The 118230-nt window shown below is 50.5% G+C and overlaps 2 protein-coding genes across 2 annotated transcripts; one reads left to right on the forward strand and one right to left on the reverse strand.

Moving 5' to 3' along the window:
• The first annotated feature begins 30835 nt into the window (after positions 1–30835).
• SLC60A1 (solute carrier family 60 member 1) lies at positions 30836–76440 on the forward strand. The gene is made up of 10 exons (XM_075542256.1): positions 30836–31065; positions 58601–58799; positions 59712–59957; positions 65117–65293; positions 65967–66074; positions 67064–67237; positions 68981–69128; positions 73731–73801; positions 74953–75073; positions 76358–76440. The coding sequence occupies exons 1-10, from the start codon at positions 30836–30838 to the stop codon at positions 76438–76440; spliced, it is 1557 nt and encodes a 518-aa protein (XP_075398371.1).
• A 6026-nt stretch (positions 76441–82466) lies between these two features.
• Positions 82467–103337, reverse strand: ELK4 (ETS transcription factor ELK4). Its single transcript, XM_075529365.1, has 5 exons — positions 103052–103337; positions 94409–94624; positions 91772–92641; positions 90849–90965; positions 82467–89238 (listed from the first exon to the last, which is right to left on the reverse strand). Exons 2-5 carry the CDS (start codon positions 94613–94615, stop codon positions 89140–89142), a joined length of 1293 nt encoding a protein of 430 aa, XP_075385480.1. The 5' UTR covers positions 94616–94624; positions 103052–103337; the 3' UTR covers positions 82467–89139.
• Positions 103338–118230: the final 14893 nt, after the last annotated feature.

Consider the following 118230-nt stretch of genomic DNA (forward strand, 5'->3'; position numbering starts at 1 on the left):
AGTCAACCATCCACGTCTTTCTGTCTAAAACGTTGCCCCATCTATGTACACTTTCCTTTTCTACGGAGTGTTCTAAGTTCTACACCATTGGCTGCATTAATAGCATGATTATTAGAATTGCCAGAGCCCCATGGAGATTATTTGTATTATTTCTCAAGAAACAGATACTGCTAGCTCTAAAGTGGACTAGGGACCTAGATAAACCATAGACATGCTAATGTATTTGATCTTGGACTAAATTGTAAGCCCTACTCTGAGAACAATCGGATCTTCTAATGTGGCCCTGCTTGATGCCTGCCCTCATGAAGCGACCACAGACGATGCAGGTGCTATAGCAAAGTGTGGTGAGGACATCAGCTGGTGCCTAGCTTGGGGTCTTGCGGGTTATCTTGCAAGAAGCAGCCATTTAAGTGAGATGCGCCTAATTCTGTACAGAAGCAGCACGCCAGCCAGTGTGAGCAAAGGGTTAACAATGAAATGGAGTGGCTGGTGGTGTCCTACATGCTGACCTTGTGGGCAACAGCCCAGTGAGCAGCCACTAGGCCACCAGAGCTCCCACGTGGATATGAGAAGGTGAGGGACGCATCCCGTAATGTGTTTAAACTGCTGCATTGCATGACACAAGAATCATGCGTCAATAAAACTGTTCAATAAAAATACATTGCTGTCTACTTGAATCTAATGCATAGTTTTATAGACAGAGACCTTCAAAAGATGATGTGCATTATAGATATACTGTGTGTGCATATTCATGCAGGAAAATGAAAGTTTCCTATTGAAACGATTGTCTTAGGCTATATTCTGAATTTGGAATACATACAGACAAACATACAAGCAATTTAATAGTTGGGCTTTTTAAAAAGTTGAGACAGTGCATTTCATTTTCCTCGAATGGACAGCAAGCACGTGGGCTCCGTAACGCACGTAGATCAGAACTGTGGCGGCGAAAGCAGCCCCTCCCCGCACACTGGCCTTCTTGTGCCGTTTCTTGGAGTCATCGGTGTTCTAGTGTTCAAGACAGTCTACACATAAATAAGATCATGTTCCCACTTCTACACAATTGTTGGCCCACCAACACTGACTATACTTCCTCTCATGTGTACCTAATATAGCTTAGCAATTATTTCCTATCACTATACAGAGTTTTCCCTTTTTTTTTCCCCCTAGGGATCTGTTTTTTATTTTATTTTTTTTTTACTTTGTTAGATACTATATATTCATTCAAGTTTATTCTTCTTTTTTTTTAACAATTTATTGGGGCTCATACAATTCTTATCACAGTTCATACATATACATACATCAATTGTATAAAGCACATCTGTACAGTCTTTGCCCTAATCATTTTTTTCTCCTCTTTTCTTTTTTTACATTTTATTAGGGACTCATACAACTCTTATCACCATCCATACATATACATACATCAATTGTATAAAGCACATCCATACATTCCCTGCCCCAATCATTCTCAGGGCATTTGCTCTCCACTTAAGCCCCTTGCATCAGGCCCTCTTTTTTTTTTCCCCTCCCTCCCCTTTCCCCCCTCCCTCATGTGCCCTTGGTAATTTATACATCGTTATTTTGTCATATCTTGCCCTATCCGGAGTCTCCCTTAGTTTTCCCATTTTTTATGGTTACATACTATTCCTCGTTGCAGCTACATCATATTCCATTCCTGGGTAACACACAGAGTTTGCACACAGCTACTAAACAAAAGATTAGTGGCCCCGGTTTGCAGAAAGCCTTAGTTGACAGTGAAAGCCCAGCATTCATTTGCAGGGGCCTCCTGGGGAGCAAGTCCTCGGATGAGGGACTAGGAGGGTGAGCAGCCTTGCCAAGGAGCAGTGCATTGGAGGTGGACAAACGCAGACGCGGTCAGGCTGAAATCCCCACCTCACCACTTGACCTTGCTTTTGACCTATATTAAATGTGTTCGACTTTTATTGTTTTTCTGCTCCTTTACCCTTTGGGTTTTTCTCTGTTTCAGTTTGTTAGTCTCGTTGCTGTTCTTCACATGAAATCCAGATTCCTATACATAAATCTATGAAGACAGTAACTGGATTAATCCTTTCTTAGGGTTCTCACAAGGGAGTTTAGGGGCTGGAGTGGATGTGGGTAGCTAATAATAATGCGTACAAGACTGAATAAACTGTTCTAAAATCGATCGTGGTGATAATGGCACAACTTTTTTAAAAAATCACTTTATTGGGGGCTCATAAAACTCTTATCACAATCCATACATACATACATACCTTGTGTCAAGCACATTTGTACATTTGTTGCCCTCATCATTCTCAAAATATTTTCTTTCTACTTGAGCCCTTGGTATCAGCTCCTCATTTCTACTCCTCCCTCACACCCCAACCCCTATCAACCCTTGATAAATGATAAATTATCATTATCTTGTCATGTCTTATAGTGTCCGATGTCTCCCTTCATCCACTTTTCTGTTGTCCACCCCCCAGGGAGGGGGTTATCTGTAGATCCTTGTAATCGGTTCCCCCTTTCCAGCACACCCTCCCTCCACCCTCCTGGTATTGCCACTCTCAGCGCTGGTCCTGAACGGATCACATGTCCTGGATTCCCTGTGTTTCCAGTTCCTATATGTACCAGTGTGCACCCTCTGGTCTAGCCAGATTTGTAAGGTAGAATTGGGATCATGATAGTGGGGAGGGGGAGCATTTAGGAACTAGAAGAAGATTGTATGTTTCATTGTTGCTACACTGCACCCTGACTGGCTCGTCTCTTCCCCACTACCCTTCTGTAATGGGATGTCCAGTTGCCTACCGATGGGCTTTGTGTCCCCGCTCCACACTCCCCCTCATTCACAATGGTATGAGTTTTGTTCTTTGACGCCTGATACCTGATCCCTTCGACACCTTGTGATCACACAGGCTGGTGTGCTTCTTCCATGTGGATAATGGCACAAATTTTTAAAATTTGTTTAAACCACTGAATTGCATGGTGTGTGAATTATATGTCAACAAGACTGTTAAAATTAAAATAAAAAACAAAAGTTGGTGATCCAAATCTATACTCAACTCATGGCAACCACGGTGCTGCCCAGTGGACCTGTGCTCCACAGAATCGCCAAGGCTGTGATCTCTCGGAGGCAGATCACTGTGCCTACCTTCTGAGGGACTTGTCAAAAAAGACAGACGAAAGTACGAACTCACTGCCATCGAGTCAATTCCAACTCTAGTGACCCCATGGGACAGGACAGAATTGTCCTTTGGGTCTTCAGGGCTGGAAGTCTTTTATGTATTTATATTCTACTTTTAACAATTTTCTTGGCATATAATTTACACACCACACAATCTAATGGTTTAAATATATTAAGAGTTGTGTAATAATCACCACAATCCATTTTATAACATTTTCTTCATTCTCATACCCATTATTATTAGCTCCCCGTTGCCCATCAACCCTCCCTGCCATATCCCTAAGGAACTTCTCTAGGACTTTCTCTAGGGATTTAACTACCATGGTCCTCATCTAAAGAAAACCATGCAGAAAATGACAACCAAAGAAAATATGGGGAAAACCCTCAATCTAAGAGAAAGCAGAATAGAAACTAGAACATATTAAAAACGGGTCAAAAGGGAAAGCAAATGACAATATATTAAATTTTAACCTAACTCTACCTGCAGTAATATACTTTCCAAGGAACTCTTTCTGAGGGCAAGACTGCAAACGTCACTGGCCATTCAATAGTTCAAGGGAATTCAATGGAGGTTTAATATATGTAGGGAATCTGCACATGGATTGCAGGTTTTCACTGTCATCCATCGCCTTCTGCAAACTGAGTGCTCAGAATTTAAGCTCTCATACAATTCCCTCCTCTGATCTTAGATTTTTTCATTTATAATCCTTGGATCACATGGGCTGGCGTGCTCCCTCAGTGGACTTAACTGACACTTCACTGAGATGGCTGCTTGCTGTAAGACAAGGGGCTGAAAGTTTTCACAAGAGCATGAGTCTCATCTTTCTCCTTCAGAGTAGTTGGTGGGTTTGAACTGCTGACCTTAACAGACCAGTACACAACCCACTACACCACCAAGTCTCCTGATGTAGACACTTTAAGTAGATTCTAGCCACCAACCTTTCGACAAGCGGTCAAGTGTGAAACTATTTGTACCACCCGGGACTCTGTAACATGAGATGACAGTAACTGGAAACCCTACAGAGGGCAGTTCTGTGACATACGTGGAGCCACCATGAACCAGAGTCAACTCTGCGGCCATGAGTTTTCTTGGTTCAATGTTTCATTATGTGGATAAACCCAATGCCTTTGAGATCATTTCAATTCAGAGAGACTCTATAGGACAGAGTAGAATGGTCCCTGTGGGTTTCCAAGACCGTGATGCTTGACGGGATCAGAAAGCCTCATCTTTCTCTCACAGAGTGCTTAGTGAGTCTGAACTATTGAATTTGTGGTTAGCAATTCAGTACATAATCTGATGTGCCACCCAGGAACCTTACTATATGGATAAACCATAATACATACACACCATATATACTCATGTATAAGCCAAGTTTTTTCAGCACATTTTTAATGCAGTTTTGTGGTAAAATTAAGCACCTCAGCTGATATTAGGGTCGACTTATACTCAAGTACATATGGTATATAGTTGCTATGTTTTATATCTCGTTGCTATTAATGGGCCCTCGGGTGTCTGCACATTAAGTTTATATACAGGGTACATTCTTAAACGTAGAGTTTCACGCTCAAAGGGCAGGCGCTGTAGAAGCTATATTACTTTCCTTAAAAGTTCCCCGTCTGTGTAAATGGGGGTCTCACTCAGGTCTGGACTTGGAGAAGGTGGAGGAAAGTAGGCAGGGCGTCGTGAGTAGACTACTGCCGTGGCACACCAGAAATCCACTTGGTTCTAAGCCATCGAACAGAGGCAGCAGAACTGACGGAGTGACTTCAAGAAACGTGTTGGGCTTGACAATTGATGAGAACACGGTTCCAAGGCAAACTCACTGCCATAGAGTTGATCATGACATATAGTGAACCCTGCAGGACAGGATAGAACTGCCCCTGTGGGTTTCCGAGACTAATTCTTTACAGGATCAGAAAGCCTCATTTTTGTCCCACAGAGAGACTGCTGGTTTTGAACTGCTGATCTGTTGGTTAGCAGCCCAGCATATAACCACTCGGCCACCAGGCACGGCACTGCATGTGGACAGGAGAGTACAAAGTTCTCTGATGGGGATGGGGGCTGAGGTGAAGAAACAGGTTAAATAGAAGCAGTCAGACAGTGAAGGGGAGCGTGCCCTAGAGTCCAGGTACCCCTGCTCCTTCTCCCCCCAACAGTTGGCTCCCACTTAGGATGGCACATGGGTGTCAGACTAGTGCTGTGCTCCACAGGGGTTCGGTGGGTGGAGATCACCAGGCCTTTCTTCTGAGGATGCTCTGGGGGGACGCGAACCTCCAGCCTTTCAGTCGGCAGCTGAGCACGTTGTTGGCACCAGCCAGGGACCAGAGATATGTATTGTGGCAATGAAACTCTCCATTCTCCTGTATCAAGGAAAGTAACCACTCTGCAAAAAGGCAACACGGACACATTAGGAGAGAACTGAAGATTTCCACTGATGATTCCCACACACCTGTGTCATCGGTCCTTACGTGACCCACTGGAATAACAGAGCCATGAAGAAAACATACTTTCCTAGTGATCAAAAGAGCAGGAGGGAGCCAACAGCAGTTTGTTGGCTCAGGTTGACTAGAGAAACAAATCCAGAGACGCTTGTGTGAATAAGAAAGAGCTTTATATAAAGAGGAATTGCATATTGAGAAAACAGCCCAGCCCAGTACAGATCAAATCCATAAGTCAGATATTAGCCCATATGTCTGATAACATTCTATCAATTTCTCTTGAGACTCACACAACACATGTGATGATGCTGAGTGCAGGAAGGTGGGTGGAAGGTCTTGTGGATCCTGTGGCATTGTAAACATCTCAGCACTGGCAGGGTCTCCACATGGCTCCTCCAGCTCCAGGGCTCTGGCTGTCATTAGTGTGGATCCATGTGGTTTGTCAACAGGAATGTGAAGCAGAGTGTGTGTCCCACCTCCAGGGTGGAAGGCAGGAGTTCCTGGAATCCTCGGGAGAAGGCCATGCCCACACAGAGTCTTCATTGGCTATAACCTGATTGACAGCCTACGGTCCACCCCTTTGCAAGTTGACAGGGGATTATGTAACTGCCACAAGCAGGTGGCCATTTTAAATCATTATACGGATGGACAGATGGATGGAGGGAGGAAAGGCAGTTGAGAGGGTTGGTCTTTATCCACAGGGAAACCTCTGAGAGGCCACAGGGCTTCAGAGTGAAGAGGAGGCAGGCCCTCTGAGCGCAGGGGGGATGGGCCACTGTGTACAGGTCAGTTCCCAAGCAACATGGAAGAGAGCCAGATCACCCTCCCCAGCTGGAGGAGTCCAGGCCCCAAAGCAGAGGCTTCTAACTGTAGTCCTTGCAGCACCCCATGTGATGTCATTTCCCTGTCCAAATGAGGCTGACCAGCCCAGCCTCACTCTTCCATATGAAAGGACGGAGATCACACACATTCAGAAATGCCTTTAGCGTGCGGGTACCAACACACACACACATGCAAATGCACACAGGAGCCAAGGCATGAGGGGGAAATGCCCCATTAGGAAAAGGGTGAAAAACAAAAGCCAAAAGAAAACTTTGCAAAACCACCTGGTGTCGAGCTGTCTGAAGCGAAGCCTTCCATTACCGGATGCTGTGAGAAGAAGCAAGCAGAGAACGAAGTGTGAGCTGTTGGAAATTAACTGCATCCACCTGTCTGTCTGCTGCCCTGCAGTGGATTCCGTGTTGCTTTGATGCTGGAAGCTGTGCCACTGGTATTTCCAATTTGTCCAGACTAGGAAGACAGGCCTGGTGATCCACTTCTGACAGTCAGCCAGGGAATTTCCTGTGGAACACTGCCTGGCAGAGTGCTGGAAGATGAGGGCCTAGCGAGCAAGGCACTACAAATAGCTGCGACAATGGGTTCCACCATCCAAGTGCCCGAAAGATGGCTCAGGACCAGCAGACACCCCATTCTGTTGTGCCTACCTATGGAGCAGCTTACCATATGTCAACATTGACTCACATACGGCCAACAGCAAGAGCAGCTGGAAGTTAAAGCCAGGGTTGTGGAAACTAGAGTTTTAATAAGGGGGTGTTTGAATGTAGTAGCACCAGAGCAGGGGTTCTTCCTAACGCCGTGACCCTTTCCTACAGTTCCTCATGTGGTGGGGACCCACCAACCATAAAATGATCTTCGTTGCTGCTCCACCATTGTCATTTTGCTACTGTTAAGAATCGGGCAATCCCTGTGAAACGGTCATTCAGCCCCCAAAAGGGTCTGACCCCCAGGTTGAGATCTGCTGCACCAGAGGATTCATCTAATACACAAATAAAAGGATATCCAGGGAGTACAGAGAAAATTGAAAGAAAGAAAGAATTCTCAAAGAACACCAAAAAAAATCTCCCAACAGAAAGGGCATTTGGAGGTTTAGGGTCATGGGTTCATGGGACAGCCCAGTTAATTCACCTAAAACCGTGTGCAGGTGCTGCTGCTCTGCCTGCTAGTTCATTGAGCAGTGCCTGGGGTCTTGAAAGCTTCAAGTCCATCCAAGATACAGCAATTGGTCTCTGGAGCAACAGAGAAAGGAGAGCCATGGATGGGAACAGGATTGGGAAGGTGCGGCTATTTGCCTGCTTGAACAATTGTCTCTTTTGAAACCGTGAGACCAGAAGAACTGGATGGTGCCTGACCTCCATTACTAAACATTTTGATCAAGGATTCTGTAGCAAAATATCCCAGTCTAAAGGGATTTAAAATTCTCCTGGACTTCAGGGACTATGGAGGCTATGGAGATTGTCCTTTAATCATTAAACCAAAATCATCCCCTGAACTCTTCTCAAAGCCAAACAATAGTCTACCCTAACTAGTTAAAAGAGCCTGCTGCCTTGACCATGATGTTCTTTTAAGTACTATTTACCAGGGGTCAAAATAACAACATCACATGGAGGAGTTCAGATAGGAACTTTAGGGACAGGGGATCGTCCTTAAGGGGCGTGGTGGGGCGGACAGTCAAAGAATGCAGCCAGCGGTTCTGAGCTGACGGCACGTGTAGCAACTAGGGAGCTGGTGTCTAATTTGCTGTGTATACTCTCAGACACAACAATATAAATAGTTTTAAGGACGAAACGATGGACTTTTCTAACTGAAAGGAGACTCTAAGAACCCAACGCAATGAACAATAAAGACCCACAGATGGGACACCATCGTTGAGAAATTTTAAAATAAAAACAATAAAGACTAGATGCTAAAATTTCCCTAAAGTTTAAAAAAAGAGGCTATCTATACAAATCTAAGAAACAGACTGGCCTCAGGCTTCTCATTAGCAAACCAACCAACTGCTGTCTCATAGACTCATACCGACCCCTGGTGCATCAGAGCAGAACTCTGAACAATGCCTTCCTTATTCCGTGAAAAAGACCACTTCCGGCCAAGAGTTCAGCTGCCATGCAAGTGTGAGGGAAGAGCAAAGACCCTTGGAGACACGAGGGACTCGGAATTCTACCCGCGACACACGCCTTCTTAAGAAACTAGCTGGGCAATGTAACCGAGAGGAATTACTGAAACCCAAATGAAGGCCGAACATGATCGTGGGACAAAACAAAAGTAAAAGGAAATAGAGGAAAGAGCTAGGAGACAAAGGGAATTTATAGAGGTCTAAATAAAGGCATATACGTATGTAAATATAAATATTTAATTGTTTTATTAGGGGCTCATACAACTCTTATCACAGTCCATACATACATCAGTGTGTAAAGCACATCTGTACATTCATTGCCCTTATCATTTTCAAAACATTTGCTCTCCACTTAAGCCCTTGGCATCAGGTCTCATTTTTTTCCCCTCACTCCCTGCTCCCCTCTTCTTCATGAGCCCTTGATAATTTATAAATTATTATTTTGTCATATCTTGCCCTGTCTGGCATTTTCCTTCACCCACTTTTCAGTTGTCTGTCCCCCCGGGAGGAGATCACATGTAGATCCTTGTAATCGGTTCCCTCTTTCCAACCCACTCTCCCTCTACCCTTCAAGTATCGCCACTCACACCGCTGGTCCTGAAGGGATCATCCACCCTGGATTCCCTGTACCTCCAGTTCCTATCTGTACCAGTGTACATCCTCTGGTCTAGCCAGATTTGCAAGGTAGAATCCTGATATGATAGTGGGGGGTTGGGGGAGGAAGCATTTAGGAACTAAAAGAAAGTTGTATTTTTCATCGGTGCTACATCGCACCTTGACTGGCTCGTCTCCTCTGCAAGGGGATCTCCAGTGACCTACAAATGGGCTTTGGGCCTCCGCTTTGCACTCCCCCCTTCATTCACTATGGTAAGATTTTTTTGTTCTGATGATGCCTTATACCTGATCCCTTCGACACCTCGTGATCACAGGCTGGTGTGCTTCTTCCATGTGGGCTTTGTTGCTTCTGAGCTAGATGGCTGTAAATATATTTATATACAATGATAGGGAAATAGATCTATGTACATATATTTATAGGTTTAGTATTAAGGTAGCAGACGGACATTGGACCTCCACTCAAGTACTCCCTCAATGCAAGAGCACTTTGTTCTATTAAACTGGCATTCCATGATGCTCACCTTCCTGACACAAATGCTGAAGACAAAATAGGTGCATAAGCAAATGTGATGAAGAAAGCTGATGGTGTCCAGCAATAAAAAAAATAGTTTTAAGGACAAACTCACTGGGGTGTTTGCTCCCTGTCCATCCACGGGCCCCCACAGGCTGAGAGACTGTCTCCCCGATCATTTTTTTTAAAGAAATAGACTTAAGTATGCTCTGACAAGATATGGAGTTAAAAACAATTGCATGTAGCACTTCATTAAGATGGATGGCAAAAAAATAAAAAATAAAAGATGGATGGCAAGGTCTGAACTGACATAGCCCACCGAGCCGCTTTATGGCTGTCCTCAGCATGCAGAAGACCCGAGAGAGTTTCCATCTGATCGGTGACACCAAGGGCCGCTTTGCTGTTCATCGCATGACACCTGAGGAGGCGACGTACAAGTTGTGCAAAGAAAGAAAGATCTTTGTGTGCACAAAAGGAATCCCTCGCCTGGTGACTTCAGGATGCTCGCACCATCCGCTGTCCCGATCCCCTCATCAAGGTGAATGACACCGTTCGGATTGATTCGGAGAGTGGGAAGGTGCCTGATTTCATCAAGTTTGACACTGGTCATGTTTGTATGGTGACTGGAGGTGCTAACCTGGGACGATTTGGTGTGATCTCCACTAGAGAGAGACACCCTGGCTCTTTTGATGGGGTTCTGTGAAAGATGCCAATGCCAATCGCTTTGCCACCCGGCTTTCCAACATCCTCGTTAGTGGAAAAGGCAACAAACCACAGATTTCTCTTCCCCGAGGGACGGGATCGCCTCACCATCGCTGAAGAGAGAGACCAGAGACTGGCTGCCAAACAGAGCAGCAGGTGAAGTGATCGGGTGACATAAATGAAGAGATCTCTAAAGGAATAAATATAGCATAATTTAAAAATTACAAAAGAAACTAGCTGGGGGTGCCGTGCAGCAAAATAAACAGAATCCGCAGGAGGAGGCGGGGAGTTGGAGGAAGACAGAGAGGAGGCTGGGAAGGCATCTGTCTTCATGATCCAGTGCCACTGTAACAGAAATACCACATGTGTTTGACTTGAACAAACAAATGTTTTCTCTCGCAGGTCAGGCGGCTAGAAGGCTAAATTCAGGAGCCAGCTCCATCGGAAGGCTTTCTCTCTGTGTCACCTCTGGGGGAAGGTCCTTGACACCCATCTTCCCCGGGTCTAGGAGTATCTCAGCACAGGGACCCCGTATCAAAGGACATCCGCGCTCCCTGCTCTTCCTTCTTGATGGTTGTCAGATCCCTCATCTTCTTCTGTAAGATAACAGATGCAGGCCACATCCCAGGGAAACCCCCCTTACCTCGGATCAGGGCTGTGACCTGATAAAGGGTGTTTTAGCCCACCCCAATCCCCTTACAAATGATTGGCCGATCACATGAAATTACAGCACGAGAGATGATAGCACTGTGTGACTGCCCAGCCATCGAGAACCATGGCCCAGCCAAGTTGACAGACAACGTGGGAGACTACAGTTCAATCCGTCGCAGAAGGCAAGGAAGGAAAGGAGGGAGGAGGAGGAGAGAGAGGGAAGACAAGCACTGGGAGCAAAAGAGGACATCAGAGAAAGGACATTTCAGGCCTACCGCCAAGCAGCAGAAACCAACAAGTCCAGGGGAGAGCCGAACACAGAGGCCCTGCTGGGAAAGGAGAGGGGGCTTATACACAGATTCCGTGACTGGCTGGAAAACCAGAAACCAGCTTGGGAAAAGGAGATGGGGGAGAAGTGAACACAGGAGAGGAGGAGGAGGAAGACATGCCATATGAAACTCCATGAAATGACAAACCGTTTGTCACAGACATTAACACATTCTATGAAGGAGAGTAAGGAGAGGGCAGACCAGTGAGCCTGCCATGAAGCATGCCGTCAGTGTCGCCGCATAGACACGCCTTGCTGACGTCCCACTCCTGGAATGAGCCTCCGGGCAGAGCATAACACTCAAACTCCAAACTCACTGCCATCCGGTCGATTCTGACTCATAGAGACCCTGTAGGACAGAGTAGAAGTGCCCCCGTGTGCTTCTGAGGTTGTAAGGTTGTACGGGAGTAGAAAGCCTTGTCTTTCTCCTGAGGAGCGGCAGGTGGTTTCGATCTGCTGACCTGTGGTTAGCAGCCCAGGGCGTCACCCCCTACAATACCAGTGCTCCCTGTGGGTAGAATATTAGAACATCAGTGGTGCTACCATTGAGCATTGAAGTCGGTGTCCAGCTGGTAGAAGCTAAGGAGAGCTAGGGACAGTAAGAACTATCTCTACCTCACAAAATTGAAAATCCACACCGATGACGACATCAACAGCTGACATGTTATTTAAAGCAACAACAATTTAAAGCAAGAACATCAATACACATAGGCAAGCAATCAAACCAATTGTCAAGTCGATTGCGACAGGATCCCTCGAAGGCAGAGAAGAGCTGCTCCCTTCGGGTCCCTAAGCCTGTAACTCTCTACGGAAGCCGGCAGCCACGACTTCTCCTGCGGAGCGGCTGGTGGGTTTCAAGGGCGAACCTTCTGGTTAGCAGCCAAGTGCCGTAACCGCCATGCCACCAAAGTCATCCACTGAGGAACTAAATAAAAATAGCCCTATAACCCTGCTGGGAGCCGGGTGCTGGGGGAGGGGCTGTGTGGATGAGATGCACGGGCGGAATTCTCGGCTCTGATAGCTGTAGATCAATAGAGGGTGTCTGCAGGGGTGAGATCGAGGAGCAGCAGCAGCATAAGCATATTATGTAGAGGGGCAGGAGCTGCCAGAGGGCACAGCCAAAGCAAGACAAGCAGTTGGCACCGGGGAGCAGGGCTGGAGGTGGGGAAGGGATGGGGTAGTGTTCCCTGCAGGCTCTTCTGTTCTAGTTTATTTTTAACCATGTATTTGAATTGGTTTGAAGTGAAAAAAAAAAAAAAGTTTCAGCACATCACAAGTTAGACACGAAGGCCGGTGAGTGGGGGCCTGGATTCAGATGAATTAGATATCAGAGTTGTAAACTCGCTCGCAGGTAGGACTGAAAGAAAAATAACACAGGTGAATGATGAGGACGTTGGTGATAAGAAAATGTTCTGGGGTTCACAGAGAGACAGAAGGTATTTCTGGAAACTATAGCCCGAAAGGCTCAACATAGAATCTTGGCACAATGCTAGCAGAGATAATTAAACAGATGGCTTGGGAGTGTTTTGTGATTTATTTATTTATACTCTGCTCCTTCCAGAAAGGACTTGCAACATCTCACAGAGATACATAAATATAAATAATTTTATTTTAATGTAAAGAGGAAAGATCTCTAAAATGCTCCACACAGTTGCCATATGACCCAACAAACCTACACATTATCCCAGAACAGGGAAACACGCCTTCCCACAAGAAGGTGGAATGCATGTTCACAGCCACATTGTCCAGAATAGTCAAAAGGTGGAACTAACCCAAGTGTCTGTCAACGAATGGATGAGCAAAATGTAGTATATCCATACAGTGGAATATTACGCTGTCGTGAAAAGGAAGGAACTACAGATTTAAACTACAATGCAGAAGGGCCTTGAAAACAGCACCCTAAGTGATGGAACCAGACACAAGAGACCACATGGTGCATGATTCCGTTGAAATGCCCAGAGCAGGTAATGCAGGGGGACAGAAGGTAAACTGGTCGGGGCACCGAGGAGGGGAGCTGGGAGAGGGACTGCTAATGGATATGAAGCATCTTTTGGGTGAGGAAAGTGTTCGGATAGTGGTGCTATTTGCGCAACCTTATGAGTAGAGCAAGAGAGATGCATTCCATAGCTTAAGAGGGAGAATCCGGGGTATAGTGTGCGCATTATGCTTCCATAAGATGCAATCTGGTGGAAAATGCATTTGAAATATGACGCTGGAGGAGGAGACTGTTGAGATGATGGCCAGAAACCGCCTCCGAGCTATTCTGAGTCCCAGAAGTCGCCGAGAGCAGGAACAGCTTTCCCGACCCTGAGGCCCAGCAGAAAGCTCCCTTGGACCTGTGGGTGAGGACGGGACACTTGCTTGCAACATGTCCCAGGTGGGTCCAGTAAAGAGGCCATTCAGGCTGGGCACAATGCCCAAGGAGAATTGAATCAGGGCCTTCTCATGAGAGGCCCACAGGGTGCAGGATCTACAAACCATGCTCAGTGGTAGGCCGGAGTTTCTCTAGAGCTTGACAGCACATGAGGGCACTCTGGGGGGCCTCTGCCACCAGCCGGTCTGACACTGTTTTTTAACCTTTCAAGTGAATGTAACATGTAGACATACTTGAACACTGCTGTCAGGATGACGAGTATATCTTTTATGCAGTCTTCTTGTCAACATAATTTCTTGCTTCTGAGTGCCCCACCCCCAACCCCACGCAATCAAGGTTATCTTAGCTGAACACATCATTGTGCAGCCAATACTTTCTGAAAGTGCCAGCCAGGTGCTGGGCTGGACCCCTGAGGTATCAAGATCCATGTCAAACCCATCTACCGCTTCAACATCTGAACCTCCAGCAAGGATTGCTGACAGCTTAGCAGGAGACCACAGGGCAGGAACTGAGGCTTCCAGGGTGGTGTCCAAGCTCCCAGCAGGAAGAATAGTCCCGAGGCTGGAGAAGTAAATTCAACACTTCTCAACAATTCCGCTGTTTGATAGTAACTGTGTGGATGCATGTGAGGAGACACACACACACACACACACACACACACACACACACACACCGGACAGCTGGGAGGGGAGCCATGCAGATGCCCAGATGGCAATGAACGGGACTCTGCGTAGGGGAAGGCGAGTCATGGAGTGTGGGCAGCGATGCACTGTGAGTTCTTCGGTGGGGTGGGAAGCCCGGGGGTGGGGGGCAGCTTTGCGTGTCCTCTCTTTGGATCCCACAGCAGGCTGAGAGTTGGGCATTGATGAGGAGACAACATTAGTCTTGTCATGCTGAGGTGGCTGCCCTGAGCTGGCACAAACGAGGGCGGCGCCAGAGACCAAGTCCAGGCCTGTCTTGTTCCCACTCCAGGTTCTTCCCATTACCCACGTGTGTTTGGATACCCAACTCCTGCCCGGAGATTTAAAAAGTCAACCGCACACAGACTGCTGCTGCTGTGTCCACTGAGTCCATGCAGGCTCTCGGCGGCCCCACGTGACGGGGTAGCGCGGTCTCCCATGCGCTTTTCTTGGCTGTGGTTTTACAGGGACGGATTGCAGGTCTTCTCTGCCATCGAGCTGTTGGTGGGCTTGAACCGCTCACCTTGCGCCAGCAGCCGAGCTCTTACCATCGTGCCACCAAGGTTCCTTTGGACCTGGAAGGGTGGGTGCCCGGGAGTCAGTTTCGACGCCTAGCGACCCCAAGTACGACAGAAGGAAACCCCACCCAATCCTGTGCCATCCTCACAAGCGTCCTTGTGTCTGAGCCCGTTGCTGCAGCCCCCGTGTTTGTCCATCAAGTTGAGGGTCTTCCTCTATTTCACTGGCCTGGTCAGGACTGATCGCTACTGATAACACGTCCAAGGTCCGCGAGACGAAGCTTCGCCATCCTCCATTCTGAAGAGAGGTCTGAGCACATTTCTAAGGAAGGTTTGCTTCGTCTGCTGGCAGGCCGTGGGGCTCTCGATCCTCGTCAGCACCACTGTAATTCAGAGGCGTCAGACTTTCTTTGATCTTCCTATTCATTGTGCAATGTGCACGTGGGTGTGAGGCCACTGAAAACACCATGGCTTGGGTCAGATGCACCTTAGTGCTCGCCGTGACAGGCATCCTTGCTCTTCAACACTTTAAAGACGTATCATATGCAGCAGATCTCCCCAATGCAATACGTTATTGATTTCTTGGCTGCTGCTTCCATGAGCACTGCCTGTGGGTCCAGAGTCCTTGAAAACTTCAACTATTTCTCCATTTAGGATGATGTTTCTGGTCCAGGTGTAAGACTCTTGGGTTTTTTTGCATTGAATTATAATCCATACTGAAGGTTGCAGCCTTGATCTTCACCAGTCAACTTACATAGACTAAACAGGACCCCTGGGTCAAGAGCTGCTGTGTTGGGGAAGGGCGGGGCAGGAGGAGGTGTTAACAGTTAAACTTTTTGCTACTAACTGAAAGGTGGACGGTTCATATATAGCCCAGGTGGTGTCTTAGGACACAGCCTGGCAGTCAACTTTCAAGTGACCCCAGCATTGACAACACCATCGAGCACAGTTATGCTCAGTCCCACAAGTGGAATCAACTCCACAGCGAGTGGTTTTGGAATTTTCTCTTTTCTTCTGCAATAAGCTCCTACGCCAGCCTTAGGCGTGAAGCTGGAAGTTTAATGCAAGAGGCAGGATGGTGTCACAGGTAAAACCCAGGCTTTGGAGTGAGGAGATCTGGGATCAAAACTGAGCTTCACCCAAAACCCACCTATAGACAGTAGGACATCCCCTCACAGAAGGGTCACAAGGAAGGGATGGGTCACCCAGGGTGCAGTATAGCACCAATGATACACATAATATTCGAGGTTTCCTCACTCCCCACCATCATGACCCCAGTCCTGCCTTTCAGTTCTGGCTAGACCAAAGCATGTACACAGGTACAGATAAGAGCTCCCGACACACAGAATCCAGGTCAAACAAACCCCCCAGAAACAGAAATGGGAGTAGCAATACCAGGAGGGTAAGGGGAAGGTGGAGAGAGGAGGCCGGGAGAAAGTGTGTGGGCAGGGAGACAGCAGTCGGTGTAAGATATGAAATTAATAATAATTTATAATTTATCAAGGGGTCACAAGGGTGGGAGGGGAGGGAGAGAATCTGAAACCAAGGGCTCAAATAGAAAGAAAATGTTTAGAAAATGATGAGGGCAACATATGTACAAATATACTTGATATTAAAAAATTAATTTAAAATATATACTTGATACAATTGATGTATGGATTGGAATAAGAGCTGTAAGAGTCCGCAATAAAATTATCTTTTAAAGAAACCCCTGACTTTCAGTACTCACTATACTGTGTCACTTTGGGCGAGTTACTCTGCCTTCCCAAGTCTCTGTTTCTTCCGCCACATGCAGAGATAACGTGGCCAGTCTCACGGTGAAGAAAAATCATGCCTGTGCAGACACAGAACGACACATCCAGTGTATCTAACTCACCAAGGGCACGAGCTATTGGAACTCTACCATCCCTCTAAAGCAGGGGTTCTCCACCTTCCTCATGCACGACCCTTTCATACAGTGCCTCATGGGGTGGGGACGCCCCAACCATAACACTATTTTTGTTGCTACTTCATCACTGGCATTTTGCTACTGTTATCAATCGGGGACTCCTGTGAAAGGGCCCTTCAGCCCCCAAAGGGGTCGCGACCCACAGGTTGAGAACCGCTGCACTACAGGTTGGCAGATTGAGTCCCTCCCCCACACGCTGAAGAAAGGCCTGTCAATCTCTGCACAGATAACACTGCGAGCAGGTCTTCTCTGGGACGCGTGGGGCCGCCACGAGTGGGAACTGACAAACGGAAGCAGGTTTGGTTTGGTTTGGGGACTACGGTCAAACTTAGGAACACATCTACTCTGTGACCTGGCCACCTCATTTCTGGCCCGCTGATCAAGAGGAAGACATGTTCCTGTCCAGCCAGAAGCAAGCTCAGAGTGTTCCGAGCAGCGGGTTTATGTATTTATCATGGTTCACTAGGAAACAACCTAAAGATCCCCTAGTGAGATAAACAAGCTGTGATGTGTCCATAGGGTGGAAACACGCCACACACTCACTGCCACTGAGTCGGTGCCAACTCACGGAGACCCTGCAGGGCAGAGCAGAACCGCCCCCGTGGGTTTCCGAGACTAGCTTTTCACGGATGTAGAAAGCCTTGACTTCCTCCTGAGGAGCAGATGGTGGTTTCCAACTGTTGACCCTGCAGTTACCAGTCCAACCCATAACCACGACACCACACAGGAGCCTGGAAAACTACACAGCAGTGAAAAATGATGAGCTTCGGCTACTCACACAACATGACTGATCCCACAGGCATACTGCTGAGCGAGGGCACCGCTGTTTCTTGGGTGGTCCGTGAGGTCTCATCTGGGTGATGGTGATGTGGGCTTGTACGGGTGCAGACCCATCTCGCTCTTCCTCTAAGGCCCGCACATGTAGGAGTCGGTTCCCCTCAAAAACAAAGCCGGTGCAAAGCTACTTCACGCCACGTGGCGGGCACAGAGCGGACACTCGGGAAAGAGTTGTCAACGCTTTAGAGAGGAGAAGACAGCAAACTCATGGGGAAGGTGCATGCTGCTCAGAACATCCCCGGGCCCTGGGGGCAGTGCCAGGAGCACCCTTTGTGAGAGCGTGGCTTCGTGGAGATGTCGGGGTGGTGAGGGGTCTGGAAGGCACGGGAAGGAGGAAGTAGAGAAGGTGATGTGGGGAATGCTGAGCACTAGGGAGAAGAGAAGGGGCGCCTTTAACACACAGCAAGCAGCCTGCTCTATAGAACAGGGCTTACGCAAGTGCGCGCGTGCGCGCGTGCGCGCGTGCGCGTGTGTGTGCGTGTGTGTGTGATTCTAGAGAAAGGATTCTCAAAGCCTGGCTCCCCAAAAATCTCCTGGAGTGCTTGTTACAACACAGAGAGCGGAATCAAGCCTCATTTCCTGAGTTTCTGAGCCAGGACCAAACCAAAAGCCCAACTGGCTGCCGTGGGGTCGATGCTGACTCACAGTGACTGCAGACAACACCCCTTGGGGTTTCAGAGACTTCAAGCCTTTACAGGAACAGGCTGCCTCGTTGTGCGCTCATGGGGTGACCAGTGGGTTCAAGCCATCGACCTGTGGTCAGCGGCTCGATACATAGCCCACTATGCCACCAGGACAGAGAGCTTATCCCTAGCACATGCTCAGGAAGTGCTGGCCTGCCAATGCACAGATACATGCTAGAATCTCTGTTCTAGTGTGCAAAACCAAGAGCCTACTGAAGTGGAAGGTCGATTTTGGCTCCAGACCAGGGAGAGAGAAAAACCTGGATGATCTCTAGAACTGTGCAGCCATCAAACAGTCAGAGCAATCGAACGATAAGAACACTCACGAGAGTCCATGGAGATCTTACGGTGCCAGGACCTGTGCTCCGGGCACTGTCCAGATGGTCTGGCAATCAGGTCAGTATGATTTCCCCCACTTTGGAGTCCCACCCTCCTGCACTCACAGCCGGACTCATCCCAGGCCCCACGAGCTCCAAGCCGAGGCTCAGTGGCTCTCACCTAGGATGCTGGAAATAGATTTCCATTTTTCTGAGTAGGAGGCTGTGTGAAGTCGTCTCAGAGTCTTTCCAACGCTCAGACTCAGCTTCAGCGAGCACATGTAGGTACCAGTACCCATACTCATTCCCAAGGCGGACAAACAAGAAACAAATCGGTAGCTGTCAAGCTGATTCTGAATCGCAGTGACCCTGTGGGTGACAGACTGGAGCAGCCCCACAGGGTGTCTGAGCTGGAACTGATGAAGAAGGAGCCCTGGCAGGGCCGTGCTTAAAGCACCCCACTGCCAACAGAAAGGTTTGAGGTTCTTACCCACCTGTGTCTCTCTTAGGAGACAGCTGTGGCAGCTTGCTTTTGTGAAGATTCACAGCCTTGGAAACCCGCAAGGGCAGTTCTCCTCTGCCGGGAGGGTCACTATGAGTCAGGATTGACTCCGAGGCAGGTTAGGCCGGGTTGATTAGAGAAGCAAATCCAGTGAGCCTCATAGATGTGTAAGAGAGGGCTTTATATCAAGAAGTAGTTATAGATCAGGAAAACATTTCCAGCCCAATCCACATCAAGTCCATATGTCTGACATGAGTCGATAAATCCCTCTTCAGACTCACGCAACCACAAGCAATGATGCAAACTGCAGGAAGATCCCAAGTCAGTGGGTGAAAAGCACTGTGGATCCAATGGCGGTGGAAGCATCACAGGGCTGCCACAGGCCTCAGCATGGCTCACCAACAGGTGGTTGAAGGCCGAGAGAAAGGACGGGGCTCCCAGGACCTTCCTTATGAGAAAGTCATGCCCACAGGAGGCCCCATCAGGCTATAACCTGATTGACAGGCTAGACTCCACCCCTACACTTCTATATCTTCAAGTTGACACGAAATTTTGTAACTACTAAGGTGATCTTCACAAAACAGATCACCCTTCTTCTGTAGTGCTCCAAAAACACAAACTCGTATCCCATTGAGTCCATTCCAACTGCCAGTGACCCTCAAGGGACAAGATAGAAATGTCCCTGGGGTTTCTAGACTGCTCACTCTTTCCTGGATTAGAAAGCCTCATCTTCCTCCCACAGGGCAGCTGGTGGTTTCGAGCTGCTGACTTGGGAGGTTTCGGCCCAATACCGAGTTAAAAGATAAGTGTCAGCCTTTAGTTTAGTAGTTGACTGCAAATCATTTGGGCCATTCAGGGATCTAGACATATACTAAGTATCAACTATCAAGAGAGACTGGTCCCTGGAGAAGGACATGAGGCTTGACAAAGCAGAGGGTTGGTGAAAACGAGGAAGATTGGAGAAGGACATGAGGCTTGACAAAGCAGAGGGTCGGTGAAAACGAGGAAGATTCCGGATGAAATGGACTGACACCGTGGCTGCAACGGTGGGCACAACCATGTGATAGTGGTTAGGGTGGTGCCTGTGCAGGCAGTGCCCTGCTCTGTGGCACTTAGGTCTCTATGACTCAGAGCCTGTACTACATTCTCTTCAGTGCATGTGACTGGTCATTGGTCCAATTCTAAGATGCCGTTGGGCTCCCTCACCTGCTCCTATCCTTCCTGTCCGCCTTGGCACCAGCGGTAACCGCCCTTCTCGCCCCTGGGGAGGCTGAGCACAAACTCATCCGGATATTTGATGAAGGAGGCTCTATGTACACACAGCCACCTCTGCTGTGTTTGTGTTTGTGTCTGTAGGGTGGTTGGGTTATCCGGGTACAGCCCATGGCACCAAGCTGTCTGCCACCTACCCCATGCCTGCCTCAGACGGGGCTGGCCAATCCCACACTCTGCAGAGAGGGCAAGGCTTCGGGAACTCAGAGGACACAATGCAGGCAGGGAGAGTTGGCCTCGCGCCCCACATTGGAACTGCAGGTGTACTTACTGACAGTAAACTGGATTTTTCACCCAGTGCTCTGGCCTGGCCTCTGGAGGGTCTGAGAAGTAGCGGCAGGACGACCCTGGAGACCACTGGAAGGCCCGTGGGCATTAGGCCATCCTGTCATGAATGATCCCGGTCAGTTCCAAGGACACACCATCCCCCCTTCATCTGGAGATAAGCAGATCGTTTGGCCAGCATATTTCTTTATGTGTAAGGCTTTCCTTTCTAACAGACACGGGGACAAAAGCATGCCCAGAATGCCCGGCACTGGCTGATGCCCGCGGAATTGGGGCAACATGCGAAAGGACAGTGGCCAGGGCATCTGGCTCAAATCCTACCCCGTGACATCGTCCTCCCGTGTCTTCTCCTGCTGCAGCTGAGAGGGCTTCACAAAGTTCCTGGAAAAGATGGAACTGGAAGATAATGGAATCCCACTCCCACCCCCAAATGTTTTGAAGCCCCCTCGTGTTTCTAGGATGTAGAACACATATTGGAGTACCTGGCTGACTGAGGTTGTTAGCTTATGTGCCAACCTGGCCGATAAACACATGTGGGATTAACTGAAGGGTGGTGGGATAAATGGCTCGGTGAGCCTTGCCTTTCTAGTTCTCGGGTCTCTTGCTTTGTCATGGTCAGACCAGGGTGTAGCTGCCTTAGCTAGTTCCCTGCTTCAGCTGGCAAGGCTCACTTCCTGCAAGGCATCCCTGAGGAGAAGCCACATGGACCTACCACGATGCAGCCCTAGGTGCTGGAGCAGCCATGTGGAGACCCCTGCCAGTGCTGAGATGCTTACACATTCACTGACTCGGCTTTCCTCCTGCAGTCGGCATCATTACATCTGTTTTGTGAGATGGAGGAGGACTTTGTGGATTGGTATTGGCCATATGGGTTAATGGGTTAATGCTAGACTTGTGGGCTTGGGCAGCACTGGGTTGGGATGTTTTTTTGATGTGCACTTAACCATTTTATAAAACTCTGTCTTATACATAAGTTTCTGTGGATTTGTTTCTCAGACTAACATGCTCACTCACTGCCATCAAGTTGATTCTGACTCATAGGACAGAGTGGAGCTGCCCCTGGGGGCTTTCACACTGTAACTCTTTACAGGGGTAGGAAGCCTCATCTTCCTCATGATGAGCGGCTGGTGGTTTAGAACTGCCGGCCTTGTGGTTAGCTGTTCAATGTGTCACTCACTTTGCCACCAGGGCCTCTCTTCCTGGTGTCCCTAGGGGGCACAAATGGTTAAACACTCAACAACTAACTGAATGGGCCGGCAGTTCAAACCCACACAAAGGCACCTTGGAACTGCTTCCAAACAAGGGTGGCAGCCGGGAAACCCCTGAGGAGCAGTGCTCCGCGCCGGCGTGTGCTCAGCAGGGTGGGCACGCCGACAGGTGGCTAGCTCTGTGGAGCTGGTTCAAGCTGTGGAGTTCATTGTCCTGATCGACTTCCAGGTGGAACGCTAGCAGTTTTACCAAGCAGTCAAGAGAAGAACGCGCCCCCGAGGCTGCCCTAGCAGCACTGGGCGGAAGAAAGCCTGTCAGTAGGTGATCGGCAAGAGGATGCGCAATCGACCCCACTGTGTCTCATAGTCACCCTGGGAGGTGAGACGGAGTACCATTATCCCTAAGGGTTTCTGAGACTAAGTCTTTCTAGGGGTACAAAGGCTCATCTTTCTCCTTCAGAGAGGCTGGTAGGTTTGAGCTACTGACTCTGCAGTTAGCAGCCCACCTCATTACCTACAGGGCTGCTTCCCCAAACTCACAGTGACCCTAAAGGACAGGGCAGCAGTGTCCCTGTGGGTTTCCTGGGGTATAACTTTTTATGGGAGTAGAAAGCCTCATCTTCCTCCTGAGGAGCAGCTGGGGGTTTCAAACTGCTGACCTCTCCATTAAGAGCCTAACCCATAACCCACTTTACCAGCAGGTCTCCTCAGGCCTCCTTCGGCTCTTGAATACAATGTACAAAGGAAAGATAAGACTATGTCTGTTCTTGAGAAACTTGTTATAATTGGGAGATAAGATATGCAAATATTGAGTTACCAGTCACTCCAGTAAAGGGGTTGTTCGGAGAATTCCTTCCACCAGTTACTGCATTTCCCCAGATCTGGATGTTGGCAAAGCGTCCTGGGAGGTTTGTGGCTGGGAGTGGGGAGAGTTTGAGATAGAGGTGAGAATGCCACGCCCCCCCCACCCACCTCCACCCCCGCCTTTTAGAACTCATGGCTTATCTGACCACGGGACAGGGGTGGGAGAGGATCGGCAGGAGGAGGGGGGTGAGAGTCCGCGGACTATAGTAATACAGCTGACTGTGAAGTTTGTGGGGGTAGAGGAGGTTCGTAGACTTTATCTGAGCAAGGTTCCCGTAGGAGATGGACAATATGTTACAGTGGAGGATGGAGGAGTCAGAAAGCCATGAAGAAAGAGAATAAGTCAAACTTTTCCGCCTAGTCTTACCCCTTCCAGACCCAGCTCAAAAGTCCCTTGTTCCAGGAAGCCTTTGCGGGCAGACTAAAGCTTCGCAAAGCACCCGTGACAGGACGCACTGACCGGTGTGCTTCTTTCCTTTCCCCTTTGTTTCACCCCGTGACCAATTAAGCACCCAATAAGCTTTTGACTATGGCCACCGTGTGATAGCCCAGGGAATGATCGGGAGTTCCAGGGTGAAGACCCCTGTATCACTGTCTCTCCGACTTTGAAGGACCCCTCAGTTCCCTGGGAATCTGATGGAAACGCAGAGTCTGATTCTGTAGGTCACAAGAGAGCCCCGAGAGCCTGCATGCTTCACAAGTTTAGAGGTGGCTTGCATGTTGTCATGCCTCCAACAATATTCTGCGCACCGAGGCTGTCTAGGGTCACCTCTGCCCAGGTGCTCTAGTAGCGACCAGAGCCATGACGTCATGCCCGCCTGCCCAGTGCAGGCACCAGCGCTGAAAGGGCTGAGGAGGAAGGACAACCTGGTAGGACAGCCAATTTCTCCTTAGGCAGTGATGTCACTGAGGTGAGTGTGGGTCAACTGAAACAAGGGACACTGTCTCACGCAGTGTTTCAGCAAAAATCGACTCCATTTTATTAAAATGGTCCTGTTGTCCATTATGACAACAGAAACAGATTTGTGGAAGTCCGGGTGGCATGGATCAATGTCCTGTTGCTGTTCTCAGGTGGCCTCTAGTCGGTTCCTACTCAGAGAGACGAAGCGCTGCCGGTCCTGTGCCCAGCACCGGTGCTCTGTTTCAGCCATCGCTGCAGCCACTGGGTCCATCTATGGCCCTCAGGGTCTTCCTCTTTTTCTCTGGCCCTCCATCTTCCCAAGCTCGATACCCTCCTCCAGGGATCTGTCCCTCCTGGTAACACGTCCAAAGTAAGTGAGACAAAGTCTTGGCAGCCCCACTCCTAAGGCTGCGCTTCTTCTGAGAACAGGTGTATTCATTTCTGGCCCTCTAAGTCACACCCAGTATTCCTTCCCAACACTAGCATTCAAATGCATCGATTCTTTTAAAATAATTTTATTGGGGGCTCATAATACAACTCTGCTCACAATCCATACATCCATCTATTGTGTCAAGGACATTTGTATATTTGTTGTCCTCATCATTCTCAAAACATTTGCTTTCTACTTGAGCCCTTGGTATCAGCTCCTCATTTTCCCCTCCCTCCCTGTGTCCCCTCCCTGATGAACCCTTGATAATTTATAAATTATTTTTATTTTTTCATGTCCTATACTGTCCGACGTCTCCCTTCATCCACTTTTCTGTTGTCTATCCCCCAGGGAGGGGGTTATATGTAGATCCTTGTTATAGGTTCCCCCTTTCTACCCCATCTTCCTTCCACCCTCTTGGTATTGCCACTCTCACCACTGGTCCTGAAGGGGTCATCTGTCCTGGATTCTCTGTGTTTCCAGTTCCCATCTGTACCAGTGCACATCCTCCGGTCTAGCTGGATTTTTAAGGTAGAATTGGGATCATGATAGTGGGGGAGGGGGAAAGCATTTAGGAACTAGAGGAAAGTTGTATGTTTCATCGGTGCTACACTGTACCCTGACTGGCTCATCTCCTCCCCGAGACCCTACAGATAGGCTTGAGGTCCCCACTCCACACTCCCCATCATTCACAATGGTATGCTTTTTTTTTGTTCCTTGATGCCTGATACCTGATCCCTTCGACACCTTGTGATCACACAGGCTGGTGTGCTTCTTCCATGTGGGCTTTGTTTCTTCTGGGCTAGATGGCTGCTGGTTTGCCTTCAAGCCTTTAAGGCCCCAGACACTATATATTTTGATAGCCAGGCACCATCAGCTTTCTTCACCACATTTCCTTATGCACCTGCTTTGTCTTCAGAGACCAGGTAGGGGAGGTGAGCATTATGGAATGCCAATTTAATAGAAAAAAAGTGTCCTTGCATTGAGGGAGTCCTTGAGTGGAGGCCCAGTCTCCATCTTCTACCTCAATACTAAACCTATAAATATATGTACATAGATCTATTTCCCTATTATTATATATAAATATATTTACATACATACATGCCTGTATTTAGACTTCTTTTTTTTACATTTTATTAGGGGCTCATACAACTCTTATCACAATCCATACATATACATACATCAATTCTATAAAGCACATCCGTACATTCTTTGCCCTAATCATTTTCAAAGCATTTGCTCTCCACTTAAGCCCTTTGCATCAGGTCCTCTTTTTTTCCCTCCCTCCCCGCTCCCCCCTCCCTCATGAGCCCTTGATAATTTATAGATTGTTATTTTGTCCTATCTTGCCCTATCTGGAGTCTCCCTTCCCCCCCTTCTCTGCCGTCCGTCTCCCAGGGAGGAGGTCACATGTAGATCCTTGTAATCAGTTCCCCCTTTCCAACCCACTCACCCTCCACTCTCCCAGTATCGCCCCTCACACCCCTGGTCCTGAAGGTATCATCCACCCTGGATTTGTAGTTAGACTTCTATAAATGCCTTTTGCCTCCTAGTTCTTTCCTCTATTTCCTTTTACTTTCCTCTTTTCCCACTATCATGATCAACCTTCATTTGGGTTTCAGTAATTCCTTCCAGTTACATTGCCCTTGATCATTCCATACCAGGCCTCTTACACCCTCCTTGTCACTGATTTTGGATCACTTGTTGTTCCCTTGTCCCTGGGTTTGTCAACACCACTTCCTTTCCCTCACTTTCCCCTCCCCCATGTCCCCTGGAACCATCAGTTCCATTGTTTTCTCCTCTGGATTGTTTATCCAGCCTATCTTTTAAAAATTGTTTTATTAGGGGTTCATACAACTCTTATCACAATTCATACATACATCAATTGTGTAAAGCACATTTGTAGGTTCATTGCCCTCATCATTCTCAAAACATTTGCTCTCCACTTAATCCCCTGGTATCAGGTCCTCATTTTTTTCCCTGCCTTCCCCGCTCCCCTGTCCCTCATGAATCCTTGATAATTAAAAAATTATTATTTTGTCATATCTTGCCCTGTCCGACATCTCCCTTCACCCACTTTTCTGTTGTCCGTCCCCCAGGGAGGAGGTGACATATAGATTCTTGTCATCGGTTCCCCCTTCCCAACCCACCCTCCGTCTAGGCTCCCAGGATCACCACTCACACCACTGGTCCTGAAGGGATCATCCGTCCTGGATTCCCTGTGTTTCTGGTTCCTATCTGTGCCAGTGTGCATCCTCTGGTCTAGCCAGACTTGCAAGGTAGAATCGGGATCATGATAGTGTGGGGGTAGGAAGCATTTAGGAACTAGAGGAAAGTTGTAATTTTCATTGTTGCTACATGGCACCCTGACTGGCTCATCTCCTCCCCGAGACCCCTCTGCAAGGGGCTCTCCAGTGGCCTACAAATGGGCTTTGGGTCTCCACTCCGCACTCCATCCCTCATTCACTATGGTAAGATTTTTTTGTTCTGATGATGCCTGATACCCGATCCCTTCAACACCTCGTGATCGCACAGGCTGGTGTGCTTCTTCCATGTGGGCTTTGTTGCTTCTGAGCTAGATGGCCACTTGTTTACTTTCAAGCCTTTAAGACCCCAGACGCTATATCTTTTGATAGCCAGACACCATCAGCTTTCTTCGCCACATTTGCTTATGCACACGTTTGTCTTCAGCGATCGTATCATGGAGGTGAGCACACAATGTTATGATTTTTTGTTCTTTGATGCCTGATAACTGATCCCTTTGGCACCTCGTGATCACACGGGCTTATCCAGTCTATCTTATCTAGATAGACCTGAAGAGATAATAATACAAATGCATACAAATTGAGCTGCTAACCACAAGGTCAGCAATTCGAACCCATCAGGTACTCTGCAGGAGAAAGATGAGACTCTCTGCTGATGTAAAGCTGTACAGCTTCAGAAACCCACAGGGACAGTTCTACCCCATCTATATGGTCGCTATGTGTTGGAACTGGCTAAAGGACAATGGGGGGGGAGGGGTTTGTTTCATTTTTGATAAAAATTTTGTGATGTTCTCTGCTTTCAGCTAAGACCCATCTGACATGATTCCTTGTCCTCTTCCTCATTAGGCTTAAATATCTGGTCCTTTCCTGTGGTACACTGCTGCAGCCAACATTTTAAAAATTATCTTCAGTAAAATTTTGCCCACACATGAAAATAATGATATTGTTGGATCATTTTCTATGGACTCACCCTTTTGGTTTTTGTAGAATAGCCACAAATAAGTATCTTTTCTAGTTAGTGGGCCAGATAGCTAGCTGTCTTCCAAATGTCTTGAAGTAGATCCATGAACATTCCTCGGCCTGCATTTGCTTTTTGGAGCATCTCCATCACTTCCCGAGCACCTGCGTCTCAGCCAGGCCTTAGTGCAGCCTGGACTCCTTCCCACAATACCATGGATTCCTGAGCATGTGTGATTTTCTAAAACAGTGGAAGTTGGCTTTTTTATCCTCTGGTACTCTGTTCCATCTTCTTGTGCTGCTTTCTTTCTCGTTCGACAGTTCTGCCATTGCCCTCCTTTGACACTGTAACGCAAGGCTTATGCTCTCCTTCATTCTTTCTATTTGGTCTAGCATAGGGACACTGCTCTCAGCCCACCCTTGGCCTTGTTCCAACTGATGATGTGGTGCTTCTCCATCGTTCCTTTCCACTTTGACTCCGGTGTGCTCCTCCCAATAAGGTCCATGTGCATCATCACTATTCATGCTGTTTGCAAAGGCTATTTGCAATAAACAAGTCATTGGTCTTGAAAAATTATATCAGGTGATCTCTGGCATCATTTCTATCACCAAGGCCCTACTTTGCAGCTACTGATTCTTCTTCAATAATACCTACAAGGCTAAAAACTCTATGTTGATTTACGTTTTAACCTTCTCTTGGAGGCCAGGTTGTCTGTAGAACACACCAGTGACATTCATCTAAACCAGGATTCTTCAGACTATGGCCCGTGGGCCACAAGAGGCCCGCCGAGGACATTTATTTGGCCCACCAGGTGTTATTGACCCGTTTGTTTTTTTACTTCAAAATAAGATATGTGCAGTGTGCATAGGAACTTGTTCATAGTTTCTTAAAAACTATAGTCCGGCCTTCCAACGGTCTGAGGGACAGTAAACTGGCCCCCTGTTTAAAAAGTTTGAGGATCCCTGGTCTAAACATAAGAAAGTGCTTTACATCAAGAAGCAATTATAGATGAAGAAAGCACTCCAGCCCAGTCCAAGTCACGTGCATACGTCCAAAACTAGTCCCCAACTCTCTCTTCAGACTCACACGCAGTCACATGCAGAGATGCAGAGCACAGGAAGACCACAGGGCAGTGGGCACAGAGTCGTGTGGATTCAAGGTCAGTGGAAATGTGGCAGGGCCCCAGCAGCGCTCAGGGTCAGAGGCAGAGTCCCAGCAAACAGCAAGACAAAGGGACAGAGAGGGAACTGGAAGTTCCCAGTTCCCCAGGATATAAGGAGGCCACACCCCAGGAGGCATCTTCAGGCTGTGCCCTGATTGGTAGGTTGGATGGCACCCCTTACCTTTTCATCCTTCAAGTTGACATACTATCCTCTAACAGGCACGCCTTCTAAAATACTTCAGTCAGAAAGTGACACTTTCCGCCATATGGTTTAGTCTGCATAAACTATTGTAATTGACAGATATAAATTAAATTTCCCAGTTATTTATGTCACTACCAATGCATTCAATGACAAATGAGAAGTGTAATTTAGAAGTAACATCAGTACAAAAACATTAGGAAGGGTTCTACATGACCTTTACGGGACGGGGGGTGGTCTATGGAGGGGAGGGGAGCAACTTCTCTGGGTGACACCCACCCCATTGAGACCCCTGTCTTCAGGTGTTGGTCCCCCTCATAGTGGCACGGGGGTCTGCTCCATTCCCATTAGATTGTCTCAGGGAGAGGGTTCCCCGGATCTCAGACTCAATCCATCCCTCAGTGATGACATCAGTCAACCAACAACAGCGACGTGGGCCTGTGCGGTATTTAAGATTGGAATTGTAAAAAGCAAAACAAACAAACCGTAATATAATGAGTCACCCCACCAGGAATACCATACAAACCAAACTCACGGACCTGGAGTCCATTCTGGAATCGGACTCCTAGTGATCCACCCTATAAGGACAGAGTAGAACTGCCCCAGGGGGTCTGGGCCTGTCACTCTTTATGGGGGTCAAAACCCCACCTTTCTCCCTCTGAGCTACTGGTGGTCTTGAACAGCCTGCTTGTGGGTGCAGCCCAAGGGGTACTCCATGCCTCCACGAGGGCTCCTTTGAGAATTGAACACAATACCACGCCCCCTCCCCCCCCCCAAAAAAAAAACCAAATACAACACAAACTCAGTACCATGAAGTCTGTGTTGACTTGGAGCCATCCTAAAGGGCAGGGTAGAAGTGCCGGGTGGGTTCCCAAGGAAAACCCTTTAAGGGAGCAGACAGCTCAGCAGAGCGGCTGAGCCTGAGGTTAGCAGCCCTGGGAGGGCACCACTCCTTGCTGGAATGCAGTACTCATCCTTGTTCCAGCTCTAGAGCAGGGCCCACCCCAGGCCCACTGCCAGCCTGTCTGCCCCAGGCCGGGGACCCCATGGAAGGGGGTGGAATCTTCGGGAAGCAGCTTCTCCTGCTCTATCTGCAGCGAGCTCTGTCCAGAGAGCCAGCCCACCTTCTCCTCTCTGGGTTCCCATCTGGAGGTTCATCCTTGAAGCTTTTTTTTTCCCAAGAAAGAGAATTTCCCCCAAATCCTATTTTTTCCCCAGAAGATTCTATCCAGACACCCTCCCCAGGCTCCCAATCCAGGAAGCCGGCGAGAGCCGGAACCCTGGGCAGAAGGCGGGCACCCGTCTCGCTCCCCGCCTGTCCAGGCACAGACGCGCTCTCAGGCTCTTGGGAACTTGGGTTGAAGAAGTCTGAGTTCTTGGCGTGGCCAATGCTCTGAGCCTCTTCCGCCGGCTCAAGAAAGCCACGGAGACTCTCCAAAGGCGGGGTGGCGGGCACTCAGTACAGGTTTTGACTCAAGTCAGGAGGACAGAGCTGTCAGAAAGCCCCCGCGTCCCCACCTCGCACCCCACACCCCCGTCCCCACTCCGGCTGGAGGGGAGAGGCCTCTAGTTTCCAGACCAGGGGGAGCGGGACAGGCGGGGCGAGGGGTGGGAGGGGGCGCGCTGATAGGGCTCCCAAGGAGAGCGCTGGGCGCCCCCCCTTCTCAGCAGGGGGCATGTGTGCAGGAACTCCGTTTGCCTAGCTCTACAAAGGGCGCTCAGAACCCTCCGACTCTGGGGGCCACCTAAGGAGGCTGGCACACCTAGTCTCTGGGGAGGAGGGGCGCAGGGGTGAGCGGCCGCCCCCCGCCCGCGCCACGGGGAGTGGGGGGGGACAAGCACACGTGTTTGGGAAGGAGGGGGAGGGGGCGCCCCGCCCCCGCCCAAGGAGGCGCCCCCCCCCCTGGCCAGCAGAGACAGCCCCCGCGCTCCCGGGCCCGAGGGCGGGGCCCCTCGTCGGGCGGCCCCTCCCTCCGTCCCTCCCGGCCGCCGGCCTCCCGGCCCGGCCGGCCCTCCCGCGGGCGCGCGACACTGGCACTCCGGCAGCGGGGAGCCGGGGAGGCCGGGAGCCGAAGCCATGGGCTGCGACGGGCGCGTGTCTGGAATGCTCCGTCGCCACCTGCAGCCCACGCTCACCTACTGGAGCGTCTTCTTCAGCTTCGGCCTGTGCATCGCCTTCCTGGGGCCCACGCTGCTGGACCTGCGCTGCCAGACGCACAGCTCGCTCGCGCGGGTCTCCTGGGTCTTCTTCTCGCAGCAGCTCTGCCTGCTGCTGGGCAGCGCCTTCGGGGGCGTCTTCAAGAGGACGTGAGTGCCGGCCAGCGCCCCGTCCCGCCCCGCAGCCCCCCGCACCCTCTGCGCCCACCTTGCCCAGCGCTGCCCTCTTCGCGCCCGCTCCAGCGGAAGGGCGGCCTCCCCCACCCAGCTAGCTCTCTAGAACAAACGCTCCGGGAGACTCAGCTGACTTCTAGGTTGTTTTACAAGGGTGGGGACTAACGAGGGGAAAGGCGTGTGACACTGTCCACTACAGATCCGTGAGGAGGCACGTATGAGGTCGTGAGGATTTCCATGATGGGACCACCTGACACTGCCCTCCACTCACCTCCGAGAAAGGGCAGAAAGAGCACTCCTTCTGGAGTGGGGCGGGGCGGGGGGGGGGCTTCTCCCACCTTGGGGACAGGGAGTGATGGAGCTGGCAGAAGCGCTGAGTGCCTGAGGCTGCTAGTGGTCCCAGCTGCCAGGGCGGATCTGGGAGTGAAGTGGAAGGCAGGTGGCAGTGACAGCCCAGGACAGCGCTGGGTGCCAGAGCAGGCTTGCTGTCCCCTCCGCAGAGCTTGCTGAGCGGGGCTTACTTGGGCAGTCAGCTCCAGGTCAGCAGACCCTGGCTTTCCCTTCCCCAGTTGCCACAGGGTTGATGAACCCTGGGTGGTACAGGGTTAGCCAGGGCAGCCTTCTTGCATGGACCCCTGCCTGAAGACAGAGCCTTTCTTCCTCCAAGATTCACAGGATGTCCTGCAAGGACCAGGTGGCGCGGGTGCAGGTGTCTTGCCCAGATCTTGGTAAGGTGGCCCTCTATGCATGTGCCAGGTGCTCCATCTGCTCCCTGCTGATGGTACTTCTCTCTGGCCTCTGCCCTGGCACAGTTCTGGGCTTTCTCCGGCACGGCCCCAGGCATGCCCCTTTGTGTGCCTTTCTAGACCCTCATTCTCCTGGCCCACACTGGACAGGGCAGCCCCCGGGAAGGCATTTTTGAAGGATGGCCTCCATCTCTCCTCCTCCACAGCCTTTATGGGAAAGCAGTCGGATTCACTCCCAGCGCAGATGGGCGAACAGAGACCCAGAGTGGGGGAGTAGATGAGGTGCAGCCAGAGGCTGAGGCACTGAATTCTCTAGTCCCCAGCTTCTGGCAAAGTGGCTTCCAGAGTCACATGGATTTAGGCAGGTCTTAGGTAGAGAGACCACCATGGAGACCCCTAGAGGGGCAGTCCTGGGCCAAGCCACAGGCCGGCTTTGGGGCTGACATTTCCTGTCTCCTTCCTAGAGGGCTCTGCCAAGGCCACTCAGACTCATAGTGTTCCGAGAGAACAGAGAACTGCCCCGGAAGTTTTCCAGAGTCACATCTTTCCTCTTTCAGCTTGGCTGGTGGGTTGAACCACGTACCTTTGGATAGCAGCGGGGGAGGGGGGGGAGGAGCGGGGGGCATGTAGCCTCTACACCATCAGGGTCCCCTCAGCGGTTCCTCCTCCACTCTCTCCCAGTCCCTGCTGACGGAAAGCAGTGTAGGGGTCCATGTAGAACCTCACATCAAGCACTCAAATTTGCAAAACAATGCTCTGTAGGAAGGGAATGTCCCATGACCAGCAAGGTCAGCAGTTCAAAACCACTAGCCACGTTTTGAGGAGAAAGATGGGGCTTTCTACTCCCATAAAGAGTGACAGTCTCAGAAATGTATGGGAGCCATTCTACCTTGCCCTAGGGGTCACTGTGAGTTGCCATCGACTGCATGGCAGTGAGTTTGAGTTTCTTTGGTCTCTTGACCACATGTTTTTATGAACTGATCTCTCCCCGATGCAGCACTGTGAACCAGTGATTTTGTGGGTTTGGTACAGGATGGTGCATTTTGTAGGAGGGGTTCGGCATATCTTCAGAAAGCCCAAGATCCATTTTGCCCAGAGGCTTACAGAGAAATGAAGGGACAGGACCTCCGAATAGGAGAGCACCTGTCCCCATCCCCTAAAGTATTTTGACTTCTGAAAGCTCCCTTCCCTCGGAACTCTTTAAGGAATACAGACAGCGCAGAGACCGGGCAGGGGGCCGAGGCCCAAGCCAAAGGACAGGCTGCCAAGCCTGGTTTTGCGGAGCTCTCATAGGCACACACCCTACGGGGCCATCTCTTTCTGCTGACGTAGGACGACGAGCACCTCCCTGGGGCACCTTACTCAACTGGGCACTCGACCTCAGCCAGAGAGAGGACCCAGCCACAGGGAAGCGGTGCGAGAAAGAAAACGGGCATGGCCACAATGCCAACCATATGCGTGCTCACTCTGTGCCTGCCGCTGTTCTTAGTACCGTACGGCTGTGGACCATGGCCCATTTCCTTCTAAGAGCAGCCCTGGCCAGGAGCACTATGGTTCTCATTTTATGCATCCAGAAATGGCGGCACAGAGAGATTCGGCACTCTGCCCAGCTCTTAAGAAGCCTCGCTTATATGGGCACCTGGGTATTTGTGTCTACAGCCTGAGAGTCTGGACATGCCGCTTGCTTTATGCCTCGTCAGCTTCTACTCTGCACATCAGGCACAGCCAGGGATGGGTATCCCTCTGCTCCTCCGAGCATGAGTAGCCCTGAGCCTCTACATGCCTGGGAAGGAAACTGGGCCTCTGGGACTTCCTGCTGGGATGTGAAGCTTTCCCACACACACACCCCGGTCTTAGCAAGGGTTCAGGTGTAAATTCTGTAGCTCCAACCCCCACTTGCCAAGCAAAATGCCAATGCCTTGGGTTAAAGGTAGAGCCAACTTCCAGTGGAAATAGAAACACAGAACAAGAGCTGCCTCTGGTGTAGTTAGAGTCCACTACCAGCTGGCCCATCCTAATCCCCCAAACCAACTGACCCGACCACACACACTACCACCACCAGCAGCACCTCTGCTCCTTAGGGCCCCACCACTTTGCAGTTAAAATGCTAATACCCTGGAAGTAGTTTTCAGCTTAAGTGATTACCCAGAAGAGTAAGCTAGGCTGCTTCTTGGTGGGCGGGGAGGGGGAGGGGAGGGGAGGGGGGAATTAAAATCTGTGAGGGGCAGCTGTTGCAGGGCAGTTGGCTAGGATGCACAAGGACGCACAATGACCGCATCCAAGATGAAAGGGGGACAGCGCCTCTTTTTCTGGGGTTCCTGTCCAGCCCTGTCTGAGGGCTCAGGCTGGACACCTCCAAAGAGCCCCACTTTGGAGGGAGAAGTCTTGGCAGGAGCCTTGGATGTGAAGATGGATGCACTGTCTGTTCAGGGTAGAACCAGCTTGTTTTCTGCTGTGTCTCTGTCTGTCAACCTCTGTGCCCGACAGCATAATCAGAGATCTCAGAGGCCACACATGTAAGACCAAGAGGGAGAAGGGTGTCATTAGCCTAAGAAGAATTGTAGTAGACCTTTCTTAGGGAGAGAAAAACAAACAAACAAACAAAAAAACCTTGCTTAACACAAGCCAGAAAATCAGAAGAGAAAAACAAAAAGCCACCGGTTGGCAAGGTGCATAGGTATGGCCTTTGTCAGAATGGAAAGTGGAGAGGTGGTATTTAGAGAAGAGGTTAGGGTATTTTTTCCTGGTGTACTGGGAACCTGTCTAACCACTCCATTATCAGCTGTGAGACCCCTTTATCTCCGAAGCATCAGGGTAAATAAATGGCTTTTACAGACTCAGCCTGGCATCAGCCCCATGCCCAAAGTATCCCTGGTACCTGGCAACAGAACAAATCCATCTCAACAGGGACCGCAAAAGCCAAACCCATTGAGTGGATTCTGGCTCACGGTGACCCTGTGGGACAGAGTGGAATTGCCCCATTGGGTTTCCGAGGCTGCAGTCTTTATGGGAGCAGGTTGCCACATCTTTCTCTCGAGAAATGGCTAGGTTCCAACTGATAACCTTCCCACGAGCCTTTGTTCTCCTCAGAGTTGCCGGTAAGATAAAACATATTGAACCTACTGCTTTCAGATTGATACCGACTCCCAGTGGCCCTACAGGACAGGGCAGGACTGCTCTATAAGGTTTCTGAGACTGGAACTCTTCATAAGCACAGAGAACTTCATCTTTCTCCCAAGGAAGGGCTGTTTAGGTCCATACCACCAACTCTGAAATTAGCAACCCAATGTTTTAACCCACTGACTCTCCAGGCTCCTTCAGAGTGATCCTCTGCCCCAGCTATGCCACCCAAGAGACCTAAAACTTGCACACAGCCTGCAAACTCGCACACAAACATTCCTAGCAGCATTATTTCTAATAGCCGCCCCTCCCCCCCATCCCCCCAAAAGAAGAAAAGAGCCCAAATGTCCATCAGCAGATGCATAGGGGCAGCAAAGAGGACACAGCTGTGCACAAGGAGGCTTCAAGTGCTGATACATGCGACCACAGGATGGGCTTGAGCACAGGGCAGGTGAAAGATGCCTCCAAGACTACATGGCTTCTCGTTCCATTTGTAGGCCATGTCAAGAAGAGCCCAGTCTATCCATCCAGAAAGGAGACCAGTGGGTGCGTGGGGCTGGGAATGGAGTGGGAAGGTAATGGGGAGTAACAGTTAGTGGGAGCAGGGCCACAAGTACCAATTCGAATGGGTTTGCGCAGAGACACAGCCTAAGCCTTCTCCGGCATTCTGTATCTGACTAAAACATGTCTTTTAGAGAGGTTGTTGGAGAACGAAACAAATTTAGAGCCCGTGTGAAAGAACACCAAGTGCTGAAGTCAACAAAACATGCCCAGGGAACCCCCAGAGGCGGCTCTGAGTGAGAATCCCACCGTTCACAATCCACTGCCATCAAGGCAATGCTGACTCAGACAACTGCTCCTGGGGGTTCACCAGACCTTAAATCTTTATAGGAGCAGACAGCCTCCTCTTTCTCCCACAGAGTAGCTGGTGGGTTTGAACTGCTGACCTTGTGGCTAGCAGCTCAATATGCAATCCACTGTACCACTGGAGCTCTGGGATTCACCATACTGCTTTAAAAAAAATCTTTCTGGAGTGATGAACACACTCAAAGTTTATATTGTGATATGAAGTTCATCAAGTTTATATTGTTTATAGTTGCACAACTCTGTGAGTATACTGGAAATCATTGCATCATGCACTTGGACTAGGTAACCTGCATGGAATGTAAATTAAATCTCAGTTTAAAATCATAATTTTAAAAACTCTCAAATGCATCCCACCCACAGATTTCCTCATTCAACAAATATCACCTATTTTAGGAGGTGAATGTGACAGACAAGATCACATTCTCATGGAAATTTGCATTCTGGCCAACAGTTGAAGGCGGTGAAATGAAGAAAATAGCTCCTGCTAACGAGCAACAGAGCTTGGGAGGAGGTACTTTAGCCATGTGGCCAGGGAGGTCTCTCCAGAGTAGGGAACATTTGCGCTGACACCTGAATGGCGAGAGAGTCCGGCATGCACAGGATTGGAAGAGAGTGTCCCAGGAAGAGGTCCCTGGGTGCACCAATGGTCTGTTCTTGGCTGCTACCTGAAAGGTTAGAACCTATCAAATTGTGCTGCGGAAGAAAGGCCTGGCTTGCTTTTCTGTTAAATTTACAGTTTGACTCTGTAATTCTGTTGCATGAGTCAGAATGGACTCGATGACAGCAGGTTCGATTCCAGGCAGACACCTGCAAGGTCAGCCAGCATCTGAGGACACCCTGGGTGTCAGCACCTTGTCAGGCCTAGGGTGCACCCCCATCCGCACAGTGCACATCTCAGTCTCAAAGTCTAACAAGGCAGAATCTTGCCTTGGGTTTAGATCTCCTCCAAAGATCAGTGTGTTCATCCCTTCCCCTGGATCCCCCTTGCCTCAGCATAGATCCGGGGGATGTGGCTTGTCAGAGGTCTAAAACGGGGCCTCCTTTCCCCAGTCCTTCCCTCCCTCCCTCTCACCTGACCCTTCCCATCATCCTGGCCTGAGGTGGACTCACCAGTCTGCTGCCACTCCCCGGGGCACCCTGTCCCCTGGGTTCTTGTCTCAGGCTGCTTGCCTCCACTCTCTCACTCCAGGCTGCTGCACCCTTTGGGGTGGGCAGGAGCTGAGGCTGCTCTCCGTCCTTCTCCCTTGATCTTTCAAGACAGGAGATAGGCCTGGGTGAGCTGAGAGAAAGGGGAAGAGGTATCCTGAAGAATTCCACTGGGTAGAAGGGTCTCCCAAGGAAATAAGTGAGTATCTCCAGGCCCCGAGTTCCCTCAGGGGTGGCAAGGGGCTGGGCCTCAGTGACAAGCTTCCTTGCTCCTGCAGACTGGGGGGAGGGGGGGTGTTTGCTCCGGAAGCAGGTCCTAGCCAGCCCCTGGGTTGTAACTGAGCAGCCCCTCCTCCTATCCCAGCAGCTAAAGGGCAAAAAAAGGCCAAGCCATGGGGATCACGTGCTCCCTCAAGGTTGTCTGAACCCTGGAGCTGAGAGAAAGGTCAGCATGCGCTCCAGGCCACACGGCAAGCTGGCTGGACAGGCAACTCCATGCAGAGCCCGAGAGCCTTGGGGTGCAGAGGAGGGGAGGACCTTGGGGAAAGTTGGGAGTTTGGGGCCCTAGCTCCTTCCTCCCCCACCCCTCCACTCCCTATTTATACCTCCTGTGTAGAGCTGTTAATTAGTAACTTGGTCTTTTCTTGATAGGGTTTCCTAGGCTGTTCAGGCTGTTCTGTGGGGATCCCTGGGCCTTGGGGGAGTGGCCTTCTAAACTTGGTAGCCTAGTGGGTTACTTGCTGGGCTATGAATTGCCAAGCTGGGAATTGGAAATCACCAGCCACCTTGCTGGGGAAAGATGAGGCTTTCTCGGAAACCCACAGGGGAGCTCTCCATTGCCCTAAACGTCTCTATGAATCAGCGTGAACTCCATGGCAGCGAGTCTGGAACCTTTACATCCTGGGATAGTGAGTTGCATATTGGGCTGCTAACCACAAGGTCAGCAGTTAGAGCTCACACCCCTTCACTGAGTGACCTACCCTGGGCCCCTACGCTACTATTAGGGGAGGTCAGGGCCAGCAGGGAGGGAAGAGCTTTGGGGATGGGGCTGCAAGTGGATGGGGGAGATTCCAGGGATCCAGCAAGGGATGAGCAAACATCAACTTGATCTTCCTCAGTCCTCACTACAGCCTCCTGAGACAGGCTTTCCTATTCCTTTTTTATAGTGGACAACATTGAGGTTCGAAGGGGCTAAGAGGAAGTAAGGTACTTGCCCCAAGTCACATAGCTAGAGAGTAGCAAAGGTGGGTCTACAAACTCCCCTACATGCACAATTCCTCCTCCTCCTCCTCCTCCTTCTCCTTCCTTCTTCTCCTTCTCCTTCTTCTCCTCCTCCTCCTCCTCCACCTCCTCTTCCTCCTCTTCCTCTTCCCTCCCCCTTCGTTTCCTTCTTTGTCTTCTTTTGTAGTAATACTTGTTGTTTTAGCTATTTATTATTAAGTAGGTGAAGGTTTACAGAGCAGACTATGTCTTACTTTCAACAACGCATCATCACGCTGCCCGTTGTCTTGCCCTGCTTCCAACATGTGTCACCCGTTTCCCTCTCGTTGGGTGTTGTCTTCTGCTTCACCCAAGTTAACATCGGCTACTTCCTTTTCTCTCCCTCTACTCTCCCCAATCAAAGTCTACTTCTTTTAGTGTGAAATCTCTTCCTGGTATTCTTAAACAGTGGTTTTATACAATATCTGGCCTTTGGTGTTTGACTATTTTCACTAAGCACAATGTCCCCCAGTCCTGTCACGAGGGGTTTCACAGACTCCTCACTGTCCTTGCACATTCCACAGTGTACCTCTGTGTGCGTTTGTACTGAAGTTTATCTTCTCGTTATTGTGAATGGTGCTCCGATGAACCTGGGTTTGCCTGTATCTGTTGGTGCTGTGGATCTGTTCTTCTTTGGGTGGAATAACAAGTAAAGAGATGGCTGGTACTGCCAGACTCAAATTTTTTAGGAAGCACCATTTCATGTTCCACGGTGGCTGTGCTGTTTTACAGCCTCACCAGCAGTGTGAGGGTACACTCACAACTTCCAACGACCCACCTTCCTGGAGAGGGCGCTTGTCTAGGCCATTTAGAGGATGCATTTATTTGATTCTGCCTCTGCAATATAACTGGTTAGCTTAAATCCATGACTGTGGGTGGTTTGCTATCACTTTTCTGTCCACTTGTCATATTGCGATGGCCTGTGTGCTACCGTGATGCTGAAGCTGTGCCACGGGTATTTCAAACACCAGCACTGTCAACTGGGGTAGACGAGTTTAAAAGGAGCATCCAGACTAAGATAATCTAGGAAAGAGGACCTGCTGACTCACATCTGGGAGAAAAAAGGCGACTGAAAATCATATAAATAGCAGTAGAATTTTGCCTGAGATTTGTCTCCGAAGATGAGCCTTCAGGCTAGAAGGAACTCAAAATGCAACTGATGAAGAGCTGCCTTCTCAAAGTAGAGTCAACTTCAGTAACCTGGGTGGAACAGAGCTTTCTTGAAAAAATAAGGACTAGCTGCAAATACCTATTAATATTCAGAACATTGAATATAGAGAGTATGAACCTAGGATATCGGAAGTCATCAGAAACAGAATGGAACACCTAAAGATAAAGCCCTTAGGTGTTAGTGAGCTGAATGTAGTTATTGGGCACTTTGAGTTGGCAGGCATATGGTTTACTCTGCCAAGAATGACAACTTCAAGAGGACTGGCATCACATGTATTGTCAAAGAGCACAGTTCAAGATCTCTCTTGAAGTGAAACACTGTCAGTGATAAGCAGGAGTTAATATCCCTATGACCATAAGGAAGACCAGTGTACCATGGCCATAATTCAAATGTACACATCAATCACTAGCTTAACATGAAGAAGTTGTAGATTTTTTTTACAACTTCTGTAGTCTGAAATTGATCAAACACACAATTGAAATGCACTGATAATTACCGATGATTGGAATGTAAAAGCTGGAAACAAAGAGGGGTCAGTAGTTGGAAAATATATCAATAGTCAGGAAAAAAAGTGATAAGAAAAGAAGCTGTGGATCACAGGACAAAATTTTGCAAGATTAACCTCCTCATTGAAAAAGCCTTTTTTTTTTCAAACAACATTAATGATTGACGTATAGGCCTCTTAAGATGGGATATGCAGTAATTAAACAGACTACACAGACCATGGGAAGCTCAGTGCTGTCACTCAGCACCCGGGTGAAACAGACCACCTATGCAAGTCCACACTGACACCGGAGAACCGGAAAGCAAGTCCATGAGAGCCAACCACAACCTTGAGTCTATCCCAGCTGAACTTAGAGACCATCTCAAGAACAGAGCTGACGTCTCCAACACAAATGACCCAAGACCAGACAAGTGTGGAATTAGTACATCAAGGACATCCTGCCTGAAGAAAAGAATAAGCAAAGGTCAGTAAAAAGACAAAAAACCAAAAGACCAAACTGAATGTCAGAGGAGACTCTAAAACATGCTGGGAGAACAAAGTGACAGGAAGAAACGATGATGTAAAAGACCTGAACAGACTTCAACGGGTGGTTGCAGAAGATAAAGTCTTATGATAAATTGTGCAAAGGCCTGGAGTTAGAAAACCGAGAAGAAAAAACAAACAAACATGCGCTGCATATCTCAGGCTGAAAGAATTGAAGAAAAACTTCCAACCTCAAGTTGCAATGTTGAAGATTTCTATGGGTGAAATACTGAACAACACAGAAAACATAAAAAAGACGGAAAGAATACAGTCACTGTACCCAAAAGAATTGGCCAACCTCCAACCATTTGGAGCGCTCATCTAGATGTTGTCTTGCACAGGGTTGCTATGGGTCAGAACTGACCAGACAGGACCCACAGCAGAGGGAGCTTTACTGGTGGGCGAACCTGGAGGGCTGCTGAGGAAATTTCTAGTAAGAGTCTGTGTCAAGACCTGCTCTTAGGACCTCTTTCCATGTCTTTCCATTATCTTTAGTTTAACTACAAAGAAAAAAGATGTGTCCTTTGTGACATACTTAAGGCTATTTAAGATTTGGGGGTTTTGAGGGAAATAAGCAAAAACTAAAACCATCAACCGATGAATGGATAAACAAAAGTGCATCCATCTGTGTTAATCTGGGTAGGCTAGAGAAACAAATTCATAAACACGCGTATGTGTATGAGAAAGAGGTTATATAAAAACAATAATTATATAATGTGAAATATTTATTTCTAATGACAAATAAATGAAATTTGTCTTGAAGCATGGTATAGCATGGGTCAGTCTTCACACCGGCTACTCATAGGTGGGCGTGTCTGCATGTGGGCGGACCCGCCTGGAGATGGATAGAGGAGCGGTGTCTCGGTTCCTAAGACCATCGGAAATATGTGTTTTCCAATGGTCTTAGGCGACTCCTGTGAAAGTGTCGTGCCATCCCCAAAGGGGTCTCGGACCACAGGCTGAGAACCGCTGCCTCAGAGTCTCCAAGGGTGAAATCTTTTTGGAGGCACACTGCCTATCTTTGCACGAGACTGCAAAGGAGCAGGTGGGTTCGAACCACTGACCTTTTGGTTTGCCCTGAGGTCTTTTACCACTCTGCCTTCCTGGTGTCGCTGCTGCTGCTGTTGCTAGGTGCCAAAGGAGCCCTGCGCCCAACAGAACAGAACACCGCCCGGCCCTGCACCATCCTCACAGCTGTTCCTGGGCTTGTCCACTGTCACAGCCACTGTGCCAGCCCATCTCATCAAGGGCCTTCCTCTTTACCCTGCATGGCATTGGAAGGGAAATGAAAATAATAGTTAAGAGAGTCATGTCTTTTAAAATTTTTTAAATTATTTTATTAGGGACTCATACACCTCCCATCACAATCCATACATACATCAATTGTGTAAAGCACATTTGTACATTCGTTGCCCTCATCATTTTCAAAACATTTGCTCTCCACCCAAGCCCCTGGCATCAGGTCATTTTTTCCCGTCCCTCCCCACTCCCCCCTCCCTCATGAACCCCTGATAATTTATAAATTATTATTTTGTCATATCTTGCTCTGTCCCACATCTCCCTTCCCCCCATTTTCTGTTGTATGTCCCTCAGGAAGGAGGTCACATGCAAATCCTTGAAGTAGGTTCCCCCTTTCCAACCCACCCTCCCTGTGCCCTCCCAGTATCGCCACTCACACCACTGGTCCTGAGGGGATCATCTGCCCTGACTTCCCTGTGTTTCCAGTTCTCATCTGTACCAGTGTACCTCCTCTGGTCTAGTCAGGATAGCAAGGTAGGATTCGGATCATGACAGTGAGAGGGCGGGGGAAAGGAAGCATTTAGGAACTAGAGGAAAGTTGTATTTTTGATCATTGCTACGTCGCTCCCTGATTGTCTCGTCTCCTCCCCAAGACCCTTCTGTAAGGGGATGTCCAGTGGCCTACAAATGGGCTTTGCGTCTCCACTCCACACTCCCCTGCTCATTCACTATGGTAAGATTTTTTGTTCTGATGATGCCTGATACCTGATCCCTTGGCACCTTGTGATTGCACACAGGCTGGTGTGCTTCTTCCATGTGGGCTTTGTTGCTTCTGAGCTAGTTGGCTGCTTGTTTACCTTCAAGCCTTTAAGACCCCAGAGGCTATATCTTTTGATAGCCAGGCACCATCAGCTTTCTTTGCCATATTTGCTTGTGCACCCATTTGCCTTCAGCGATCATATTAGGAAGTGAGCACAAAATGATACGATTTTTGGTTCTTTGATGCCTGATAACTGATCCCTTCAGCACCTCGTGGTCACACAGGCTGGTGTGCTTCTTCCATGTGGGCTTTATTGCTTCTGAGCCAGATGGCCGCTTGTATACCTTCAAGCCTTTAAGACTCCAGACGCTATCTCTTTTGATAGCCGGGCACCATCAGCTTTCTTCACCATATTTAGTTGTTCACCCACTTTGTCTTCAGCGGTTGTGTCGGGAAAGTGAGCATCATAGAATGCTAATTTAATAGAAGAAAATATTCTTGCCTTGAGGGAGTACTTGAGTGGAGGCCCAATACCCCTCTGCTACCTTAATACTAACCTTATAAATATATGCACATAGATCTATTTCCCCATCCTCATGTAAAAATATATTTGCATATGTACATGTCTTTATCTAGACCTCTATAAATACCCTCTGTATCCCAGCTCTTTCCTCTATTTCCCTTGAACTTTCCTCCTGTCCCACTATCATGCTCAGTCCCTACCAGGGTTTCAGCAATTCCTCTAAGTTACATTACCCTTGATCATGCCCAACCAGGCCTTCCACACCTTTCTCACCACTGATTTGGATCATTTGTTGTTCCCTTGTCCCTGGGTTTATTAACACCACTACCTTTCCCCCTACCTCCCCGTCTCTTCTCCTCGGATTGTTCACCTAGCCTATCTTATTTAGACAGACCTGCGGAGATAGTAACATGCACAGAAACAAGACAGAGCACAACCAAGCAACAATATACAACAGAACAACAACAAACCAATGACAAAAACAAAGCAAAACACAAAAAGAAAGAAAAGCTTGTAGTTAGTTCAAGGATTGTTTGTTGGCCTTTAGAAGTGTTTTCCAGTCCAGTCTGTTGGGGCACCATGCCCTGGCCCCAAAATCCACCTTCAGTTTTCCCTGGGGACCTCACTGCTCCATTCCCTTGCTGTTCTGTTGCACCCCTTGATGTTTTGCCTCGGTGTGGCATATCTGATCGGGTGCAATTCCCTCACTGTGTCTCCGATGTTGTCCCCTGTAGGGCTATGGATCAGTGAGGGATGTCGTGTTTCATAGTGGGGCCAGCCATGTGGTCCTCACTGTCCACTGGCTGTTCTAATTGGGAACATCGACCTCCTGGCCTGGTGGGCCATGATGTGCTCCACCCTTTCTTTCCTCCTCCCCCTTCATCTGCTCCCGTGTGCTCTGATCTTATACGTCCCTCTTCCAGAGCTGTAGATTCAGTGCTGTCCTTTGATATAAATTCTTCTGAGGGGAGGGGCAGATGTCCCCTTAGTAGTTTGGGTTGGGGCCGGCCCCCCAGACCTCTCCACTGGTTCCCCACTCCATGCCAGCATGTTGCATTCACATCTTGGAGCATTAGATTGAAGTCTGGTCCCTCTTTCCCTGTGGAGACACAAACAATACCCTCCCCTTGGGTGGGTTAGTGCCCTGTGCCCCATCTATTCTTTTCAGGGTTTTTTTCCCACCTCCTTTTTTAGATGTCTACCATGTGTATCCCTGTATTTGGTCTGGTCCCTGCCATATTACCTGGTCCTCACCCCAGGGATATTTGTATACCGTAGCTTTTTCCATATGCCCCATTTGCCTTTATTTTTTTTTACGCTTACTTCAGCAGCCTTTCAAGTATTTCTATATTTAAGTCAATGCTATCTCGAAGGCTGTTTACTCTTTTTTGCCCTCTGGATGAGGTTGTTCTATGTGGTGGTCTCTTATTTATGTTTGGTGAGTGTTGTTCTTCTGCCCATACTGGGTCGGGAAGGATCTTTTGTAGGGCTGGGTTTCTTCTAACGTATTCTTTGAGTTTTTCCTTATCTGGGAAGACTCTTACTTCTCCATCTATCTTGATCCATAATTTGACTGGGTAGAGTATTCTTGGGTTTGCATTGTTTTCCTTCAATTTTTGGAATATGTAACTACACTCTCTCCTCTTCTTCATAGTTTCTGCTGATAGGTCTGAGCATATTCTTATTTGGGAAACTTTATGTGTGATTACTTGTTTTTCCCTAGCTGCTCTCATGATTTTCTCCTTTTCCTCAAAGTTGGATAGTTTAACTATTATGTGCCTTGGTGACTTCTTCTTGGGATTCAGTCTAGTTGGTGTTCTTTCAGCCTCCTGAATGGTTGCCTGGTTTTCATTCATTAAGCTGGGGGAAGTTTTCCTCCAAGAATTCTCTTACTATTGTTGCAGATGACTTCTTTCTTGTGTCTTCCTCCAGTAAGACAATAATTCTAGTGTTGTTCAGCTTCATAGCATCAGACATAGCTCTTAAGTTTTCTTCAGCTTCTCTGATGATCTTATTAGATTTTTGTTCGCGTTTGTTAAAGTCTGGTTGGTTGTCCTCCAAGTCACTGATGCAGTTATCTGATTCTTCCAGTCGATTCTCGAGGTCCATGAGTGTGCTACTGGTTGTTGTTATCTCCTCCCTAACCTCCTGTATTTCTCTTTGATTTATGGCTTTTACCTCTTCTATCATTTCATCCTTTTTCTCTATTGTTTCCCTCATATCCTCTATGACTCCAAGTAATATTCTGAAAATTTCTCTCTGTGGCAGCTCAATGTCTGCTTTCTCTATGCATTTCATTATGCTCAGGACATCTTCTGGCATTGCCTTTTGTTTCTCCCATTTTTTCATTGAGGTCGTTGGGGCTGATGGCTGTTTACTTTGCGTTGTTTTAGATGAGCCAGGTGCCGTTTTTCTGGGAGACTTGAAGGAGTACTTTTTTGAACTGCCTATAGCTTATTTCACTATGGAATCAACCTACCACTTTATCCTCCTGTGGCTTCCCTCTCAGGGGAGTAACCCAGAAGGGTTGCCTGCTTTGGTGTTGCGGAGGTTGGGCAGAGGCTCCTGAAGCAGCTTGGAACATTGAGGAGTGTTGGCCGAGCTGCCTTATGCCCCCAGATACACAGGCAGGACTTGCCCAGTAAGAAGTTGAGGAGAGTATCCCCTGGTGGGAGTCAGCAGGGCTTTTCCCAGCCTATTTAGCTACACAGGGTGGAGCTCACCTAGCTGGATGCGGTGCAGGGGTAAATGCCCTAGGCTAAGGGAAGTGGTCTGGAGGTTAGCAGTAGAATGGGAGACACCAATAAAGAGGCAAAAAGGAGATTTAAAAAAGTTAAAAAGCAAGCCCGATGAGCCTGCCTGAGGATTTTATTTTTTTTATCTCTCTGGCCAGCTAGAGTATACTCAAATGTATTTGTCTCTCACAGTTACTGGACTGCGTGCAGCTCCTTGCTGTTTAAAGCTGACTCTTGCTACAGCGGGTTTTTGTCATGCTAAAAGCCTCCAGGCCCTGTAGCTGAGTTCTGCAATTCCTTAGCTATCTTGCTTCTTATGCCGATTTATGTTAAGGGCTTCCCCCTATGTGCTCCTTGGAGCTGAGCAACCAAACTTGGGTTTGAGTTTTAAATCAATAATATATATTACACCCCCCCTTTTTTTTTTTTTGCTTATGATGTGCTCCAATTTGGGGGCCATCAGGCTGGCCCCCAGAAGGGGAAATTCAGCTTATTTGGAGCGGGGGTTATTTCCTTCTCGGCCAACTGGAACTACATTGCTCCCTGGACTCCCAACTTTCCGCTTGTTTTCTTCCACACCACAATCTTCCTAAGGTAATACAATATTTTTTCTTTTACTCTAAATTATGGCTACCCGCCACCACTCCCCTGGCCGTGGGCTCAAGACAACCATCAGTGTGGAGAGCTCCTTATGAGGTTCCCTCCGTGTCTAGGATTCTGTCCCCTCTCGGGCATCTGCCTGCAGAAATCACTATTCCCGGCAAAGGCACAGCCGGAGCCTGCGGGTCCCAAAGCTTGAGTGCTTTGGTTTGCGTTGTGAGTGGAAATCCCACACAAAAAGGGGTTCAGGAGAAACACTAATACCCTAGTTCTAATTTTAGGACTCCACCTCCCCGTTTCCTTCACCTTACCTCCCAATTTTCTGGTCTGGCAGCAGGAGCTCCGGAGGGATGAGTCCTATCTGGTCGCCATTTCCTCCCCCTTCTTCTAGAGTCATGTCTTATCATCCAACCTACAGTGGCCTCTGGAAAGGGACTTGAGATGATTAGGAGCTGAGATGGGAACTGGAGTAGATGATCTGATGGGAGACACATCCACAGAGAGAGAGAATAAGGTAGGGCTTGGTTGCCAGGAAGGTAGCCAGAGGAGACCCAGAAGTGGTTTGGGACACAGGCAGAGGGTGTGGGGTTAAGTCTGATTGGCCCAGGTCTCTCTTCTACCCATTTTACCTTCTTACTTACCGTATATACTCGCGTATAAGCCAAGTTTCTCAGCACATTTTTAATGCAGTTTTTGTGGTAAAAATAGGTGCCTCAGCAGATGTTTGGGTTTGCTTATACTCGAGTATATACGGTAGTTATTCTTGAGAAGGACATAAAATTCCCATGGGACTTTATGTTCTCAGTCTCAGGGACAGAAAGGAGGAAGCCTTAAAGAGAGGAATAAAGAGGGTGTTCAGGTGGAAAGAGAGGCTAGGGGAAACCAGTCCTGGGAAATCTCCCAACATTTCTAGCCAACTCCTGGCTGTGATTTGAACTCCACTCAGCTAGTTGGGACGAGGGAAGACTCAACCCATGTTAGGAACGGGGTCCTTGAGCATCCTCAGCATGAAGACCTGCTCCTGGTAACTGAGAAACCTGGACCACAAGGGGCCCTTGTTTTAGGATCTGAGGCTGCCTGCCCTCCCCATTGCTTAAGCAGGACACTGTCTGGATATTTCAAACATTAGCCTGGATTGTGTGTATGTGCGCGCGCGCGCATGCACGAGTGTTCCAAAATTAAGGCACTCGGCTCATATCAGAATGGTCAGCCCAGGACTGAACCCTGATGCCATCTTAACATATTCTCATTCCCCTGGTGACTGTCAAAGCCTTTGACTTAAAGTCCATCGTCAAGATTTCTCCTTAAACTGTCCTTTCCACATGATGTTGGTTTTAGTGTTTCCATTTCAGTAAAGAATGTTGTTGGATTTCTATCTACTGTATATACTCAAATATAAGCTGACCCGAGTATAAGCCGAGGGACCTAATTACTACCTGGGAAACCGGAAAAACTGACTGACTCGAATATAAGCCTAGGGTGGAAAATGCAGAAGCTATTGGTGAGTTTCAAAACTCAATAATCAAAACAAATGAAAATATAATGACTAAAAACTGAGACATCAGTGGGGTAATGTATTTAGATATTTATTTTAAATAAGAAACATAAATAAAAGGACAAGTCATTTAACATTAGTAAACCAGCACAGTAAGTGGAAAACAGGTTCAACAAAAACAATAAGGTATCAACAATGATACCTTAAGAGTACTATTCCCTGAGCTCAATCAGCAACCAAGCTAAAATGTAAAGAGTGAAAATCCTTCAAAACTGGATTCCTCATCATCATCCGTATCCCAATGCAGAGCTTCAGCTGGTGTGAGGTCATCATAGACGCTGTCCTCCCTGAGATCACCGTCATCACCATCACTGCTGTCATTTTCATACAAAGCGCAGTCTTCACTGCCATCCATAGCATTACTAATACTGCATTTCTGGAAGGCACATCACACCATGTCTTCTGGAATGTCTTCCCATGCATCTCGAACCCACTTTGCTATTAACTCTATGTCAGGCTTCATGAGATTTCCTCCTTTTGTTAGTGGGGCTTGACCAGATGACATCCATTCATGCCACATCCTTTGCACACGGTCTTTAAAAGGCGTATTCAAAGATACACATCATAGGACGGCTCTGATTGGTTAGATGTGAGTAAACAAACATTCAAAGCCCTGCAGTGTCAGTGGGGCTTTGAATGAACAGCGGAGAAATGGCAATCACCTGCAAGACAACGGGCGCTCCTCCGTTACCTTGGTGGGGGGGTGCCAGCGAGATGTTACACCTTGCTGGGGTACCACTGACCCGTGTATAAGCCGAACCTGTTTTTTAGTACTCAGCTTATACACAAGTATATATGGTAATTGCATTGTATCTGTGGTCACGTTAGGTAGAATTGACATTTTCATTAAGAATTCCAATCCATGAACATAGGATGCCTTCCCATTTTTGTAGATCTCTTTCACTCTTTTGTAGTACGGTTTTATCATTTTCATTGTATTGTGCACTTATGTCCCTGGTTAGATTAATTTCTAGGTATTTTAACAATTGAGGAACTATGGTAAGTTGCACCGTTTCTGATTTCTTTTTCAAAGTAGTGTTTGTTGGCATAGAAGAAACGGATAGAATTTTGTGCATTGATCTTGTACCCTGCAATGTTAAATTAGGTTATCGGTTCTAGCAGTTTTCTTTTTCTTTTACTATATTTTTATTAATGGTTTTATTGGGGAATTTTACAGCTCTTATCACAATCCATACATTCATCATTGTGTCCAGCACACTTGTACATTTGTTGCCATCATCATTTTGAAAGCATTTTCTTTCTACTTGAGCCCTTGATATCAGCTCCTCATTTTTCCCTCCCTCCCTCATGAATTCTTGATAAATTATAAATTATTCTTTTTTCCTCCTTCTCCCCACTCTCATAGCCCCTTGATAGATTATAAATTATTATTTTCATATCTCACACTGACCACTGTCTCCCTTCTCCCATGTTTTCTGTTGCTCTTTCCCCTGGAGAGGTGTGTATGGTTATGTATTGATCATTGTGATCAGTTCCCCCTTTCTTCCGTCCTTTCCCCCGCTTTCCCCTACCCTTCTGGTATCACTATTCCCACTCCTGTTCCTGGATTCTGCATGTCATGAGCCCCCATCCCTTATCTATACCTGTGTACATGTTCCAGACTAGTCTGAATTGAGAAGCAGCCTTGGGGTCATGATATTGGGGGGTGAGGAAGCCTCAAGGAACCAGAGGAAGATAGTGTGTTTCATTGATGCTTTACTGTACCCTGGTTGACTCATCCCTTCCCTGTGGTTCCTCTGTGTGGGGATTGTTCCATTGTCTATAGATGGAGTTTGGATCTCTGTTCCAGCCCCCCTCATTCTCAACAATATGTTTTTGTTTGCTATGTGTCTGCTGATGTCTATTACCTGGTCCCTATGACTCCTCATGATCGCACCTGCAGTGTACTTCTTCCATGTGGACTTGTTGCCTCACTGCTGAACGGCGGCTTGTGTAACTTCAAGCCTCTAAGACCCCAGATGCTATATCTGTTAATAACCGAGCACCATCTGCCTTCTTCACCACATTTGCTTATGCACCCATTTTGTCTTCAGCGATTGTGTCAGGAGTGTGAACATCTCAGACTGCCAATTTGTTAGAACAGTGTTATTGCATTGAGGAGGGTATGAGCAGAGGCCCAGAGTCCATCCACTACCTCAGTGTATTGCTGTGTAAATATATGTACATAGGCCAATACCTCTATTTTTGTGGATTAATGTATTTACCTGTGTACACCACTATGTTTATACCTCTGTCCATTGCTTTGCTTCCTAGGTCCTTCTTCTGTCTCCTTTTACCTTCCTCCTGCCCTACTATCACTTTCCCCTTATTTCCACCTCTTGGTACCTCCTCTTAAGCTCGTTTGCTGTTGTTCAGACACTCCCACCCCCACCACCCCACATCCCTCTCTCTTCCTTGTTATTGACTCTAATACCCTAATTGTTCCCCTGTCTATGGCGCTGCCTGCTCACTGCCCCCTTCCCTCACTGCCCTCAGCCCCCAGGTCTCCCCAGGACTATTGGTCCCATTGCTTGTTCCTCGGGCTTGCTTCCCATGCCTAGCTCATATAGGTAGGCACACCAACTATAACATAGCCCAAACTGGTTTTATACATATACAGAGAGAGAGAGAGAGATGAGAAAAGGAGAAGACGCAAAAAGAAAAAGAAAAAACAAAAAGAAGAAATATACAAAATTCCCAAGTCTGTTCACTGGCCTTCATGACTGTCCAGGAGCTGCCCCTCCCCACCTGGATTCCCTTTTGGGGGGCTCCTCAGGGGCTTCATAACTTTTCTTTGCTCCAGTTGCTGGTCTGGTACATTCCCTTCTTGGTCCCCCCCACCCTGGGGGTTCAGACTGCACTACCTCCCCACCGTGTGACCCCAGTATTGTCTTCTGTCGCAGTCTGCTCCAGTTAGGGAACAACATGACACGAGCTGTTGTCAGCTGCCCAGTCCCCTCTGTGTCCCATTAGCTCCCTCAGGGACGTCATCCTCTGGACCTGGTGTGCCAGCGTGAGGTCCAGTCTGGCTCTCTCCTTCTCGTCTTCCTTCCTGGTCTGCTTCCGTGTGGGTGTGGCATGCTGGCCCCTCACCCCAGCCTGTAGGTTGAGTGTTGTTCTCTGTCACACCCACCTCCAGGAAGGGGTCAGTTTGTCTCTGGCTGGGGCCAGCCCTGTAGCTCTCTCCTTTCATGCACCCTTCCCTGTGGCCATGCTGCCCTTGTGGTTTGATGCACCGTGGTAGGGTCTGCGTGCCCACTCCCTATTCTGTGGAGACACGACCAGTACTCTCCCCCGGGTGGGTTAGTACCCTGCTCCCTTTGTCATCGTCTCAGTTTTGCCCCCCCTCTTTATCCCTCCCCCCTCATCTCTTTCCCCATTTTAGTGTTAGACCAACATGCACCTCCTTAGGTTTGGTCCAGCCTCCTCCCACCTCCCTGTAGGCTGTGATATAGGTCGCTTCTCATCTCTTCCTCCCATGCTGATTACACGGACCTCAGAGACTCAGGCTGCACGTCTCCTTCCGTGATGGTCTCGCAGTTTCCTTTGGGGGTCTTACACGTGTATTAGGACCCCATCGCTCACCTGTCAGTGTATCTTAATGTGGTGGTTTTCCATTTCAATAACACCAGGGTCACTCAACGGTTTCAGGGGAGTTTCCAGACAGAAAGCAGACTAGGTAGAAGGAACAGGCTGTCCACTTCTGTGGGACTGGCCATGGGAGACCTTAAGAACAGCAGCAGACAGAGAGCCTCTGCTGAGGGCAAGCCCTCAGTTTGGACAGCACACGAGATACGACTGGGGAAGAGCTGCCTCCTCAACACAGAGCTGACCTGGCCGACATGGAAGGAGCAGAACTTTCAGGACCTTCATTTGCTGACGAGGCATGACTGAAAAGGAGAAGAAATCGCTACAGACATTCAGACGTGGCCTGTTTGAAGTATAAATCTAGGAAAATTAGAAGTCATCCAAAATGAAGCGGGACCCATAACTATTGATCTCCTAGCCTATGGTGAGCTGAAATAGATGGCTATTGGCTGTTCTGACTCAGACAGTCGAATGGCTTGCTATTCCAGTAACGACAAATTCCAGAGGCGTGGTATCAAGTAGAACATTCCAAGATCTGTCTTGAAGGAACTAAGCTGTCTGTGATAGATTTATATACCTACAAGGAACACCACTTAATATGTCTATATTTCAAATTAACACACCAACCACCGAAGCCAATGATGAAGAAATTGAAGGATTCACCAACTTCTTCACTTTGAAATTGACAAAACATGCATTGATAATTACTGGTGATTGGAATGCAAATGCTGGGAATAAATGTGAAAATTTATTCATTGGAAAATTGGTGATCGAAACCAAGCTGAAGAACTTATAATAGGATTTTGCAAGGCCAATTACTTCTTTGTTGTAAAAGCCTTTTTCCATAATAACATAAACGACTCTACACTTAGCCCTCATCAGGTGGAATTCACAAGAATCGAATAGATTAATATTGTGGGAAGAAACAATAGAGAAGCTCAATATTATTAGCCAATATCAGGTTTGTTTTCAAAGAAGTGGCCATTAAAGTGAGTCAGGATTGTAAATAACATAATCCAAATCTAAAGGAGGGAATGGTACCAGAGCTTAAACTGTGAACTCCTGGTTTGCAGAAGGCGATGGATGACAGTGGAAGCCCAGAATCCCTTTCCAGGGGCCCCACATGAATTAAGCGTCCAGCGAATGCCCTCTGACCCCCGTCGAGGGATGTGAGTAGCCTGTGATCAGACAGAGAGCCTTGTGAAGTCAGATGTAGTTAGGTTAAAATGTAATGTCTTATCATTTAATCTCCCCTATGACCAATGTTAAAGCAGTTTCCATGTTTAAACAGGGAAGGGGAACGACACATGGATTGAGACCCTAGCCTTGCTATCGTGCGGAATGTACTGGAACACATGGATGCCATCGAGAGCACGCTGCATGAAGAAAGCAAAAGGTCATTCATTGTAAAGACAGGGAAGGAAGACAATACCAAAATGAATCTACAAGAGTCTCCGAAACCTCTTCTTGAATGGAAAGTAGCTAAAACTAAAAAAAAAGGGGCGGGGGGGTGGGGCGCGGATGAAGTAAAAGGGCTGAAGGGAAAGTATCAAAGGACAGCTCCAGAAGAAACACTAAGGAATTCTAAGGAAATATGCAAAAGACTGGAATTAGAAAATACAAAGGGAAGAACTCTCTGCAAAGCTCAAGCTGAAGGAACTAAAGTGGGGGTGGGGGCATGGAGGGGATACTGTGTTTTAATATTGAAGAGTTCTGCGGGGAAAATATTACATAATTCGGGACGCCCCAGTGGAAGTGGGAAGGAATACACGGAGCTGTCTGTACCAAAAACAATTGGTCCACATTCAATCATGTCGAGAGTTAGCCTGGGATCAGAAGGCAATGGTACGGACGGGAGAAGTGGAAGCTGCGCTGAGTGCAATAGTAGGAAAATACATGATAAAGAATTAAAATGTTTCAGAAGAACGCATGCAGGTGCTGGCAGCGCTCACTAACATCCGTCCCATAATTTGGAAGCCAGTTGCCTGGCCATTCAGCTGGAAGAGATCCATATTTGTGCCCATTCCAAAGGGAAGAGACCCAAAAGAATGCAGAAACGATCACATAATATCATTGCTGCCACATGCAAATAACATTTGGCGAAGATCATTTAAAAACTGGTTGCAGCAGTCCATTGACAAAGACCAACCAGAAAGTCAAGCCAGCTTCAGAAGATGTGGAACGAGAAATGTTATTGCTGGCAGATCTTGTTGAAAGCAAAGAATACCAGGAAGGTGTTTACTTGTGTTTTATTGACCTTGCGAAGGCATGGATTGAACTGTGTGGATCTTAACAAACTATGAACAGTTCGCTGCGATCCGGAACCCTGGTGGTGTAGGGGCTTCCCACTGAACTGCTAAACACAGGTCTAAACACATTGAACTGCTAAACACCAAAAGGAGAGAAACATTGATGCCTCTGCTGGTGATGGCAAAGGATATTCTAAGTACCATGGATTTCCAGAAGAACAAACAAACCTGTCGCAGAGAGCTCCTTAGGAGCGATGATGCTGAGACTGTCTCTCGTGCACGGTGATTTGGAGAGACTGGCCCCTGGGAAAGGGCCTCGGGCTTGATTAAGTAGAGGGTCAATGAAAAGAGAAAGGACATCACTGAGGTGGATTGACACTGTGGCTGCGATCAGGGGCTCAAACGTATCAGTGATGATCGGGATGCACCGTCCCTGGCTGTGTCTGGTTCCGTTGTCCATAGGTCGCTCTGAGTTGGAACCAACTCAATGGCTCCTGCCAACAACGACAGCATGCTTGTTAGGGAGACTGGTCTGTCCACCCCACCCCCTCTCCTCCCCAGCCCGACTTGTGTGTCACAGAAGAGTGAAGTCAGTTGTCCTTTTACTGTTCCTCCTCGGAGCCCTCACGGTCACGGTCACGGTTCAGATCCGATGGGAACGCCATTTGGACGGTTTCAAAGACTCCGACCCTCCAACTTTCTGTGTCTTTCTTAACTTCACTCCGCTTGCAGAGCTGGTGCCCCTGTGTTGGCGGGACGGAAGACATACAGCCCATCTCATCAAACAGGGGCCAGATGCCAGTCAGCCCTGTGTACACGGTCCTTTCCCTTCCTTTCCCACCCAGCCTCCCCCGCCCCTCCTTCGCCTCCTTCTGCTCCCCGCCCCTCAACCCCGGCTTGCTTGTAGTCCCTGTGTTTTCTTTTGGTGTGAAAACCATTTTTCTTTTTCTTCCATCCTTCCTTTATAATGTGGCACGCAATGGTCATCTTGAAGAGATTGACAGACTTTGCCGAGCATAAGGTTCTCCAGTGGTGTCCATTCGTGCAGTATTTGACAGACACGTAGTATTTCATGGCATGCATGTGTCCAAGTGTTTGATTCTGTCCTCTCCAGACAGGTTTTTCGGTTTTCATTGTTTCCATCTTTTGGCTCTTACAGAAATGTCTGTAATGAACATGGGTGCGCACTTGTCTGCTCTTGCTTTGTTCTTTATTTCTGTAGGGTCTACACCAGGTAGAGAGGCTGAAGGGCCGTAAGGATTGTAGTCTTTGTATTTGGTGAAGGACGCACCATACTGATTTCCATGGCGATTGTACAATTCTGCAATCCCGCCGGCAATGCGTGAGCCTGCTGATCTCTCCACATCCTCTCCAGAACTTACGATGTTCTGCTTCTTTATTTTTATTTTGCTAAGAGTGTTGCTGTGAGGTGGCATCCCACAGTTGTTTTAATTATGGCTAATGAACACAAACATTTCTTCAGAGATGGTTGGCCACCTGGATGTCATCTTTATAAGTTGTCGATTCACGTCTCATTTGTATTTTTCTTGTTAAGGTGTTGTAGTTTTCTATAGCTTTTTGAATTTATCTCTTTATCTGTTATATCAATGCTAAATAGTAGTTTTTTCTCAAACTGTGGCGGGGGGTTGGGGGTTGTGGCATGTTTTGATGAAGTCCTTTGATATATATAAATGTATTTTTAGTAGGCCTAAGTCCTCTGTTTTGTCTTCTGTAGTGTGGATGTTTTTTATGATGTTCGATAGTGTCTATGATTTGCATTAGGGCCCTCATTGGTGATCCTTACGGCTCTAGAGTTTATAGTTGAGTCTTTATCTTGAGTTTGTTTTTGTGTGTGGTGGGAGGTAAGAGTCCTATTCGCTCCTTTGCAGGTTGAGATCCAAGTTTTCCAGCTCTATTTCTTGAAAAGGTCATCTGTTCCCCACTTAATCTGCTTCAGCCTTTAACAAAGAACAAGTGTCTATCTGTAGGTGCTTGGTGGTATTTCAGGGTGTTTCTCTGCTAATCCATGTGTCTAGGGGTGTATCATTGTATCAATGACAAACTTTTGATACTGTGAGTCCTCTTTTTTGCATTTTAAATGTATTTATTTATGATTATTCCTTCTCCATTTTATTTGTGGAATAGAACACATTCAAAGAAAAGCAAACTACACATAGAAGCACAGCCCAGGGCATCAGAACCGTGACGTAAAATAAACCTTCCCCCACCCCACAATACGTGCTTCTTCCTCCCCCCACCCTCCTCCCCAAAGGAAAAGGCTGAAGACAATGCTGAGAGCAGGCGTGGGAGGTGGGGGCAGAGGGAGGGTTTCCTTGTGGGTCGTGTCACCGAGTGGTTAGGTCTCAGGGATATGCTGGCTTCGTAGAAAGGGTCTCTGGCTGTGCTCTTTCCTCTCGTGTTTCTGAAGAGATGGAGCAGCATGGAATCCTTAACACAAGGTTTAGTAGAATATTCCAGTGTAGCCATCTGGTCATGGGCTGCTTTGTTGTCAGCAGTTTTTTTAAGGATATAGTCAATCTCTTCTTTTGTGATGGGTCTGTTTAAATGTGCCACCTCTGTTTGCGTGCCTTTGCATAAGTAGCTTGTTTCTAGGAGTTTGTCTATTTCATCCAGGTTTTCAAATGTGGTGGGTGACAGTTTTCCACAGTAATCGGTTATGGCCTTCTTGATTTCTGTTGGGTCTGTTGTCATGGCATCAATTGCATCTCTTAATTTGGTTATTGGTCTCCTACGGTTTTTTCTTTTGTCAATCTAGCCGGTGACTCGTCTATTTTATGGATCCTTTTTAAAGAACCAACTTCTGGTTGTGTTGCTTCTTTCTATTGTTTGGGAAGAATGGGAATTCCAGAAGGGCCTACTTGCGCTCACGTGGAACCTGTACAGGGACCAAGAGGCAATGGTTAGGAAAGGACAAGGGGATACTGTGTGGTTTCATAAAGGGTACAGCCTGGGAAACCCTGTGGGGGAAGTTCTAATCTGTCCTGTCCGGTCGATATAAGTCACAGTCAGCTGGTCACAGCAGGTTGCTTCAATCTATAACAGTATTATGAGAGGACTATTATTTTTACCAACCTGCGGTGTGCGCTGGTGCACAAGAGCCAGAAGCACGGGGCCACAGCCATGCCTGGGACCACAGGGCATGCTGAGGCGAGGCCCAGGCTGTCAGCACTGTGGGCGGTCCCAGCAGGGACACCGGGACAGGGAGGGAGTCAGGAGAACGTGAACTGGGCTTCCCCCACCACGGGACCCTCTCTCATTCCCTCCTGACGGCTGGTCTCAAAGTGAGCCTCTTGTTCTCCGTCAATAATCTCAGCATCTCATTAGCCTAGAAGCCAAGCAAGAAAAAGAACCCAAGTGCTCCTCTCAGTAGCCCTGGTCTGCTCAGGGTTCTTGGGAACAAAATGAGAGCCTGAGCACCAAGGTGAGCGGAGGCAGGGGCTGAGGGCCTCGCAGGAGCCCTCGCAGGAGCCCTCGCAGGAGCCCTCGCAGGAGCCCTCGCAGGAGCCCTCAGAGGGATCAGCTCGGACCTTCTCCTTCTCCTCAAATATGCCGGGAACTCACAGAGGTGGTCTGGTCCCCCTCGCCCCACCTCACCCTGTCACCTTTCCAAGTCCAGCAGCCAGCTTGGAGACTGGCTGGAAGGTTCCCATTGTCCATGAGAAAGTTCCTCTATGCTATAGTCTATAACCGGTCCCTTCCAGAACCTTCTGATTGTTCCGTCTCCTTTTCCGCTACATCGTCTATCTCAGAGGCTGGTTCCTGGGCAGGCTAACCCCAAACACCTTGACAGGACCCACTCTGTTTTTCATTCACTCTTCCTCAGCCCGCCTCGAAGGTGGTCAGGGCCGCCGCTAGGACACTTCTCCGTGCGGGACAGGCCTCAGGCCTGCGGGATGCTTACCAAGCCCAGCCATCTAGCCTTCTGCCCTCTGGCAGAGCCACCAGGTTCCCAGATCCTTCCACTGTGGGTTTGATTCCAGCGAGCTGGTCCTGCTGCCCGCTGAAGGGACTGCCGGCGTCACCATCTCTCTCTGGAGAGGGCACGTGGCTCTCCTTTGGGCGAGGAGAACTGCGCGGCTCAGGGAACTGGGGCTCGAGTGCTCCATGCACATAGCACTGGTCCTTTGAAGTGCTCTGCACAGCCTCCCCGCCCACCGTCCCGAACAAGTCCACTCTGGCTCATGGCGACCCTCGAGGCAGGGCAGACCTGCCCCGTAGGTTTCTGAGACTGTCACTCTTTATGGGAATAGAAAGCCTCCTCTTTCTCCCCCAGAGCAGCTGGGGGTTCCGAATTGAGGGGCCAGGATTTGTTTTTACATCCCATGGTTGAGGTAACAGAGTCGCAATTGCCCTGTGCGGAGAGCTGATCATGCACAGCATCTCAGGGCACCTGGGCTCTGCCGACAATGCTGAGACAGGCGTTGGGACCTAGAAGATGCAGACAGAGAAATTAGACAAGGTGGCCCCTGGCCCATACAAGCTAGAAGCTGTGCAGTCCATTCCAGCCCAGGGTGGCTCCGTGTCAGCGTGTACAGCAGAACGATTGTGCCCCATTGGGGTTGCAGGGTCCGATGTTTTGGAATTCGATCACCAGGCCTTTCTCCCAGAGTGCCTCTGGGGGGGCTTGCAGCTGCCCTTTGGCTAGTGGCCACTGTGTGTGTTGGGTGTTTTTACTACCCAGGGACTCCACCTCTTAAGAACTGATGTCCCTCCCTCCTCCACAACCCATCCCTAATAATAACTGACCGAGCACCTTCCTCTGCTCAGTCTTCCTTCTGGCCAGAGGGTGGGGGGATATCTTGGCTTTGCCAAGGTCACCCAAGGAGTGGAGGAAGAAATCAGGGTTCTTCATGCAAAGGCCTCCGGGATTCCCCACTGTTGACTCCACACCTGCCCCGCTCTAGGCTGGCCCAGTCGTTGTGGGCCCTCTTCACCTCTTCTCTGGCCATCTCGCTGGTGTTTGTCATCATCCCCTTCTGCCGCAACGTGGAAGTGCTGGCCTTGGTCATGGCGCTGGCCGGCCTGGCCATGGGCTGCATCGACACTGTGGCCAACATGCAGCTGGTGAAGATCTACCAGAAGGACTCGGCGATCTTCCTCCAGGTGAGACCGGTCAACAGCATGGGACAGGGGGGTGGGGGGGAGGAGCATAGTGGAGCAGGCTCCCTGGCTCCCCTTCACCCCTCTTCTTTGCCTCCCAGCCCCCAAACCTCTCCCCGCAGGCCTCTGGTCCAGAGTATAACTCAGAAAGCACACGGGGCTCCGCACAGGGTAAGCACCCAGGCGGGGCCTCCTTGGCTGGCACGCGCCCTCCCTGGGCTGAGTGTGCAGCTCTAGCTTCCTGCAAGCAGGGTGGTCGGCGGAACCTACCCGGCAGTGAGAGGACGTCCTGTATGTGCCATGAAAAACGGGGCCTGGGGCCATCGCTGCTTCCCTTCTGTCCTACTCTACCTCTTCCCAGGCCCCAGTGGCCTCCAGTCCAGGCCTCCTGCAACTGCCCACTCCTGTCGGGGGTGTTAGCTGGCAGGTGCTCAGGGAGCTACTCTCATTTGGGGGTGGGCTCTGGTGACTCTCTATGACAGGGTCCACCTGCCCCTGGAGGGTTTCCCGGCTGTGGTCATTACGGGCGGGAGCAGATGGGCAGCTCTTTCTTCACCAGAGCAGTGAAGTGGTTCAGACCCCCAGCCTTCTGGCCAGCTTCGCCCCGGTGCCAATGGGACTGCTTAGTTGGGGTGACGTATTGGGGCAAAGAGAGAAGGCAGGTGGTATTGGCAACCATCACCAAAGTTACCCCAGATGAAAAGGACAGTTGAGAGAGAGGCTGCACTCCTGCAATGAGGGGTACCTCTCCTGCTCCTCCCCACCTCTGTCCTTGCTCCCCATTCTGCAGGGACTCAGGACAGGCCGAGAGGCCGGGGAGGCACACTGTGGGCACTCTGGGCAGGAGACCAGGCCACGGCCCCCTTGTCCTGAGGCTCAGCTGGGCTCTGACCCAGTCCATGCTCTCCCCCCAAGGTGCTCCATTTCTTTGTGGGTTTCGGGGCTCTGCTGAGCCCTCTGATTGCCGACCCCTTCCTCTCTGAGACGGACTGCATTCCTGTCAACGGCACGGCCAACGTCACCTCCAGCATCCACCAGGTCCTGAACCAATACCATCCTGAAGCCTTGTCTCAATACAACCAGACGCCCCCAGACCTGCCCGCCCAGGGCTGGACGGGGACCCACGTGTCCTATGCCTTCTGGATCATGGCTCTGATCAACGTGAGTGCCCCCCTGGGGCAGGGCGGGTGGGCAGTGAGTTCCAGTGCTCACCTGCCTACCAGACCCGGAGGCAGAGCCTCCCGATTCTCCGCTGGGGCTCGGGGTGCTGACACAAAGGCCGGGCTGGAGAACAGTGATCAATAGTTCATGACCCCACACGTCAGCGTTCTCCCTAGGTCTTCCCTGGAACCCTCATTCCATTCCCCCAGATTCCCTGCCCCACTCTGCCTCTCAGCTTGGGTTTGGGCAAATGTGGCCCCTTTGGTCTTGAACGCGCAGAGCACGTCCTTCCGGACATTACTATCTGTTTCTAGACCCATCTTCGCTGGCTGGAAAGGGGTCCCCAGGAATAGCGTCAGATGGTCCTCAGGCAGGAGTTTGGGGTCTTGAGCCCTCCTCCAGACGCTTACAGGACAGGATGTTGGGTTGGTTGGTTGGTTTTGGTTTCCTTTCTGAAAAAGGATTTTTTTTCTATTTTTTTAAACCCATAACTTGGACTTTCTATTGTGCTCCTGAACAGAACTGTCAGCTGTGGGAGGGTAGCCAGGCACCACCTTGGTCATCTGGTCTCAGGGTAGAGGGGGTTGGATTCATGTGGTCCTCACACCATCAGTTCTCTTTCATCCTCCTCTGCTCCAGGTGGGAAGAGACCAATGGTCACTTGCTAGAGGCTACTTGAAAACTCTTAAGGGCCCAGACACTGTACGTCAGACTTGGATTGTCATGGCCTATGTTTTGCCAATTGACCGACGTGACCCTCCAGGCAAAGGTGTTAGCTTTCAAGTCAGTAGTTCATATACCCGGGCAAGTCAAAAAAAAATCTTACTAGTAGCAAGACTTTTTGACTTGCCCGGGCATGTGAGTATGCGTGCAGTATTCATCCATCCGTATGTAGAGATAGTCACACCCATGCATGTCCGTGTGTGTGTCTCCTCACATGACTTCGCCACCTGTGTAGGACACATATTGACCAATGCACCTGCTCACAGGTCACTGGTCGTCCGTCCCGCCTGCTGCTGTGTGTGCTGTGTGCCACGCAGCACGCGCCTATCAGTCTCTTCCTCTGCCTTGGTCCCGTGCTGCTGGCTTCCCCATCCGGGTGTGTGTCTTGCCTTTCCCGTCGCCAGAATGGACGTACTTGTGCGCTACAGGCTCTGTTCTGCGGTTGCTGCTGAGAATGCACAGCAAAACACACACCAATTCAACAACAGCGTCTGCACACAATTCGGGGCCTTGGAGCTGAGGAACCTTCCTCCGGCTGCTTCTCTGAGTTGTTCCTCCCTCACAAGCATAAGTTCACTGCCCCCCACCCCCACCCACCCCCCAAGTTCCTGTCTAACCTTTCCAGCTGCTCTTGTCCATCGGATCTCACACACACACACACACACACACTGCCTGCCACCCAGGCGAGGCTGACTCACAGCGACCCTTTTGGACAGGGTAGAACCGCCCCTGTGGGTTTCTGAGATGAGAACTCTTTTCAGGAGTAGAAAGCCCCTTCTTTCTCCCGCTGAGTGGCTGGTGGTTTCAAACTGCTACCTTGATGGTTAGTAGCCCCGCTGGCAAACACCACACCAGCAGGCCTCCTTTGATCCTAGACAGGCAGTTCTTAAAGGACCACAGTGCCCAAAACAGACCCGTTTTGTTTGTTTGTTTGCTTGCTTTTACTAGTTTAGGTAACCTGCTGTTTGGTTTTAAGATGGCTCCGGGGTTCCTAAAGGTCTTTTGGGGTGGCAGTCAGTGAGGATCATCCTAAGGAGTGAGCAGATCCGGCATAGAGGGAGACCAGGGTCAACTTCCAAGGTTCCCAGGCTCCTCGGGAATCTAGCACACCCTGGGGTCTGTGCCCTGGGCCTGCTTTCTCAATGGGCTCCTGGAGGCCCCGGACAGATGGGAAGGGGTCTGAGAGGTGTGACCAGAGCAGAGAGACTGTCATTCTCTGACTGGTCAGATTCTGAGGCTCCCCCTGTACCCCATCGTCACCCTCTTCCCCAGTCAAGCCAGCACTAGCTCTCGTCTGTGGTTTGAAGCCTCCCTTGGGGCTTTGCCACTAAAACCAGGGCTGCCCATGTCAGCCTAATGGGGGTTCAAGGAAGAGGCAGAGGTGTGCCCTGGCTGGAAGCTCCAGGGCCAGTCCTGGTCTCCTGGTTTGGGTCAGCATGGAGCGAGGAGTAGGGCGCACCGGGGTCCATCAGCTTGACTGGGGTGGGGGCACAGCCTCACTTGCCACCTGGCCTCAGCCTTGCACTCGGCCGACTGGCCACCCTTCCACAGGCAGCTGGATCAGCCCTGATCCAGGCCCCACAGAGCTGCCCCGTTCCTGCGGAGCCTGAGAGAGAGAACATCATGGGACCACTGGGTCCCATTGAGCAGGGATGCCGCCAGAGCATCCCTCGCTCTGGCTGGTGAGGGCCGTTCTGGGCTCTGTCTTCTCCTTTGTGACTGTGGCCCTGGACTGCAGAGACTCTCAGGAACTCCCTGCTCCCCTACCCGTTGAGCCGGAGCCCACCCATTGTCCTGGAAACAGTGCAGCCTGTACTTAGAAGCAGTGTCCGTGTGTGTGTGTGTGTGTGTGTGTGTGTGTGTGTGTGTGTGTGCATGCGTGCGTGCATCTGGCTGAGACCCAGACCAGGAAGCCAGGAGGCCTGTCAGGCGTAAGCCTGAGGCCTGTTCTCTTTTGCCCCCCATGGGGCGGTTGGAGGGACTTGTGTTTGCTGCAGGATTTCCGGAATTTTTCCATTGGCTGTGTCTGGAAATAAACAGTCTCCTTCCCCCGCACCCCTGAGAACAGAGCTGTGCTGGCTGCCATGTGGGCGCACCCCCATGCCCACCCACCCCCACCTGCCACCCGCATGCTTATCAACAGGAGCTGGCCTTCCTGAACGGGTCCCTTGTGTCCTGGGGCCCTGCCAGCCCATCCTCTGGGAGGCCTCTCCTCACCCCCTGGAAAGCCCCCACCTGAGCGATCACCTCTTAGACAGCTGTTTCCTGGCCATGGCCACAGCCCAGGCCACTGCAGGCCTCTCTCTGCATGTGGGTTTCCTGTTTCCCCCTCAGACTGCGCTACCTCTCCCATTGGGCCAGAGACTCAGGTCAGGCAGGGGCTGCGCCTCCACCTCCTCCCCCACGGGGCTGATCCGTGGCTTCAGCTACCAGAGGACTGGGCCTGACATGCAGCGGCAGTTGTTGACAACTTACAGCCACTTCTATGCCGTATTGTCATGACATACACCCAGCCAACCCTACCTACAGATATAATTCAGCGGCCTTTGAGTGACTTCTGAGGCTCTCGGAGCCACCACAGGGAGGTGACCACACTGGTCCCGGCCCTGGTCACCCCTTTCCAGTGACTTGGGAACCTGCCTGTGTGGCCAGCCTGCCTGGAGGGACGGGGAAGCCTCTGTCTCCTGGGCTCCCATCTCTGGCAGGCTGAGGACGCTTTAAGCTGGCAGCTCTCTGGAGTCTCTGAGAAACAGCTTCTGGGGAAACCGGAGCTAGACGGAGAGACCGCGCTCACACCAGACGGACAGCGTCCTGACATTGAGGGTGCTCAGCCAAGGTCAGAGCACCGTTGCTAAGTGCCGGCGGCTTCTCCAAGCCGACGTTTTCTGGCTACTCTGGAAAGTTTGAGGAAAACCTAAATAGCTTCAATGTAAATGTGTGTGTGTGTGTGTGTGTGTGTGTGTGTGGTGCTGAGTACACACTTTCTGATAGAAAAGGGACCCTGCCTCTCTCCCAGTTAGACTCATACCCTGGAGGCAGCTTTGTGCACCCCAGGGCAGGCAAGCCAGCTGCTCTGAGGGAGAGACACCTCCAGCACCCACACACTGGCAGCCTCGGAAGCCCCAGGGTGAAGTTCTGCTCTGTCCTACTGGGGTGCTCTGGGTCACAGAATCCTCTCGGCAGCTGTGGGTTGGCTTTGCGGGGCCAGTGTGGACCATCGACAGACAGGGCCTGAGGTGGAGACGGTGCTGGACAGAGAACCGGGCTGCCTGTCTGCCTGCCAGTTTCACCCCGGTATCACCGAGCGCGCTTCTCTCACTGGGCCACTAGCTCATCCTCCTGGTCCCTTCCAGGTCTAGATAAGGCACAACCCTCTGGACAGGCATTGTGGTTATTCATTTCCCCCGGCTCTTTTTGGAGTTTTCTTGAGCAAAAGTAAACTTTTTTTTTTTTTGGTGTGTGTGGTTTGAGTGAATTGGGTCTCCACTCCACCACATGTGAGTGCCTTGTCTTGTCACATGGATCCCAATCTTCCCACTTCCTCCTGCGTTCCCTATTTCATCCTGACCCTTCCTCCCGTCGGAGCTCTCTCTGAGCCAGGGCTGCCCTTCTTCTTTTCAAACGGTTCCAGGCAGCCTCCTTGCTGAGGCTGCTCCTCTTATAAACCTCAACTGAGAGTTGGGCCAAGGGATTGGACTCCATCCCAGGCCTCAAAGAGTCTAAGGATCATAGTCTTGGGGACTGGGGGGGGGCGGTCTTCTTACCAGGCTCTATGTCTGGGGCTGCTTTATTATTTTTAATTTTAGTCCACATTTTTCTCCCTCTCTATCCAGGACTGAGATCCCTTCCAGAGTAGTTGGCAGTGGTAGCCGGGCACCATCTAGTTCTTCTGATCTCAGGATCTTGAAGGCTGGGACTCGTGGGGTCGATTTGCCCGTTGGCCTTCTTGTTTCTAGGAATATTTGATCTCCTTTGCTCTTCTTTGCTCTGGGCAGAGGGAGACCTCCAGTTGCACCTTAAAAAGTAAACAGATCTTGTAGAGCATCTCATGGCCTGCCAGCAGAGACTAGAAGGACCCACCTTGCCCCAGCACTGCTCTGGGTATTCTGGCTCCTCTCCTGTGCCAGCAGAGGTCTGGCAGGAGCCCAAGCTCTGCGTGTGACAAGTACCTATCTCTTTGGGGAAACGCATGCGGTTAAGGTGGGGCTGAAATGACACCAAGCCTGCCTCTACTTCCTACCTCATCAGGGCAGCTGGCGGCATTAGCCAGAGATGCCTCTTAAGTGGGTGCCCTGCAAAAGGGCCAACTTCTTCTGCAGGGTGCTGATGAAGTGTGTGTGGGGGGGTGCCACTGTGAGCCCTGGGCCAGGGATGGGAAGGTGTGGAGGGGCAGGGCTCACCTGATCCTCAGACTGCCCCCTCACCCACACCCCCAGCTCCCAGTGCCTGTGGCTGTACTGCTTCTGCTGTCTAAGGAGCAGCTGCTGACCTGCTGTCCGCAGAGGAGGCCCCTGCTGCTGTCTGCAGATGAGCTTGCCCTGGAGGCGCGGCCCACACAGAAGGAAGACTCCTCCTCGCTCTCCCCAAAGCTCCAAGAGCCAGGTGGGGCTCCAGTGAATCCTCTTCCGCACAGCCCCAGTGGGACAGATTCCAGAACACATGGTCCGATTCTGTGCCCGGTGCTGGGGCCCGAGGCCTACTGTCCTGGGAGAAACCGGGTCTCTGGTTCTCCTGAACACAATGGGGGTCGGAGAAGACCTGCTTTAAAGCCCGTCGAAGAGGGATCCCCCTTGGGCTTCCCATGCTCCTCCCCCAGCATGACTGAATCTCAGTCACAGGCGGCAGAGATTAGAACAAACCCTTGACTGTGCTCTAGAGCAGTGGTTCTCCACCTTCCTCATGCCGTGACCCTTTAATACAGTTCCTCATGTTGTGGTCACCCACCCCAATCATAACATTATTTTCATTGCTACTTCATCACTGTCATTTTGCTATAGTTATGAATCGGGCCACCCCTGCACAAGGGCTGTTGGACGCCCACCCCCCCAAGGGGGTCACGACCCACAGGTTGAGAACCGCTACCTTCGCTGTCTCCAACCTCCATTCTGCCCTGTCCTACCTGTGTGACTCTGGGCAAGTGACCACCTCTCCTCTCGGCACCGTAGTCCTGCCAAGACCACGGAATGGATGTGGGCTGACAGCTGGAGAAGGTGCGAGGCAGGACGTGGGCAAGCAGACAGTGGGGACAAGCTGAAGTCCGCCCCCTTGTCTTCCCCAGAGCACCAGGACCTGTTCAGCTGCTGCCAGAAAAAGAACTTCAAGGGGGCCCCTTACACGTTCTTTGCCATCCACATCACCGCTGCCCTGGTTCTGTTCATGACCGATGGCTTGACGGTGAGCGTGCCCTTGGCTGGGGACCCACCCCCTCTGAGACTCACGTCTGGAGAGCCTCCAGAAAGAAGCCCCAGCCAGTGGGCGGGTGTGTGTGTGTGTGTGTGTGTGATACAAAGCTTTACCTCAGAGACCTGCCTCCAAGACTGCCCCCAGCCCCTGCGCACTGTGGGCCCTGGCAGTGCCGGCGGGGCTGTGATTCTAGTTGTATCTGCACCAGTTCCGTGGATAAGAGGTCAGCTCGCCTGTGAACAGGCTCAGTCCACTCAGGGCCTTGCTCCCCCAATTAGAGGTCATGCCACAGAAAGCCAAGGGCGCGCCACTTGGTGGAATAGATTACAACCCTGGACTCTTCCAGCCAGTGTGGGAACTCGCCCCGGGCGAGGTCTGGGCCCGGCAAGCTGCTCAATGGCACGCATGGCCACACGTCACCCCACTCGCGACCTCCGCCATCCTCCTGTGCACCTTGACTCGGAAATCTCTAGGGTTTGATTAGCGGGTTTAGCATAGCAGGCCAATAAATGGCTTGCATGTGGGGGACTCCCCAGAGAGGAGGGCCAGAGACCCCTTGATGCCCCAGTGGGTCCGACTCGTGAGAGTTCTGGCGGACTGCCGACTCTCAGTGTGACCCGCGTGAGCCCCTTCGCTCACTCTCTCACATGTAAACTGAGAGATGTGTGCCCATGTGTTTGCTTTGGGTTGGAGACAAGCACATTGTGTGCTGTGTTTGAAGGGGTGGGGGTGGGGGGGGCAGCGTCTGTCTGCCCAGCTGCCAGGGATGCTGTGTAGACACTTCCTGAGTCTCTCGACCTCCAGGGGCAGTGGGGTGGGGTGGGGGCGGGCAGTGGTGGGCCCAGTTACGTCTCAGAGCAGGCCCATCTGATCTCGGCTCTGAGCTGCCTTCCCTGTCCCTGGCCTGGGCTTCTGCTGGCGGTGAGGGCTGGGTCTGGTTGGGCTGCAGAAAGGCTCACAGGGGTCTGGTCTCTCCCCAGGGGGCATACTCTGCCTTTGTGTACAGCTATGCAGTGTCCAAGCCCCTGTCTGTGGGGCACAAGGTGGCCGGCTACCTGCCCAGCCTGTTCTGGGGCTCCATCACCCTGGGCTGCCTCATCTCCATTCCCGTCTCATCACACATGAAGCCGACCTCCATGGTGTTCATCAACATGGTAAGGGGGCCCTGCGCTTGCCCGCTGCTGCCACTTGCTTAGGGCTGGCCGGGTGGAGAGAAGAGAGTGTCAGTGGGATGGGGATGCAGGCCACGGAGCCCCTGCCCCTTTCCAAGCTTCAGCTTCTTACCCAGGAGGGGCTGCTGCAGGCAGCGAGGACCCGGTGTGCAGAGCAAGCCCAGCTGGTGACCGGCCAGGAGCAGGAGGGAAGCCCCGGTCCTCCCATGTGCACACAGGCACCCTTCTGGGCATGCAGAGGTCAGGGGTGCCTCAGCACCACCACCTGAGCAAGGGGCTGTGAATCTGCAATTTCTCCTTTTTGTCTTCATCTTGATTCTATTTTTGGTGGCGTTGGACAGAGCAGAACCTGCACCCAGCCAGTCATGGTGTCCCTTTTCCTGCTGCGTCGACTCAGTTCTTCCACTGCCCCCACATCGTCTCTGCCGTGCATTCCCATCAGGCTACACACCACAAAGTCAGCAGTTCAAAACCACTGGGCGCTCCTAAGGAGGATGACGAGACTTTCTCCTGGCAGAAAGCGTCCTGGAAACCCACAGGGGTGATGCAAGTCTGGCCTGTCGGTCGCCGAGTCAGAACGGACTCGATGGCAATGGGTTTGGTGGTTTTACTCAGTGGTACAGTGGTGAAGCATTTGGCTGCAGACCAAGAAGTCAGCAGTTCGAATCCATCAGCGGCTCCCCGGGAGAAATATGCAACAGCTGCTCCTATGGCGAGTCACCACCTCAGGGCCCCTGGGTTAAGCAAAACTGCCCTTCAACAGGAGGACCGACAGTTGTCTACAGGTGCACTGCGTGTTTCACCTGGCTCCACCTTTGGGTGGAGCTTTCGTCTTTGGTAAAGGCTGCTAACAAAACAGAGCTGGGACGGACCCCTCCTCGTCTCAGAAGCAGCCTGGGGGGCTCCTCCCAGAGGGGCTTTCCCAGATTGAAGTGACACGCCTCCATTCTAAAGGAGGCAGAACCAGGCTGTGCGTACAAAGATAAAATACGTAGAATGGGCTAATGTTTTGCTGGGAACAGGTTCCCAAATCAGGCTTGTTCTGACCCAAGAAGCTCCCTCCATTCGAATGCATGGAGATCAGGGCGTGGCCCCCGTTGCCAGGGGCCCAGCGAGGTAGGGAAGGGGCACATGGCTGCCCTTGTTGAGAGTCTGGTCACAGCCCCACAACACACTAACTGCGACTGGTGTCGCTGAATTGAACACGTGAAGAAAGGCTGAGCCGACAGAGGCCCTGCTATCTGCATTTTCACAACGCTTCTCAAACGACAAACAGGACACCTGGGATTGTTCTAACAAAAAGACCCTGATTGAACTAGAGTTGAACCCTCTTGGCATCCTGGGCACTGTTAGGTCAAGGGGCCGCAGGTGGGAATTAACCAGGATCCCCGAGGGCAGATTAGAGTTCGCCCCTGGGAATCAGAGCCCATGGGAATCTGGAGGAAGCCAGGTGAGAGATGATGGGCTTCCCAAAGGGTGGGGGCACTGGGTGGAGCTAGGCGTGCGCCGGCCTTCATCCAGGCCAGGGTAGGAGAGCTGCCATCCCCACAAGTACCACAGGGCGGCGCATTCGACACGCAGCACTGCCCCTGGGACTCCAGAGGACACCTTCCAAGTCCCGGCCCTGCAGCTCGCCTCTGGGACTTTCTGACACCTGGTTCCCCCTCTTTCCTAATGGCTGTTCAGCTTTCCCCTATTTCTAAGGCCCCGTCTCTGCTGTGACAGGTCGGCATCATGACGACGTTCCTGGTGTTCCTCATCTTCGCCTACAACGTCATCTTCCTGTTTGTGGGGACAGCGAGCCTGGGGCTGTTCCTCAGTAGCACCTTTCCTAGCATCCTAGCCTACACTGAGGACATTCTCCAGTACCGCGGTGAGTGTAGACGCTGCCAGCGCCACGCCCACCCTCCTCCCCTCCTCTGCCTGTGAGCTGCAAGGTCAGCACCGGCTTCCAGATCTAAAATGTAGACACACTGCTCACTGCCATCCAGCTGATGCTGGCTCACAGCGACCCCCCAGGACGGGATAGCACTGCCCCTGGGCGGTTCCGAGGCTGTAACTATGGCAAGGAGTAGAAAGAGGGAGTAGAAAGCCTCCTCCTTTCTCTCACAGAGTGGCTGCTGGTTTTGAACTGCTGACCTTGCTGTTTGAAGCCTAAAGTACCACCCAGCCACCAGGGCTCCTCGTCTTCCAGCTAGAAAATCAATACTCCCCACCCAAAATTAAATCAATACCCCAGCTGCTCAGAGAAATGGGTGCACGCCCCTTCTGGCTTTGGTGTGAACAGTTGGGACCCACAGAGCCCCCTCCATTCCGAATTAGACCTGTCTCTGCCTGCTGTCAGGACACAGTGCCGCCTGCAGTACAGGGTGCCCCTTCCCATCATCTTGTTTCCCACCACCACATCGACTGACCGCTGACGTGTACGCTAGAAATTCCAAGTTCAAAAGGAAGGCCAAGTTGCCTAGGAAACGCTCTGGCCTGGGCAAAGGTGTGCCACCCTGTAATTGTTGGCTATGGGAGCTTTGTTGCTGTGGCGGACCAGGACGCTGTTGGAAGTGCACAGGGGCCGCACTGTGACCACACACCTAGACTGCGGTCCCAACACAGCTTCTTTGATGTCAGGAGCCTCTCATGTTCGCCTCTCATCTCCCTCCCCCACCCCCCACCCCCCGCCGGCCTTCCAAGCATATGGAGCAAAGATCTTTTATTTTTAACCAGTTCATTAAAATTAATAATGTTTTGAACATTTAACATTCCCCTTAGAAGTCGCCAGAGCCTCCCTGGAGGGCTGGAACCAGCTATGAAGCTGAGCGATTTCCGTAGAGTGGGCGAGACGGGCTTGGTGATCAACAGTCAGGAGACACAGGAAGGAGAGCTTGGGTCCTTGACCTCTCAGTATAATCCTCAAGGGAGCGAGCACACTGCGGCAGTGGCGGCCGCTGTTAAGAAAAAGAAAGAAAATATCAAGCCTTTCCCACAATAAATGTGCACATTTTTTGCTTTATTTTCAAAAGGGAATTTTTTATAATAAGTCTTTGGATAAATGGAATTGGAAGAGAATGGAATCCCCCCTACACACACACACACACACACACACACACACACACACACACAAATACATTTTGAAGCCTTGGTGGCATAGTGTGGAGAGGTTGGGCTGCTAATCTCAAGGTCAGCAGTTCAAACCTGCGGGACCACTGGTCGAGAGGAAGATGAGGCTTCCTGCTCCCGTGAAGAGTCAGTCTCAGAAACTCACCGGGGCAGCGGCGGTTGTACCCTGTCCTGTCGGGTCGCTCTGAGTCAGAATGGGCTCGACGGCACGGAGTCTGAGTTCACAGCACACGGTAGACGCTTGAACAGCATGGAGTTGAGGGCATCCGCCTCCCACGAAATCCAAATTCAGTGTATCATGTCAGACTGGCCCTTGAACTACACGGCTCTGCAGTGCGTGGCCCACTGACACGCGGGCTTCCTTTCCTGCTATCTTTTCAGGGAGCTCGGGTGTCACCCACTTAAAGGGGGAGAAACAATCCCCATGGGAGTGGGCCCGAGCAGTTAAAGTGTAAACAACATAACCAACTACGGTTCTAAGACAAAGCAGCCGGAGGTCACTTGTGACTGCTTGCTTGCTCCCCAGATCCCTTCTGGGCATAAAAGCATAGACGGTAAAACCTGCCAACGTGGGGCTCTGCCTTAGGTGCAGAACGACATTTCCCACTAGGATGAGCAACAGCAGAGAGACCGCCCTTTGGGGGGTTGGAGAACTGAAGGAGACAGAAAAACAAGGTGGCCCCGTTGAGTTCCGGCTCTCCCAGGCTTCGCTGTATGCACTCTCCAAACCCAGAAGAGATGGCATGGGCTGCTGCAGGCAAGCTCAGCAGTTCAAAACCACCAGCCGTTCTGTGGGAGACAGAGGAGGCTCTCCACGCCCGTCAAGAGTTAGCCGTGGACACCCCCAGGGGCAGGTCTACCTGGTTCGTTAGGGTTGCTCAGAGTCCATATCGACTTGAAGGCAGGGAGGGGGCCTTGTACCTGTAAACCAGTGAGACATGCTCTACACAACAGCTCAGGCCAGAGAAAGCATCAAGGAGTCAAAGGCATTTGGGTCCCCGCAGAAGACGACCCCAAACTGGGGGATTACATGGGACAGCAGAGACGTCCTGACCTGCTGGGAAATGCCAGGTCTACTGCACTGCAACCTTGGCTTGCCTCCCTGGCCGCAGCCTCACCCCCGCCCCCACCTGACCCAGAGGGGCTCAGCCCTGGCTAAATATTAAAGCCATCAGGAGAGCTTGTAACAGGCCCAGATGGATGCCCAAGTCTCATCTCCAGATGGTCTGAGTCCAAGGAGTGGGGCTCCCGGGGTTCTAGTGCACAGGGTGGGGGCCCCTGACGAAGCCACGCAGCCTTCGTCGCAGGCTAGTGTACACCCTTCCTTTCTGCAGCTTCCCCCACCCCAGCCTCAGCCCACCCCAGCCCCAGCCTGCAGTCTGGCCCGGCTTGTTCTGTCCCTCTGCCTGGGATGCCCCCTCCACACCGCCTCGACCCTCCCACCAGGCCCAAACACCATCCTCCAGGAAGCTTCTCGGCCTGGCTCCCTGGAGTCCCAGTGCTCAGGAGCCCGCCTCTCCTGTTCAGCCCGCTCAAAGGGGCTGTGTCTGATGAAAACTGCTCCCCGTGAGTACCAGCAAGGGGACACGAGAAAGAGCAAGTCATCGCAGACCCCAGAGTCATTCCTAACTCGACACTAGTGGCTTCCCCTCTCTGGGCCTCAAGTTGACCACCTGTGGAATGGGCGCGCGCACAGACCGGTTCTGCGCACTGGTGATCAGCTAGAGCGCTGGGTTTAGCAGCTGTCCTGCTCACAGGTGTCCAAGCCGTGTGGACTCTGACCATGTGTCCGAACGGGTGCAGCTCCTGGTGCCCAAAAGGCCCTCCAGGTGCTTTGAATGAACAAAAGGGGTGGGTGGGCAGAGTGCTACTAGACTCGGAGGTAGGAGCAGCCAGGGCTGGCTCGAGGTAGCTTCATGGAGGCAGTGGGAGGTGAGCTCATCCAGCATCTAGAGAGACAAAGAAAAGGAAAGTGGGCTGGGCAGGAAGGGACAGCGACCAGCAGGGCCAGAGGCCGATGGCCACACAACCGAGGCTGAAAGAGCCACAGGCATGGGAAGGCCAGATGGATTGCTTCAGTCCACACACGGAGGGTCTGCTCCCTGCTGGCCCCGGCACTAACTAGCTCTAGACACAGCGGTGGCCTGAGGCCAGGCTGGTCCTCCTCTCAGGGACTTGGGCTAGTGGGCAAGGCTGGCAGAGAGATAGACCTGGGGGCAAGTTGGGGGCGGGGGTTGGCTATGGGAGCAGAGAGAAGTTGCTAGCCCAGGTTTGGGGGCCAGGTTTGGAGATTACTAAAGGAAATCTTTAATAAAAAAAAAAAAAAAACCCAGGCCAACAATTGTCATTGGCTTGACTCTCCTGCTGATCATACCTGTAGGAGATGAGGCCTGTGTTCCAGAAGGTTTTCCATGGGATTGGGTTTTCGGGGATGAATCACCAGGTCTTTCTTGTGAGGCACCTCTGGGGGCGGGGCTGGGGGAGGGCTCAACCCTCCAACCTCAAGATAGCAGCCAAGCACATGTACTGGTGCCAGCCAGCCAGAAACCAAACCAAAGCCGCCGCCACCGAATCTGTTCAAACATACGGCCACCCTGAAGGGCAGGGGAGAGCAGCTTCCTGGACGATCAACACTGACAGGCTCATCTTCACTCCCAGGGGAGCTGGGCGATTCGAACCGCTGACTAGGCAGCCCGAAGCTTACCCCATGGTACCACTAGGGCTCTTGCAAACCCACCCTCCATACACACGCATCCGAGAAGAGGCCCTAAGAAGGGGAGGGTCTGACTGACAGAGGAGGAGGAGGGCTGCTGGGGAGGGAGTGACCGTGGCAGTGAGTTTGCTGGGTCAGGAAGTAGAAGGCCCGCACACCGACTCGAGGATAGCCGGTGAGCAGGTGGGGGAGGCAGGGGGCACTGTAAAGTGTCCCCCATGCAGCGGGCAGCAGCGCAGGGTGCGAGCAGCAGGCTGGTCTGGCTTTGGGCAGGCACTGGGCACCCGAACATGGCTAATGAGCAGCTCACACGTGATAGCCGCGCCTTCCTGCCTCCCTGCAAGGGGTGCTGCCACAGCCCAGTAAACTGAGGCTGGAACCCAAGCCCAACTCAGAAGCCTGGTTTCTATGAGCCCTGTGGCCAGGCCCATTGGAGGCTTGTGGCCCGTCAGTGGCAAACCAGCTGGGACAGCGTCTCTGGCCCACAAGTGAAGGGCTGGCCCTGGCAAGGTTGGAGAAATCCAGAGTAGTCCCCTGGGGCAGCCACCTGGCAGGTGGGCATCCAGAGGGTTCCTGGCAGCAGCCTGGGTCAGGACTGCCGATGTGCGTCCGTCCCCTCCACGTGCCCACCCCCTTCTCTTTGGGCAGGCTGTGCGACCACGGTGCTGGTGACAGGGGCAGGAGTCGGCGAGATGGTGCTCCAGCTTCTGGTTGGTTCGGTACGTGGGAACCTCAGGGGGTTGGGGGAATCTGGGGGGAGGCAAGGGGAGCAAGCTGCAGAGCAGGCGAGAGGGGCTCCCACCTGGTAAGCAGGGCCCACTGTGCCCGTGGTTCCTGTGACCTCTTCAGTGTAAGACCAAGAGAAGTGAGGGCGGGCGGTCCATTGACAGCCTACCTAGGCATGGGCCCAGAGGGGTCTGGGGGTGCTCCTTGGTTCTTACCCCCGAGAAGCATTTGAGCCGCAGCACGGGTTCTTGTCCCTTCTCAGACCTGCATGGGTCCGGCTTTCCTGCCCAATCCCCGCCGTGACCAAGGTGCATCTCTCCCTCGTCCTCCCCAGCACACCTGTGTCTCCTTTATTCAGCCCCTGCCCCTGCCAGCGAGTCGACAGGGCAGCACTGCCCCTATGAGTGTCTGAGACTGCACTCTCTCTCCATGGGGGTAAAAGGCCTCCCCGCCCGGAGCAGCGCCCCCACCCCACCTCCACCCCCCACCTCCAGATGGGTACAAAAACTTGCTCTCTTATCATGCCCTCTGCCTTGAAGCCATGTGATGTCTGGGCTTTGCATCAACGTCATGTAGTCAGAGAGGAAGTGGGGGGCCCGATGAAATTGTGGCTAACTGCTCGTGTGGGGTGATGGCCACGCTCAGTCTCCCACAATCAAAACTTGTAATGGGTGTAGGGGTGCATGCAGGTACACCCCGCCCCCCGCCCCCCCACTCACCCACACAGGCTTGGTTAGGCTTTGTGGACTGTCTATCGAGTCCAACCCACAGCGCCCCCACAGGCCAGAGCGGGACTGCTATATCATCATGGGAGCAGGTGGTCTCCTCTTCCTCCCATGGGGCTGCCTGCCAGCCGGCAACCCTCTGTGCCACCAGGCTCCTTGGATGAGGGCAGAAACACCCAGTATGGTTAGCGTTCCAACGATGCCATGGGCATTTCATAGGATTCCAGAACCCTGAGCAGGAAAGGGCCATAGGGAAGCGACTAGGTCCCAGCTGACCTGGAGCTCTGATCATGGATCGGGGCCAAGACTGCCCTCCTCCCCACGATGCTATTGGTGCCAGGCCTCCACTTGCCCGAAAAGCACCCCACCATGCGGAGTGCAGGGGAGGTCCAGCGCTGTCTCTGTGCCCCCCTCGGCAGGTCTTCCAGGCTCAGGGCAGCTACAGTTTCCTGGTCTGCGGCGCCATCTTTGGCTGCTTGGCTTTTGCCTTCTACATCTTGCTCCTGCTTTTCCACAGGATGCACCCTGGACTCCCATCAGGTGAGGAAAAAGCACAAGAACAGGAAAATGCGGGGGTGGGGGGGCATTTATGGGTCCCAGCCCACCACACATGGTGCTTTGTTCCAAGTAAAATGCAAGGAAATGTTTATTTTCCCACCGTTTCCTTTCCCCCTCTTCCTGCCCCGACCGCTACTGCTCTGGGCTCTCCAGGTAGGTAGGAGCGGGGCAGGCTGACTCACCGCCTCTCCAACGAGAGAAGGGCATAATGGTGACCTTGGCTTCCTGCACCCACCAGGTCACCGAATCAGGCCAGCACTTACTGTGCAGCCTGCTCGGTGCTGAGAGGCAGAGCTGGTCTGCCTGGAACTCAGCCCAGTGGCCCAACTGGCCTGCTCTCTGCAGTTCAGGATTTTGACCCTCGTCCAGATCTCCTTTTCAGAAAGAAGTCCCTTATGGACAATTGGCCAAAAGAAAGCTCCTTCAGGGCAGGAACACCTTCTAAGAATAGTCTCTCCCCTGGGGACCCAGGCAGGGGGAGTCCCAAAGCGGTTTTCCATAATCCGAGCCCAGCCTGCCCTCTGTCCAGAGGCCTGTCTCCCATGGCCAGCCCAGACCAAACCCTCACTCTCGTCCTCTCTGTAAGAGGCCGCATGCTCGGAGCAGGCATCCTGGGGGCTGTGGTTCGACTGCAGGCATACCAACCCTCCCACCACTCAGTTTCAAGGTCGAGAGGGAAACTGGGGGGTCAAAGGCCATCCCCTCCACCTGCATGCTCATGATGGCAGCGGGGGTGGAGAATCTAACCAGGACTCAGCACCTCTGGGAAGGGCACACACTCGGTAAACATGGACTGGACAGCTAATTAGTCACCTGAAGAAGCTCTGCCTGCTAGCACAATGGGGCCTCGGCTGCGGACTGATAAGTTGGCAGTTCAAACCTACCCAGAGGACAGCCCAGAAACCCGAATGGGGGAGTTTCCCTCTGTCACCTGGGCTCTCAATGAGCCAGAACCCACTGGAAGTCACCCAAGAGCAGCACACGGGGCCCTGACTCATGAAAGACAAAAGAAATGTGATTTCCCAAGCTGGGCATTGTCTCGCCCAATGGCCTCCCCCAATACTTGGATCAGAACTGGCAGGTCTGGGGCTGGCGGGGGAGGAATGCTGTGGGTCCCAGCACACCACACATGGTGTTTCAAGCAAAAAGCAAGGAAATGTTTATTTCACGGGGCTCCCTACAGGGTCACAGAATGGCCCAGAAACCAGAAGTCTAAGTGGCTCTTACCTCTGAACATGCTGTCTCCTCTCTCTCTCTCTCTCTCAGCTCCCACCCAAGACAAACCACTCCAGATGGAGAGCCCCCAGTGCTACCAGAGAGAGGTCAAGCTCGGGGAGGGAGACACATGAAGACCTGCTGCCCCTGAGCCTCAACCCAGACCACAGGGGCTAGGAAACCAGGGGCGGAGGTGGAAGCCATCTCTCAGCCTTCTTTGTTCAGCACCTCTCCAGGAATGCCCGAGTAGAAGAGAAGCGATTGGGCCCTGGGGTCTGGGACACACACACACACACACACACACACACACACACACACACACCACACACACCACACACACCACACACACACACACCACCACCCCTTCCCCTCACCACCACCCTCAGGCAAATCATTAGTTTACCCTGTGAGTTAAGCGCCTTCCTCTGGCCTGGCTCAGACTCTCAGGACACTACCTGTCCTGGGAAGGAAGGCGGCAGCCATGCACTGCACCCTGCCTGCTGCTCCGCCCGGGACAGTGCCCTGGGCTTGCCCCCATCTCACCGTGTTGAATTTGGAAGAACTAGGTGAACACTGTCACGCTCACTAGATCATTGCTCTGCGTAGATAGACGTTCACAGCCTTCACAATAAACCCACACTCTTCCTCCCAGGAACACTCAAGGGGCGTTTGTGCTTTTTACCGGTTCCCTGTCTCAAGACCCTCGAGTCTCATTCCCGAGCCTCCAAAACGAAAACTTCCAAAGGAAACCGTGCCCCTTGCTCTCTTTGAACGCTGCTGCCCAGGTACGCTGCTGCTACCTCGGACCTGCTCCTGAGAGCCGGCCGTGAAACAGGGCCATTGGTTAAAGGTTAAACTTCAGGCGCCTCTCTCCGGAGGGGGCTTCAGAAAGGTCATGGGGATAAAGGAGTAAAAAGAGAATGGAATTTGACAGATTTTGAAGCCCCCTTGTGGATAAGTGGTGTTACAAAGGCGAGTGTACTCAAAGCTCACCCACCGCTTCCTAATGATGTGATTACCTGCATCTGGATGCTCTTGAGCTGGGGTCCTCAAGCTTTTTCAACAGCGGCCAGTTCACTGTCCCTCAGACCCGTGGGAGGGCCAGACTATAGTTTTTTAAAAAACTGAACAAATTCCTATGCACACTGCACATTCCTTATTTTGAAGTAAAAATACAAACAGGGCTAAAACACCCAGCGGGCCAGATAAATGTCCTCAGAGGGCCGCATGTGGCCCGCGGGACGTAGTTTGAGGGTCTGTCTGTCCTATCTGAATGGTGGAAATGCCGTATGACGGTGCGCTACTTCGGCAGCTTGAAACCTGCCATGGTGGAATCGTTACACCAGACATTGGCCAAAGCTACAGGTCTTGGTTTTTCTCTCCTCCCCCTGGAGCCCTAGTGGTTCGTAAGTGCTCGGCTGTTCCCTGAAAAGCCGGCAGTTCAAACCCACCAGCCGCCGGGCCGCAGGAAGATGTAGTAGACTGCAGACATCGAGATTTCAGCCTGGGAAACCTTCTGGGGTAATTCCACTCTGTCACCTAGGGTCCCATGAGTCGGGATTTGATTTGATAGCAACAGGATTTGGGAAAGTTAGTTGATAAACATGTACCAGCTCATCGCTGCTAATCATGATGTGAACTGGTCCAGAAGTTGCCAGGGAGAATGTTCTGATTTTTTTTTTTTCCAGCTCAGGTTGACTAGCCTACAAAGCGTAGAATTCCCAAGAAGATCTCATTTCAACTTTGCATCCTTTATAGAGAAAAAACCCACCACCTTCTTCTATGTCTTAATGTCCTTCTTTAGCGAGACGCAGGACGGCTGAATTCCAGCTGTGCGGTGCACTGCAGGCAGGGCCTGTCCCGGACTTCCACCTCCTGGGCCACAGCGAAGCCTGTGGCGACACACGGAGGGAATGCACACGCGTGTTCTGAGAAGGGAGGTCCGAGACCTCTGCATGTGACGAACTAGCCACTGTGGGGGCTCTTTGAGTCTGTTACGGGTTTACCTGCACTTTATGCATATACAAATGCACATGTATAAATATACCAATTAAAGTGGGTCACGATTCTCAGTCATCAGTCTTCGGTGTTGTGGGTCACATGCCTGACGCTGTTCCTCGATCTGTCGGCCTCATAAGGACCCTTAGTGGTACAATGGCTAAGCGCTCTTTTGCGAGTCAAAAGGTGAGCTTAAGTCCAAACCTGCCCAGCGGCTCCGCAGCAGGCCAGACCACCTGCTTCTGCAAGGACCACTGCCCAGAAAACCCTGTGGGGTACGTCTACTCCATCTCATGCATCGGAATGGACTCAGGGCACCCAGTGAGATAGGTGCTGTAAAGTCAACCGGCTCCACCTCCGTGGTGGGAGACCTGGTTCAATAGCTGGCTTCCCCTGTCCTACCTGTGAGCTCCTTCCAGCCCCACTTCTTCCCCCTGCGGTGACAGCACCCCACCCGCCCCAACCTCAAAGGCAGGCAGGACGATGGAGAGGTATGTATGAGGGAAGCGTTTACTACATGCCCGATACAGAAGGCACTTCGTAAATGTCGGCAACGTAAAGAAAAGAAACCTTCTTATAAGCAATTGTGATTCTTTCTTCTGAGCAGCTTAGAGCTCGCGTGCATGTAGCACACAGACTTTATGTCAGACAGATCCGTCTTTTGAAAGCTGGTGAGCTGAGTAGTTTTAACTCTGTCTTACGTACAAGTGCCATACCTGGGAGACTGGACAGAAGGATGAATCCAGCCCAGACACTGGGGTGAAGACTTGGGGCGGGCGGGGGGGGGGGGCTTGAACATGTGGAATGCCAACCACGGGCAAGTGAAGCCAAAGTCATATCCCCCAACATCATGTACCCTGCAAGTCCCAACCCTGTCCACCCACCACTAATTCTGCCTTTCCACCAAGCCCCTCTCCGACTCCCCCAAGAGTTCCCCAGGGGAATCCAGCTCTCCCCCCAGATGGACCTCCTCATCCTGTCCTTCAACCAAGGTATCCAGGATGCCAACCCTGGGGACCCTACCCACCACCCGCCCGTGGTATGCCTCCTGGCATGGTAGGGCCAGGTGTGGTGATGGACAAGATGCGGGAGAGAACAAAGCAAGCCCCCAAGATGCACAAGCACAAGCCTGGTGAGCACCCCTCTTCCAGCACTGACCCTGGCTGAGTGCAGGGCCCAACAGCTCTGCTCACCCATCCAGCTTCAGCTGCCATGGTGTACTGAGGGGCATCAGTGCTGTGCCTCCTGCCTTGGCCCCGCTGCTGCTCAGCCCTGCCCAGGGCTTGGGCAAGTGCCTACAGAGGCCTCCTGGCATCCTGGGTAGGCTTTTTTAGCTGATGGGTTTTCTTACGGAAATTGTTTTTGAAGATGGTGAGCTTTGGCACAAAATGCTGTAGACGAGTTTAAGACCTGTAAAGTGTGAAGACTTTCTCTGATTGTGGACCCGGGCACGATCAGCCACACCATGTTATTAATAATTAAAGCCTGTATTTAAACAGCTGCGTCAAGGGGGTACTACCACCCTGAAAACACTCTCGACCCAGGACACAGAGTCCAGGGTTTGTATAGTTCCAAGGAGTGGACTGGCTGAAGGGGAGGGCTCTGCAAGCAGTTACGTTCTCCCAAAGCTGGAAGCCAGAGGGGGGCGGGGGGGGCACCACTGCTGCAGGTCTAACAGGATAATTCACATTTCTTGCTAATTAGGCAGGCAGAGTCCAGAGACATCTCGAGAGAGTCAAGGTCTGTCAGGAGGGCAGGGATGGGATGGGGGTAGGGGAGGGGAAGGGTGGCTAGCTGCTAGCAGGGGGTTGAAGGCAGTTAAGAACCAAATGGAGTTGTTCATGCAAAGCTGGGTGACTGCATTTTAACTGTGGTGGTTGGGGTGTCTTGGAAATTTAATAAGTAGATAGGGTACTTTAAAAAACCCAGTAGCATACTTGAGGTTTAGTGGCAAATACATGTCCCAGCAGGCCTTTTAGGCACGGAACTGCAAGGCTGCTGGGAAACGGAGTCCATTTGGCTGTTCCTGAGCTCAGGGTGCTAGCTTAGGTCCTGTCTCTGCCAGCTTTCAGCCCACATAAAGCTGTTCTTCCGGGGAGCGGGCACGGGGAAAGGAACTGCCTATCCAGAGAGTCGGTGCCAAACGTCACTGTACAACGCCACTGGGCACTGTAGTAGGTGCCGCTGCGCTAACAAGCAGCAGCGAGCTCTTTTCCCTGTGAATGCTCAAGGAAGCATTCTTTTAAGAGGAATCAGCGCGGCTCAGGGAGTGCTAATCCATTGGTGTGTACAGAAAGCAAGGTTGCAACTTGTGCACCGGACTGCTCACGGCAAGGTCAGCAGGCTCGAAGCCCACAGGCGCAGGCCCACCCCATCTACCCGCAGGGTCTCTGGAGCCAGCATCGGCTCGAGGGCAGTGAGTTTTCATTTTGGAAGGCCAGTATCTTTTCACAAACTCGGAGATAGATGACTGCACTGCCCCATGGCAAGGCCGATCTCTCACACTACAGGTTCAGAGACTGATGTTCTCGACATCAAGCAGCCAGGGTTGGAGAGCACCGCTCCCCTGCCTGTAGCAAGTCAAAGTCAGCCCGCTTCTGAGACCATACTTCAAAATGCAGAACGGGGAGTGCTTCCCACGCCGCACCCCCTCTTTGCCGTCTGTGCCCTCACAAGAACTGCCCCTCTGCTAGGGCTGAGAAGCTAGCTTCTCGGCGCATTGGATTCAAGGAAGACGCAGCGACACAGCCAAGTCTTCCGAAAAAAGGCATTCATTTCTTCAGTTTTACTCAGCGCAGGCAGGGGGAGGCCACTCTTAGAGACACCCTGGGAGGTCTGAGGAGACGTTTGCCCAGAAAGTTACAGGGCACTGCAGGGAAGCCATCCAGCTAGTACCCCGGGTAGATCCTACTGGGCGGTGGACAAAAAGCCCCAAACCCAAACACCGTGGGTCCTGGTTAGAATATGCATGTGAACTTGAAGAACAAAGCGCCTTGGCGGTCCAAGGATGGCCATCTGAACCCCGCCAGGCACCTCATAGGAGGACGCCCTGGAGGTGAGCCTCTGCAGAGACCAGGCCTTGGAGAGAAGCCTGAGGGTTTGTCACAGCATGCCCAGATGCGGCAGGATTTGGCTGAACAGCACTGAGTGACAAAGGGGGCGTGACAGGAAGCAGGAAGAGCGGGAACCAGGGATGGGGAAAGTCATGGCAAGTGCGGAGTTTGTATGGTGACGGGAGACGGTTAGCACTGCTGAGCAGCACGTGGAGGGTGCGCTGTGTTTTAAAGGCATCATTCGTGTTACAAAGGCCACTCATGGAACCATGTCTTGCTCGCTCTGTCTTTTCGGAGCAAGATATGAAACAGACGTAATGTGACTTTGTACCCGTGAGCCTCACTTCAACTGTTTCAAGACCTAACTATTCTCTGCTTTGATTTTTTGTTGTTGCTTAAACTATTGGGAGTAGCAATGGAAGACCTTTTTTAATGGCATGGAAACTGCTTCTTGAGATAAGATGGATACAATTAGTGGGATGCCTCTGTCCCAGGAGTTGGTGGGATGAAGCCCTTTCTACACATCAGCTATACAGGCCCCCCCAGAAGGCAGGCACACACGAGAAGTGGGTGAAGAGCTTCCTGCTAAACCCTCCAAAAACCAAATTCACTGCCACGGAGTCAACTTGTCACAACCTGGTTCTGAAAAGGCCGGATTTCATTCACTGAACAAATCCAGGTCCCCAGGTGCTTACCTCAACAGCGACAGGAAGAAACCGAGCCGAGTCAAAAGATGTAAAAGTTTCTTGTTACGAGGGCTGGAGGGCTGTTTTTATGATTAAAATGCCCCTTTAAGAACATAAATGAAATCTTTTAAATCACAGTAAAGAGGTTCCACGGGATGAAAAATTCCTCCAGCCAGTCAACAGTTAGCTAGTTTTCTTCTTATGCTTAAAGTTGTTCCAGAGTCTTCCCACTTCATCACGCACCCTCGCCCTGCCTGTGCACCCTGGTACACGCTTACCCAACAGCTGAAGGCCAGGCTGCTGGGGGGGCTGGGAGGACTGAACTCTCGCACGTTCAGCCTGGGCCAGGACCCCACACAGGGAGACCACCTTGCTGTGATGCTCAGTGTCAGTGAGAAATGACGGGCCAAGTCAGAAGGGCAATTCGTTAAAAATATTTATTTAAAAAAATACAATGTTGTCCATATCTAGTTGCACATATACCTATTAACATATTTGTATAATTTTGAACTTTAGTAAATTTGCTACAGTGCTTTCTTAAAGCCAGTTTTACATTACACAAATTGTCTCATTTTTACAGAAAATAGTTTTGAAATGTATCTTCCTACTAAAAAGATGCGTATCATCAACAGTATAGAATTTTAACAAAATGCTTGCATAAAACTTGAAGTGGTAGAAAAAACATCACCTGCTGGTTATTCAGAGTAAACCCCACCTCTTTGGAGAGGTGCCGGGTATCAATTACACTTTATCTTTTTCCCTTTTAAAAGCAGCATATTATGAAGCCCTCAAAGTGCAAGCGCAACCTTCGCCCTGCCCAGCTACCCACTGCAGGAAGTTTCTGCGTCCAGACAAACAGGCCAACGGGAGACGCTGGCCACCAGTATTCACACCCAGAAGACAGCATCCCTGTGCGTCCCCGAAGGTCAAGTCAGAACTGCTTATCGGGGAGATCCGGCCGTTTCTCCCCTTCTGAGCTGACATTTAATGTGGCTTTCAATAAACCTTAGCAGTTACCAATTGCTTCTGAATGACAATGAAACGAATACTGAGAAAAGGGGACTTGAAAACTTCTCCTAATGCAAACCACAGTGAGATTCATGAAGATGCCTTACTGACCGTCCTCTAACAGTTGTGGGCAGGTGTGCTCCTGCGCCAGCCGTGAGCACCCTATCTCTGTGAAAGCGGTAGACACCGTATAAGCTAGGGAGAGCAATAAAAATCAAACTAAACGAGGGGACATAAGCAAGAAGCAACCGTCTTCTCAACTGAGCTGGCACGCTAGGAGCACACAGCCCAGACTCAGCCGGGCAGCCGGCGGCCAGTGCCAGCGCACAGGCTGGTTGTCTGGAATGGAATTACAGGGCAGGGAAGGTAAAGCACGAGCTGGTGCTCCCAGGGCTACGCCACCTGGCCAGTGAGATCTCAGACCCCTCCCGGCCGCCACACTCCTTCCAAGCTGTCCCTTGTGAGGGTCCTTCTTAAGAAGAGCCAGTGTGGCTCATAGAAAATTAGTCATTTCTTTTTCAAAATTGCACTTTTTTTCTTCTTACACCAACCTGATTATTTAAGTGAGTAAAGGGTGTAATCCTAAAAACTAATTTTTTTAACAACTAATTTTTGTCAAAAGTTTATGCACCTCAAAACTCAAAGCTAACCAGTAGCAAAATGACGGGACAGGGGCTCAGATTTAGTCCTTCCTACCCAGAGTAGTAGTGGCTGCGTGGAGTGGTTACGAGTTGGGCTGCCAACCTCAAGGTCAGCAGCTCAAAACCACCCGCCTCCCTGCAAGGGAGAAGGAAGAGGCTTGCTACTCCTGTAGAGTTCTCATCTTGGAAAGCCACCGAGGCAGTTCTGCCCAGTCCAATAAGGGTACTATGAGTTGATATCGACCCGATGGCAGTGAGTTCCATCCACAGACGAATGAAACTGCTGGAAGGCAAATGTGAAGATGACAATTGACTGGCATCAGCAAAAGATCCACAGCCAAACAGAATGCGTAACTCTTGGTAATCAAAAAGCAACCCCATTCATATCTCCTATTTTTACATATTTGCATCTTAGCTAATTTCACTAATATGCTACTATACTGCATTAAGCAATGGGTGTCATGTACATAATAAAGACCATTGGTAATACTGCCCTGGGGCAAGGGGAGGGGGATCATGAAATGTCTTACAAGGGACTATGTCCCTTACATGGTAGTGGACAGTAAGAATGCCTAAACAGAAAGACACTTAAAGATGGGTACTTTATACAAAGTTGAATACAGATCATTAAAAAAAATTCATCAATTTCTACACAGCACAATATTAAAAGCTTGTATGTTACTTTAAAACATCTCGACCCAAAAGGGAGCCTAGAAGAATGGCTCTCTAAACAATCCGTGTATCCCTTCTCCAAACTTGCCTGATGGTCCAAAGCACGCGAGAAAGAGACCTAACTTCCCTGACCTTCGATATGCTTCAGGCGACACTGAACAAACAGAACAGTCATGAAGTGCTTCCAGTTATGAAACAAAGCAGTGCCAACAAGGGGCCCAAGAAAGTGCCAAGGGACTGAACACAGTCTGTGGCACCCCACCCACTGACTCCAAGTGTATGTGAAGGACTCCAGGGTGAGGGTGAGGGCCTAGCCCAAAAGATCCTGGGCCTGTCCTAGCAGGGCGCACAATCCTTGGCTGCAGCGAGAATTAGAACGGGCCCTTATGAGATGGAGAACAAGGCCGAGCCAAGAACCGGCAGCTCAGAGACTCGACCTTGAGGTTTCTACTGGTACATAAGGGGACAGGAGCCCCAGCGCTGGAATCCCTCCCCTCGTCCATCGATCCGCGGACAGAGCTTGCTGCATCCCAGAAACTGCTCCGAAAGGAAACTTCCTTCCTAAGGAAACTGAGTCCGGGACTTTTTGAGAGCGGGCGTCCCTATTGGCTCAGTGGTACTTGCGTGTGGGACGGGAGGTTACAACATCTAGGGCATGTCCCAGGGAGCACTGCTCTTCCTGAAGGGTGGGCAAACGGTCCTTAAGGCCAATGACCTCTGGATTTAAAAAAGTGGAAATGTGCAAGGCATTCGTTTGTAAGAAGTGGCAACTGCCGAGGGTGGCAGTTTACTCTTCAGTTTTACATATAAAATTGGCTAGAAGCTACCTTAGTCTAGAGCCCGTTCCCTCTGAAAAATGCACACTCAGCCCGCGCGCGCACACACACACACACACACACACACACACACACACCACACCACCCCTAGTCCCATAATGACTTCAAAGTAAACATTCCCACTTGATATAACTCAGACTTTTGAGTCCCGGTGATTTTAATACAGATGACTATGCCCAAAAGATGATGCTTCCAGTCGGTCTGTGCGTCTCCTCATGAACCGTCACTGCAGAAGTCTCCCCACAGTCATGCTAGTGCAGGCCCGGACTGAGTGGGGTCTGTGGAAAGCCTTAGTCACACTGTCCTAGCTCGCCCTGGACGTCCAGTGTCACAGCGGAGTGAAGAGCAGCACCCAGAGACGGCTATTCCCTGGCAGGCTGCAGCCAGAAAGAGGACAATTCGCCTGGGGAAAGCGGCAGCTCCAAATGGAACATTTCTTCCCGCCAACACCTCGCCCTGCGGACGTGCTCAGTCCACAGGTCAAAACACGACACTTCATGCTAACAGGCTCCATCGAGCACAAGAACCGAAATCAAACTGCCGCCTGGGCTTGCTTACCATGTCACCTCCCACAGGACTCCCCGATTTTAAGAAGACAATGTCCACTTCGGGAGTGGAGATCTGAAGGCGGAAGACGAGGTACAGGCAACGCCAGCAACACCAAAAGCAGCCACAGAGAGCACTTACTTGTTGACCCAAAGCCAGGCAGATGATGGACAAATAGCTCCCAGAAAACCTGCTCTCTAGTCAGAGAGGGACCAGGCTCACTGACCTTCACCTCACTGACAGGGCCACGGGCTCCACCCTCTGATCGAAACGCACCCTGCTGTCCCCACGGGTAGCAGACCACATGGCGGGCAGTGCTGCGCCTGCCTGGCGGCGGTGGTCCACTCAGAGCTCCAGTTCTAGAGTCGGGCACGGGGCTCCATACTTGTTTACCCGGCCAACAACAGCAGACTTTTGGACGTCTGGAATGCGAGCGAGTGGTGTCAAAAGCACTGGCGATGGAGTGACATCATTCCTTCAGAGGCTGGAATGTCACTCCCAGCTCCACCACCTGATCACTCCCTATAAAGCGACTTGAAACAACTCCGGGGTTGCTAGTAAATGCTGACGCAGCAAAGGCTCCAAAGGTCTGTCAACAGACTCGTTCAGGCAGACAGCACACTGGTGAGCGGGGCTGACAGCACGACGGGCAGGCGCAGAGGCAGCACATGCACCAAGCGCAGCACGCCTCAGTGGCTGGCTGGCTGGAAACTTAGGAAAAAGAATGAAAACGTGAAAACCCAGAAAGTTGGTGGCAAGCTTTCCTGACAGTTTCTTCTAGAAATTCTCAAAGATGGCAAATCACAGAAAGGCTTTCTCCACAGAGCACAACAAAAGCATCTGCCTCATCCCCCCAAGAGCAGCCTGGCACCAACATGCCCAGTCAGCGACCTTCTGGTTGGGTGGCCTTTCCAGAGGACCCCGGTCCATCAGGTGTGGGAGAATGCACTAGACTAGAAGATTCGTGACTGCCAGCAGAGAGGCTGAGTGCGTAACCACTGTGCCACGGGGCTCCTTTTGTGAGCACGGTGGTGATACAGACGTTCACACCTAAGATCTCAAGGACCAAGACGTACATTCAAAAAGGTTGGGAGAGCTGGGTTTGTTTAATTTTGCCACTTCGAGCACTGCCTCTAACTGCTTTAATTCATTAGAAAGCCATAGAGCTGCTTCCAAGAACTCAGAATCACACAACGCAAATTCTGAGGTCAGGATGGAAAAATGTTGTTGGACCAGACATCGTGCAATGCGAGCGAGGGTGAGCCAGCTAGCGAGGAGTGACTGGCAGGGAGGTGGGGTGATACCATCGACAGCCTGGAGCCATGGGTCCAGGATTTCAAGCCTGTGAGTTCTTCTCCACCAAGCTCACGGAGAGCGGAGAGAGCAGGCGATCCAGCCAGCTCGATATGCTCAACAGTTAGTCCTGCCTTTTTTAACTTCTAGCATGTCAATCTCTAGACTTCTAGCTCATATCTTGAGCTAAGGTAGTAAACTTTCATTATTAGGGAACACACACACACGCTCGCATGCACACGGAGAGAAGCATCCACTAAATTCAACTGATCTGAAGGGAAGGCAGATCATAACTAAAACCCTAAGGCCCCCAGCCTCTCGGCGGCTTCGTGGATGGGTGAACACAGAGAGGCCTCACAGAATGGAAGTCCCTGTGACTGATGCCTTTGCACGCGCCCTGGGTGCGGAGACAGTGACTCACTAGCAAAGAAATTGTCTCTGAAACACATGGCTTTTCTCCTTTTGATTCAAAAAGGTAAAATACTTTTGTGCTTTGAAATCTAAAGCTTCTAGTTAACTCAAGTTAATAGTATCTCCTTGATCACTGAAGGTACAGAATGTCAATTATCCTAGTAAACTATGCCAAAGTGCTGCTCGGGGTCTCCGGGTCATTTCCACCAGGCACACAAACTCAAGTGGGCCGAGAGCATCCCTGTGCCTGACCCCATCACTGCTGTGCCCGGCTGTCCGAGCCACTATTGCACTTCTCAGGAGCAGGACATCCGGCCTGCCAGGTGGAGGCAGCAGCACACCCCCGTCCACCAGCAGGAAGGCCACCCCTCCACCGGCTCCCTCCACAGGAGCACATGTCCACACCGCCCACCACGCTGACAGGAAGCACCAGGCATCTTAGAGATGCTGGTTTGCCTCCAGGTCGTCTGTGCCGCAGGTCCTGACCCCTCATTCCAGTTGGTTTGTGGGACTCAATTCCAGGGTCCAGTTCTAGGATTAAAAAATCCTTTAATCGGCAGGAGGGAGGTGGGGACGTCTCATTTCATTCTGGGCTTTTAGAGCCAAACACACCAATAGAAGGTCTCCCTGTGGGGAGGGTTTCAACGCCATCTGGGGGTCAACACTGTCTGCACCTGGTTCTGGTGCCACCTGGAACAGTCTAGAAAGGGGGGCAGCCTAAGGTCTAAATTGTTTACCAGGAATACGAGCAGGCTGACCCCCGTGTGAGCACTGCCTCCCTAACCAATACGGGGCGTCCTTTTGCACCCCACTTCCCAGGTCAAGGAGAGGAGACAGAGCACAATAGGAAATGAGGTAAAATGAAGGGGGGGTGGGGTGGGGTGTTGGGAGTCCTTTACTTAGAGTGTCTCCTATCTGGGACAAAGTCTCTCCTGTCACTTCAAACTACTCACCGAAGCATCCACCTCGCCATGTCAGGGGCATGCAATCACCCCACCCTGAGGGCAGACATTGGGGCCCCACCCTCTCCGACTGCCCCTGACACAAGTCTCCCTCTGCGGCAGCAGACCAGTTCTGGGCAGCTGACAGGCCCAGACAAGTGCACGCAGATGGCCAGGAGACCCAGCCCAGTGGATGTAAACAAGAGGCCCTTGCGCAAAGTTGTTACATACATCACAGTTCACAGCAAACCTCAAACTCTCCCAAGAGAACAGAACTGCGTGAACAGCAGGGACCCCTTCTCCCCCAGTTTACTCCGGGCTGTTCTCTGGGGGTTCCCAGCAGCACACTGCGTGCCGAAGCTAAGACCAATTTCACTTAACTCAGATTTCTTGAAATAATACACTCTAAGTATAAGGGGTTTTGTGTTTGTTTTTTCCCCGGCCAAAGGGTCTTGGTAGCCAGAATAAGTAACTTTGTCCTTAACTGCTCTTGGGAAGCAGAGCCCACCAAAAGGTCAAAATATTAAAAGAACGGGGGTGGGGGGGAGCCTCGACTCCAATTAAGGCATTTTTGCGCACAGTTCAGCTTGCGTCTAATCAAAGGGGTGCTGAAAAGGCTGCTCTTCCGTGGGAACAGCGAGCACTGCAGAGCCCGGTATCTGCTTTGCGGAAGGATCGTTTGCTCACTTCAAATGCAATCGAGTTGAACATCTCTCAGTTCCCCGGCCTCGCACGCCACAGAGACATGTTAGGTTTTCTGCAGGTCTGGAGAGAACGGGCCAGGGGTAGACGGTCCATCCAGGCTAGACAGAGTGAAAGGTCCGTGACTGTTCAGGACAGAAGGAAACTGCGAAGGAAAACAAAACACATCACAATCTCCTTCCATGGCGCCAACGCTTAGCACTCTGTGCCCCTTAGCACTCTGAGGGGGACAGGACAGGCTGGCAGTGGCTCACAGGCTGCTGCCTGCGCAGCCGCTAGCCAGCACAGTGATAACCCTCATACAAGAAGAGGGGATCCTGACCCCAACTGTGAAGGAAAACACGCTCTGGGTCCTATACCTGTAATATGAACACCCCCTCCAACACCTGGACGGAACGGGAACTAAGGGCCACCCTAGCCCTTCCTTCAGAGTCTTCAGTTCCCACATTTGCCTCACTTCTCTTTCCCAGATGAAGACCGAGGAAAATCCGGTCCATGATCATGGGCACCACGGAGTGCAATTCATGGACCCCGAGAACCCCGCCCAGCTATCGCCCGTGGCCTAAACAGTTACAGGATGCTTGTCCCAGCAAATGTCACCAACGTGTGTCTGAGGACGAAGCTGCGTGACCCCACAAAGGCAGAAGATCAAGCCACAATTCAATTATTTGCTGGGGAGGGGTCGAGAAACACTTAAAAATAAAGGATGGAAAATGCTTGACACACAATTTTTGTCCACAATTTAGCGCTTTTTACAAATGCAGAAGCAGAAAGATCCTTATTTTCTTCATTTCCCTTAGCGTCCCCAAAGAACTGAAAAATGAACGAGAAAGCCTAAGGAGGGCAGTCTGCCTGGAAGAACCACAGGGTCCACCACAGTTATAAAGGGTACATTGTTGGGAACAACAACAAAGGTTAAAACAAATGCAATACCTTTCCTGACATCTTGGGGGAAAGATAACACAGTATGTATTAAAAACATGTATGCCGATTGCAACACACACACACACACACACAGGGACGAACAACAGAAACGTGGGTCTTCGAAGGGAGACAGCAGTCAGTGTAAGATATGAAAATAATAATAATTTATAAAGGATTCAAGAGGGTGGGAAGGGGGAGAGAGAAAAAAAACAGAGGAGCCGATTCCAAGGGCTCAAACAGAAAGTAAATGTTTAGAAAATGATGATGGCAACATATGGACAAATATGCTTGATATAACTGATGTATGAAATGTTTTACACATATATATGAGTCGTAAGAGCCCCCAAAATAGTTTTAAAGATATTTGTGTGTGTGTGTGTGTGTACGCATCATACATACACACATACATACTGTGAGGATAGATAGTCGACAGGTGACAATTCTGAGGTTGAAATGGGAGCCGTGATGAAAAGGAGAAACTCGGGTGCAGAGCGAGCCCCCTGCCTGATGCATCCATGGACTGAACCACGCTTTCTGGAAAGGAGGGTTGCTAGGGTCGACAAGAACAGAGCAGAATCTGCTGCTGCACGCTGACCAGCCCTAGGTCTCCCTGGAAGGTGTGTCAGTAAAAGAAAAGGAAGCCGCTGAGCGTTTCTGCACACGGTGTGTTTGCTGGAAAACAAAGCCTTCGAAATGCCACCTTATACCCACAGGGTGCCTAGTCGATTTAGGCTTCTGCGTGACAGACTTGAATGGGGACAGCGCTGTGTTTTGCCTGTTTCTTCATTTAGCATGCCCCCATCACCTGAGATAGGCGTTTAGGCCGCTTACCTGGAAAAGTGTGTTAGCACCTTGCAGTCTGGCTGGACTTAAGGGAGCGACAGGGCTGAGCGTGCTCCAGAAGTGGATGCTGGAGAGCAGGGGGCTCGGAGTCAGGATGATGGGTGTCTGCAACACAGAGGGAAACGAGTCAGCAAGTGAATTGTCCGGATGTTGCTTCCACCCTCAGAGTCACATGCAGTCAGTCCTGAGCCCAAACACCACCCCACTCTTCACTCCAAAGCCTCCACACCTGAAAAGTCAACGTCACAAAAACTCACAAAAAAGGGGGAGGGGTCAAAAATGGCATGTTGCTCAGTCTGGCTGTTCTACCTGAAGTCAGGTGTCGAGGAACGGTGGGTAACTGAGTCATAAACGGTTTCCTTCCTTACAATGAGAAGGTCTGGGAGTCATCTGCCTCGTAACATGCTATACGAGAAGAGCAAGTTAGTAAATACGCAGTGGAACTGCACAAAGGTGTGACTCAACATCACACCAGACGCTTTTCTTCAGGTTCCCGGGACCTTCTGTTTTCCTAACTCGGAATTATCGCTGGTGTTTGCTTGTGTCGTTTGTGTTTTGTTTTGCCTTTTTAGATAAGATGTCTGGCTTTACAGGGCCAGGGAGGGAGGGAGGGAGGGGAGGGGAAGAGAGAAAGGGGGGGGGAACAGGCACTACTTGCTGTTCTTTAGAAGGAAGTAGAAAAGTCAGTATGTGTTTGCTTATACAGCGCAGCAGAATTTTTAACAGCGTGCTCCAAACCTTTTATTGGGCAATGCTACTTGCGTTGAGAAAATGCACGATTTTCACAGGGTCACGCGTAGCCTTTCTACGTCAAACCTAAGTGGCTGGATGAGCACTGGAGGGGTAACCGCGAGCCTGGTGAGGGCGGTGAGGGCCCTCAGGCAGTAGGGGCAGTAAAAAGAGAGGACTACCTGTGAGAACAACGCTGGCGTAAGAGAAGCTGTCGGCAGAGATGGGCTTAATATCCCCAGTGGGCTGGGGTCGCTGCCCGTGATCACAAGGGTGGGTGTCAGTTCTAACCCTTTGGGTTTCTTGGACCGTGATGAATTATTTGCTTTGTCCTTTTCTGGCCACGTGGAATCCTGGTCTTTAAGCTCCAGCGACAAGTTCTCAGGCAGTTCCATCGACTGAGAAGCCACCGACTCAATGTCAGTGTCGATGTCCGGGTTGGAGCTCAGCGGTGGGGAAGGGGTTCGGGGAGGCTCCTGCAAAGAAGGGGACAGGGATGAAACAGGAGGGGGGGTGCTGCTAAAAGCGGTGCCTGTGTGGGATGCAAACGCTGGGGCTTCCAGTTTGGGAGAAACCAAAGTCTCCAACACTTGGATAGTTTCTTCTGAAGGTGGAGAGACACTGGGGCCGACTGCAACGGTGTTGGCAGCAGGTTCCAGCGGTGGCTTTTTGGAAGGTGTTGTCACGAACTTGATGACAGATGGTGTTGGCTCCTGCGGAGATTTCTTCTCTGCCAACTTCTCAGCGAGAGTCTCGCTCTTGGTGGCTCTGAACAGCTTGGTGCTGGAGGAGCTCAAGGAGTTGAGTGTGAAGGAAGAGTACAGGCCCGAGTGGATGTAGTCGTTGCGGCTCGAGGTCTTGGCCCCAGGCTGCGGGGCTCTCTCCCTCCCTCCGCTCTCCACCTCTTTGGAAGTGCTGCTGACTTCACTGCTGCTTGACGTTTCACAATCTCCCTCGATCCGGCCCACAGTCAGGGGGTCCATGTGCAAGATCTCAGGGTAAGAGACAAACTTGTACACAAACTTCTGGCCATTCACTTTTTTGATGATATTCTGTAGGCAAATAAAATAAGCATGCTTATTCTTTCTGACACAGCAGATACAAACGTCGACGCGAGGAGGCTCCCTCTTCAGTGTCCGGGCACAGCTCACGCCAAAGCTTCAAAATCATGCAAACCCACCTAGCCATCCGCGCCGTGCCAAGCAAGTGCTACCATTATGGCGAGAACGTTTAACTACATGTCTTATTACATAAAAGCAGTATGCTTTCGACTGCTTAACACTTCCGACCACGACTGGCACTTGGTCAGAAACTGCACGGCAATGGCACATCATTCTAAAGACACCAGGAAGGCCTGTATGTCCTGAGTCAGCGGGGAGGAACTTACTGCTACTAAGGGTCCTACTTCCTCCAGACACTTCAAGCCAGCAGCTTCAGAAAGCTTACAGGATCAGCCGCACACAGGTTACAGAAACTAACGCCTTGCCTTCTCACCTACTTCTCTTCTCTCTTTTACTTTCACCTCAGGGTCCAGAGTGTATGCAAAATAATGACAAACTTGAACAAGGGCAATTTTAAGAAAAATGTAAGAAATCAACTCTGTGGGCTGGCAGCTATTCTTTAAGGTATTAATTTGTGTTTCCAAGGTTACATAAAAATTGCAAAATTAAGCAAGAAAAAGTACTTAGATGACAATTCTTACAAGTAAATTATAAGTGAGACACACACACAGAAAAACCCCTTCCCTCAGTCAATTCCTCCTCACGGCAAACCCTATGACAGAGTAGAACTGTTCTTTAGTGTTTCTGAGACTGTAAATCTTTACAGGATCAGCCAGCCTCATTTTTCTCACATGAACTGGCTGGAGAGTTTGAACCATCGACCTTGCAATTAGCAGCCCAATGCTTAATCAACAGCACTGCCAGGGCTCCAAGATATACACACAGATAGTTATTTATCCTCAAGAACCTTGAGTTGTCTGTATCTGACTCCGATCTTGTACCCGCTTGAGAACGAGGATGAAAGGACTGTTTCGACAAGCTCTCAAAAGTAAATAATGTAGATGCAATGTGGTTTTTTTAAAGACAACTGCAAGGAAGAAGAAAAACGTGCACTGTATTTTTCAACTGCAGCACACCAATGTAAATAGCATGCAGCGTGGGAAGTGAATGTGCCAGGAGTCTGTGTGGCTTGCTGCGTTATTTATGTAAAAACACATTAGTGGGAGTTTGTAGCATTCCAATTGGGACATTCAGTCCTTTCATCTTAATTCCAGACTCTCAAAGCAATAAACTGGCTTAAAATAAACCAGGGGTTCGTTCCTATAACCTCAAAAGAAAAAGAACAATTCTTGGTTTATGAGACTCTAAGCAGCATTGGAGGAGGCGTGGTGGCATCATGATTTACATGTCGGGCTGCTAACCACAAGGTCAGAAGTTCAGACCCACCAGCTGCTCTGAAAGAGAACCACTGCTGAGGCTGTGTGATCCTGTGAAGGTCAGAGGCAGTTTTACCCTGTCCTATAAGGTACTATGAGCCAGTCAACTCAATGGCAGTGGGCTGGCAGTCAAAGGAGGCTTGGTGGTGGTGTTGGGTAGATGCTGGCTACTTGCTTCACACCTACCAGCCGATCTGTAGGAGAAAAATGTAGCTGTTGGTTCTATAAACCCTGTATAGAGCTGTCATGACTCGGAATGCACTTGAAGGCAGTGGTTTGGTTTGGGGGGACTGGGGGGATGGTGTTATACTGTCTGAAGGCAGTAACTTGTGATTTGGTTTGGGGGGGTGTTAGACTGTCCCAGGACTGGTATGTGCATTACCTTCACATAGTAGTATCTTAGGGCTCGGCTCAGTTTGTCATAATTCATGTTCGGCTTGTTTTTGCGAATCCCCCAGAGGCGCGCCACCTCTTCTGCCTGCAGAAGCTTGAACTCCCCATTGTTAGAGGTCCAGCAGATCATGTGCTTGTTCTGAGGCTCCTGGAGGAGCTGCAGGAGGAACTGCCACAGGGTGATAGCACTGTCCATAGCAATGAGCTGAGAGAGAGAGAGAGACAAGACTCACACACATTAACAACCAACACGCATCCAGAACACTACCTGCCTCTAAATCAACCAACCCACCTGGAAAACAAGCCTCTAATGTCGAAACGTGGCCTCCTTGTTTTATATAGGAGAAAAGAAGCAAAAAGAGGGCTCCTAAAAGGGCGAAAGTAGGTATAAAGATGGAGCTGAAATGTAAACCCAGACAATTTGGATCCAGAGTCTAAATTCTTAACTGCTGAGCCACTCTGTTCTAGAAGAAAAATCTTTCCCTTAAGCAACAAGAAACTTTTAGGAATGATTACACTAGTTCTATAAATTACAGGAGCAGACTGATGATTCCCAATCAGTAGATATCACTGTTCATTGAAATTTTTTATCACCATTTCAACATTTAACTAAATCAACCCAGTTAGAGTGTGTGTGCGCGCGCGTGTGTGTGAAGGTTGCTTAGAGGTCAAGGTGTAAGGAATGATGTTTTTATGTGGCTGGCATTTCCCTTTTGAATAGCTTCTGTTATCATGGGTGTAAATTACAAACAAATTGATAGCACTGAGGATTCATCAAAATGCTCCTTGATTTAAATCACAAATGCTGTCACCATTCTGTCCATGGGGTTCTACCCGCATGGGACTTCCTCTTAGTTGGTTAGCAACTTTTATTTGATTATCAAGATATGAATTGAAGGCAAATTTCTCAATAACTCAAGTTTTAGGATCTCCTAGAATAGTAAAGTTTCTCAACCCTGGCACTAGTAATATTTTGGGTCAAATAATTCTTTGCTAGGTGAGGGGGAGGTTGTCTTTTACACTGTGGTTTAACAGCACCCCTGATCACTACCCACTAGGTGCCAGTAGCACTTTGTGCCCAGTGTGACAGCCCAAAATGTCTCCAGGCATTGCCAAATGTCCCCTGGAGGGCAGAGCCGCCTGGGCTGAGAATCACGTCCACTCTTTGCAGAAGGCTGGTCACACTATCCGACCTTTTACGTTTACAATTGTGAAAAATAAAACCTCTATTTTGCACAGTGGGGATGGCAGTAACCAATGCTACAGCCCTTGCCGGGGTGCCTCCGGCAGAAAGGAAGCCCAACTGCAGGGGTTTACGCCTAGAGGTGGGGGTCGGAGGGATTGGGGAAGGGGTGTCTTCCAGAGGCACCAAGATACTGGGTTGGGCAGGAGGAGGTGGGAGGGAGTAGGACCAATGGAAATGGGACACTGCCTGGCAGTTCCCAGTGTCCCGAGGGTGGCCAGGAGAGTCTGCTTAGAAGCAACAAGACAGGGCACTCAGGGGCCCCCATCAGCAGACCAGCGCCTGTGCATCCTCTAAAGCTTCGGAGATGCCCCCTCCTGAGCAGGTACAGGTGAGGGTCGGGTAGGCTACCTGGGTGAGGTAGGCTCAGTGTTGAGTGGGCAGCAGAACCAGTTTTTTGTTTTGTTTTCAGAACTACAGTTTAAGGTCAGGGGCAGAGGCTGGGTCTGGCCATCATGGCCTTGAAGGAAGCTCTGGATTGTCAATTCTCACGGACTCATGGGGTGGGGTGGGGGGCAGGCAGTAGGACTCATGGGGCAGCACACACGCTCACTCCTGGCAGCACCCAAGCCCACACTCCCATGGACAGGGAGCTCCCATCCCCCTGTCAAAGCTAGCAAGGGTGTTTGGGGACCCTTGAGGAAGATCTAGGGCCACTCATCCTGAAAATACAGTAAGGGAAGAGACCCTGGGTGTGGGGCACCTGTTGGGGAGTGGGCTGCCTTTCCACGTGGAGGCAGCAGTGGCAGGGGGCCTCAGCAGGGCAGTCGCAGTACAGGCAAAGGGAAGAAGCACGGCAGCCACCCTCCACTTTCACTTCATGCTAACGCTTTCCTAAGGACACCATCTTTGGAGCTAACCACGTTGAGGTGAGACACGCGGGTGCTTAAGGGCGTGGGCCAGCAAGGAAATGCTCTCTTTACTCTCATTACTGAACGTCAAAACACTTTTTCTATTAAGAATAATTCTCCAGGGCAAACATACTGGTCAAATGCATACAATATCTTCCCAAGACACTTGTGACTGAAATGCCTTCAGGAGAAAGCAGAGGCCTAGGAATGAGAAAAACAGACCTCCTCCAAGAGCTTGAAACAAGTTACCCTAAATCCATTCATCAGACCTAACACAACAAAAACAGATAAACTGGAGAACATAAACAATTCAAACGTGGGTGCTATAAGTAACAATGCTAAGTGAAAAGACAGAGGTTCTATAGGATTCCAGTCTGATTGGAAACCCCACCTGATTCCAACTCCTAACAGCCCTGCAGAGCAAGCCCGTTGGTACACCCTCAGGGTTTCCGAGTCTGCCAGTATGCCAGGAGGGGTGCAGCGGCAGACCTTGCACTATCAGTCCAATGCCTAACAGGAGGGGAGGAGGGGCTTTCAAATCATTATTCCATCAGGAATTAACATCCATAATGTTATCAAGAACTCTCACACTATAGTAAAAATAAAAATAATAATAGGAATTTGAAGACATTTCTTCACAGAAGATATACAAATGGCCAGTAAGCACATTTAATATGCTCAACGTCACTCGTCATGAGGGAAATGCAAACGAGAACCACATGAGATACGACTTCACGCCCACAAACACAGCTGTAATAAAAAGGAAAGGCAAGGGTAAGCATTGGGGAGGATGTAACAATAAAAAACACCCATAGCCCTCAGACACTGCTTGGTGGAAGTGTAAAACGCCAGTCACTTTAGAAAACAATTTGGCTGTTTCTCAAAATCCTAAACAGTCACCACAGGGTCCAGTGATGCCATTTGGAAGCTATGTAACAAAGAGTAAAAACACTTGTCCCGCCATCAGGAGAGGAGAGTGGCAAAGGCCAATGACTCCAGGAAACAAGTAGTCCAAAAGAGGAGAGGGACTGCCTGGTACACATCCTCCTGAGCCCGGAGACCAAAAGGACTAGATGGTACCCTGACCATAGACGGTCCTGGATAGGACAGGAGAAAAAGGAAAAGCAAAACTTACGTCATTAAAAAAAAAATCTGACTTTCTGGTCTGAGACTGGTGAGTCCCCCAAGACTATGTTCCTTAGTCACCCTTCAAACCTGCAACTGACCCCACTCTGGGGATCACCTGGCTGCCAAACCCAGCCCAGCCTGAAAAGCGAACGGTGACACGTGTGAGAAACACACTCCTCAGCCCAAGTGACCACGGGAGACTAGAAACAGAGCTCAGGAGGCAGAGGGGCCGAGTGACAGGGGAGACGGGGAGGAGGTGCTGGGATCTGAAGGGATTGCAATCTGAAGGGATTGCAACTGATGAAACAAACTGAATTTGGCTCTGTAAGTTTTCACCCAAACCACAATTAAAAGACTGGTGTAAAGAAAAAAAAAACCACAAAAACCTGCCCACAGGTGTTCAAGAGGCAGTATTCCTAACAGCTAAAGCACAGAAACAGCGCGGATGTCCACTGGATAAGCCACCCGTAGAACACCCATACAACATAAGACCATTCAGCCACAAAAGGAATGGAGTCCTGACACAGGACGGAGGACGCCCAACACAGAGACCACATACTGTATGGTTTCCGTGTAAGGAGGATCTGTAGGCACAAAGTAGACTGGTGACTGCTTATGGCCGGGGCTTGGGGAGCGGAAGAGACGGGGGCTGCTGGTGGTTGCAAGGCTGCTTTGGAAGGTGATGAAAATGTTCTCAAGTTAGATTGTGGGGTGGCGGTATAGCTGTTGTTGATATTCTAAAAGACGGAATACATTTACCTAGGTACATTTTATGGTATGTGACATATCTCAGTAAGATGGTGCTGTCCTTTACAGAGGGGGGAAACCAAAAGGGAGGGGCGCCAACAACAACAAAAGCCCCCAACACTACAAGCATTCCTAAAGGTAAGCCCAAGAAACCTTAATTCCAGCAAGAACTCAAGAGGATGGGATCCTTAAAAATCACATACACCTGCCTCACAGTAGGGCCGAGATAAAGATCTGGGGGCTTGGGTCTGAATTCCTAGAACTTTTCTGGCCCATCCACAAAGTCCTCCGATAACCCTCACAGGATCACTCTGAAAACCACCGTCTGAAAGCGGGGATGGGAAAATGAATAAGGCCTTCCAGAGCCACAGTTCGGAGATGCCGAGGCTGGGAAATCCAGTGTCTCTGTCAGTCGTGAGGGAAGTCACCATGTGGCCAAGTCGTTCATCAGAGGTACCGTGGAAAACTGTGACTGCCAGCACACACCGCTCACACCAAGGAAGGGCACTGGGTCCACAGGCCACAGACTTTACAGGAAGGAGCAGACAGCCAGGCTTTCTCTGCCGCACAGAGGCTGATGGGTTTGAACTTCTAACCTCTCAAATAGCAACCAGACACTCAATCACTGATCCATGGTGCTAATCTGCAGATACCAAGTGCCACCGTAATGCCGTGCGAACCGCAGTGGCTCCGTGGTAGTAAGAATTCTCACCTGCCAGCCAGCAGACCCAGGTTTGAGTCCTGGCCAGTGTACACGCGGGCGGGCGGGCGCACACACACACACACTCCCACCAGCCACCTGTCAGAAAAGGACTGTGTGCTTGCTCTGACACTGATCAGGGCGGAGTGCAGCTGCCAAGAGGGACTGGTGATTTACTTCTCTCAGAGTGCAGGGAGTCCATGAGGACTCTACAGACCGGTCTCAGGGGACCTCTAGGTCAAGGGGCAGCACACAGTTCACAAAGACACCCTTCTGTTTCTCACTCTGGTGAGGACTGCCCCCCCCCATGTCTCTCTACACAAAGCCAAGGAGAAGGAACCAAAGGGTGCAGGAAAGCAGGCGCACACCTGTCTCCCGGACCCCGCAAGCAGAACACAGGAATGGGCCCGATCACGCAACTGCCCACGTTGCATGGGAGAGAGTGGGAGGAAAGTGGGGAGACCACTCAACCTCAGAGAAGACACCGGACTCACTGCTAGGGCACATACTGCTAACACCCTCGGAGCTGTGGCCCTTCGTGACACTTCAAGCCTGGAACCGAACTCACTCCCCCCGCCCCCAACGGCTTCTCTTTAGGCCAGACAACGGGCCTATCAGGCAAACAGCAACGCCAGAGAGGAACACGCTCCTTACAACACTCCCACACACCACGGGGAAAGCAGCTGCTGCCAAGGGATAAAGCTCGGGAGGCACATGGGAATGGGAAGAACAGGGGGCTCGGGAGGATACTGTCACACGCGGGGGCGGCCATCGGGGGTGCGCAGTAGGGCGCCTGAACGGCTGACTGGAAAACCACCTGGCCCTCTACACTTGCGCTGGAACCAGAGCTGCAAACAGAAACCCACCTAGGAAGCTCAACAGTCCGCTCAGCCTCTCGGGGTGGTGCTCCGGGGCAACCAGGAGTGGAGGTGATTATCCATACCCCCTTACTGCTAAATCACCAGCCCCCCGTCGGAAATCAGTTTCTCAGGGCTTCACTTAAATTCCGTTAAAAAAGTTACATCACCTTACATGCGCCAATTTTGGGGGGAGTGGAAAGAGTGTTCCCTGTCATTGCTCTGTGTTCGCCGGACAGCTGATCCTATTTATGACAGGATACTTTACACTCCACAGGTTTCCCATCGGGTCACTATGGGCTGGAACCAACTGGATGGCACCTAACAAGCTTGCTAAAGAAGTCCTGATGGCACCTTTGGAGACGGCCAGCCTCTTCTCTGGAGAGACCACTGGGCTTTGCACTCCAGTTGACAGTCACAGCCTCGAAACCCACAAGGCCACTATGTCAGCATCAACTCCATGGCCACTCTTGTTTGTTTTCTGAGCAAAGCCTGTTTACACGGAGGCACTGACCACTCAGTGGTAGAGTGCTCGTCTGCCTGGTGGGAGACCTGGATTCAATTCCTGGCCATGGCCCCTCATGTACAGTCACCCCGTCATTCAGCCAAGGAAACCCCGATGCATCACAGCAGTCCCATCGATACCCCATGCCGGGGACAGCACAGTGGTCACTTCTGCTGGGCACAGGGTTGTCGTGAGGTAGCAGCCAGTCAACAGCAGCTAACGGGAAGCCTGTTGAGACGGTTACTGCTGGTTGCTACTGCATCGATTCCAACCCAACTATCGCCTGGTGCATAATAGTCTAACCAGAGAATTCCATCACTAAACATCATCTTCACAGTGAGGATGCGGCGTGGCTGCAGGGGGGTGGGTTGCGTGTGAGATGAGGAGGGAAGAGAACTGGAATCTGCATGATCACAAATGTAGCATCTATGTATCTTTTTATTGAGAGAATTGAAAAATAAATCCTGGAGTTTTTCACACCCATCAATAGATAATGCGAACTAGCATCCCTACAGGGTTACACAGCTAAACTGTGCTTCCCCCAAAGGAAACAAGGCATTCCACACCCCACAGGGAGTACACAGGGCCATCCTGAGCAACAGGGACCCTCCCAAAGCATGGGTGTTCCATGGGTGGGGTTCCATGGAGAAACAAGTATTGAGAGGAGCCCTGGTGGAGCAGCAGGTAAGTGCTCGGCTCGGAACCAAAAAGGTGGGGTCCACTGGCTGCCTCAGCTTGGAGACCCGCAGCTGTTCTGCTTGGTCTGTGGAGTTCCTGCTGCTCGGCAATGGTTTGGTTTCTTGGGTTTGGGGCACAAGATTGGTGAGACAGAGGGAAAAACAGCATTGTGCCTTGAGACTGAGGCTGGAATGTTATTTTCTTCCAAGAAATACTGACGAAGACAACGACGACAAAGTGGCTACTTTAAAGGAATATTTTATTCACCTAAAGAGGATTTCGAATCAGTCTTTGAGAGCAGTTGAGTGGCTTCAAGAAACGGAGTTAAGTTGAATCTCACTGTAGTTCCTAAAACAGTGTAGCAGAAGTACAAGCTTCCATGATTGCTCTCAACCAAACAAGACAACTGAAGGAAAGTTGGTCCAGAAGAAATTAAAAAGATGAAAGGGAAGGTAAGCAAGATCATTTTATTCCTGCTACCTACCTATCACTCCAAAGAGGGAAGGATACTTGTTTTTCCCCTTGTCACAATAAAAGCCTACAATGTCAGTTGCAAGCGCTCAGTACGATGCTTCAGGAAGCACTTAGTGGATCCAAATGAAGTACAGGAAAAGTTCTTCTTTGAGGCCTTAAACATCAACATGGATCATATCGCTAACAGCTTCAATGACAGCAGTTTAATTCAGATGCTAAATTGAAGCGGGGCCCATGCTGAATTAACGTATTAGGGAAAGGAAGTCCCTATTACATGACAGATTTTCCACCCTAAACATGTTTATAATACACACTCCGTTGCTGTGGTGACCCATAGCACATCTATTATTCAGAAGCAGTAGCTAAGACTTAAAAAAAAAAGTCTCCAAATTCGTTTGTCAGCGGGCTGTTTTAATTACGAAATGTATCAAAACCTAACGTAGGATTCAAAGCACCCTTGCCATCCAAATATAACCAGAGGTATCTAACTTTACGGGCACGTACAGGAAAGCAACTATTAAAAAGGCTACCGTTCCATTACAATGAAACGTTATTCTTCCCCAAGAATGTAATGGATTCCATTTAGCAGCTTTAAGATGTAAATCAAGGAGCAAAAGAAGAGGGCCCTTAAGGAGGAAAATTTGAATCACGCGACACATTTTAATGACAACACCACTGACAGCCCTGAATATTAAAGCATCAACTTTTCCACATAGCCCTGGGGAGGTGGGGAGGGGAGTCTAGATGTGAGCCAACCAGCCGAGAGGTAAATGGGAGAACTTTGCTGATGAGGAACACCCTCACTTTACTTTAAATGCCCTAAACTTCAAACAGCAACAGCTTGGAAGACAGCCAAGTCTCTTTAGCCCCCTTCAGCCCACAAGACCCCTTATTTCCTGCGAAAGCCCGTAAATATGCCGCCCCCAAAAGATGTTTCCAGTGCGCCGTCTCAGGAAGGGGCAGCTTCCAGCCTTGCCGCGGCTGCACAGGGAGCGGAAAGTGTACGGCGGGGTGGGGCGTCGCCGGAGTGGCCGTCACCCCAACGAAACCTGACACCGGATGCACAGCGAGCTCGGGGACAGGAAGAAGCGCGGGGGACCGCGTGCCCCAGGGGAGATCAAAGTCCGGGGAAGGAGCCGCCGCCTCGCCGGGCCTTTGAAAAGCACGGCACTACTGTACTTTCGTTTCCCAGCTTCCTGTCGTTACCGAAAGCCCAAGTCGCGCCCCTCCTCCCCACCCGGGCTCAGGGACGCGGCCACCTTTTGTAACTCGGGGCGCCCGCGGCCACCTGCGCGCGGGGCGGGGGACGAGGGCGGGTCCCCAGGGGCTCCGGGCAGCGGCCACCGCCCCGCCCTCGCTTCCTGTGGTGCCCCGCGGACCCCGTCCCCGGCTCGGGGGGCTGCCGCAGCGGGACCCCGGCGGGGCGCGCGCGCCGGGCTGGCCGCTCACCGAAGCCGCCGCGGGGCTCCCTCCCGGTGTCCGCCTCGAACACGCAGCTCCTCACGCCGAGAACTGGAGGGCGGCGCGGCAGCCGCGGCGACCACCCCGGCGAGGCCGGAGAAGGCGGCGGCGGCCGAGCCGCGCCCGCCGGGTGCCCGCAGCCGCCCGCATCTCCCGCCGCCGCGGCCCCTCGCGCCCCGCCCTCCGCCCCCGCGCGGCGGCGGCGTGGGTCGTGGGGCCGCTACCCGCCGGGCGCGCGCTCGGGGCGTTCCTCGCTGCGGCCCGGCCTGCCTCCGGCTCCGCTGCCGCCGCCACTCTCAAACGCCCGCGGGGGCCTGCCGGCCGCCGTACCGCCGCGCGTCACTTCCGGGGCGGGGCCGCCGCCGCCGCCAGCCCAGCTGCGGGGTCCGGAACACGCTCGGGCGGGGCTTTCCGCGCGGATGCGCCTTGGGGCGCCCCCTTGGCCTCACCCCCGGACTACTCGGTCCAGTTACCTCCGGTTTCCGGGGGCGCCGGGCCAAGCCCGCGCGGGGCTCGCGGCCGCCACTCTGTCCTCGCTTCCGGGCCAGCAGCAGCCATCCGGTGGGGTCGCTCGGAGCCCGGTGACCCGCATGCTGGGTCCCGTCTCTGCCGCCCGCCCTGGTTTCTTCGCCGGGTGGACAGACACTGGGCTTTTGCGGCTCTTAGCCCGGGCCTAGACACGGAGGCACTAGTGAGGGGCCACTGGCTCAGGCGGTGGGGACCCGAAACCTGGAGTCCAGCCGTGACGACCTTTGGGGTCTAGGATGGTCTGGCCGGTGTGGCTCCTGCCCTGGATGCCCCGAGGGGGGGGGCGCCAAGGAGCAGTTTGTATTTGGCCCTAGAAGTTTATATGACCAGAGGTCAGCGATTGTTCAGCAATTTAAACCTAACTGCCCTGGGCCCTAATTTCTGGGCTCTGCCCCTCACTAAGCAAGTTTCGTAGCCTCTCCAAGATGGTGTAAGAGAACTCGATGTGTCTTGGATTTGTACTGATTTAAAGGAGATGAGATGCATAAATCACCCAGCAGTTTCCCGCCCGCAGCAGCTTCACACTTCACGATGATTGTTAAGAAGGAGTCAGGACACCGAGCGATCCAACGGGTAACTTGCAGTTAAGGAGCAGAAGGGACTTGGAACTGCGAAACAAAGCTCCAAGAAGTTGGTTACATATTCGACAGGGATTAGAGACAAGTCAGTTGGAGCCATTTACTAGCTGTGTGGCCTAAAAGCGAGTCGCTAAGCTCTCCGAACCTGTCCCCTCCTGTTAAATAAAGGTGAACTATAAGGCTTGTGATTGAGGATTAAGTGAGACAAAGGGCGTGATCATGTGTTTAGTGCAGGACCTCCAGCCTTGTAGACACCCAATAAATGGTTACATCATTTATTTTTGCTTTCCCTCCACCCCCGCAATTGAATACATGGAAGAATTCATGTGAATGCACTGGGGAGGGGAGCGTGATTCTCATCCCTTTGGTTTATGGAAAAGAAACATCCCTTCCCTCGATGTCCAACTTCTCAGTACTCCAGAGTGATTATAAAACACAGAAGTAACTATTCCTGTAAAAGCAACTCTGCTAAAACATGCTGGCTTTTCAGAGAATTCTACCAAAGAATGTAAATAATCGCATTTAGAAATGTGTGTTTGAAAGGGAGCAGATGCTGTCTGCGTAAAGTCGGCCGTCCTGGCTCCTAATGTAGTTCTTCCCTGGTACCACCTTCCATTTTGGAAACCCAGAGCGGGGGCAAGGTGGGCCGGGAATAACTGCTAAGGTAGGCGACTTAAGATGCACCCATTGGAAACATTTGTTTATGGAACAGTCTCTAATTTTAAAACCCCATAACCAGAACCATGAAGGGTGTGTGGAGGTCTGGCGCAGACTGCCCTAGTCTGCCCAGACTAGCAGTGAACTTCTGATTCTGCCTCAGAGCCAATAGATGTATCATATCCCCTTTGGGCAAAATTTACAGTCTTGTCAATTGCAGTGTATTTTTGGGGAAAAGCTTGCTCTGGGAGTTCTTAAATTAGTCATCACAAGTCTGTCTGCTTTCAAAATTTATGTGTTTTTTTTAACACAGTGCATATTGACAGCAGAGAAAGGAGAAGAAAAGTGGATTTTAGATGAGTGAATTGGGATAAAGAAGTTGAGTGACGTGCTTGGTTTTCCCACTCAGAAGTCTTTAAATACAGACTCTGCCCATACAGGTTCCTGACACACCAGATGGCCCAGTTTTGGTAAACCCCATGGTGCCTGTGTTGGTCAATCAGGACAGACTGTGCTCTTTGTACTGTTTGATCATTTCCCCACCACTCACAAATCACGGACTCGCAGTCTTAGTCACTCAGTGCTATCCTAAATGAAATTCGCTGTTTCTGTTTAAATGCTTAAACACAAGTCCTCTGATGACCTGCCCTAGCTGGTACCCAACCACCATCAAAGGTATCCCAGCTCTCTCACCCCTCTCCCCTCATCTCATGTCCTCACCCAGTACTGAGGCGCCCTGATGGCACAATCATTACATCCTTGGCTGCAGACCAAGAGTTTCAAAGTTCAAACCCACAAGAGGCTCCATGGGAGTAAAGGCTTGATGACCTCCCGTAAAGATTGACAGCCTCAGAAACCTTGGGGGAGCAGCTGGGCTCTGCCCTTTCGGGACTCCGAAAGCTGCTCAATGGCACACAAGAAGCAACCCTCTATCCTGAGCCCTCACCATTCGCTTCTTAAGGCATTACCACCTCACCTGCCATCCATGGCACTGCTTCGCGCTTACCCTCAGCAGTAACCCTCTTCCCTCAAGGTGTAGTCTGCCACCCTTCCAGTCGCCTGCTTGCTGTTCAGGCAGTAGCCTGCAGCACAGGACGCAAAGAAGAGACAGCCGTTAAGTCCGAGTGAGCGGCACCAGCCACGGTTGGAGGTGACTGGGAAGCAGGCTGCAGATGAAAACAAGAACCAGGACTTTCTGGGCCCTAACCTTTGGATCGTCTCTACACTCAAGCTGGGTCTACCTGAAAAAATCTCCAGGACTCAGCCTTCCTAGGCCTCATTTTCAACATCTTGGCCAGTAAAAGAGACGCCTGCCTCCCACTTCTTGACCACGAGGACAGTAAGAGAAACTGCTGATGCTAGGAACGCTTGCACTTGCTCACTGGCCCTAGAGTCAGTGTGTTTGTCTTCACTGAAATCTTTCTGAGAGAACATCATCTCGGAAAACCTTCCCTTTAAAATGCTAGCTCGCTCCCTATGTTATCGAACAGCATGTATACGCTCCACTACCTCTCACGGCCCTAAAACTGACCACATACACCAACGATCTTTACACCGAGACTGTTCTTTGGAGACAAAGGCACTGTGTCCCTAAGAAGGCTTACAACTAGAGGCTATTCAGCGTGCAGATAAAACCCCATGAAGGAGCTCTTGAACAAAGCACTTGTGGCCTCTCGACATGAGCGAAGCTGGAACAACAACTCCTAGCCCTGGCTGAAATCTCCCACAGCACAGTGCCTTCCCAGAGAGGACATGACAAGACGTGTGTTAGCAGCAGTTGCATGCCTGGGGCATAGCAACTAATATATTTAATGGCTTGTCGCGAACACCTCAGAAATAGCTAACCATAATTTCATCTTTGGTCTCTACACCCAGTCTCCTCTCTTCTCCCACTAATAGTTTTCATCTAACATCAGTGTATTCCTCTTTGATACTTTTTTTTATTGGCTGACAAGGATTAATACTACGTGCTTGAAAAAGGAAAGAACGGGTTACTTTATTCTTTTTTTACTTTTTTTTAAAAAAACATTTCATTGCGATCTGGGTGAAAATTTAAGGGCACATTAGTTTTCTGTTTATGTATATTCTTTACACATTTATAAACATCTATAGCCATTTTGTTTTGTCACATTGGCTGCAATCCCCTCCCTGTGCCGCTGCTCCCTGGGCTCTCCATTTCCCTTCCTCCTCCCTTCCCTTCCTGCCTCCGTGCTGTGTTTTTAAGCAAGCTCTACTCTTGGGCTGTGTGGTTGATTGCACTGAGGCCCACCTTCCTCCCTGGTATTACGACTCAATTTATAGACTTGTCTATGGCCGAAAGTTGATCCCCAGGAAGTGGGTTTAGTTTCTGTCTTGAAAGGTGTCTAAGACACAGTGCGGGAATTGTGCCTGGTCTGACCCCACCACACAAAGGGCGTGCAACAGAGCAGCAAGGAGTACAGAGCAATGAAGTCCCGGGGAAGCCCAAAAATAAACTTTGGGGCCAGGGCATGGCACCCCATCAGGCTTGACTGGAAAACACTCTAAAGGTCAACAAGCAGACCTTGAACTATTTACAGGCTTTTCTTTTTTTAATAGTTTTTTGTTGTTGTTTTTTCTTTTGTTGCTATGTTTTGCTGTCTTGTTGGTTTTTTTTGTGCACATTAGTTCCCGCAGGTCTATTTAGATAAGATAGGTGGGATAAATAAGCTGGAGGAGAAAACAAAGGGACCGATGGTTCTGGGGGGACATGGGAGAGGGGTAGGCAGGGAAAGGAAGTGGGTGTTAACAACCCTTGGGACAAGGGAACAACAAATGATCCAAATTTGATGGCCAGGAAGGTAAAGGATGCCTGGCTGGACTTGATCAAGGGCAATGTAACCAAGAGGAATTACTGAAGCCCAAATGAAGGCTGAATATGATATAGGAGGACAGGAGGAAAGTGAAAGGAAACAGAGGAAAGAACTAGGAGGCAAAGGGCATATATAGAGGTCTAAATACAGGCACGTGCATACGTAAATATATATATGATGATGGGGAAATACCTCTCTGTGCATATATTTATAGGTTTATTATTAAGGTAGCAGATGGACATTGGGCCTCTACTCAAGTACTTCCTCGATGCAAGAATGCTTTGTTCTATTAAACTGGCATTCCATGATGCTCACCTTCCCCACACAATAGCTTAAGACAAAATGGGTGCATAAGCTGATGGTGCCCGACTATCAAAAGATATAGCATCTGGGGTCTTAAAGGCTTAAAGGTAAACAAGCGGCCATCTTGCTGAGAAGCAACAAAGCTCATGGAAGAAGTACACCAGCCTGTGTGATCATGAGGTGTTAATAGGATCAGGTATCAAAGAACAAAAAAATCATATCATTGTGAATGAATGGGAGTACGGAATAGAGACCCAAAGCCCATCTGTAGGCAACTGGACATCTCCTTACAGAAGGGTCGCAGGGAAGAGACGAGCCAGTCGGGGTGCTGTATAGCAATGATGAAATCTACAACTTTCCTGTAGTTCTTTAATGCTCCCCCCCCCCTACTATCATGATCCAAATTCTACCTTACAAATCCTGCTAGACCAGAGGATGTACACTGGTACAGATAAGAGCTGGAAGCACAGAGAATGCAGGACAGATAAATCCCTCAGGACCAATAACGAGATTAGGGATACCAGAAGGGGAAGGTGGGGAGAAAGGGGGAACCAATCATAATGATCTACATATAACCCCCTCCCTGGGAGAAGACAACAGAAAAGTGGGTGAAGGTAGACATCAGACAGTGTAAGACATGAAAAATAATTTATAAATTATCAAAGGTCTGTTGGGGAGGGAGGAATATGGGCTGATACCGAGGGCTCAAGCAGAGAGAAAATGTTTTGAGAATGATGATGGCAAAAATGTACAAATGTTCTTGACACAATGGATGGATGGATGGATTGTGATGAGTTATAAGAGCCCCTAGTAAAATGATTTTTTTAAAGTGTCTAAGAGCCAGAGTCTCTGGGGTCTACCTGTCTCTCTTATTGGACCAGTAGGTGTAGTACTGTCTATGATTTTGAAACTTGTATTTCTTTTTCCCTCTCTGTCCAGGACTTCCAAGTGTGATCCTGATCAGAAGAGTTGAAAGCGATAGCTGGGCACCATCTAGTTCTTCTGATCTCAGGGCCATGCGTCCTCTGGACTACGTGTCTCCTTGGGCTTTGGTTTTCTTCACTCTTTTTTGCTTCAGATGGGAAGAGACTAACAAACAGTTGCATCTTAGACGGCTGCTTCTAATTTTTTAAGATTCTAGTCAGTACTCCCCAAAGTAAGGGTATAGAATACTGGCTTTGTGGACTGTGCTACGCCAACTAGCCTAGGTGTCCCCCAAGACTGTGATCCGAAGTCCTCAAGCCCAGTGTCTCACTCCTTCAAGGTGTTTTGTTACAGTTAGTCAGTGTTCAGAACTTTACCCCCTGCAGGCTCTATAATACTTGGGGGTATATTTGCAGCACGTACAAGTTCATGTAGAAATATCCTTTGTCAACCCTATATCTATTCACGGGTATGGTCACTTTATTGTTAATTGTCCCTTGGAAAAGATGTCCCTTCAGTGGCCAAAAGGAACACAGTAGTAAAACCCTCAGATGCTAAGGGAAGCCTGGCAGTTGGAGCCCACCCGCGGCTCCGTGGGAGGAGACATGCCCGGCTGCTTCCATAACGATGTGCCAGCCTTGCAAACCTTGAGGGACAGTCCATCTTGTTCTCTGTGGCGGTCACTGTGAGTCCGAGTGCACCCAGTAGAACTCATGACATTGGCCTCTAGACTAATTGTTTTAAGATGATGCTTGGTTTCATGACCAGTCACTCACAGGGGATATCTTGCTCTGAATTGTAAGCCAGAAGTTTTGTTATCCCTTCTAACACTCTATGGTCACTGACTGGGAAGATGTTCCTCTCCGATTGAAAGTCAGCAACCGCCAATGTATGATACTTTGCTGGTTGCTACCAAAGCAATGCAAAGAGGCTGCGTGTGCGTATTGTTGTTTTCCCTAGGCGTGTTCCGTCTCAGACGGGCGACACCGACATCTGCACAGCGCATTCCCACCACCCATGCCTTGCATGCATTTCTTCGCTCTTCCTCGGACTCTCTTGTGAACCTACTGACATCGACCAAGACCCCAGCTATGGCTCGTGTTGACACAGGCAGCTCAGACGGGCTGACCACGGCGGGACAAATACAGCTCACGGCCGGGTCTTGGGTTGTGGTGAGGGAGGGAAAGTGGAGGCCTGGAAGAAGGGGTGAAATTACCACCTCCCACTGCCTCAGGAGCATTTCCTGGAAGAGGCGGAGTTTGAAACACATGGTGCTAATTCAGGACTGTGAATGGCCACTGCTTTCTTCCGGACTTTATATATCCAGGGCCAGAACAAAATTAGTTTTTCCTCTGCCAGAGAACTTAACGCTGATTCAGAAATGTTGACACACCCACAGCCTCCTTCCTCCAGCCTCTCAAGGGGAGAAAATTGGGATTCTGTCTAGACTCGTCCTGTGAAGTGGGAATGCTGGTGGGTCTGCGGGGCATTTCCCCCCTCCCTTCTTTCTCTTGAGGCCTCCCCGCTCCTCCAAAAATGGCACTGTAAGACTTGCAACCAAATGAGCATGTCTAGAAGGCAGAGTCCCGTGGGAGCGCCACAAGGTAGAGGGAGACGGGTTTGCCCTGGGATTGGGGGGGGGGAGAGGGGGGTTGCAGGGGAATATGGTTTCCTGGGAATAGAGTGTCTGGTTTAGAGTTAATTTGCCATTTCACTCTTCCCCACGGGGTGCATCATCCTTTTCTCTTTCCCATCCCCCCCCCCCTGTTCCTCCATCCTCTTCCTTGTTCCCTAAGACTTCATTTTCTTCCTATGCCTACCTCCCCCTTTTCCCTTCCCCATTTAGCCTCTCTGCCTTTAACCCTGCCGATGCCACCCCTCAACATGCATTTACCGTAAGTAGGGGTACTGGGGCCTGAGAAAATGTCAAATATATATAAACACTAGGGGATACAAAGAGGACTTAAGACCAGTCTCCTTAGACATTCCTAATAGACATGGAGGGAGCCCTGAAGGCACAAGGGGTTAAATGTTGGGCTAGAAACTGTAAGGTTGACAGTTCAAACCCACAAGATGTCCTATCGGAGAAAGAGAAAGCTGTTTGCTCCCATAAAGATTCAGTCCTAGACATTGGGGCTCCACTCAAGCACTCCCTCAATGCAAGAATAGTTTCTTCTATTAAATTGGCATTCCATGATGCTCACCTTCCCAACACAATCACTGAAGACAAAGTGGGTGAATAAGCAAATGTGGTGAAGAAAACTGATGGTGCCTGGCTATCAAAAGATATAGTATCTGGGGTCTTAAAGGCTTGAAGGTAAACAAGCGGCCATCTAGCTCAGAGGCAACAAAGCCCACATGGAAGAAGCACACCAGCCTGTGTGATCATGAGATGTCAAAGGGATCATATCATTGTGAATGAGGGGAGTGCAGAATGGAGACCCAAAGGCCATTTATAGGCCACTGGACATCCCCTTACAGAAGAGTCTCAGGGAGGAGACAAGCCAGTCAGGGTGCAATGTAGCAACAATGAAACATACAACTTTCCTCTAGGTCCTAAATGCTTTCTCCTCCCCCACTATCATGATCCCAATTCTACCTTACAAATCTGGCTAGACCAGAGAATGTACACTGGTATAGATAGGAACTGGAAACACAGGGAATCCGGGGCAGATGATCCCTTCAGGACCAGTGGTGATAGTGGCAACACCGGGAGGGTGGAGGGAAGGTGGGGTGGAAAGGGGGAACTGATTACAAGGATCTACATATGACCTCCTCCCTGGGGGACAGACAACAGAAAAGTGGGTGAAGGGAGATGTCGGACAGAGCAAGAGATGACAAAATAATAATTTATAAATTATCAAGGGTTCATGAGGGAGGGGAGAGCAGGAAGGGAGGGGAAAAATGAGGAACTGATGCCAGGGACTTAGGTGGAGAGCAAATGTTTTGAGGATGAGGGCAAAGAATGTACAGATATGCTTTACACAATTGATGTATGTATGGATTGTGATAGGAGTTGAATGAGCCCCTAATAAAACGATTTTTAAAAATGATTGAGTCCTAGAAACCTTATAGGGCAGTTGGAGTCTGTACAATAGGGCCTCTCTGAGTTGGAATCAACTTGATAGCAGTGGGTTAAGAGGCCTGGACATGGAGGTAAAACTAGTGTAGTTAAGATGTGGTGACACTGTGCTGGGACTAGGAAGTGGGAAGACCAGGGAATTTCCATCTGCAAACATAACCTGGGCACTCCAGAGGGCCTACGCTTAGGGAGTGTCGGGGAGGAGATGGATAGGGAGGACATTCTGCTTGCGATGCCTTCCCCCATCTTTTCCCCCATCAGGCTAGCTCCTCCCTCAGCGTTCAGCTCCGATGTCACCTACTCCAGGAAGCCTTCCACTCCTGGACTAGATTGGGAACCCTCCAATGTGCTCCCATCGTGTCCACTGCTGACCCTTCTTGTCGCACTCATCACACCAACTCAGGACTTCTTTTTTTTTTTTTTAAATAAACCATTTTATTGGGGCTCATTGTGAGTTCATCACAATCCATACATACATCACTTGAATAAAGCACCCTTATACATTGATTGCCCTCGTCATTCTCAAAATTCGCCTTCCACTTGGGTTCCTGGAATCAGCTCGTTTTCCTTTTTTCCCTCCCTGCAACTCTGGACTTCTTACTGATCTCCCCAGCACTTTGGATTAAGCCCTTATGATAGGAGCGTGGCCACGGCAGCCTAGCCCCAGGCCCATCCCGGCCCCAGTGGCTGCTCGTGAAACACATGGGGGGGCTAGGGGAAAGGCATTGCATAGCTTAGAGACAGAAAGCCATTCATTGTGAAGGTGTGGTGCAATTAAAACATGAACCCTTTCCCTTCTGTTCTCACCTCTCCCAAACCTTTAATCTCTCATCTCCCTATCTGATCTCCCTTGTCTTTTATCTCCATATCTGCCTGCCAGCAAATGTATTCCAGCCTCGCCCTCTAACACCAGCCTGTCTCTGCCTCTCTCCCCTTCTCCTCAGTGCCCACCTTCAAGTAGTCTCACTGCCTCTATCCCCATGACTGACTGTGGGAAACTGAGGACCTGGAAGAGAACAGCTACGGCCACATTCTCTGCGCTCATAATCACGGCGTCCGGAAGGCCGACTCTAGTGGAGGAAGGCCTTGACAGTTTCGAGATAGAGATGACTCCCAGTCACATTCTCCAGACTACAAACCATCCCCGCACTCTCCCCATGAGAGTGCCCCTTTAAAGATGCCTCAGACAAGCTCCCTGTCCCCTAGAGCAAACAAGTTCTATTGTTCTCCCTGCTCAAAGGTTTATAGACCCCCTTCTGATGCCTGCCTCCAATACTGATCTTGGGTTACGCCCCCAATGAGCTCATGGAGGTTTAAGGTTAAGACACTGCCCACCTTGCTATGTATGTGATTGATGGGGATTGCATGCCCCGAGACTATATAAACCTGTTGGAAAATATGTTCGCTCTCTCTTTCTCCTGATCCTGATGCTGGGAAAGGTGAGACCCTGACCCCACTGTCTCTTGTCCTTTTCTCTCTTAATGGCACAGCTGCTCCTTGGGCCGGACCCCACAACTGACCCTTCCCTAAGAAAGGCAACGGCCATCCTAACAGCCAAGTCCAGCATTCTCTTGTGATGCATGATCCCATCAGGTTCATCCCCAAGGCCAGCCAAGCCATCACATCTGAGAGAAAGCACCCTTGGCCTACAATGCAGACACAAGTGCCCCTTCCTGGCACTGCTAGCCATTCCCTCCCGGAAACACACTCCTGTCTTGGTCCCCAGCTTCATCTTCTACCTACCTGCCCAGGTTTGACCTCTCTGAAAAACAAGCAAATAAAAATGGGTGGTATCCTTGCCTCAGGGGTCTAGACTTGACCTGCTGTCTCTCAACACACTCCTGTGGAGGAAGCTCACTCTCAAGGCTTCCGTAACCACCCTCATGCCTTGGGCTGGCATCCTGGAAGTAAGTGTGTTAAACTTGTACATCACAAGGAAATGACTGCTGCAGTGTGGAGACGGGCATGTCCCAAGTCCATGGCCAGACGGCATGCTGAAGGCCTCTAGTGTTGCAGAGCTAGCGAACCCCACATCTACAGGTCTGGAGGAAGGCTGAAGGTTTCTGCTGGCTCATGAAGCCTGTGTGATTAAGAGAGATTTTCTGTTTGCCAGAAACAGGGCCCAGCCTTATGGGCGGTCACTTACATAGATCTTAACATGGAAGGTGATGACCCAGTACCTACCAAACCACTGAAAATCCTACCAGCCAAATTGGCACATACGATGATCATCAGAGGGTCATCAGATGACCATCAGGGGGTCCTATGAGTTAGCATCAACTAGATGACAGCGAGGTTTTCAGTACTCACCGTCATACCCTGAGGGTTATCTCTCCCTTGTCTCCTCCCCTAAGCTCTGGACTCACATTCTGATTTCCTGCAGGCTTTCTTCAGCAGGATGTCCCAAAGCACTTCCACATCATAAGAGATGACTTGAACTCAGTAGTGGCACCTCCCATACCAACACTGAGCCTGCTTCCCAGTTTCGGTTCAATGCATGAGCCAGACACCTCAGTCGTTCGACAGTTCTTTCTTCCTCTCCACCCCCACTCCCCAAAGGCTGGTTGCATCACCAGCCAGAATCTCTCCCTTCTGCCCCCTCCTCAAACCCATCCCAAAAGCTCCCATCACCTCTTGTTGGCCTTCTCCCTTGTCTCCCCATAGCCAGACATTCTGTCCCATCCCATCCTTCACATCACCACAGGGGACTGGCCAAAATAAGGCCTTTGACCCTGGCCCTCACCCTTTTACAATTTCCACAGATGGAGCTCTGTGCTGCTTCCAGGACAAAGTTCAGTCTCTAGCTTGACGTACCTGCTGAGGTCTGAGCAAAATTTAAAGGCCATACTTTTAGTTCACTCTCGTGGGAGAAATGCACCTCGGTCCTTGGCTTCACGGGAGAAAGAATTCACTCCGAAGCCTGGCTTGTGATCCTAGTGAGTTTTATAAAGGATGGAAGAAGTTTCAGGTGTTACACAGGCACGCTCAGGGCACTTCACCCCCACGTGGAGTCCTGAGGCCAGGGGAGATGCTGCACAGCCTCCAGGAAGCAGCTTGAGAAGCCCCAGGGGGCGCCAGGCTCTGGATTCTGGCTTTTCAGGTCCTCCACTGGGAGGCGTGGTCGACGATCCTGGTCGACCCCATTGGCTGAATTGAATTCACCTGGCCCAGATGGGCCAATCCAGGGGCAACACCCACTTAGGTGTACCACCCCTTCCTGGAAGCTTGAACCTCTGAGCTGCCCAATGGATGCCCCAGTCCCCATGCTAGCTACCTAACAGTCTCACTCTTCCACAGATCTATTTTGGTTTGTGGCCCTTAGAGTCCAGTCCGTTTCCAGCCTGACCTCCAGCTTCACAAAGGATGCTTTTCTCCATCCCGTGGACTTCCTTGAAAGCAAACATTGTGTCCATTATCATTGTACACCGCTTCTACCACTGTGGCAAATGGCACATGATTGGGACTTCATAACTACGGAGTGACTCTCTAAGGAGCCCTGCTCTGAAGAAGGCCCAGCTCCCCAGTGCTGTCTCTTTTCCATGTTGTAGATGGTGCTTACTTTCTAGACCGAGACGTAAACAATTACACCATTAAGCTAAGTGCTGTGGCCACCCTACTAGGTATAAAAGGAACCAGCTCAGAAGCAGGAATGGAAGAAAAGCCAAGAGTGAAGTGTGCCCTTTAGGATGGAGACCCCTGTGCTGGACCTCTTCCTTTCAGGAGACACAGCTGTGACACCAGAGTTTCAGAGAAGCAGAGTGCCAGGGAAGAGAACAGGGTAAAGAAAGATGGACGTTGATAGAGGCCAATGTACATATATTTATATGATAAGTATTCATATAGCAGACAGACTTTGGGTCTCTATTCAAGGCCCCCCTTAACACAAGAACACTTTTCTCTGATAACCTGGCACTCTTTGATACTCACCTTCCTGACACGATCACTGAAGACAAATGGGTGCATAAACAAATGGGAAGAGAGAGATGGTGCCCGGCTATCAAAAGATATAGTGTCTGGGGTCTTAAAGGCTTGAAGACAAACAAGTGGCCTTCTAGCCGGGAAGCAAATAAGTCTACATGGGAAAAGCACACCAGCTTGTGTGATCATGAGGTGTCAGCGGGATCAGGTGTCAAAAGATCCAAAACAAAAATATATCAAAGCAAATATATATATATATACATATATATATGTATATATAAAAGCAAAAAAGGGGGGTTGGGGTGGAGACCCAAAGCTCATTTGCAGACAATTGGACATCCCCTCACAAAAAGGTTATAAGGAAGGGACGATTCAACCAAGGTGCAGTGTAACACTGACAAATCACACATCATTGCTCTAGTCCTCCCCCACTACCATGACCCAGTTCTACCTTAGAAACCTGGCTAGACCAGAGAACACACGTTGGTACAGATCAGAGCTCTCGACATATGGAATTCAGGAAAGAAAGACCCCTCAGGAACAGTAGTGGCAATAGCGATATCATGAGGGTAGGGGGGTGGTCAGGGAAAGGGAAGGGTGAGAAAAGGGGTACCCATCACAAGATTGAATGTATATCCCCCAAGGGGATGGATAACAGAAATGTGAGTGAAGGGCGACAACGGACAGTGTAAGATACGAAGTAATAATAACAATATATAATTGATCAAGGATTCACGAGGGTGGGAATAGTGGGAGAGGGAAGGAGTGAAAAAGGAGGTGATACCAAGGGCTCTGATACCAAGGGCTCAAGTAGAAAGCAAATGTTTTAGAAATGATGATGGCAACCTATGTACACATATGCTTGATACAATTGATGTATGGAATGTTATACCAGTAGTAAGAGCCCCCAAAAAATGATAAACAAAAAAAGAAATGTGGAAGGTGGAGCATGTCTGACGTCTTCTTCACAGGAACACCCCTTGGGCAGATATACACTTGGAGTCTCTTATTCCCTTTTGAGGCCCGAGGAAGCGAATCACCACCTCCATGCCCTTCCTGCAAGATCCTCTATCACATGCCCTTCTCCTGCCCCAGTGGCTTTCAGCCTTCCTCACGCCACCACCCTTTCATAGAGGCCCTCATGTGGTGGTGACCCTCCCAACCATGAAATTATTTTCGTTGCTGCTTCATCACTGTAATTTTGCTACTGTTGTGAATTGGGCGACCCCGATGAAAAGGTCGTTCGATCCCCAAAGAGGTCGCAACCCACCAGTTGAGAACTGCTGCTCTACCCTCTTGTAGAAAAAAATTAACATGAAAAGCCAAATCATAACTGTTATGGTTTGAATCCTGTTCCCCAAAGAGATATTTTAAAGTCTCCATCCCTGATGTCTACTCCTGTAAAGAGCTACCGCCTCGTTAACCCAGACGAGCAGCTCCACTCTGTCCTCCAGGCCCCGTGAGTGGGCGTCGACGTGACAGCCAGGAGTTCAGTTAAGTGGAACCCCTGCACTTGTGAAGAGTGTTTGAACATGTTGTCAGTGGGGTTCCCAGGAGGTTATCCAGGCATAGGGCGGGCCCTGCTCCAATGTGACTAATATCCTCATCAAAGAGGAGAGGGGCCACGTGAGGCAGAGGGCTGCAGCTCCGAGTCCTCCTGGAACCTGGAGCCACGAGAACCTGGGAGAGACAAGGGACATCCCCTAGAGACTTGGGAGGGTCATGGTCGACCTGGTACATTGGTTTGGATTCCTACCCTCCAGGACTGAGAGCGACTAAATCCCCGTCCTTATGGGCAGCCTGTTGAGGGCAGTGGTCACTTCATGTGGAAGTCTCCTTCCTCGGCACCTCGTGCAGTCACTGCTGTCCGTCCCTGGAGAGGCCAGGCAATCTGCTTCCTTAAACCAGCCCATGAAGACCCTGTGCTCCAATCCCCTTGTGCTGGGGATCACCGTGAGTCAGGGCCACTGGAGGGCAGCTAGCAATGAAACTTAGGACAAAGGCAGTCAGGGTCATTGCTGAGCTGGGCCCCTGGGCGGGGCGTGTTGGGTGGAGGAGTCCCTGAGGTGGCTGTGCCTGCCACAGACAAGAGGGCCTCTTCTTCTAAGCCTCGAGGGGCTGCGTGCTCCCAACACCTTCCAGCCTCTGACTTCCAGAAACCTGTCTTCCCCTAACCTCTGCCACCCACTCTCTGCTCCTCGGAGAACACACAGAACCAACCCATTCCCTCCCCCGCAGAACAGCCCTTTAAATAGCTGGAGACTGACTGCTTGCACGTCTCCAGAGAGGAGACTCTTTTCCAAGCGAAACAGATGCTCGTTTCCTTCCCCGCTTCCTTGCATGATG

The sequence above is a fragment of the Tenrec ecaudatus genome, chromosome 1, assembly GCF_050624435.1.
Source record: "Tenrec ecaudatus isolate mTenEca1 chromosome 1, mTenEca1.hap1, whole genome shotgun sequence".
NCBI lineage: Eukaryota > Metazoa > Chordata > Mammalia > Afrosoricida > Tenrecidae > Tenrec > Tenrec ecaudatus.

Coding starts and splice junctions, on each gene's coding strand:
- SLC60A1 (XM_075542256.1), top strand. CDS start 30,836: ATGGGCTGCGACGGGCGCGTGTCTGGAATGCTCCGTCGCCACCTGCAG. Junction 58,800..59,711: donor ACTCGGCGATCTTCCTCCAG/GTGAGACCGGTC, acceptor TCTCCCCCCAAG/GTGCTCCATTTCTTTGTGGG. Junction 66,075..67,063: donor TCATGACCGATGGCTTGACG/GTGAGCGTGCCC, acceptor GTCTCTCCCCAG/GGGGCATACTCTGCCTTTGT.
- ELK4 (XM_075529365.1), bottom strand. CDS start 94,615: ATGGACAGTGCTATCACCCTGTGGCAGTTCCTCCTGCAGCTCCTCCAG. Junction 92,642..94,408: donor TAAGATACTACTATGTGAAG/GTAATGCACATA, acceptor ATTTGCCTACAG/AATATCATCAAAAAAGTGAA. Junction 90,966..91,771: donor CGCCAGCGTTGTTCTCACAG/GTAGTCCTCTCT, acceptor TCTGTGTTGCAG/ACACCCATCATCCTGACTCC.